Below are 118,066 nucleotides of genomic sequence, written 5' to 3'. Positions count from 1 at the left end.
TCTCTGTGGTGTTGGCTGTGGTTCCGCAGTCCTCCCAGAAACATGGCGGGGCAGGACTGCGCGTCCCAGCCAGCGTCTGTGAGGGCCGCACTGGAGGGTTATCTGATGTCCAGCCCCCATTTGGGGACCCTCCCATACATGTGTTCTGGGAAGTTCCAATGGCAGGCGTGGGGCGTGTGGCCCAGTGCTGGCCGATCAGGACATCCAATGCCCACAGCCACAGCAATGGCATCTGGGAGAGCTCAGGGCCCAAACTGGTCAAATCAGAGTGACCCCGAGGACTCAGGCTGAAGCGGCACCATTTCTCTGGACTCAGGCCTTGGTGAGCTGCAGCAGTCATCTCAGCACTGCAGGGGCGTGAGGACAAGGCCAGCATGGAGGAGAGGAGAGCTCCAGGATCCCACTTCAGGGGCCATCTCTGGGACCTGATTCCAGTCTCCTGAAGTCAGCCTGCGGGCCTCATTTCTGGATGCCTAAACTACCTTGTAGCAGCAGAACCTAATAGAAACTGGAGCTAGGAGCTTTGTTACGTATTTCCGGAAGCCCAGCAGAAACCCCACACTGACCTAAGTAAGGTGATTCACATGAACCAAGAGGACAGATCCTTCTGTTTGGTGTCAGGGTTTCAGCAGTCCAGTGTGGCAATACCAGTTGGGTGGCCCCTGCTGTGCAGCTTCGGTTTCTTCTTGCTTAATTGGAACTGTTTTCCTGATAGACCATAGTTTTGGAGATGCAGGGACAGATGGAAGGGCAGGAAGGGAAGAGTTGCACAAATCATAAAAGAAGCCGTGGTGAAGACAAGCTCAGGAGCTGCTGGCCTGAGTCCATCTTCTCCAGGGTCTCTTACAAGCTCTTTACAGACAGCCAGAGCCCGGGTGGGGTCAGCCAGCCGCCCCTCGCCACCCAGCTCCCAGCAGAAGGGGAGGGGATGCGGCTCCACCCATGCCCTCTGTTACCCCTATCTTCCCACTCACCTGTTGGGCTGAGGACCACGAAGGCGGAGACTCCCCACGTGTTCTGCTCATTTTCATGTTTCTGGCAATTTACACGCCGCCCTGCAGTGAGCGTGTGAGTGAATGAATGAGTGAATGGCAATAACGAAAGCAAGGCAAGAACTGTTAGCTGCAGCTGGGAGAGCTCTGGGATTGTCTCGGTGTGATCATCCACAGGTCGCCTGGACACTTGTAGGGTTTGATGCTCTGGACGCCAAAACCCTGTGACCTCTTCTTCTGAAGGAGGGCGGAGCGGGGCTGTTTCCTTGGTCACCAGGGGAAGCTGTGCCAGCAGCTGCTCAACCAGTGCTCACGACCTAGGGGTGAGTCACCAGGAAAGGTTCAGGCAGGGTCTGCGAGTGGGACCTGAGGCAGGTGGCACAGTGCCAGTCCCAGTGTCTGTGGATGAGGAGAAGAAAAGCTGGTGGGTCGGGCTCAGGGCTTCCATAAGAGAGTGGTCAGCAGGGCGGCTGGAGGGGTGGAGGCCTGAGCAGGTGTGGGGCCAGCGGTGAGCCTGGCATGTGTCATCCTCTCTAGGGGAGGGAGGTTCTGAGCACATGGGTCTCCTGTGCCCAGAGTGGGCGGGGGCCTAGGGATGCAATGGATGTGGTCCAGCCATGGCAGGCCACCACCCTTGTTGGCACTGTGGGATAGGAGGGCCACGCAGAAGCAGGGCAAGGTCTGACCCCCACTCCTGACAGCTCCCACTGGCTGCTGATGGAGAGCAAAGCCAGGGACAGCGCCCACTGCCGGACGCTGCAGCAGGGATGGCAGCCAGGGGGCCCCCCAACAGCTTAGGACCGCTCTGCCCCCCTGGAGAGGCCTCACTACAGCCCTTTCCTTTCCCCCGTCCCCACTCACTGGCTGCGGAAACCCAGCCTCATGAGTACTGTTTGTCTGAAGAAGCATCGTTGGGAGGAAAAATTATCAAACTAAGCTCATACTATCAGTCAGGCTCTCCTCCTACTCCGTATGTCTTTTTTTTTTTTACTGAAAAAAATAAAATACAGCAAGCACTCGGATGAGAATATTAATCCATGGAGATTGCCCCCTTCAGCATTCACTGTATGAGGTCGTTTTATATTTGCTTTTTTAAAAGAAAAAAACACATATATATTTTTTGACGGCAAAAACCTGGACACACATATTTTTGTAAAAATCACACATGCTTGTTACAAACACATTCAAACAGTGCAGAAAAGTACAGAAATGTGTGTAAAGAAAATTACTGTAGTCCAGCCCTCCAGAAACGAACAACAGTAACATCAGGTGTACATCCTTCAAGACACAGATGCAAATAGAAGATTCAAAATATTTCGTAAAAATGGGATCCTCCTCTTAATGCTAATTTTAATCTTAATACTTAATAAACAATGGTGCATTAATAATTTTACTAGAAACTGAAGGAATTGCTGGACTTCAGGAATATATTTTGTCACACAATCAATATCATTTCCCAAAAGGTCTCTTTAACATTAGAAGTGTATGAAAAGCCAGGTGTGGTGGCTCACGCCTGTAATCCCAGCACTTTGGGAGACCAAGGCGGGCAGATTATCGGAGGTCAGGAGTTCGAGACTAGCCTGACCAACATGGCGAAACCTCGTCTCTATTAAAAATACAAAAATTAGCTGGGCGTGGTGGCAGGCGCCTGTAATCCCAGCTACTGGGGAGGCTGAGGCAGGAGAATCGCTTGAACCCGGCAGGCGGGGGTTGCAATGAGCTGTAATCACGCCACTGCACTCCAGCCTGGGGGGACAGAGCAAGACTCTGTCTCAAAAAAAAAAAAAGTTTATGGAAAAACATTAAGTCTGAAGTCCTTAATGAGTTTTAATGTGATTTTTAACTCCCTGAATCAGTTTTGATTGTGGGTGTCTATTGACTTTGACAAATACAGACATTGATTCTCCATCACTTCGCATTTCCTGGCTTCCAACTCTGGATTTTTTTTTGAGATTACTCACTCTGTCACCTAGGCTGGAGAGCAGTGGCACAATCTCGGTTCACTGCAACCTCTGCCTTCTGGGTTCAAGTGATTCTCCTGCCTCAGCCTCCCAAGTAGCTGGGACTACAGATGTGCACCACCATACTTGGCTAAGTTTTGTTTTGTATTTTTAGTAGAGATGGGGTTTAGCCATACTGGCCAGGCTGGTCTCGCACTCCTGACCTCAAGTGATCCACCCGTCTTGGCCTCCCAAAGTGCTGGAATTACAGGCCCCGTACTGTAATTCCAGGAGCACCGGAATTACAGGAGCCACCGCGCCCGGCCCCAGCTCTGGATTTTTGCAAGCACATTATTTTTTCTCACTATTCTCCAGTGTCCTTCATTGTTCCTTCTTTGTTGGCTCTGCCTGATTTGCCTCCTGTGGGCTCCCACCTGGCTGTCCCCCACTTCTAATGCCCAAACTCCAGGCACTGTCTGCTGTCTGGGAGGATAGAGGTAGGACCACGTCTCATTTGTTTTCCTGCCTGTGGAGCACCCTTCTTCTCTGTGTCCTTCTCTTACTGGGGCCAGGGCTGCCCCATATTCGGGCTGTGTCCATCTGTCCGTCACGCATGTGGACAGGCAGGCTGATCACACAGCCCTGCACTGCCCAGCACGTGGGGCTCAGGTCCTAACAACTGCTGACTGCTGGCTCAGGGCTGGGCACTGTTCCAGGGGATACCAAGGAACCAAGACCCCGTCTTCCTGGGCCGTATGCTTTTTGTTCTCTTGAGTCTTGCATTACTCCCTTATTTGGGGTTCACCCATCCATCTTCAAAAGAGTCTTCCTTACCCTCTGCTGCCCCTGCCAGCTCTCACCATTTTAACCCAAAGACTTTAAAGACGATAAAGGCACTATCTGAAAGGCCACCACTGCCCTCCTGCAGGACAAATCCACAGCTCGGAGGTTGCCACCACAAGAGGGTAAGAGGCCACCACCCCCACAACAGCTGACTCACAGCTTGGGTAAGAGGCTCCCAGTTTGCAGATGCAAAACCAAGGCTTTAAGTCACCTATCTTGCCCGAGATGACAGCTGCCAAGTGGCAATGCTGCTAGAGTCTGCCCGACCCCTTAGTGCACTCCCGTAACCAGCAGGTCACGCTAGGAGCAGCTGCTCCAGGGAGAGGAAGAGCTGACACTGGGCAAACCCGCAGCTCCAGCCACCAGCAGCCAACCCATTGCCGGACGCTGTGTTACATCTCTAGTCTGTATCAGGCCCCCAGGGCCCCCAGGTCAGGACTCCAACCAAGATTGGGATCCAGTTTGCTCGGCTCTGGCTTCTACCCCAGGAAGCGTCTTCCTACTGAGCCACGGCAGAGAACATCATTCAGTTGGGGCAGGAGTTGTCACCAAGGCCTGCTGGCTGCCACCAAATCTAGGAGACTAGAACAATGTCTGCCAATCCTGAGAGCAAGTCCAGAGGGGTAACTTTTATTTTTATTGCCTGGGCTGCTCTATCGTCCTCTTCCTTTATTGTCTTTGTGAATTTAATTATGGGGGGCACATAGCCAAGGTTTGTCTGCCTTCTCACTTCTACCCCAAAGGGAAGGCAGTTTGTTAAGGGTGAGTTTTCTCCCCTTGGATTTCTATTTATGTATAAAAATTACCTTGGGCCGGGTGTGGTGGCTCACGCCTATAATCCCAGCACTTTGGGAGGCCAAGGCAAGAGGATCACTTGAGGTCAGGAGTTTGAGACCAACCTGACTAACATGGTGAAACCCCGTCTCTACTAAAAATACAAAAAATTAGCTGGGCGTGGTGGTGCACGCCTGTAATCCCAGCTACTTGGGAAGCTGAGGTGGGAGAATTGCTTGAATCCGGGAGGCGGAGGTTGCAGTGAGCCAAGATTGCGCCACTGCACTCCAACCTGGGTGACAGAGTGAGACTCTGTCTCAAACAAACAAACAAAAAAATTCATCATGTAACCAAAAGCCACTTGTTGGCTATTGAAATAAAATATACATGTATGTATAATATTCTAATAAAAAATAAAATAAAATGACCCAGTAAGTACAAATTTCTTTGTAATGGAAGACAAATGCTGATATAATTTAAATCACAATAACAGCCGATGGCCTAAGAAAGAAAGGAAGGGAGAGTTTAGAAGACTCTCGAGATAGCCCAGGCACAGGTGGAGGCCCAGAAAAGCTTTAGGTCAGGAGAAAGTCGTAAACCCCGGGTCACTTGTTATGCAGGCAGCTGCAGGGATGCAGGGCACCCACAGTGAGAGAGAGAGAAAAGGCTGCCCTGGGCTGGAGGCCACGACACCAGACCCCGAAATCCTCCTTTAAAGAGATCTTGAGCCCCTGTGTATTAGTCTGTTTTCACACTGCTGATAAAGACATACCTGAGATTGGGTATTTTATATTTTATTTTATTATTTTATTTTTATGTTATGTTATGTTATGTTATGTTATTTTATTGAGATGGAGTCTCGCTCTGTCGCCCAGGCTGGAGTGCAGCATACGATCTTGGCTCACTGCAACCCTGTGCCTCCAGGGTTCAAGCAATTCTCCTGTCTCAGCCTCCCCAGTAGAGCAGCTGGAACTACAGGTGCGCACCACCACACCCAGCTAATTTTTGTATTTTTAGTAAAGACAGGGTTTCACCATGTTGGTCAGGCTGGTCTCAAACTCCTGACCTCAAGTGATCCGCCCACCTTGGCCTCCCAAAGTGCTGGGATTACAGGTGTGAGCCACCCCACCCGGCCCAGACTGAGTAATTTATAAAGCAAAAAAGGTTTAATGAACTCACAGTTCTACGTGGCCGGGGAGGCCTCACAATCATGGCAGAAGGTGAGAGGCACATGTTATATGGTGGCAGGCAAGACAGAAGAATGAGAGCCAGATGAAAGGGGAAACCCCTTATAAAATCGTCAGATCTCGTGAGACTTATTCACTACCGTGAGAACAGTACCGGGGAAACCACGCCCATGATTCAATGACCTCCCACGGGTCTCTCCCACAGCACTTGGGAATTCTGGGAGCTACAATGCAAGATGAGATTTGGGTGGGGACACAGCCAAACCATGTCAGCCTGGTTCTAAACTCTCCCTCTCCAAGCCACTAGATTTCCACGCCACACCTCACTTTGATCCTGAATTTTGGCCATCACTTGCTATATTTCCCAGGACTCCTTTGGTTGCAAGGGACAGAAACCCAACTCGAACTAAATTTAAAAATGAAAAAATAAAAATAAAAAAGGGAAATGTCCTGGCCCTTCTCCTTGGAAGGCCCCAGGGGTGGAAACAGCTTCAGCAGAGCTGGGTCCAGGGACGTTAAGCAACGTCGCCAGGAAACTGTGAGTTCAGCTCCCTTTGCATTCGCGTTGCCAGATTGAGCAAGTCAATCTTCAAGATGCCTAGTTAAGTTTGAATTTCAGATAAAGAACAAATACGGTTTTAATATAAGTATGTCCCTTGCAACATTTGTGACATACTTATACTAAAAATTATCTGCTGTTTATTTGAAATCCAAATGTGCCTAGGTGTCCTCTGTTTTATCTGGCAACTCCATCGTATGTGTCGGCCATTTTCTTGCCTCCTGCATTTGGCTTTTCTTGTAAGGGAAAACGGCTCCAAGCAGCTCTCAGCATCCTGATGGCCCAAGATGCCAGAGGAAGAGAGGCTATCGAGCTGCATGGCTGCACCTTGTACATCCTAGGGAGGCCCTGGCTGGGTCTGTCGTGGATGCCGTGGCTGCAACATTGGGAAGCCCCTGGGGTGCCTTCTCACTTCCCCCAACCCCAGCAGCCTCCTCCCTCCCCCACCAATTCTTAGGTAGGACTGGTTGAGAGTTGCTCAGTCTTTGTCAAGGGCTGTGCCAACGCAGTTTCAAGCCTGGCTGTGCTCTCTCTCTTCCAATCGGATTCTGCCCAGAGCCCCTCTCCATGGGGATTCTGGTAGGGTTCATGTCTGAATCGATCACTTGCTGGATTGGGATGGGGGCCGGTTGTCCATCCCTGGGGTGTTTCACGGCCCTGGGTGGGATGCTCCCAGAAGGAAATGCCGAGCACAGAACCACACGAATCCGTGCAGGGGCTGGAGGTGAAAGTTCCGAGGCATCCCGGAACTTGTCACTAAGCGTCTACCAGGCCATAGAAATCAGGACGGCCTAGTGAACAGAAAAAAACAACTTTAGCAATTGTGATTCCGTGTTCCAGGGAAGGGAACATCCACTCAAAAGTTTTTCTAATCATAAAGTTATTTCAGAAGCAAGTCATGCCCCAAGAAAACCACGCCGAGGGGTGTGTTTATAACCAGAGCCTCGCAGGCAGTCGGCTCCAACGCCCACCTGCATTGGAGAGCAAAGTTCGCAGGAGACTGAGGTGGGAGGAGAAGAGGCCTCTTCCTGCTCTCGAGAATCAGCATGGGTCGCAGTGCTTCCCTTCCTCAGCTCCCCCCACCGCAGGCTGCTAAAATGACCCCAAGTGCCTCAGAAATCTCAGGGCCACCGCAGCCTCTCCCCTTTCAGCCATGGTTCGATTCCTTGTAAATATTAAGACTTCCTGTGCTCCTGCGTGGATTTTCATCAAGTCCTAAAATGCAGTGTAGACACTCCGGGGAAGAGGAAGCAAGTGACATTCCTGGTCTGCTCGGATGCCACAAGCTCTGCAGACACCGAAAGTTTGCTCACAGGAGGCGGGAAGTGCCAGGGGTTGGGCCTCAGGTCATGCAGAGGCCAACTGTGGGCCGAGGTCCCAGCGGCAGCCTCCCCCACACCCAGGGCTTTGCTGAACCCTGGAGAGAGAGGGCGAGAGAGAGAGAGAGAGAGAGAGACAGAGCGAGAGAGAGCTAGCAGGAAGGCTTGTCAGAGGCCTGACTCCCCAAGGCCAGACCCTAAGGCCTCGAAGGTCAGCCAAGAAGTTGACCAAGCCAAGAAGTCTTGAGACTTGGAACCACAGGGCCAGTGGGGCACCATCTCCCCAGAACAAAAACGGTACCCCAAGAATTGAAGGGAAATATTATTTTTACTCTGAAACGTTCTGGAGCAGAATGCAAAATTCCATCCCTTTCAAATAGAAAACACAAGCTATTCCCACTTGAGGTGGGTGAGGGTGCTTTTGGGGAAAAGTTTGAGAGTCACGTGCTGGGCACTGGGCAATCATCAGAGGGTGTCTCCCTCGGGAGGGGTCCAGTCAGGCCTGGCTTCACGGGGATGGTCAGTGAGGTAGGGCTGGGCGATGGGCGCCGGCTCCTCCTGGAGTCAACCTTTCATTCATTCATTAAGCAAATGGCAGCCGTGGGGTAGGCAGCTATGCCCATGGCAGTCAAGGCCCTCCCTTTCCATTCCAGACAGTGATTGATCCGTGCTCCCTGCCCCGCCCCCACTCCCCGCCCCGCCGCTGGCAGCGGGCAAGGACCCACGACTCATCCCCGTGGCCTCCCTCTGGGTAAGTGCTTGTCGACTGAGTCAACGACTGAATCAGCCGCGGTTGTCAGGGCTCAGCTGGACTGAGCACTGCTGCCTGTGGGCGTTTCCTCCTCATGTGTTTTTTATCAGCAGCAGCGGCTGCAGGGTCCCCATGCCCAGGGGTTGCCTCTGCGTGTTCACTCTGCCCCGCGCTCTGCCCACACCCCTGCTCCACCTAACTCGCAGACAGAGCGGTTTCCTTTGAGCCCCAGTCCTGTCCAAACACACACGGGTGCTGGGTTTTCCCTGTGGCACATTTTCTACCGTCTGTAGGCGGGAAAGAGCAAGCACATGGAGGGAGCCCTGTTGTCCTTGGCCTTTCCAGGACATCTGGGAGGAGACAGCACCCTGTGAGGCTAAGAGCTGGACTCTGGAGTCAGAAAGGTCTGAGTTCAAATCCCACCCCTGCTGCTGAGAGAGTGGCACAGGGCAGTTTCACCACTGTGAGCTTGTTCCTCCTCTGTGAACTGAATCATAAACCCTGCTTTCCAGAAAAGAGGCACACAGCGAGGACTTTATCGTAGGGCCCACGATGAGCTCCCGGGGTCTGAGCGAGAGACCCGCAGCACCACTTGGTGGGGGCAGGGCCATGTGTCTGCGTGTGCACCTGTTCATCTGCCCACCGCAGGCTCTCACACGCCAGGGCTTTGTCTTCTGCAACGATGACCAAGACATGGCCCTGCACTCAGGAAATGACAGGCAAGGAGCATTCTCGGGGTGGCAGATGTTGTGAGAGCACTTGGGTCGGAGCCACAGGGCTCTGGGCAGAGACTGCGGTTCTGTGTTGGGGGAAGGAGGTTAGGGAGTCAGGAAAGATCTCCATCATGTGGGGGCCTCGAATTAGAAGTTCAGCAAGTGCCACAGACTGATTTCACATCCCACCACAAGTATTTATTGAGCACCTATTGTGTGACAGGCACTGTGCCTGGTGCTGGGATACACGGGGTGGTAGCACAAAGGAAGACACTGCCCAGGGCTCCTGGCCTGGTGGGGACACAGACAAGGGCCCAAGGGATGGCAGCCCCAAGGGGCAGGGCCGAGCTCGGCCATGCGGAGGGTGCCGTGGGACTGTCTGGCAGGGGCATCTGCCCACCCTGGGGATCAGCGTAGAACGTGATTCTATCCTGATGGAAAAGACGTTTCGGCTGGGAGCAGAAAGATGAGGAAAACGCTGCTGTGTGGCATGGGGCCAGCTGCTTCCCCTCTCTGGGCCTCGGTCTCCTCACCCACAAGCAGAGGGACTTGGAGCTCTGCTCTCTCAGGTTCCGGTGGCTCTGATGGGATGTGACACCCATGACATTCCCAGGGGCCGAGAGGATCTCCTGCTACTTGATAACCTGGAAGGCCCGTGAAAGCTTAGGGCTCTGTCAATGTAGAAATCAAGGCTGTGGAGGCAGATTAGCAGCAGTCCAGCCCCGGGCTGGGGCCTGCTCAGCACGCCTCCTCTGCACTGGCATTGCCTGCATGCCCGGGTCCTGCCACAACTGCACACTCCACCTCCCAGCCCGAGCCCCAGGGCCCCAGGGCCCTCTGAGAGGAGGCAGAGCTTCTCTCTTGGCCTTTGCTGCAGCTCCGCGCCCTCCCCAGCTGGCCCAGGAGCCAGATGGGACCCGGCCGAGCTGCAGAACACCGTGCACCTTCCTGCAGTCCTCAGCCTGGGACCCAAGGAGCACAGGCTGATGGCCTGATGCGGCTTCCATACAGAGCTCAGCCCACTCTTGGGAGGTGCCAGCTGCCTGGGTGGTCTGGTATCGGAATGAAATCCAGAGGCCAGAAGGAGCCCGGGGTTCAAATTGCCACCAATTTCCTGAAAGTTCCTCTAGAGCTCCGGGCAAACCCACCAGTTGATTGCGGAAAATAACAGACCCCTCACTTAAAACCAGATGTCAGCATCTGTCTTGAACCAGCCCAGGGAGACAGAGGCCCCTGCTCCCTCCTTTTCCTTCTCCTCCCCCTTCCCCACCTTTTCCTCCCCTTCCTCCTCCTCCTCTTCCCCCTCCTCCTCCTCCCCTTCCCCCTCCTCCTCCTCCCCTTCCCCCTCCTCCTCCTCCCCCCCTTTTCTCCTCCTCCCCCTTCCCCCTCCTCCTTCACCCTCTTCTTTCACCCTCCTCCTTTCCCCTCCTCCTTCCCCCTCCTCCTTCCCCCTCCCCCTCCTTGTCCTCCTCCTCTCCCCCTTCCAACTCTGCAACCAGGTCAACCACGACCTCTGGCCACACAACAGACCCTCTGCAAAGGAAACAACTTAGCTGGCACCTAAAAATATTGACTTGTGTTTTTCTTTAAATAGAAAGGAAACTCAGCTCACTCCACCCCAGTGCTCCTCTTTCTGGATTCAAGTGGGCACCCTGGGACCTCACCCAGACTCAGCCACCCCCTCACTGAGCCACCTCAGTTCGGAGGGATGGAGCCATTCAGGATGGAGGAGGGAGTGAGGCTTGCCTGCTCCTGAGAAAGGTCTCCTGGGGCAGGATGGGAGTGGGGCTGACCAGATATCCCAAAGCCCCATTCATCCAGAGAGGGATGGCCTTTGATCAAGGAATGGGGTGTCTCTGTGGCACACATAAATCAGAGGATGAGGTGCTCACAGTTACCAGATGATCCATAAAACAAGAAGAGTGACAGGCGCCAGGAACAGTGGCTCATGCCTGGAATCCCAACACTTTGGTAGGCCAAGGCTGAAGGATCACTTGAGGTCAGGAGTTTGAGACCAGCCTGGGCAACACAGAAAGACCCTGTCTCTACAAAAAAAAAAAAAAAAAAAAAAAAAAAAAAAAAAAAGCTAGCTGGGCATTGTGGCATGTGCCTATAGTCTACAGGCACTAATTGGGAGGCTGATGTGGGAAGATCACTTGAGGCTGTAGTGAGCTAGGATCATGCCACTGCACTGCAGCCTGACTCTAAAAAAAGAAAGAAAAGAAAACGAAGGGGGTGACAGGGAGGCTCTGATGCCTCAAGCAGCCAGGCCTTGCCCAGATCTCCTGGGCTTACTGAGCTTGCCCCACCCCAGATCCCTACTTGGGCCTGTCTGAAAAGCAAGTTGGTGGACAGTGGCCAGGGCAGGAGCATCTCCTTCTGGGTTGGGTGCCAAGGCTGTGAGCTCTGCCTGAGAGGAGAGGCCCCTGGGCCCAGTGGCTCTACTCCCGCATCTGTGGCTGGCCTGATGAGGGCGCTTGAGCTCACACAGGCCGCTACAGCTGGGAGCCCCTGCCTGATAATGAGGCACAGCCATGCGATGGGAACTGGGGAGAGACCCTGACGCGCTGATGGAAGGCATCTCCAAGTAAGGCTGTTGGGGGAAAGAGGAAAGAGGGAGCCCTGTGTTGGTGTGTGGTACTCACCTTGGAGAGCACAGATGAGTCTGAAAGCTCTGGGCGACACCCAGGAAGCTGACCAGTGGGTGACCACTGGAGAGGGGAACGGGGATTCCTTTTACTGTCAGAATCCCTTTTTCTCGATTTGGTTTGCGTTTTCATCCAATAATGCATGCTGCTCAGTTCTGAATGTTTGTGTTCCCCCCCACCCCCAAATTCCTCTGCTGAAATCCTAACCCCCAAGGTGGTGGTATTAGGAGGTAGGAGCTTTGGGAGGTGATGAGGTCATGACAGTGGAGCCCTTAGGATGAGATTTAGTGCTCTTGCAAACATGGCCCCAGGGAGCTCCCTTACTCCTCCACCACGTGGGGTCACACAAAAAGAGCCAGCCCTCAAGGAACACCAAATCTGCCAGCACCTTCATCTTGGACTTCCCAGCCTCCAGAAATGTGAGAAATAAAATTTCTGTTGTATATTTCTCTTTTGCTTATAAGCTACCCAGTTTACAGTACTTTGTTACAGCAGCCTGGATGGACTAAGATACGTGCAAATAGTTTTTAAAATGTCAGAGTGCTACAAGTAAAACAAACAAACAAAAAAAACCCAACCACTTCTTACCCCACCCCTTCCCACGCCCAACTGCTACACCCAAGAGGTGACAACTTACTATTCTTTTTAGCTGTTCTGATATTTACTGCCGTATTTCTCAATAGCCTGCTTATGCTTCTGTTTTATAATCTTTTCATTTTTGGCATTACCTGGGTTCAATTCCAGGTGCTGCCACTTACTAGCTGTGCAACCCTGAACAAGTCACTAATCTGTGCCTCAGTTTCCTTATCTATGACATGGGATCATAGTACCTACACTATAGGGCTCATGTGAGGATTAAAGGAGTTTACACATGTAAGTATTTATTCTGTGCTTGGAACATAATAAGCTCTCAATTAAGTGTTGGCACTATTATTATTATTATTATTATTAACTTCCAGGTATGAGAGATGAGGAGTCACACTCTTCTTCCAACTTCATGGTATGGTTGTATTACAACTTTTGGTTAATCAATATTCATCATATTATTATCAGTATGTAAATATTGTTTACAGCTGAGCCATGTAGTATACTATGATTACATTTTCTTTATAGTTTATTTTTTGCTCTATTTTTCCTGTATGTAATTATTGCCTTGTCTTTTAGTTTCCTAATGTGAGATTTTCCCTCCAAATCACTGACAGAATTATGACTTTTCTGTTAATATAACCAGTATGTAAGGTAACCCATTGATTCCACTTCTGGAGCCTGTTGGCCTCCTCCTCCTCACTGCAACCTCCATCTTCAGGGTTCAAGCGATTCTCCTGCCTCAGCCTCCTGAGTAGCTGGGAATACAGGCATGTGCCACCACACCTGGCTAATGTTTGTATTTTTAGTAGAGACAGGGTTTCACCATGTTGGTCAGGCTGGTCTTGAACTCCTGACCTCATGATCTGCCTGCTTTGGCCTCCCAAAGTGCTGGGATTACAGGCGTGAGCCACCGTGCCCGGCCTAACATATTTTTATAAATGAGATAGACATTAAACAAATCAGTAAAAGAAATAAGTATTTAACAATTGTGGTAAGTGCAGTATAGGAAAAGCAAGAGTGTTTGACAGGGAACCTAATCTTACTACGGCAAAGGGCAGATCAGCAAAGGTTACTCGAAGAAGTGATATTTAAGCTGTGACCTCAGTAAGTAGAAATTATCCAGGTTAGAAGGTGGTACAGAGTCTAAATGCAGAGGAAAAAGAAAGCAATATATGAAAGCAGTATGGTATGAAGGATCAACCGGGGATCGGAGGGTACAAAGGTAGAAAGGTGTGTGACTCGGTGTGATCAGAGGGGGGCCCATGGGAGCCATGAGGTAAGTGAGCAGCACAGGGTCCTGTCCCAGAGTCCTCTTCTGTGGCCATGGCAGGGCCAGCGTGTGTCACCCCATGGTGAAGGTGGGCAGGTATGCGTATGTCCTTCCACAGGAACCTAATGCTAACCTTGGCAGGGTCCCCTGGAGAAGGTTTCCTGAAGACCACCTCAAGAGGCCGGGGCTGTAGCCCATTAGACCTACAGACTCCCAAGGTCCTCTTTCAGTTCTTCTCCTGCTGTCTCTTCGTTTCCACTTAACTCAGTTTTGTTCAAGCAAATGTCTCCATTTGTTCAACAAACATTGTTTGAGGACAGTAGAAGATTACATTAGTGTTCAAATGTTTACTGTCCCCCCACCCAGTGAAGCAGCGTCCTTTTCCACCCCATGGCCTGGGGCTCGACCATAGGACTTGTTTTGCAAAGCCACTGGAAGTGAGTGGATGGGACTGAAGCCGAATTGAAATGCACTCGTTCTGACGGGCTTTCCTTCTCCTCCTCTACCATCGCCGGGAGAACTTCCAGGCCGCCCAGCACCCTTCGGCCCAAACCCCAGGACTAACACATGCAGAGCTGCTCTGTGGGCCAAGCCCAGGCAGCCTACATGCCAAAGCAGTCACCCGGTCAAGCCCAGGGGGACCCGCTGAGCCCCGTCCAGCCACCCTGCAGAAATGAGAATGAGAACAAATAGTTTGAAGCCACTGAGTTTGGGGGTGGTTTGTTCCACAGCAATGGATGACTGATACAAGGGACTACCACGGGTCAAGGTCCCAACCACATAAGCCTTGGGAGTTCAGTGGGAAGCAAAGGCAGACCCTCATGAAATGAACAGTGGGGCAAGATGTAGATTAACGAAAGAATCAGACAAGCAAGTATGAAAATCGCCCCCGTGACAAGTGTAATGAGGGGGTCCATGGGAGCGTGTGCCATAGGAGCAGTGAGCAAGTCAGACCACAGAGAGTCTGTGGCCACGTAAGGTTTTTGGACTCTATTTTAAAAGCAGTGAGTGGGGGTCTGAAATGTGTATTTTGCAAAGATCATTTCTGCTGTTGAGTGGGAAACAGATTGGGAGGGGCTACGAATGCCAGGAGGTGGGTGAGGAGGCTCGGCAGTCAACCAGGTGAGAGGCAATGGTGGCACGTGGCTGTCAAGATCAAGATCAAGGTGTGGGCAGGGCTGTGGTCTCTCTGAAGGCTCTAGGGGAGGATCCTTCCTTGCCACTTTCAGCTTCTGATGGTTGTGGGCAATCGTTGGCACTCTTTGGCTTGTAACGCATCACTCCAATCTCTACTCCTCTTCTCTGTGTTTCTGTGTTCAAATCTCCCTCCTCTTATAAAAAGGACACCTGTCATTAGATTAAGGCCTGTCCTAATCCAGTATGGCCTCATCTTAACTTGGTTATGTCTGCAAATACCCTATTTCCAAATAAGGTTGTATTCACAGGTTCCAGATGGACATGAATTTTGGGGGCACACTCTTTAACCCAGTACAGAGTGGCATGGGGTGGGGGCAGAGGATGTGACAGGGTGGACAGTGTTGGGGGTTACTTGGGAGGGGGCCACCGGTGGGCCATCTGGTGCCCTATTCTTTTCTTGAGCACCTTCTGATCCTTCTGTCTGGCCATGGAGCCACTCCTTAGAGCCAACGTCTGCTCATTTCCTTGTCGTGTATTCAGCCTTGTCCCTTACTTGCACAGATTCTTTATGTGGCTATTGTTCTGCTTATGACCCTCACTGAGGCTGCAAAGGCAGCACCTACCCTTTTCTTTGCCAGTTGGTACTCCCAGTGCTCTGGGTTCAGAAGAATCACTCTCAATCTGACCTGGGCCAACGTGCAGCTTGGCTTTTGAGTTCGGGGGTTCAAGTCCTGGCCCTACCACTTACTGGCTTGGCGACTCTGGGAGATCTACGTAACCACTTTGTATCTCAGCTTCCCCACCATAGAGTAGAGATAATCATAGAACCCACCTCCTAGGAGGGTCACATGAGATGCTCCCTGTACCATAAAGAGCACGGTGCCTGGCACATAGCACTCAATAAATTTTAGCTTTGAAAACATCTATTGTCATTCTATGGGTTTGGGTCCCTTAATTATTTCTTCTTCCAACCTGATATCCCCTGAAGAGAAAGATCCAGGACATCCCCACTGAAACAGCCCTCCCAGAGCTGGCATCACTGAGTTTTCAGCTGGAATGTGCCAAGCTCTGTGCAGAAGGATGGCAGGACAGATTGGGTGCGGTGGCTCACACCTGTAATCCCAACACTTTGGGAGGCTGAGGCAGGCAGATCACTTGAGCTCAGGGGTTCGAGACCAGCCTGGCCAACATGGTGAAACCCCATCTCTACTAAAAAATACAAGAATTAGCCAGGCATGGTGGCAGGTGCCTGTAGCTCCAGCTACTAGGGAGGCTGAGGCAGGAGAATTGCTTGAACCTGGGAGGTGGAGGTTGCAGTGAGCCAAGATCATGCCACTACACTCTAGCCTGGGCGAGAGAGTGAGACTCCATCTAAGAAAAAAGAAGAGTGGCAGGACTGACGCTCCAAGCTCCTGGGGGTATTTTTCCAGGAATGACGCAGAATGGGAGCTGATTCACTCTCATTCTCCAATCTGGTCCCTCATGGGATCAACGCTAGCTTTAAAACCTCCAAGCACGGAGCAAGGCATACAACTTACATCCAATAAATTCTTGCTGAATGAATGAGGCAGTTGATCCTCTGGCTGGGGACAGGGGCATCCTGAGATGAGGATGGAGCAGAGAAGCTGGACCTGTCAGTTTGGACTCTTTGTCAAGGTGTTGACCAAACCCAGCCAGCCCTGTGGTGGGAAACAGGAGGGTGAGATGTGTCCCTGACTATTGGAAGTCTCTGATCTGTTATTTGAGACAGAAAGGTGACCTTTTCTAGAATGTTTATACCAAGTCTTAAAATTTGAACTGAAGCCACCGAATACAGGTCTTTCTCCCTCTCTCTCTAAGTTAAAAAAAAAGACCACAGAGCAAACTTATATAAAATGATTATTTGTTAACACTGTTACCATGTGGAATGATCTCATTTATTGTTTACTATTGGTCTCTCCCACTGAAATGGAAATTCTCTAAGGCCCAGAGCCTGGTCCATGTGGTTTATCATTCTCCAGTATGCAGAACAGCACTGTTCCATATTTATTCATAAGATTCCTAAATTTTTAATAAAAATAAATAGAGGGGCCAAATAATAAATACTTGGAGGGGGTTTCACTTTGATTGTTTAATGGAGTTTTACTACATTAATACTATTAAAATTAATTAATTATATTATAATGTATATTCAAGATGTCCCATGGATAAAAATAAACTGAAATACTGTTAAAAGCAACTGGTGAAGATTTAAGATAGGCACCAATATCACAGTCTGCTCACTGTTACTTCACTGTGTTTTTGAAGAACTTTGTGATAGTTATTGTCCCAAACCCAATATCATCTCTTTATTATTTTTTTCTCAAAGTCATAGGAACTCTTTCCAAGCCTGTTTATCATCTAATGTCTCATTTAAATCTCCCCAAAACTTTGCTATGAGTCTTTTCCTTTATTCATGATTAACAAAGTCTGATAGAGCTATAGTGCAATATCATGCTTTGCCAGCAGGCGTCGCTGTCTGACAATATGTGATCCAGTGTGAGCACTACAGTAGTACAATATGTGATCTGGTGTGAGCACTACAGTAGTTTATGACCAAATGATCTACAAAATGAATCAATGTACTAAATTAGGAAATATTATGAGATCAAAATTCTGTAAGAAGTCAGCTGTGATGGCTCATGCCTATAATCCCAGTACTTCAGGAAGCCAAGGCAGGAAGATCACTTGAGCCCAGAAGTTCAAGACCAGCCTGGGCAACATGGTAAGACCCTGCCTCTATTTTTTTTTAAATTAACATATAAAGCACTCTACTTCTGTTTTGCATCATGAGATAAGTACACGTCTTATGCTAAGGATGCATAATAGATGTAAATTTTATTAATATGCTTCAGTGTTCTTTATGTTCTGGTGGATCTTGCTACAATTATGTGTTGTGGATCCCAGGCTTTTGTTTAAAAAAAAAATCTATTATCTTGAAAATTCTCAAAATCCTTGATTTCATTCTAGCACAATTAATTGTGCTCAATTAATGTTTGTTGAATGATTGCACCACCTCCCCAATTTCTGGGGAAATATGTAGAGCAGTTCTACTGATGAGAACGGGAAATCTCAGAAAGGTTAAGTAACTTGCTCAAGGTCACACAGCTGATGAATGGCAGAGCTGGGGGTTGCATTGGGTTTGTCTATTACCAAATCCGTTGTCCATTCACTCTAATCAGCAAAAGGGACTCAGAGAAGATGGCAGCCCTTAACACTTGTGAGGGCAACAGGATTCTGCACTAAGAGCTCAAGGCTCAGAACCATCATCAGAAAAAGCAGCTGATGCTAATTCACCATCTAACAGTTTCTTTTCACCATTTCCCAGAGACAGATTAAAGACATGAGCAAATTGTGCTGATGCAAGTGATAAAATGTGTGTGGGGGTGGGGTGGAGTTGGGGAGGGGGTTGGGGGTGACACCACTGGGAGCCCAGAGCCACCTCCCTCCCGACTCACCCCCAGTACACAGATCCTTGTATAAGTCCTGAGTCACCCTTCAATTTTTTGGATAGTATCTATCGGCTTATGTCACAATGTTGCAAGATTATGTATCTTTTTTTAACAAACAATAGTATCAGCATGCTAGGGTGATTCTGGGCCCTTCTGACACATAAACTGGCCTCCAGGATTGCTCAACATTACCCCATGCTGCAGCAGTCACTGCCGGCTGACCAGCTTTCCATCATCCGGCCAACCTGCCCAGCATCCTGGAGGAGAGGAGGCCCACTCCCCAGGGGTTCTTCTGGGAAATTTAGGTCAGCAGGATCTAATTATTCAACTGGATCAAGAGCTGAGATTTCCAGATTAACGCCAAAGGGGGGTGGGGTGGGGGCGCTGAAGACTTTTCATCAGGAACTGTCTTTCAGGGCCTTAAACATCAAAGCTGGATCTCTAGCTCCAAAGTGCCCCAGTCTGCCCTGGAAGCTTCCCGGATGGTAAGAGGTGAGGCTTGGAGGAGCTCCTCTTAGGAAAGCTGACAACACCATGGCCCCAGGCCACATGGCCATAGCACCAGCCCCATGAGATGACAGTGTCTGGTAGGTGCCACACACACAGTGAATAACCCACCAAACAGGGCTACTCTCCCAAGGAGGAATGAACCCATCAGAGGCAGCTGTGATTTTCAGCAATGACTGACGTGGGTTGCACCCCATGGGCCTGTCCCAGAGGCTCTCACCAGTCTCCCAAGTAAACAACAGTTTTCAAACTGCAGAGTGGCTGGAGGGGGTCATATGCTCTTTTAAAATTATTATTACATTTTTTTTTTTTTTGAGATGGAGTCTGGCTCTGTCGCCCAGGCTGGAGTGCAGTGGTGCGATGTCGGCTCACTGCAACCTCCGCCTCCTGGGTTCAAGAGATTCTCCTGCCTCAGCCTCCCAAGTAGCTGGGATCATAGGCATGTACCACCACACTCAGCTAATTTTTGCATTTTCAGTAGAGATGGAGTGTTGCCATGTTGGCCAGGCTGGTCCTGAACTTTTTTTTTTTTTTTTTTTTTTTTTTTTTTTTTTTGGTGAACAGAGTCTCGCTCTGTGGCCCAGGCTGGAGTGCAGTGGCGCAATCTCGGCTCACTGCAATCTCCGCCTCCCGGGTTCACGCCATTCTCCTGCCTCAGCCTCCCAAGTAGCTGGGACTTACAGGCGCCCGCCACTACGCCTGGCTAAATTTTTATATTTGTAGTAGAGACGGGGTTTCATCGTGTTAGCCAGGATGGTCTCCATCTCTTGACCTCGTGATCCGCCCGCCTCGAACTCCCCAAGTGCTGGGATTACAGGCATGAGTCACCGTGCCCAGCCTGGTCCTGAACTTCTGACCTCAGGTGATCCACCTGCCTCGGCCTCCCAAAGCGCTGGGATTACAGGTGTGAGCCATCATGCCCGGCCAATTATTATTATTATTATTTAATTTTTTTGCAGAGTCTGTGTCTTGCTCTGTTGCCCGGACTGGTCTTGAACTCCTAGGCTTAAGTGATCTGCCTGCCTCAGCCACCCAAAGTGTGGGGATTAAGGGCGTGAGAGCCACCACCTCCAGCCTCAAGTGATCTTTTAAATGGGAAGCACCCCTAAGCTGCTGGCCATGGCTGTCCACCTGACTAGTCTGGGTTCAACATTCCTAAACCGCTGGCACCTGGAAAGTTAGAATGCCCACTCAGGCCCGCCCAGCCCAGGGCAGTTGGTTGAGTCTCTGAGTTCAAACAAAGCTAAACTAAACTGATTTTCAGCACCTAAGATGGGAGACATCAAACTTTGTAATCTCACAGTTTAGTTGGTTTCCAAGTTCTGGACAGCTGGCCTCGGGCCAGGCACTGTTTCCTCGCCTTTACAGCAGTGTGTCATTAGTCCCACCCTCACTGTACCGGGTTATGGTAAAGACACAGTAACTACGGAAGCCCAGCTATTTGTTTCGGCTCCCCACAGAAAGGTTAACTCCTCACCGTTTTCAATGGACACTACACAGCGAGGGGTGGGGAATGCCAGGAGATTTTGCTCTCAAAACAGCAATGTCTTTAAAATCTTCCCAGTCCCAAGTGACTGCTCTGTTCGGGGAAGGGGGAGGAAAATTCCTTGAACGAGCTAGAGCCACAGGACAAGTCCCCAGAGGCTGGGACCTGTTCAGGGAGCGGCCCTGCGGATGCCAGGTGCCCGCGCCCTCAAGGTCTCGAGGTCCGAGGCCCCCGTCCCGGTGGGCACCGAAACGTGAGCGGCCGAAACAGCGCTGCAGGAGGCTCCCTGGACCCCCGGCGGCCGCCCACTCGTCCCCGCTGGGCACTTCAGAGGAGGCCGGCGAGGCCTTGCTCGGGGTTCCTGGGACAACCCCACTCTCCGCGAAGATTTCTCCTTCTCGTAAGACCCCCGCCCCCACTCCAGCCTCCCACGGCTGCAACCCAGGCCCTGCGCCACGCGTTTCCCAAAGACGCCTCCGGAGGGACCGGAGCTTCGGGCCGGCAACACCAGGGCGGTGGCTCGGGAAAGGGCTGCGGACTAAAGGGGCGGAGGGGGCGGCCGAACCAGCGCCGGGCTGACGCGCCCAGCGCCCCGCGCCCTGCGCCCCCGGCCTTCCCTGTGCTGAGTGGTCCGTGCGCCCGAGGCCGGGGGCGGGGCGGGGCGGGGCGGGGCAGGGACGGCCCCGCCCACCGGCGCTTTTCTCTTTTTTTGACTTTAAAGCCGTCGGTTGCTTTTTCTCCTCCGCACAGAAGTCGCGCTCGGGCAGCCTGCGCGCACTCAGCAGGAACCAGGCTCCAGGCGCCGGCGCCGGGGCCGCGGGGAGGAGGCGACTTCGCTCCCTGCGGCGGGCGCGGCCCGGGCGCCCGAGCCTCCTCGGCCTTGGAGAGCAGGGGCGGCGGCGGCACCCCGGGCGCGGTAGGTGGCGCGGGGCACCTGGGACCCGAGGGGTGGGCGTCCGGCCCGGGAGGGGAAGGCGCGGGGGGCCGGGCGGGGGCGGACGCGGGGATCGCGCCGCTGGGGGACCGAGTGGGTGGCGCGGGGCCGGGCACGGGGGAGCGGGTGGAGTACGGGATGGGGACTCGGGGCGCGGCCCCTCCCGCGGTGGCTCCGGGGGCGCCTCCCTCGCCGCGGCTCCAGGGAGAGGGGCCCAGGCCCGCCCCGCGCTGCCGCCGCTGCAGGGCAGGGGGTCCCGGGGCGAGGCGCGGCGGGGGTCTCGGGGCGCGGGGACCGTCGCAACGAGTTGCTGTCCCGAGGAGGGGCTGGGGCGCTTCGGGGCCGCCGACCCGTCCCCCCGTTAGCCCGGGGAAAGCGGGACCCCGCTCGGCTGAGTTAGTTTCGCTTTTCCCGCCAGTCCGAGTCGGGATTGGCGGCGCGGCCCGGTCCCCCGTCGGGGCGCCCCCACCCTCCCGCAGCGCCTCCCCCAGGGAGCCTGCCGGGGACACCCGAGCGCCGCCCTCCCCGCCGCCCCGGAGCCGCCGCGGCTTCTCCCAGCAGCGGAGGGAGAGCCGGAGGGTTGTCAGGAAATCGATTAAATCAGAAAAACAAGGGCGCCCTGGGCCCGCGGGAGGAACCGCGGATGGGTCACCGTCCCCGGGCGTGTACTGGGCTCGGTGGCGTCCAGGTTCCGGTGAGGGCGGGACGGGACGGCCCCGAGGGGAGGGTGCGGGTCTGCAGGAAGAGCCGGTGTCTCTGAGAGTGCATCTGCGTGTGTGTTTGTGCGTGTCCTTGTGAATATGTACCTGCGTATGACTGTGTGTGTGTCTAAGTGCATCTGTGTATGTGTCTCTGAGTGTGTGTGTGAGTGAGTCTGTGTGTCTGTCAATGTGTGCCTGTCTGAGACTCTAAGTGACTGTGTGTGTATGTCTCTGAGTGAGTCTTTGTGTATTTGTGTGTGCCTCTCTGTGTATGTCTGTGTGTGTCTTTGTGAGTGTGTGTCTGTGTGTGAGTGTGTATATGTCTTTGGGTGTATGTCTGCACGTTTGTGTCTCTGAGTGTCTGTCTCTGCAAATGTGTGTCTCTGTGTCTTTGTGTGTGTGTCGCTGTGTCTTTGTGTCTTTGTGTGTCCACATGTGTGTCTGAGTGTCTCTGTGTCTGTGTCTCTGAGTGTGTCTGTGTATGTTTGAGTGTCTGAGTGTGTGTCTCCAAGTGTGTGTCTGTGTGTCTTTGTGTGTGTGTTTCTCTGTGAGTGTGTGTGGGGACCATCCAGGGGGCCCTCTGGTTCCTAGGTACTGCTCCTCATGGTGATTTCTTTGCTTGGTCTGGATAGCCAGGCGTGCTGGGCCGCAGACACCCCACTAGGCAAGCCCTGCTGGTGCCCCCGAGGAGAGCGCAGGCTCTTCCTCTCTCCATTTCTCTGAAAATGAACTACACGGTTTGGGGGTGAGTTGGCAGGGGCTGCTTCCTGAGTGAGTAATATTTAATTAAACACTCCAGTCTGTAGCATCAGAAACTGGTCATGAGTTGAGTTTTAACAGGTGTTCATGGTAAAAGCGCCATCCCTGGTGACTAAGGTTTGGTGTCCTTGGAAGAATTTTCTCGTTGGGGGGGCTGGGCCCACAACTTCATTTCTCACTGTGGGGTGTGAGGAGAACAGCAAGCAAGGAAGGGGATGGGGGCCTCTCCCTTCTGCCCTGTCCCCCTCCTCAGACCCCCTCCCAGTGGTGGAAAGCCCTGGGCTGAGCATGAGCGGCACAGGTGGTCTCTCCCCAGTGAGGAATTTTGGAGTCAGGGAAGCCCTGTCTTACTGTCTAGGCCAGCCTGTCCTAGAGAGGCCCAGAGAGGGTGGTTCACTTACCCAGACTGCACAGCCAGGGCTGTGGACCAAGACTCCCCAGTCCTGAAACTGTTGCTGTTGGTTACTGTCCCCAGCACTGAGGTCATGGGCCAGGCACTTCATGTCTCCCCAGCTGTGAAGTGATGGGCGGGATTAGATCATTTAAAGCACTCCTGCTCTCTTACAGCTGCTTTTCTTCTGCAGGGAGCACTTTACCCAGTAGATGGAGTGTGTGTGTGTGAGTGTGTGTGTGTGTGTGTGTGTGTGTGTGTGTTTGCGGTTGGGGAGGTGTGGAGTGGACTAAGGCAATCACTTTACAAGTCTTCCTTTTCCAGTCTGGCTACCACCCTAGCAGCAGAGAAAACAAAAGCAGTAGCACATTGGCCCCGGTGGCTCAGACAGCCCCGAGCACAGAGCAGGGCCGGTGCCATGCCGGCTTCAGAGAGGCCAGGCCCTGGGAAGAATCAGTGGGTTTCAGGGCTCTTAGGAAGGAGTGGTCCTGCTTGGGGCCCTGGTGATGTCACTTTGGAGCTGGGTGAGGCCGTTTCTTGGGCTGCTCTAGTAAGGCTGGATCCGCCCTTCAGTGGGTTCCTCTGGGCTGCTGCAAAAAACTCACCCCCTTGGAATCATCACAGATGTTTGATTTCTTCACCAGAGCTGGGGAATGGGGTGGGGGCCGAGCTCGTGGAAGCCAGCGCTGCCCTCCAACCCCCATGGTATGTGCCATGCTCCCTTCCTGCACCCGCCCCTCCTCCTGGGTGGATGGAAACTTGCCTGCAGACGCATTGTCAAATTTAGCGAAACCTCTGATTCTTATGGTATTCATGAGTTCGTCTGGGCATTTTGTATCAATTCTTCTCAAGAAATAGGTTGTGGCTGGTGTGCATGCTTCAGTGTATCTTTTTGTTCTGAAAAATTTTATCGCAGGAAAGCACAAGGTCAGGTACAGGTGTGCCTCAGTCTGCCCAGGGGTGTGTTATCCTCTCCCCAACCCTCAACACTAGATCAATGAAATCCAGACTCTAAGGGACTTTGATTTTGGACTTTGAGTGCTCTCCCCTCCCCCAGTTATCTGATAACATCTCCCCCCAGTCTAAAGTTCCACTGGCAGCCAGGTGCCAGGCTCTGTGCTACAGAGTGCTTAATGGGCGTGACTTTGTTTGAATCCTAAGCATAATAATAGCGGGTTTCATGGTTTCACGGTGCATGCGCATACCGGCTCTGATCTGAGTCCTTGACGCATTGACTCATGGGCTTCCTGAGGACCCTGGGAAGTGGGTTTTGCCTCCATGTCCCTTCTCCTGAGGATTGCAGGTAACTTGGCTAAGGTCTCACGGCAAGGGAATGGTGGAGCCAAAACTCGAATCCAGATTTGGCACCCAAGCCCTTCACCAGTAAGTTTGTCACCTCCACCACCCTAGCCTTTTCTTCAAGAAGCATGGGCTCATTTTTTTAATGAAATTTTTTGTTATTATGGAAAACGTCAAACATACCAAAGTTAGAAGCAGAGTATAATGAGCCGTCAGCTTTCCTCACCTCGCACGCGCACACATACAGATACTCACATATGCACATACATACTTATGCTCACAGAAGACGTGTACACACATATACAAACGTATGCATGCACACATACATATGCACACACATATCTGCACACATACACACACATGTTGGATTATTTTGAAGCAAATACAAGATGTCAGGTCATCTGTAGCTTCTTCCTAAGAAGCATTTAAAGGAAGCATCACGTCTCAAAGAGGTTGACTGTTACTCTATGCGGGGCAAGAGTCGGGAGATGTACATCCTTTCTGACTTGGGCTTGAGGCTCCTTCCTTGCTTGGACAAAGGGAGGATGGCAAAATCCAACAGCACATTGGGGGATCTGTCCTGCTGCCAACCCCCTGAAACCTTTGGGAAGCTGCCTGTTTGCTTTGTGTTTTAAAAGTTCTGTTCATTGCCCAACATTAAAAATAAATGAGTCCAGTGGTCATGAGACAGACCACATCAACAACAGGCTTAGGCTTTTGGGGCCTTTCTTGGAGATGGGGAAGAGAATCCGCCAAGGCACAGCCCAGCCTTGCCTGCCATTGAGGTCCAGACCTTGTGCAATGCAGGCATGGGATTTGTGGCAGGGCTGGGTGTCAGGAGATGTGACCATGAGAATGGCTTGTCAACAAGCTCTGGATCTGACCTGAAGCTTGGCCTGACCCTCTTGAATTTACTGCGTAGGCGATGGGTGGAGGAATCCAAGAGCCTCTGCCACCCTTGGGCGTCTCTTGGAAAACTAGGGAGGCATTGGGTGATTTGAGCACAAGATGAAGAAAGTATTAGGATGCAAACTCCACACTTGAGAAATGACTGCTGAGTAGGAATATAGGATTCCAGGGTTGGAAAAACCTACCCGTGACAAGGGCTTGACAGGTGCCCCAGTTGTGAACACACCTTGCCAGACAGTCTGAGTGTGGCCGATCTGGTCACACCCTTTCCAAGGTCAGAGTGAGGAGCTGCACTCCACGCCAAGAGAACCACTTGAGTTTTCTAATTTATACAAGCAGACACCAAGGGAGCATGTGTGGGAGTGGATATTAGGATGTGGAACGAACATGAAGTTAGATCCGGCCAAATTTATGGATATGGACCCACTAAGCAGAGATTCTGCACTTAATGTTGTAGTTCACGGGGTTAAGAAGAGATCTCTTTGGTTGGTTGACTGGAACATGGATCAAAGGATGACCCACTGTGAGTGAGTTGTAGTTTCTGGGTCTCCTTTGGTTTAATATAGAGTTAGGGATTCATAGGCTTAGGTTTCATGTAGAGTTAGGGATTCAAAGGCTTAGGGACATTGGAATGCTGGAGTGGATTTGTCTCTTAAAAGCTACTCACCCACACTGGGAAGATTCAGAAGAAAGGTCTTTCACCAGTACGTTGAGAAATAGATTTGTGAGGGGGCCCCAGCATCCCTGAAGAGCTCCGTGATCCAGCCCTTACAGTGGGAGCCGCAGTCACTCAGATGGAAAACTTAAATGCAATGGGAGTAATTGCATTTGGAGTGCAGGGGCCAAGTGGCAGTACTCAGCCATCCAAGGCAAGGTGAGTGTGGTTACCTAATGGACAGCAGAGGCAAAGCTGCCGTCAGAATAGTCTGACTTGTGTGGATCTATGGCATTGGATAGTTAGTCGTGGTGTTCCTAGAAGTGAAATAGACAGGAAACCTGTGAAATTCTTACTTGATCTTATAAGTTACTTGATTCTTTTAAGTTTTCTGTATAAGCAGAAACTTACAGGTCAAATGAAAAAAAGTCTAACTTGAATAATTAAAACAGAAAAATAATTAAAACAGAAAATCACAGCCCTCAATCAACTTCCCAGACTTAAGCCAGTTTATACAACTAAGCCCCCATGAATGAATGAATGAATGAGTGAATGAATAAATGAATGAATGAATGAGTGAATGAATGAATGAATGAATTGGAGGCTGGGTCCCTTTGAAGAAGGACCTCGGTACACTAGAGAAAGTTTATGCTATTAATTTTTCTCCTAGCCTTCCCCAAAGGGACCTATGGCCTTTTTCCAGGGTGAATATGCATTGAGGAAGGGGAAACAGTTAGACTGTTCAGGGATAACTGGATACTGAACTGATACTGATTCCAGGAAACCAAAAATATCACTCACTGTGGCCCACTAGTCAGAGAAGGGGCTCATGGAGGTCAGGTGATCAACGGAGTTTTAGCTTAGGTTTGACTCCTGGTGGCTCCCGTGGATCCCTGAACCCATCCTGGGGTTATTTCCTGGTTCCAGGTTCGAAATTGACATACTTAGCACCTAGCAGAATCCCCACACTGGTTCCCTACCTTGTTCGGTGAGGGCTGTTATGGTGGGAAAGGCCAAGTGGAAACTATTAGCATTGCCTCTGCCTAGGAAAATAGTACATCAAAAGCAACATTGCATCCCTGGGGTGGGGCTGCAGAGATTAGCACCACCATCAGGGACTTGGAGGAGGCAGGGGTGGTCACCCCCACCACATCCCCATTCAACTCTCCGATTTGGCCTGTGCAGAAGACAGATGGACTTTGGAAACTGATAGTGGATTATTGTAAACTTAACCAAGTGGTGACTCCAAAATTCACACATCTCTGGTCCCTGCTACTGCATGCAGCTGTTGATCTGACGAATGCCTTTCTCTTTATGCCTGTCCATAAGGCCCAGCAGAAGCAGTTTGCTTCTAGCTGGTAAGGCCAGCAATGCCCCTTGGCGGTCTTGGCTGATGGGTATATCAGCTCTCCAGCCCTATGTCACGGTTTAGTTCACAGTCATCTTGATCACCTTTCCCTTCCACAGATATCATGCTGGGGCTGGGCACAGTGGCTCACTCCTGTCATCCTAGCACTTCAGGAGGCCGAGGCAGGAGGATCGCTTGAGCTCAGGAGTTTGAGACCAGCCTGGGCAACATAGTGAGACATCATCTCTACAATTTTTTAATTTTTTTAATTTTTTTTTTAAGGCAGAGTCTCACTGATCTTGGTTCACTGCATCCTCTGCCTCCTGAACTTAAGTGATTCTCGTGCTTCAGCCTCCTGAGTAGCTGGGCTACAAGTGCGCACCACCACGCCCAGCCAATATATTTTTTTTTTTTTGGTAGAGATGGGGTTTCACTATCATCATCTCTACGAAAACCTTTTTAAAAAATTAACCAGACATGGTGGTGCATGCCTGTGGTCCCAGCTGCTTGGGTGGCTGAGATGGGAGGATCGCTTGAGCCTAGGAGGTCAAGACTTGCAGTGAGCAGTGATTGTGCTACTTTACTCCAACCTGGGCAACAGAGCGAGACCCTGTCTCAAAAAAAAAAAGATATCATGCTGGTCCATTACATTGATGTCGTTATGCATGATTGAACCTAGTGAGCAAGAAGTCACAACCACTCTGGCCTTATTGGTAGGACATTTACATGTCAAGCGATGGGAAATAAATTCTACTGAAATTCTCCCTTAGTGAAATTTCTCGGGGTCCAGTAGTGTCAGGCCTGCGAAGGTATCCCCCTCTAAGGTGAAGAATAAGTTGTTACAGCTTTCCTCCTGCAACCAAGAAAGAGGCACGATGCCTAGATGTGGATTTTGGAGGCAACACATTCCTCATTTGGGTGTGTTACTCCAGCCCATTTGCTAAGTCACCCTAACGCTTCTAGTTTTGAGTGGGGCCCGTAACAGAAGACTGCAACAGGTCCAGGCTGCTGTGCAACCTGCTTTGCCACTTGGGCCACTAGCAGATCCAGTGGTGGTTGAGGTCAGCGGCAGACAGGGAGGCTGCTCAAAGCCTTTGGCAGGCCCCTGTAGATGAATCGCAGTACAGGCCTTGGGATTTTGGAGCAAGGCCCTGCCATCATCCACAAATAACTTCATTCCTTTTGAGAGACAGCTCTTGGCCTAATACTGGGCCCTAGTAGAAACCTAACGTTTGACCATCAGCCACGAAGTTGCCATGTGACCTGAGCTGCCCGTCATGAAATGGGTGTTATCTATGATCTGACCCACCAAACCATACATTGGGCATGTATGGCAGAACGCTCCCATTGAGAGGAGGTGGTATATATGGGATCAGGCCTGAGCAGGTCCTGAAGGCACAAGTAAGTGACATGAGGAAGTGGTCCAAAGGCCCATGGTTCTTACTTTGCCCACTGCCTTCTCTCTCCAGCCTGTACCTATGGTCTCCTGGGGAGTTCCCTATGATCGGTTGACAGTGGAAGAGAAGACTCAGCCTGGTTTGCAGATGGCTACAGATGGCTCTGCACTATATGCAGGCACAACCCGAAAGTGGACAGCTGCAGCACTATAGCCCCTTGCTGGGACATCTCTGAAGGACAGGGGTGAAGGGAAATCCTCCCGGGCAGAGCTTCGGGCAGTGCACCTGGTTGTGCACTTGCTTCGAAGGAGAGATGGCCAGATGAGTGATTATACACTGATTCATGGGCCTGATGATTTGGCTGGATGGTCAGGGACTTGGGGACTCAGAAAGAATATGATCGGAAGATTGGTGACAAAGAAATCTGGGGGCCTGGCATGGTGGCTCACACCTGTAATCCCAGCACTTTGGGAGGCCAAGGTGGGAGGATTGCTTGAGCCCAAGGAGTTCGAGACCAGCCTGGGCAACATAGTGAGACTCCCTGCCCCCGCCATCTCTACAAAAATAAAAAATTAGCTGGGCGTGGTAGCTCATGCCTGCAGTCCCAGCTGCTTGGGAGGCTGAGGTGGGAGGATCACTTGAGCCTAGGAGGTTGAGGCTGCAGTGAGCTGTGATTGCTCCAGCCTGGGCAACAGAATGAGACCCTGTATCAAAAAACCCAACCAAACAAAAAAGAAATTGGGGGAAGATGTATGTGGCTAGACCTCCTGAGTGCGCACAAGACATGAGGTATGTGGGTAGGATGACCTAGGTGGATTCTAGTCAGCCTCTTTCCCTGGCCACCCCTGTCATCACCTGATGGGCTCAGGAACAAAGTGGTCATGGTGGCAGAGATGGAGGTGATGCGTGGGCTCAGCAACATGGACTGCCACTCACCAAAGCCGACCTGGCTATGGCTACCACTGGGTGTTAGTCTGCCAGAAGCGGAGACTAACACTGAGCTCCAATATGGCCCCATTCCCCAGGATGATCACTGCACCTGCTGGAAGGCACATTGGACCACTTCTGTTTTGGAAGGGGCAGCATTTTGTCCTTACTGGAACAGGCACTTATTCTGGATACAGATTCGTCTTCCCTGCACGCAGTGCTTCTGCCAAAGTCACCATCCGTTGATTCACAGAACACCTTACCCACTGTCATGCTGTCCATGTAGCACTGCTTCCAAGGAACTCACTTCACAACCAAAGAAGTGTGGCAGTGGGCTCCTGTGCACAGAATTGGCTGGTGAGCACGAGCCCACTGGTTTCACCTATCATGCTAAGTGGAACCACGGTCTTGTTATTGCCTTTATTTGGAAATTAAGTATGGTTTAAGAAGATGCCAGTGGGTGTCTATGGGTGCCAGTTGATAAGGGGTGGACTTGTGATGATTGATTTTGGATGTCAACTTGACTAGATTAAGGAATACCCAGATAGATGGTAAAGCATTGATTATTCTCTATGCTTCAGTACACACTGAGCCTGTCCCTTTTCTGCTGACAGGGAAGCCCAGTGGTTTGACATTGTGTAGAATGATCGGGCTGCCCCAGATGTGTCTGTGAGGGTGTTTTTGGAGGACACTGGCAATTGAGTCACTCAACTGGGTGGGGAGGATCTGCCCTCCATGTGGGCAGGCACCATCCAGTCAGCCGGGGGCTTGGATGAAACAAAAAGCTGGACGAAGGGCGAATCCTGGCTCTCTGTCCCGGAGCTGGGACGCTCTTCTCCTGCGCTTGGATGTCAGAACTCCAGGTTCTCTGGCCTTTAGACTCTGGGACTCGTACGAGTGGTCCCCAGGGTCTTTGACCTGGGACTGGGAATGACCACGTTCCTCACCATCCTGAAGCAGCTGACTTGAAAGAAGGGCAGTAGAGTCTTTTGAAGTTGCAATTACAACGCCAGCTAGGTGACAATACTTTGTAGGGCTGGGGCAGGGGTCTTCAAAAGGCTCTATGTACTCTGTATCAGCATCCAATATATGGTTCTGGTTTCTCCTGTAGCCAGGATTCACGGGTCCAGGAATCAAGGGGAGGAAATGGGAGTGGCACCGCACATCATATCCCCTAGGGACCCACTAGCAAAATTGTTGCTTCCTGTTCCTGTGACTTTATGCTCTGCTGGCCCGGAGGTCTTGGTTCCAGAGGGAGGAATGCTCCTACCAGGAGACACAACAGTGATTCCACTGAACGGGGGGTAAGGCTGCCACCTGGCCACTTTGGGCTCCCTGTGCCTCTGGGTCAGCAGGCTGAGAAGGGAGTGATGGTGTTGGCTGTGGAGACTGATCTGGACTACCAAGGGGAAATTGATCTGGACTGCTCCACAATGAGGCAAGGAAGAGTGTGTCTGGAGTACAGGATACTCCTTAGGGCATCTCTTAGTATTACCATGCCCTGTGATTAAGTCAATGGGAAATTACAAGGATACAATCCAGGCAGGACTGTGAATGACTCAGACCCTTCAGGAATGAATGTTTGGGTCACTCTGCCACTTAAAGAACCACAGCCAACTGAGGTGCTTGTTGCAGACGAAAGGAACACAGAACAGGACAGAGGGAGGTAGTTATAATAAATACCAGCTCCAACCACGTGACCAGTTACAGAAACAAGGGCCAGAATTGCTGGGAGTATTTCCTCCCTATTTTGTTCAGAATACAGTTGTATGCATTTACATGTATATTAGGCAAATATCTGTTTTCTTTCCTCTCTTACTCCTTATTCTTAGAACATGCGTTGAGTCTATAGCAGTATTTAAGTATTAATTTTACATCATAGTATTTAAGTTATTGAGTATCAGAGGAGAGAGGAGTGAATAGCACTCAAGGACTGTACCTCCTCTCTGGAGAAGGGATTAACGTGTCTTTGATATGCAGTATGGTAGTGTCATGATAGGTGGAACTATGACCTTGATACTGTCCTTGGAGATTAAGTACGGTTTAAGGAGATGCCAGTGGGTGCCTGTGGGTGCCAGGTGATAAGGGGCGAACCTGTGATGATTGATTTCAGATGTCAACTTGACTAGATTAAGGAATACCCGGATAGATGGTAAAGCGTTGATTATTCGCAATGCTTCAGTACACACTGAGCCCATCCCTTTTCTGCTGACAGGGAAACCCAGTGGTTTGGCATTTGCGTAGAATGATCGGGCTGCCCCAGGTGTGTCTGTGAGGGTGTTTTTGGCATTGGAGTCACTCGACCGGGCGGGGAGGATCTGCCCTCCATGGGGGCAGCCACCATCCAATCAGCTGGTGGCCTGGATGGAAGGAAAAGCTGGAAGAAGGGCAAATCCTGGCTCTCTTTCCCGGAGCTGGGACATCCTTCTTCTCCTGCGCTCGGATGTCACAACTCCAGGTTCTCTGGCCTTTAGACTCTGGGACTCATACCAGTGTTCCCCGGGGTCTTTGGCCTGGGGCTGAGAATGACCCCATTGGCTTCCCTGGTTCTGAGGTCTTCAGACTTGGCTGAGCCACACTCCTGGCTCCCCTGGGTCTCCAGCTTGCAGATGGCCTGTAGTGGGACTCAGCCTCCATAACCGAGTGAGCCAGTTCCCCTAACCCATCCTTTCTCATCTGTCTCTCCCTCTCGATCCTATGGGTTTTGCATCTCTGGAGAATCCTGGCTAATGCAGTTATGGTCACCTTAAGAATCTAGTGGAGAGGAGGCTGGAGCTGGAAGGCCAGGGAGATGGCGGTTCATATCCCTGACCTGCCAGATGGGATGGAAGCTGGTGGCATCTCCAAGGTGGCATGGGTAGGCTTCGGTAACTAGTTGAATGTGGGGTGTAGAGAAGGGTGAAGAATTGCGGGTGCCTCAGGTTCCCAGCTAGTTTGGGGGTCATCATGAATGATGACCTACGGGCTGGTGGACTAGGTCCACGGAGGTGCTTTGAACCTGTCCCAAGTGGAAGTGGTCCAAGTTGACGTGTCCAGATGGCAACTGGGCTCAACACTCAAGCAATCCTCCCACCTCAGCCCCCCTAGTAGCTGGGACTATCGGTGCACCCCGCCACCCCCAGCTAATTTTTAAATTTCTCACAAAGACGGGGTCTCCCTATGTTGCCCAGGCTGGTCTCGAACTCCTGGGCTCAAGCAGTCCTCCCAAAGTGCTAGGATTATGGGCATGAGCCACAGCGCTCACCCTCTGCCGCTTGGGTGCCGTTGCCCCATCCTGGCTTAGAAAGCTCTGGCCATTCCCTGGGCTGCACCTGCCTCCTGCGCCCAGACCCATCTGGCGTTGCCTTCCCTACAGGGGCCTCTCCCACCTCTCCCTCTCGCCCTTGTGGCCCATCTGCCCCCTCAGGAGAGTCCCTCTCCTCCCTTATAGCCTCAGCCACTGTCACCTATATTCTGCTGACCCCGTTTCACACTATTCATGCTGCCTGGTCCCGCCTTGGCTGGCCCGTTCCCACTGGCTGGCCCGTACCCCTCTCGCTTCACTTTCCAAAACTGGATCCCCTCACTCCTCCGCTCTTCCCAGGGATGTCCCCTTCAGCAGGTAGCCCTGCCATCCACGGTCCACCCTGTCACCCAGACACATGCACTCTCAGCCGTGCCAGGGACAGCTGCTGTTGTGGGCAGCCCAGTGACCTGTGGGCTCCAGGAGGGCAGGACCCGGCCACATGGCTGTTGTTCGCTGCTGAGTCCCCAGTAGTTAGGTCCACAGTAGCTTCTTGGACACCTGTTGGATAAAGGAGTAACGGCAAGACCGGTGGCGTAGTGGATCCTAGCAGGGTCTGGGAGAGCTCGATATGGGCCCAGGGTGTGAGTGCTGGGGGTGGGGACTCCCCGTCACGGAACTAAACTGCCAGGTGTTCCGTTCTCAGACCAGACTTCCTTCCATGCCCCGTGGGAGGTCAGGAACTCCGAACAAGCCTCTGTTCTCAGGAGCTGTTAGTGAACCACTTGTCATTCATGCTTTCATTCAAACATTTGCTGAGCACCTACTATATGCAGCCAGTCTGCTGGGGCTGAGGATACAAAGAATGAGGAAGCTTTCTCTGTCTGGTGGGTGAGACAGGCCCGTCTCTGCTGATGATAGCGCTCAGGGCATCAGAGGACACTGGTGGCAGGGGTGGCCACGTTGGAAAGGTGGGAAGGGTGCCCGTATGTGGCCGAAATGAGCGCAGAGAGGCAGGAGGGCCCACATACCTGGGGACATTTGTGCAACTGCGAGTAACGTGGGAGAGAGGTTCGTGCTTTAGGGAACAAAGGCGTGTTGGGGACAGGGCAGTGGTTTTTGAGAATCAGCCGGCAGGCTGGGTCCCAGCCGTGCCCCTGCAGCGGGAGGGACCGAGACATGGGGGCTCCTAGAGGGCGAGTCTTGCCGTTGACCCTGCAGGGCAGGGACTGAGGGCACCTCAGGCGATTGCCTGTTGCCATCAACCGCTTTCATCCTTTCGGGTGTGCCAAGGGATGGCCGAGCTCTGGGCCTTCATCCTTTCAGGTGTGCCAAGGGATGGCCGAGCTCTGGGCCTTTCTAGTCGCGTCCTGCAGCAGTCGGCTTTTCTGCTCTGTGGTTTCCGCCACGGAGAGCATGTGGAGCACAGCAGAGCTGGGGTGGGAGGGATAACCAGTTTTCCTTTGTGATGCCCAGTCTGGAGGAGGTGGAAGATGGATGGAGTGGAGGGGGCTGTGGGAGGTACATGGACTGGGGTCTGTCTATAGTGGGGTCAGTGACACCAGCCATCAACGATGTGGCATATCTGAGCACACTTCCAGGTGCCGTGCATGCATGAAGTCATTCAGTCGTTACAATGTCAGTGATACCTGTAGGGTAGGTACTACCCATTTTACAGATGAGAAAAACTAGGACGACTCTGGGCCTCCCAGCCACCCAGGGGAAGAGCTGGGAGCTGAGCCCCAGCAGCCAGGCTCTCAGTCTTACTCTTCAGCACCATTTGCCACAAAGGAGGAGCGAGGAAGAAATGAGCGATCTGAGAGATAGGTCAGCAGAGTGAATGTCACTGTGGCTGGGTAAATAGGCTGCAGGGGGCTGATGAGAGTCAGAAGTGGTCCCAGGTACATGGGGATTGGTGTCTGAGCTAAGGAGAGAAAGTAGAGTCAGCTCCAAGATGTCCTGGATATGCAGATGTGCTCTGTGACATTGGCTAATTAGGCTGTCTTTTTTCTTTTACTTTTCTTCTTCTTCTTTTTTTTTTTTTTTTTTTTTTGAGGTGGAATCTCGCTCTGTCATTCAGGCTAGGGTGCAGCGGCACAGTCTCAGCTCACTGCGGCCTCCGCCTCCCAGGTTCCAGTGATTCTCCCACCCTAGCCTCCTGGGTAGCTGGGATTACAGGCACGTGCCACCACGCCTGGCTAATTTTTGTATTTTTAGTAGAGACAGGATTTCACCATGTTGGCCAGGCCGGTCTCAAACTCCTGACCTCAGGTGATCTGCCCACTTTGGCCTCCCAAAGTGCTGGGATTACAGGCATGAGCCACTGCGCCCGGCTGTCTTTTTTCAGTTGAGGTGAAATTCACATAATGTAAAATGAGCCATTTTAAAGTGAACAGTTCAGTGGCATTTAGTACATTCACAGTGTTGTGCAACTATCCCCTCTGTCTAGTTCCAAAACATCTTCATTCCCCCGGAAGGAAACCCCATCCACATTAGGCGTTACCTCCCATCCTCCCTCCCCAGCCCCTGGGAACCAATCTGTATTCTGATTTGACGGGTTTGCCTGTGCTGGACAGTTCATATAAATGGAACCATACGTTGCAGGCCTTCTGTGTCTGACTTCTGGCTAATTAAATTTTGCATGGAAGATTGAAGCATTTCCTAAGTGGAAGCTGGATTTCCCGTCCTGGCTCAGTTGTGGAGGCCACGTGAAGGTGGGATGGAAGAGTCCGATCCAAACAGCTTGTCTAAGAAGTTGGCTGGGAAATACGAACACCTGTCTTTCTTTCCATATCCCTCATCACCAGAGACTCAGCCACCATCATCTTGCAGCCAGCGATCTTGTTACTTATTTATATCTTTTCCCATTGATCTATTAAAAATGACACCTGTTGTCAGCTCCCTTCTGGAGCCCATCAACAGTTCCCATTGCTCTTACGGTGAATTTGCAAATCTGTGATATGGTCTTCGGGGTGCGCGTGGCCCCTCCCAGGCTTACCCTGCGCCACTCCCTCCTCGCCATGGTCCCCCTCAACTGTTGATGCCAGAGGTGTCCCCATGGGGACCGACCCTGAGGCTGGGGGTCTGTAACTCATGGTGCTCCTCCTCCTGGGGGGCAGGAGCTGTTTCCAGGATTGGTTGCTGACAGTATTGCAATTCGGTGCCCCTTCCAAATCCTGTTAACCTGTCTGGGACCAGAACTTCAGCTTTAGCAAGTTGCTTTCTTAATTCCGTTTCTTCCAGTGTTTTCCAAGACATGGCAGGCCCGAAGGGGGTGGACTGCCTGTCATTTGACAGAGAGTGACAGAAGTGTGCTTAGGAGCTTCTTGCTGGTGGCCTTGGGGCAGCGATGCAGTTGCCCTGACTGGTGGCACCTAGCAAGGGGGCCGTTTGCCCTGGGCCCACCCTTGGCAGAGTCATGGGCACTCCAGCAGTAGGTCCTGCATACCCAGGGCCCCCGGAGCCGCGGTGCCCTGACTGTGGATCGGGGGACAGTTTGTAGAAAGGAGACGGGTGGGGTTGCCTCAGGCACGAGAGAAAACCTAAGCTGTCATCAACTGAGGGACCGCTGGTCCCTTCCTTGTTGGAGCTCCCGACAACTTGTTCCTGCCTTTTCTCTCCCATGCTGGGGCCAGCATTTAGTTTAGGGTGTCTCAGATCCCATCTGCTGTGAGTGTGATTCTGCCTGAAATAGTCTTCACATGTATTGATTGAATGTGTGCCGTGAGCCAGGCGCTATGCTTGCCACTGTAGATGGGTTTTTAACCCCTTAAACAATCCTGTGAGTTAGATGTTACCTCCCAGTTTACAGATGAGAAAGAAGGACTTTTTTTTAGAGAGGTTTTCTGCGTTGCAGGAAGTGGCATGACTCCCTGGATGCTGGAAGGTGGACCTGACCCCACAGCCTGTGTTTTTTTCTACTGTGACAGTGGAACGTGCCAGTCCTGTTGATTGGGCACCTGCTATTGCCAAGCACAGCTTGGGAGGCGTGTGATGCACCTCCAGGCCCCTGAGAGCCTGTGGCCCAGCAGGTGTATGCAGGAAACATGAGCTCCCTGCCAGAGGCTGGGCGGGCACCAGGCCTGCATGGGTACAGAGGGCCTCCTGAGACTGTCAGGAGGGTTTGTTCTAGGCTGGGGGGTTTCACGGTAGGGGGCCAGGAGATTGGCTGCCATGAGGAGGACCGGGAGAAGGCCGCAGAGCTGTGTAGCAGGGAGGGCATCAAATGCCAGGCCCAGGGGTCGTCGGTGGGCATGGGGTGTCCCTGCACTTCCACGCCATTCACCTCCAAAGTTGTTCCTGAGATGTGCAGATAAGCTAGACTCCCCCCCTCAATTCCTGTGTGCTCCCCTGCAGAGAGAGAGAGAGAGAGAGAGAGAGAGTGTGTGTGTGTGTGTGTGTGTGTGTCAGATTCTCTCTCTGTCACCCAGGCTGGAGTGCAGTGGTGCAGTCACAGCTCACTGCAGCCTCAAACTCCTGGGCTCAAGCAATCTTCCCACCTCAGCATCCTGAGTAGCGGAGATTATAGGTACATGTCACCATACCTGGCTAATTTTTTAAAGTTTTTGTAGAGATGGGGTCTTGCCATGTTGCCCAGGCTCTCCCTTGCATTTAAAACGTGGTAATCAGGCCAGGCACAGTGGCTCACGCCTGTAATCCCAGCACTTTGGGAGGCCGAGACAGGTGGATCACCCGAGGTCAGGAGTTCGAGACCAGCCTGACCAACATGGTGAAACCCCGTCTCTACTAAAAATACAAAAATTAGCCAGGGATGGTGGTGCATGCCCATAATCCCACTACTTGGGAGGCTGAGGCAGAAGAATCGCTTGAACCCAGGAGGCAGAGGTTGCAATGAGCCAAGACTGCACCATTGCACTCCAGCCTGGGCAATAGTGTGTGACTCTGTCTCAAATATAGAATAGAATGGAATAGAATGGAAATAGAATGGAAATAGAAATAGAATGGAAATAGAAATAGAATGGAAACAGAAATAGAATAGAATAGAATAGACTGGGGGCCCTGACCAGTCTCCCTTGGGAGACCCAATTCAACTTCCTGGTCCTTTTGTTTGGCTATGCCTGGGGCTCTTATCTGTCTTCTTGGGGGTTTGGCTGTGAGTCTGCCCGAGGTCCTGGGCTTCTGGCTGGGGTAGTGTTGCCTGTTGCCCTGAAGCTCTCCTCAGGTGGGGGATGGTGAGGGGCCTGTGATGATGCTCCTGCACCTGCCTTGGGAAGGCCGCAGAGTCTAGGGGCCATCTGTGATGATGCTCCTGCACCTGCCGTGGGAAGGCCACAGAGTCTAGGGGCCATCTGCGATGATGCCTCTGCACCTGCCGTGGGAAGGCCGCAGAGTCTAGGGGCCATCTGTGATGATGCTCCTGCACCTGCCGTGAGAAGGCCACAGAGTCTAGGGCCCATGCTAGTGGGACTTGCCTCTTGGGTTGATCCCAGGAAGCTTCAAGCAAACTCAAGATTCACAGGATTCAGACAACGGCAATTTCTGTGAGGGGCAAGCCGTCTGATATGAGGTTCTTGGGGCGCCTTCCTGGATTTCTAAGGGATGAGCTCCTGAATAGATCAAGAAGACCTGAGGGGCTGGGCATAGCAGCTCATGCCTGTAATCCCAGCACTTTGGGAGGCCGAGGCAGGCAGATCGCTTGAGGCCTGGAGTTCATGACCAGCCTGGGCAACATGGTGAAACCCCGTCTCTACTAAAAATACAGAAAAATCAGCTGGATGTGATGGTGCACGCATGTGATCCCAGCTACTCTGGAGGCTGAGGCAGGAGGATCACTTGAGTTTGGGAGGTCGAGGCTGCAGTGAGTTGTGATTGCACCACTGCACTACAGCCTGGGCAATGGGAGTCAGACCTTGTCTTAAAAAAAAAAAAAAAAAAAGAGACCTGGGCAGCAGGACCTTGTCACCTCATTCCTCCGCAGATGGGGGTTGGGGGAGATTCTCGAGTGTTTCTCCTGTCCGAGGGTCTTCTCATTTGGAGATTTGAAGAAAGCGCTAATGAGAAAGGTTGCCCTGGCATTTGTGAAGCTTGGGGAAGTCATCCTAAGGGGGCCACAGCATGCTTAATTTATTCTAATTCCGTAATATATAAATTATATGTACATGTCAGGGTTCTTCTAAAAACACTTCGCCATCTTTGGAAAAATGGAATGTTCAAAAAGATAAATATTTTCCCCCCTTCTTCTAGTTGCATCCTATCGGGCCAATTTTGAGCTGTTCAGTGTGAACAGATCCTTTCTTCTCCCACCTCTAGCCTCCCAGGCTCCCTGAAAGCCAAGTCCTCACCCCCACGCCACTCTCAGGGGTGTCTAGACAGCGCAGGATAAAGGGTTTTTTTTTTTTTAATGCCTTCATCATTCAGCCAGTATTCCCTGAATGCCTGCTCTGTCCTGGCTGTCACAGTGCCTACGCTGAGAGAGCCATGCCCAGACAGGGCCGACCCAGGAGGCCGCGTCTGAGCCGAGTCCTGACCCATGACTGGGGTTTCTTTCTTCCCCCTGATGGGTCTCGGCGTGGCTGAGGTTTTGCTTTGCTGTCTGCATTTATGGAGATTTTTATAATGGAAAATTTCAAACACTGGGCGGAGTAGAGAGACTGGTATCCTGAACCCCATACCCACACCACCCAGCACCAACAAATATTCACTGGTCTCTTCACCACGCACGGGACATCTTCTTTTCTGGAAAGACCAATCGGGCTTAGAAATAGCATCAGAGTCCTGGAAAAGGATCAGACTTGAACCAATCCTTGAGCCAGAGCAGTCTCACTCTTATCTCTAGGCTTTTTTTTGCGGGACAGGGGAGCATTCTGTAGAAGAGTTAACTCCGCTGCTTCTGGGAAACAGCAGGAATAGATAAGGGTCAGCACCCAGGATGTTTCTGCTGGGGTTGCCGAGTGGTAGACTTGAAACGTGGCTTTATCCACCACGTTTTGTGTGTTTGGGATGGGACCTCTATTTTCTCCCTGAAAAGGTGGGTTTGACGCATCCCTGGGGGGTATGAATTTTCTTGGTGGCACTGAGCCCTGTTTCATCCTCTGCCAGATGAAATAGCTATGCTCAGACAAAGCAGGAAAATGGGACTGGTTTTCTCTCCTTAAGCCAGTGGCCAAGTATTGAGATACAGGAGACCTCATGCAGATGACGTTTTTGTATTGGTGTAACCGTTGGCCCTGCCTGTCTCTGTTGCCCAGGCTGGAGTGCAGTGGCGTGATCATAGCTCACTGCACCTCGAACTCCTCAAGTGATCCTCCCTCCTCAGCCTCCTGAGTAGCTGGGACCACAGACACATGCCACCACGCTTGGCTAATTTTTATTTTATTTTAATATTTAATTTTTTAATTTTTTTCAAGGCACAATCTCGCTCTGTCACCCGGGCTGTGGTGCTGTGTTGCTCAGGTTGGTCTCGAACCCGTCCTGGGCTCAAGCAGTCTTCCCAACTTGGCCTCCCAAAGCTCTGGGATTACAGGCACGAGCCACTGTGCCCGGTCTGTCTGGTTTTTTATGAGACAAAGCAGGGAGTCCCTGACCTTCCTGAATATTGTAGGCAGTGAGCGCTAACACAGGGTTCTTTCGTAACAGCCCTGTGGAGGTATTATGCACACGCCACGCAGTCCACCTATTGTAAATGTACACATTGATGATTATTAGTGCACACATGTGGTCAGGCAGCCATGGACACCGTCCTAGAATTCATTTCTTCTCCCTACCTCAGCATGCTGTGCGGTGGGGACTGGGGGAGGGCCGCATTCTCCCAAGTTTCCTGAGTGCTGATGGTAACACAGTCAGGTGCCAGCACGGAGTTTTGTTGGACGAGCATCCATGCAATGATTGGATGATCGTGCATGGACTCATCTCATTAAATTGGCGTGGTTTTGGTTTTCTTTGGGTTTTATTATTATTATTATTATTTGAGTTTTTCAACCTGGTCAGTCTTATTGCAAGTGGCGCAGTTTTGGAAGGCGCCTAGGGAAGGCTACTTGGTTGACATTTGGAACTGTGTGGAAGGAGTGGAGGTGAGGTGACCAGAGGCAGTGCATGCCAATTGTCCAAAGCCAGGCCCAAGAACATGTGTCCCCTGTAGACACACCTTTTCCTGCGGGCTTTAGAACGAGACCAGTTTGCTTGATGTTTACTGAGTGCTTGCTCTGTGCCTGGCAATGTTCTGGGCACTTTCCACACATTAACTATTGACTGCTGCACAGAACCCTGTGGAATGGGGATTACCCATTTCACAGATAGGAAAACCAAAGTTTATAAAAAGTCAAGGCCAGGTGCGTTGGCTTACGCCTGTAATCCCAGCACTTTGGGAGGCTGAGGCGGGTGGATCACCCAAGGTCGGGAGTTCGAGACCAGCCTGACCAACATGATGAAACCCTGTCTCTACTAAAAAAAATAAAAAAAATTAGCCAGACTTGGTGGCGGGCACCTATAATCCCAGCTACTTGGGAGGCTGAGGCACGAGAATCGCTTGGACCCGGGAGGCAGAGGCTGCAGTGAGCCAAGATTGCACCACTGCGCTCCAGCCTGGGCAACAAGAGCAAAACGCTGTCTCTAAAATAAAATAAAATAAAATAAAATAACTTGCCCAGGGCTGCACAGCCAAGAACTCAAGCTGGACACAGACCCAGGCAGTCTGCTCCGAACTGCTGTCCACATGGTCTCTGAGTGGGAACAGGCTCCTGCTCTGGGGTGGGGGGGATTCTGGGATGTGAGTTCTGGGAGGGGTGGGCCCGGGCTGCTGGGGGAGAAATTTCTGGTGGAGAGAAGCCTTAGCCAGGCAAAGGAGCCAGGCAAAGGAGCCAGGCATGGGAGGGTGCTCCTGGGGAGGGGTCGAGTGAGCACAGGCAGGGAGATAAGATTGAACATTCCCAGGAAGCTGCAGCAGGGGCCAAGGCCTGGCCAGTCCAGCCTGCCCGCTGTGCTTCAGTGGCTGGCCCTTAGCAGGTGCTCAGTGAAGGCTGAGTGAATGGAGGAGTGTTATTGGAGAGGCAAGATGGCTGGGGATCTCGAATCTCCTGCTTTTCCCTATAGGCGTGAACAAGACAACTGGCCAGGCGCTGTGGCTCACGCCTGTAATCCCAACATTTTGGGAGGCCTAGGCGGGCGGATCACTTGAGGTCAGGAGCTTAAGACCAGCCTGGCCAACATGGTGAAATCCCTTTTCCACTAAAAATACAAAAATTAGCTGGGTGTGGTGGCGGGCACTTGTTATCCCAGCTACCTGGGAAGCTGAGGCAGGAGAATTGCTTGAACCCAGGAGGCAGAGGTTGCAGTGAGCTGAGATCACACCACTGCACTCCAGCCTGGGCAACAGATTGAGACTCCATCTCAAAAAAAAAAAAAAAAAAAAGTGAACAAGACAACTGGAAAATACCCCCAAATGCCCACCTGACATTTTCAGCATCTCTGCTGGGCCGGGAGTAGATCTAGCCATGCCCCACTGAATCCTTCCTCCCTCCCACCCCAAAATATACAAGGCAGCTGTCTGGCTTGGAAAGCTGGAGGGCTGCCTGTTCTGTGAGCAGCTATCCTGGTACCTTCCTGATGGGAAGACGGGCACCGGGCTGCCCGCTTGTGAGCATCTAGACCTCGACTGCCCACCCACCTTCTGCGGACCCAGAGGGCTGAGATCTACACAACGAGGCTGTTCATCAGCAAATGGAGAGAGAGGCAGGTTAGCGAAAGGGAGAGCAAGACCCCAGATATTTGCCTCTGCCCTTTATCTAGTAAATCACACAAAGAATTGCAGAAAGTGGCAGCCTCATCCCTGAGTTTCCCTCGGCCAGACTGGGGCATAGGTCTTCTTACATCGTCTTGTTTTTCTCCGGGAAGAATCAGCATTGAGTGTCAGACTTGAATTACCTTATTCCCAGGGGACACTTCCTGTGGCCATTTCTAGTGGCAAGTGGCTGAGGTTGTGCCCCTAAATAAAAGTAGGGTTTTAAACTGGGTCACAAACTCACATGCCCCCAGGCGTCAGGAAGGAGGCACAAATGAGGGAGGCAGCCAGTGGGAGGCTCCAGGGCAGGGAGACGACTGCGGCAAAGGAGAACGGCATGTCCTGCACACGGGAGTGGCCTCTCTTACCTGGGGGAGTGGAGTCCTTGGCACTGTAGTATCCCTTTTGAAGTCAAGAATCCAGACTTTTAAAAATGTTGGCAAATAATTCAGTGGGATTTTTGTTTGTTTTTAAAGACACAGCATTGCACTGGTTTAAAATACAACATCTTGTGGGATGAATCTCCCCTTTCTGTAGAGGTGAGGAGGGCGAGGCTGAGAAGCTCAGTGGGGCTGGGACAAGAGCTGTACCTGCTGGCACCCGGCCTGGCCCTCTGCCTGCCTCCCCATGCCGCATCACGGACAAAGCAGTAGGGCTGAGAACCAACTCAGCAGATTCCACTGCGACAAAAGACCCCGTACTGGCTCCAAGGGACACAGCCCCATGCCAGTCTTGCCCACCCACCTTAGCTCTCCCGCAGGAAGGCATCGCAGCAGCAGCCAGGACTTTGTGGCTGCCTTTTGGGTACCAGGCACAAAGCATCTTGTGTCGTTGTCTCTTGCAAGTCTTTACAATACAACACACACACCTTGTGGTTTCTGCTCTCCCCGTTTTGCAGATGAGGAAACCGAGAACTGGAGAGGCTCGAGTCACGTGACGGGGTGGGAGTTGAATGTGAATGTGCCTCCTGAGCTGCAGCTTCTAACCATCGAGTGATGCCCACTCTGAGGCCCACAGTGAGATGTGCATGGCACCCTTGGCCTGATGCCAGTGACCTTGCCCTCCACCTGTGGGATGCAGCCTTGTTTCGACCCTCTACCAGGGCATCACATGCAGCAAAGAACACTGAGTGGGGAGTTGGTGGGGGGCCTCAGGAGCACAGGCAGCCCCACCTACGGAGGGACCGCACTGCTCACAAGGTTGCTGACTAATTCTCTTTGCAAACGGTTCAGTTTCACATGCTTGAGTTTCCAGTAACTATGTGGGTGGATTTGTTTCATTTAAGGGGAAAACAAAACAAAACAAAACATGGAGTTTTCTTTCCCGAGAAGAGGGCTCGCCAGTTACGGGTTTCACGCGTGCGGCTCCGGGCATCCTGGTGCAGTTCTGCAGCCAGCGGGGCCTCTTGGCAGACGGGTTCAGAGGTGGAAATTGCTTAGTCATTTGCAAGCCGGGACCAGGTGCCCAAGGTCAGGGAGGTGGTGGGGCCGTAGCGGCACAAATGGTCTCCGGGTCCTGCTGAGGGAACCACGGTGGTCCTGTGTTCTTCTTGACTCAGCCTTGCCCTGGGCTGGCAGGGGGCGGGGACCTGGGTGAAGAGGAAGGTGCCAGGTCAGACAGCTGGCCTCCCTGACCCTGGGGCTCCGGCACCCCCAGGAGACCTGGCCTGGGAAGGAGACCCTTCCTGTGGGTGAGTCGCCTGCTTTGGGTGAGTTGGAGATGGGGGTGTCCCTTGGCATGCTAGACCGTGCTAGGGCAGAGGTGAGAGACAGCCCCTGGGGGACAAGGGAGGGGCATGTGTGCACATGTATTTATGTGTGTGCATGTGTGCTTGTGTGTGTGTCTGTGTGTGTGTCCCCGCACAGGCTCAACCAGATGATACTGGTACTCAGCAAGCAGAGCAGACTTTGATGGGTACATAGGGCAGGATCCCAGGGGGCTGCTGCTGGGCCAGGCATCACGCCTTGAGGTGCTGGATGGTGAGGAGGTGGGGGCTGATTGAAGCAGGTTCAGGGGCTGCCATTTACGAAAGGCTGGGAGCGTTTTGCTACCTTAGAGCCCATCTGTTACCGCCACCTCGGGGCACAGGCTCAGGTGGTCAGCCGAGACTCCCGGATTCCTGTGGAGCGGCACCGGCCTTTGTCAGGACCATGGCTTCTTCTCCAGAGGAGACCGCTCCGGAAGCGGCATTGGGTCTGGGTCTGGGGGCCGAAGCAGCTTCGAGCCCAGCTTGGGAGGTGGCTGGCTTTCCTCCTCGGTTCTCCCTGCTCCTATTACCTGGCCGGGCCGTGTGACCTCTCTGAGCTTCAGTTTCCATCTGTGAAATGCGGGTATAAGAGTGCCCCAGGTGGAGGGAGCTGCCTCGTGCTCTCCTTCTGATCGCAGAGATCCCAGGCCTGTAGCAGGGCCAGGCCTCACCTCGGATGCACCTTCCTGCTTCCAAGTGGAAACACACTGTGGAATTTAGAATCCTTAACCTGGCCTGTGAGGGTTTGCTTCCGGTGCTCTCGCGAAGGAAAGAGAGAACTCACAAATAATATATTATACTAGGCAGAGGGTGATAAAGGTGATAGAGGCCAGCAAGGTTCTGGCCTTGGGGATCAGGGTTTACTCTCAGCAGGTGAATCTGGGAAGGCTTCCTGGAGGAGGTGATGCTGAAACTGGGCCTTGGGATGTGTAAGCACTGGAGAGGGAGGAGGAAGGGAAGAAGGGAATAAATGTCACTGGTGGAAGGTGGCATGTGTGTGCAAAACCACTGGGAGCTTTGATGATACCCAGTATATAGTAAGTGCTTGATAAAAGTCATCACCAAAATCAATCTGACCCCAGGATTTGGTTTAGGTATCTGGGAGAAGGGGTGTGGGGGCGTGTGGTAGAGATTTTCAGACCACCAGGTGAGAACAGACAGGTTTTTTGTTGTTTGTTTTTGAGACAGGGTCTTGCTTTGTCACCCAGGCTGGGGACAAAGCTCACTGCATCTTCTGCCTCCCAGGCTTGGGGATCCTCACACCTCAGCCTCTTGAGTAGCTGGGACCACAGGTATGCACTACCATGCCCAGATATATATATATATTTTTGTATTTTGTATTTTTTGTAGAGTTGGGGTTTCACCATATTGCCAGGCTGGTCTCAAACTCCTGAGCTGAAGCAGTCCACTCTCCTTGGCCTCCCAGAGTATTGGGATTACAGGCGTGAGTCACCGTGCCTGGCCAGAAAAGACAGTTTCAGAGCCTTATGTAGGTGATTTCCGGTGGCGAGGGAACCGATTTTTTTTTTTTTTTGAGCCCCTGCAGATTGGCTGGTCGCTTTGGTGGGAGTTTCTTGCTTCCTTGGCCCACCATTCGCTCCGCAAGTTTGTTAAGGGCCCCTGTGTGCCAGGCTCGGCCCGAGCATCTGTGGAGCCAGAGGAAGCTGGGTGGACAGTCGCAGGTTTGGTGACGTACCAGGTGGGGAGAGGAAGCAGCTGTGCTCATTCCCCTTTCCGGGCAGGTTGGGGAAACGCAGCAATTGTTCTGGGAAGCTGCAGCTTGGGGAGAGATGACATTTCCTGTGGCCCAGTGAGGGTGGGGCCCTGGGGTCTGGGCTGACAGCGGGCAGTGGGGGAAGGTGGGTGTGGGCACCCGGAGGCCCATGATGCCCCCAGATCCTCCACCACGAACGCAGCCGGCAGCAGAACAGTGACGGGTCCTCTGCCCGCTTGGGTCTCTGGCCACCCACACCTCCCTTGCTGGTTGTTCTCTCCGGCCTCTGCCTCCTTGCTTTCTTGGCTGACGGTGTAGGACCCTGCCTGAAGCACAGCATTTCCAGGCTGCCTTGGGGACAGACAGGGAATGGGGACAGCGTCTTGTCCTATCACCCATGAAGCCCCCCTGCCATATTCCTCTTTGTCCTCAAGACCACCCTCCTTCCTCCACTCCCAGGTTTCCAACATCCAAGGAAGACCCTGAGTTTGGAATCTGGCTTCCAACCTGGATCCTGGACAAGTTACTCAGCCTCTTTGAGCCTTGGTTTCCACATCTGTAAGAATGGGTGTGAGACTTACCTTGCGGAATCGTGCAGGATTGACCAAACCCCAGACCGTGTGGCCGGTGCCTCGGTGGCAGCTGTTTCCACCATTCAGAGGATTATTGTTCTGTCCATTCAGCAATTCAGGCAGCTCACTCAGATCAGGGCATCTGTCAGGCTCTGGATGTACAGCAGGACAGGGTCCCTGTCTCCAAGGACTCACTGCATATAGTGGGGGACAGTCACATGAGCTGGTGATTGTAACACAGGGTGACAAAAGAGGAGTCCAGCCTGGGGTGTCCTGCAGTGAGTCCTAAAGACATGGTAGGGCCGGGTGCAGTGGCTCACACCTGTAATCCTAGTACTTTGGGAGGCTGAGGTGGGCACATCACCTGAGGTCAGGAGTTCAAGACCAGCCTGGGCAACATGGCAAAACCTGTCTCTACTAAAAATAAAAAAAATTTAGCCGGGCATGGTGGCGGGCACCTGTACTCCCAGCTACTCCAGAGGCTGAGGTGGGAGAATTGCTTGAACCTGGGAGGAGGGAGAGGTTGCAGTGAGCTGAGATCACACCACTGCACTCTAGCCTGGGCAACAGAGTGAGACTCCATCTCAAAAAAAACAAAACAACAGTAACAACAACAAAAGAGGAGGTAGGACCTGGGAAGTGGGGGGACCAGGGGGGTGGCACAGGGAGGGCACCAAGGCAGGCAGCACTGTGGGCTGCGGGTCAGCGTGTGGACATGTGTGCGCTGCCCTGGCCGTAGCATGTTGCTCACCAAGGCGGGGAACACACCCAGCCCCCACAGGTCAGGTGCTTTGCTTCTCCTCCCTCCTCCTTCCTCCCTCCTCTTCCTCCTCCTCCTCCCTCTAGGATCTCAAAGTACAGGGGTGGGAGGAGAGGCCCCAAGGCCCTGCTGTCCCTGTGCCTTCCTTGTGGGACTCCTGGGCCACTGTGCTCCCCGCTGAGGTCGAGTGGAGGAGGTGGGGAGCGCTTGGGTCAGGCCCTCTGGCCTGTGTGTGCCGTGTCTCACGGTGGCCGATGTTCCTTACCGGGCTGGTATTCCGTTCCGGCTGATGCAGAGGATGCTGCGGGAGGCCAAGCCTGCTCATCTGGCGCAGCCAGATCTGCAACGCAGAACACCCCCAAAGGTCTGCTCTAGTGAAGGGAGGGGACTACGGGGAAGTTGGCCTGGGGTGGCGGGGTGACTGGTTCCATGAGCCTTTGAATGAGCCCTCACATCCACACCCGCTGTTTCTGTGGCCACTGGAGCTGCTGGCCCAGCCACTCTCCACCTGGCTTCAGGTGGGAAGCAGCCTCCCCACCTATCTAGCCCCAGACCTCCTGGGAGGACCATAGCTGGCCCCTGAGCTGGCCACCTGCAGGCCTGGTCCCTGGGGTCAGAGGCAGGACCCTCGACTTCTCAGAGGGGTGGAGGGGAGTCTGTGCTTCGAACCCACTGGGCCAGGTGACTCTTGCTGTGTGTGCAGCTAGACTGACCTGCTCAGGGCAGGCCGCCAGGGACCCCAGGTGTCCAGGCGTCTGCTTCTTACCGGCCCCACCCCCCACTATAGTTTCTCTTTGCCTTCTTCCTAAATTTGCATGGCAGAAACTTCCTTCTACAAATATTTGCGGAGCACCCACTGTGTGCCAAGCATTGTTCTAGGCAGGGGGTTGCAGCTCGACCAAGACAGACTGCAGGGTAGTCATCAGCCGTTATTGCTTCTTGGGCCAGGACTGTCCTCTGTGTCTGTGTTGCCTCCTCCACCCCAGCCAGATGGCTGAAAGCTCCTGGGAACTTTGCCTCCTTTCACCTTTCCTCCCTCTGCCCTGCCCCAGGTGTGTACAGATATGGGGTGGCCCCATCTCCCCCATTTGATTGGGAGGCCTCTCGAGGGCTGGGAGAAGCCGTTTCCCTTGGCGTTCCATAGCACGCTGCTACTGGGATGTTTTGTATATAGTGGCCTCGCTCCGTGCGTCTAAGTTATTCCTTGATACACAGAGGAAGCACGCAGCCCTCTCTTCCGTTTTGCAAGTATTTGGAGCAATGGAGCAGGAGAAACTGACTTGCCCCAAATCTCTGATCATTTTCTAGACATTGCCCCACCCTGGTGACTTAGGGTCGTGACTGCACCCCGGGCTCGCCTCTGTCGGCTCTGGCTGGCCACGACCTTCCTTTTGAAGGTGCCTGGAGGGTGGCTCCGTGTTTCTTGTTTCCTCGTGGGGGATTTTAAATTTATGTCCCTGGTGGTTTGGAAGCCACAGCATCCTGCGCCGGGTTTAGCAGGATGGAGTTAGAGTGAGCTCTGGCCACGAAAGGCTGGCCTGATGGGAAGGGGCCAAACCCCCCCAGGCTCCAGTGGAAGGCCCCCCTCCCCTGCTTAAAATGCTCCTGAGTCCCTGGCTGCCACTCTCCAGGCCAAGGCAGTGGGAGTTGCTCTGCGGGGGATTCTGGCTGGAAAAGGCCAGCTGTGTAATTACAGGTACTGGAAATAGTCCTGTTTCCCTTTCAGCCTTTTCCTTCTACCCCTCCCCCAAGAAGAAAACAACAACCAAAAAATCCCCCAAAAACACAAAGCTGGAAAAAGCTCTTAAACCTTCTTAGTTTAGTCTGCAGAGGCGTCTCAGGCGGTGGGCCTTAAACATTTACATTCTTGGGGGTTAGCTGACTCTTTCGAGCGTCGAGTTTCTGGGTTGATGGCACATCCAGGGTGAAGCAAGAACTCCTTACAGAGAAAGCCCGTGTGTATGGTGGAGCTCTAGATAGCCCGATGGCAGGGGGTGGGCTCCGAGCTCCAGGGCCCATTCTTGGGAGAGAGCGGATCCTGTGTGATTTTACGAAACTTGTCCTGACCTGTTATTCATCACCTTGGTGCCCGATAGAGAAGTGTCTCAGCAGTTCTGTTCTCCAGACCTTTACTGAACACTTACTGTGTGCCAAGGATTCAGCTCAGAACGAGGAAGAGGGTGTTTGAGAGACTGATGAGTCAGTGAGGGAGACGGATGCATAGGTAGCTTGCTAATGCTGTATTTCATCACATCTGAGACCTGTCGACCGTGAGCTTCACCTTTAAAAAAAAAAAATGCTGCTGATTGTCACTGTAATGTGCCCTTGACTCCAGTACCAGCCTGATGGCAGAGATCTTAAGATGTGAATCACGTGACTCTGAGTCGGTGGGGGAGGAGGACTCTGAGAGGCTGGGAGACTGGCCAGGGGCACCGCAGACACCACGGGAGAGACTCTTCAGTGGCAGGAGTACCTTGGGTGGCATTTTATGGGCAGAGTGGGATGGGGAATATGACAGCAGCAAGATTAATACCCGTAGGTGCCATTGACGAGTGATCCTGCTCTGGGCTCTCCAGTCACCTCTAACCCTGTGGGGGACAACCACAATGTCTGTTTTACAGGTGGGCCACAACCATCCCCAGATGATGTGTACCTGGGAATCACACTGGGCAGGTGATGTAAATATGTGCACTCCCCAAGCAGCCATCCCGCAAGGGGCTTGAATGGCTCTTTATTAACGACCACATTCCCGGGACTTAGCTCCTGGTGGTCGAGGCTGGCTCCCTCTTTGTCTTGGACTCATCTCTGTGGCTTCTCTTTAATCAGCACTTAAAAATGCACCAGGCTGAGTAGGGTACCAGCATCGTCTCGTCTAATCCCCACATCATCCCAGTGAGACAGGGCTATTAGCCTCGGTTTGCAGGTGGGGAAACTGAGGTTCGGAAAGTCTCTCAGGTTATATCTGGGTAAGGGCAGAGCTGGGATTAGAACCCAGGGTTGTCAGCTCCAAAGTCCGTGCCTAGCTCTCATTTTTGCACGTTTTCAGCAGATTCTCTTTTGTTATTCCTGTCCCGAAAGGCGCCTGCTCACCTGCACGATCTGTCACCTACTGGGCTCTTGGCCAGAGGCATTTAAAGCCCTAATCTGATGGTTAATTGAAGAGGGATGGCAATCATGATGAGGGCTCAGGGTTCATAGCTGATGAGTTTTCTTTCAAGCCCCTGAGAAGTGGCATCGTTGCGGACAGAGGTGGGAGGTGGGCTGAAGAGAATCTTGGGCCAGATTCTGGGGAGGCCAGGACCACCTGCAGGTTCCACTGTGGCTGGAATATTCTGGAGGCTGAGGAGAGCCAGCACACAAGGTGGCAGGTGTCGGAGAGGGATGGTGACTTGGAGCTTGGGTCTTGCTCTGGCTGGTCTGATGGTCAGCTGGGGCAGGCAGCCCTGACGTAGAGGGAAGCACTGCGTTAGGTCACCAGACACCTCCAGCCCGCACCCACCCCACCCGCCCGGACGCTCTTCTCAGCCCCTTTTTTTGTTGTCTGGCTGTGTCAGACGTCTGGGCTCGCAAGGAGGTTCCTGAATGGGCCTTGGAAATAGGTCACTCCCTTCCCGTGCCGCCAGCACTGACCCAGATGTGACCTTCCCCACGGTGACAGTGTCTGGCTGTCACTCTTTGATGCTGGTGGTGGACGGGCCAGGCGGCCGCCTCTCCCCAGCTCTGGCCTTCGAGGACTTTGCCGCCTCTGCAGCCACCTGCCGGACATTCCTTCCCGCTGCCATGTTGGAGGGGGGTATCCACGGGGCCTCTGTCCCAGCACTCAGCCTTTTCACTCTCATGAAGTGTCCTGGCTGGGCTGGTGGCTTTGAGCATCTGGATGAAACATTCTAGTTCCCACTGAGCCGAGGGGGGCTGTGGCTCCACTGGGCCCCTCTCTGGCCCCAGCCTCTTGGCGGGGCGCTCAGCAGTGGATGTGCCCTCCGTGGAGTCGCTGGGGACTTTCCACGTCTCCCCCTGGCTGGCTGTGGAGCCTCCCTCGGGGCCTGTTGGCAGAGATCTCAGGGGATGTCAGAGGGTTCTCAGCCTGGCACTGGGTACCAAGGCTGACCTTGAAGGTCAGAAGTCAGTGGTGGACTGTGCTGCCCTCATGGGGGTCTGGAGCCCTGTCCACAAGCAGGGGCTTCATTGGAGCTCAATGTTTAGTCTTGGTGGAATCCAGATGTAAACAAAGTGGAGAAGGGAGAATGGCAGACGTGCCTCCCTGCATGGAGATGGTCTCGCACACATGGCTGCCCGCGCATCTCCAGGCACCGAGAGCCCATGTTGGGAAGATTCTGGGGACTCAGCCTTTGGAGGTCCTCAAGGTGGCTGGTCCTCCAGGCCTCAGTGAGACAGTGCCACATCATTTTGCTGCTAGTTTCCAGGGTTATGAGGAATACATTTCTTCTGCTGTTGCCCACGGACGGCAGGGGCTGCACCACGTGGGACCTTGGAACCAGAACCTTCTCCCATCCCTTCCTCTTGGATCTGCCCTCTCTGTGGCCCATGGGAAATTCAGGGGGTCTTTTCCTGCAGGAAGGAGAGCCAGGGTGCAGACCCGGAGGGCCACTTGCAGGTGACGACCCACAGCTCTCCTTGATGGCCCAGACTCGGGCTGCAGAACCCCTCCTCAGGCCAGCCTGGTTGCTCTGAGCCTGGTTGCTCCGTCATGGCCCCACCTTTATTCCTAGGTTTTTCAGTCCGTATCTTTTTTTGTTTGCCAAAGTGGGGAACCATATTTCTGGTAGATAATCACTGGTTTTTCTCATCCGGCAAGTGGGCACCTCTGATGCAGCTGGAATGGGCCTAGGTGGGAGGGACTTTGTCTTTACTACCACGTGGAGCCGGCACATAGTGGGACTCACAGCTCTTCATGGCATCGATGAATTGTGTCCCGATTAGCTGTTGGTGGTGTGCCATCTGCAGCTCTGCTCTGGTGAGTTCTGCTGCGATCCTGTGGCTCAGCACGTGGTAGGTCCTCAGTGAGGCTGTGGTGAGCGTGGGGGCGTCTGGTGCCTGGGTGCATGTCCCTGGCTGTCCTCCATGGTGTCTCTCTGTGCCCAGCCTCTGGAGGGTCAGCTCGGAGGGCTGTGGGCCTGGGACTCGGTGTGTCCGATGAGGAAACCAGCTTGGGTGGGGAGGGGGAGTCAAGACAAAAGCCTGGTTGTGCCCTGGGAGAAAACCCAAACCTGGGTTTCCCTGAGGCTGAAACTGCCAGTGGCCGGCCTGTCTTGTTCCTATAAAGGGCACTTTGTGTGTGGCTCCTGGCAGGAGGCAGCGGCCAGCCAGCATCTCCCAGAGCCCAGACTCTCTCTGGGAATAAGCGCAGCCACCTCTGAGCCACAGCTCACTCTGACAAAAACGCTTGTGGCCCTGGACTTCTTAGAGCCGACACTGGGCCAGACAGTCGTGTTTGGGACAAGTCTGTTCTCCTGGCCGTGGAGCCAGCATGATCTTGTCGGATCCAGACCAGACAAATGCTTTCTTGGAAAACTGAGTTGGGTGGGGGAGCAGGGACACCCGGCCTGGCGGGCTGGTGGATCGGAGGCGCCTGTGAACGGGTCTGTACTGGGTAGGCAGCCCCATTGGGAGGCACAGCCACTCGCTGGCCGCTGCCTCCTGAATGGACAGCCGGTGTGGATGCAGTGGCTGCACTCGCTGGTAGCTGGGACTCCAGAGCTCAGCACGTGGAGTTGGATGAAGCTTCCTGTGCTCTCACTGCAGACTGGGCTTCCCCCAGCCAGGGCGCTGGGCATCCAAGAAGACCTGTACTCCACCATCTGGCCTGAGCCAGTGCTTCCCACCACCCCCCGCCTCCACCAGTGCAGATGGAGAGCTGTCCCCACTCCCTGGGTCCTCACCAGCCCTGCACGCTAGGGACAGTCTGGGCTGTGTAGGATTCAGCTCTTGCCACCTTTGGGGAGTGAGTTCTCAATGAATGAGGGGCCTGGAGGGCAGACCTGGGGAAGGAGAGCTTTGGATCCAGTGGGGAAGGTTCCATAGCAGGTCAGGGACAGAGAGATGGATGCCTGCCTACCTCTTCAGGAAGGTGGTGTGGGAGACCCTAGGCCCTGCTTTTGTGGGAGCGGCATTTCTGCGGAGCATGGTGGTGTGGGCAGGTGGCACCGTGGAACAGACGGTCACTCAGCAGGCACGTATTGAGCACTTACTCTGTGCCAGGCACTGTGCCAGCCCCTGAGGCACAGTGTGAACAAGACTGAGTTCCAGCCCCTGTGTTCTCATGGGGGACAGGTCTTAAGCAGATAACCAAGTGAACGTCATTGTGAAGTTCCATGGGGAAGCTCAGAGCGTGGCACGGGGGTAAAGGACGTTTGCCATTTGGGCAGGATGGCTGAGAAAGGCCGCGGTGACGTGGTGACCTCAGAGCAGAGCACTGAGGGAAGTAGGGGAACAGCCACCTGGGGCCTCAGGCCCGGTGTGCCCAGAGCCAGGCAGAGGACTTGGGAAGTACAGAGATCCTGAGGCAGGAGCTTGGCAGGTACCAGGAACAGCCAGAAGACCAGTGGGGCAGGCAGAAGAGGATGGGGGAAGGAGGTGACAGAGTGTCCTGGGTCCTGGCCAGGAGGAGTGTGGGCTCCATGAGGTCAGAGTGACCTGTCCCACTCCACCCCTGCATGTCCCTTAGTTCATCTGTCCCCAGGAGGGTGGCTGGGCTGCCGACACATGGGGAGGTCAGGTGGAATGCTCTTGGTGGGGCTGAATTTAGTCTTCCCTGCCTTTCATTGGGTGAGGTTTTGGTGCTCATGAGAAGACTTCTTCAATAACAAAGAACCATCCCCTGGGACCCTTTCCGATCTGCGTTTATTCCCAGCACCACCCCAAGGGCTGGGCAGGTTGCTTTTCTGATCCTCAGTCTCCCTGTGCACTGGAGGTAGAGACACCCAGGGGCCACTGAGACTGGGCCCCGTGGAAGCTCTTGGAGTCTCTGAAGGGGCCACAGAAAAGTCAGTGGGTGGTGTCGGAGGAGTCACCTCACACTGCCTGGGCACAGTGGCCAAAGGCATGACCAGAGGGAACAGGGAGGCAGGAGGTTCACCTCGAGACCACCAGAGTCACTGTCTGCAGTGGCCGAATGTTCTCCCTGGTGGACTGGTGGGGGAGGGCTGGGTGGGCTCTGAGTGGGACGTGGGGTGTGAGTCTGAGAGCCCCAAGACACTGGGGGACCAGAGGCCTTGCTGTGGCTCCTGTGCCATCTCCCAGAAGGAAGCCACTGAGGCTAAGCCACCCTTGGTCAGCTGCTTCCAGAGAAAAACAGCAGCCTGATCATCAGCCGTCTTCCCTCCCACTGGCGGAGCAGAAATGGTAAGCCCGCTGCTTCTGAGGGGCCGTCCTCATTCCTGCAGTTTAGTCTGTGTTGGTTTAATCGGAAAGGCTTATTGCCTCTGAGTCAAAACACAAAAATCCCCGTGGATGCAGCAGGGTGTTTGCTGCCAAGGGAGCAGCTGGCGCCTCTTTTAGGTGGAGGGGGGGGACCCTAACCCCTTCTTTCCTGCTTGCTGCCCTTTTCCAGACTTCCAGATTGGAGAGGCACCTGGATCCCGAGAACCCCAGCCTCCTTGCACCTGGGGGTCTTGGCTTAGGGGCAGGTGCCCAGGGCAGGGCACTGGGATGGTTCCTCATTCTTGGATGCATCTGCCGTCATTTCCTGGGGAAGAGACTAGCACAACCCCCAGTGCCCGCGTGCAGCGCTTCCGGGGGTCCCAGGATGGTCCTGTAAGCCCACGGCCTCCAGAGTGGCCACTCACACGATGATCCACCCGAGTGTGGGCAGAAATTGGTAGCTATTTTTATCTCATCCAGTTTCATTTCTATTTTTGGGATGTGTGTTTCATAATGTATATAATCTATTGATACAGAAGCATGTGAGTATCACGTATGCATGGATATGTATGTCTTTGGCAGGTACATGCTTAAAAGTCGATCGCCAGGCAAGTGCATAACTAAAACAGGATAGTAGCTGCTGGAAGTGAAGTTCTGGGGTGTAAAGGGAAGGGGGTGTCATCGGGGGTCCGGGAAAGGCTGTGCCATGGGGAATGCACCTTACGAGGCAGAGCAGGCAGACTGGGAGTGTAGGGTTGAGCACGAGCTGGGCAGACAGCAGGATCTGAGCGCTTGTCTGTGCTTGGGGAGCAGCTGGCCACCCCAGTGCACCAGGATGCAAGCACCTGAGCCAGTAGGACAGAGTCTTGGGGGAGTTTGGGGGAGAGATTTGACCCCTGTTTCTTCACCATTTCCTAAGGTCTCAACCAAGGGTCAGCAAACTTTAAGGGCCAGATGGTAATGATTTAGGCTTTGTAGACCATATGGTGTCTGCTGCAACTACTCAACTCTGTTTGTAGCGTGAAAGCAGCCACAGACAACATGTAAACTGGTGAGCCTGGCTGTGTGCCAGTCAAGCTTCACTTCCAGAAGTAGACAGTGGGCCACATTTGGCCCCTGGGCATAATTTGCCCAACTCTGGTCTAGATTTAAGAGGACGGGCCCTAATGGGGCTCAGGACCAGCCTCAGTTTCTCACCAAAGTGCAGGGCCCTGACCTTGGATTGGTGAATGGAGTGCTCCAGTCACACTTACGCTTTGGGAGGATTTCGAGGGCCATGGCGTGGACTTTTCAGAGAGTTCGCTTAGCTGGAGCAGGTGATGAACAGCCCCTTACCTCACACGATAAACATCTCAGTTCTGCCACACACCTTTACACCCCCTCCTTTAGAGCCAGATGAACATGGCTGTGTGGAGGATTCAGTACAGGGGCTGAGGGAGGAGGCAGGGCCTGGCCCATCAATGGAATCTTGAAACAGCTGAGCCCAAAGACATTCGGAGGTCCTCCAAACTGTCATCCCTCATGATGTTGTGCAAAGATGCACTCCAGGAAGAGTGTCCCTTTTCTTCAAGTTTGGGAACTGCTAGAGTTCAACAGAACCTTGTGTTTCTGTCCTGCGGGACTTCTCAGAGCCTTTAAGATGCTGATGCGTTTGTGACTCTCTAGGAGGGGATATGATGTTTCCTAACCCAACTCAGACATGATTTCAAATGCCTTAAGAATCCATCAAGGCCACTTCGGGGGAAGGGCTGATTTCTTTCAATGCTTCGTTTTATAAACAGGGACTCTAAGGCCCAGAGAGGTAAACATCTCATTCGGGGTAACCCAGAGGCTGATGAGTATGTTGGGGTGAGCACCAAGCCCCTACTCACTACCTCCCTCTGGCCTGGGAGAGCCAGGGAGTTGACACAGGGTCACAGGTGTTGGGTCCTAGGTGGTGCTTCTGGGCACGTGAAGATGGTTTTGTTCCAGGAGTACCCTGCATCTTTTCACCCGAAGCTCACTCTGCGCTGGGGCTTCCCAACATGGCACTACTGACATAGGGCAGGGGAATTGTCGATGTGAGGCTTGTGTCGGGCATGGCTGGGCGTTTAGCAACATCCCTGGCCCCCACCCACCAGACGCCACCCCAACTTGTGAGCCCCACATGTGTCTCCAGACATTGCCAAATCTCCCGGGGTACACTGGGGTGAAGGAGGGAGGGTAGTAAAATCACCCGGGTTGAAAACCACTGCTCTGTCCTACTAGGGGCAGGCCCTGCATTTGCTGGAATTTGCCAGTAAAGGGCAGAAAGACTTGCTGGAGCTCTGGCAGGTATGTAGGAGTTCACTTGGAGGACAGGGTGGCGGGGACGGCCTCCCAAGGGGGAGAATTGAAGACACCTAAGGGCAATTGTATAAAGCAGTGTGAGGGGCATTGCAGGCGGTTCAGTCTGCGTGGGGCCCGAGCACAGCCAGTTGAGGGTTTGTGGGTGGGGGGGAAATGCAGCTGGAGAGGGAAGAAAGGTGAGATCCCGGATGGGTGGATGGGTGGACAGGTGGATGGATGGATGGGTGGATGGATGTGAGTGTCTCAGTCCAGGAACTTCATGCCAAGGGCTGGAGGGCAGTGATGGAGAGGTCGGAGGAGGTGACACCTGGTGGTGGGTAGGTCAGGTGAGAGGATCTGAGGAAGGGAGTAGGGAAGAGAGCCTTTGGGATGATGAGCATGGCCACCCATCAGAAGTTAGTGCTGGACAGCCTGGCCAACACAGTGAAACCCCGTCTCTACAAAAAAATGCAAAAATTAGGCACAGTGGCATGCGCCTGTAGTCCCAGCTACTCAGGAGGCTGAGGCAGGAGAATCCCTTGAACCAGGATGGGGAGGTTGCAGTGAGCCGAGATTGCACCACTGCACTCCAGCCTGGGTGACAGAGTGAGACGTCGTTTCAAAAACAACAACAATAACAACAAAAAAAAAAAAAAAAAAAAGGGAAAAAAGAAAGAAAGAAGTTAGTGCTGGAGTCCAGGAGACTTCCCAGATCTCGGCATCAGACAAATGGTGGTGGGGCTGTGGGGATAGTAGGCTTGGGTGTGGAGGTAGAAGAGAACGTTCTGTGGGTAACGTGACTCTGCAGACATTTCTTCTCAAAACTTGGATACTATGAGGCCTTTGGAATCTTTTCTGGGAATGATTCCTAGAGTCCAGGGAGAAAATTGCTGTGGATGACAGGACAGCGGGTTCAGAGTGGCCCAGGAGCTGGTGACTGCACATTTTTGCAAAGAGGAAAAGGGAAACCTGACCATCTGCATGGGTCTCTTACCTCCATTCTGAGGACACAAGGCGTCTCTTCTCACTGTAGTTTGTCAGAGATCAGTGGCGTAAATAATTGCTAGGTGCTTGCTCATCGAGAAGAATCTGAATGACACCTGATATGTACACATAAAGATGTACCAGACTGGGCACAGTGGCTCACGCCTGTAATCCCAGCACTTTGGGAGACTGAGGCGGGCGGATCACCTGAGGTCAGGAGTTTGAGACCAGCCTGGGCAACACGGTGAAACCCCGTCTTCACTAAAAATACAAAATTAGTCGGACGTGGTGGTGCATCTCTACTACTCAGGAGGCTGAGGCAGGAGAATCGCTTGAACCCGGGAGGCGGAGGTTTCAGTGAGCCAATATTGTGTCCCTGCGCTCCAGCCTGGGCAACAAGAGCTAAATTCCGTCTCAAAATAATAATAATAATAATAATAATAATAATAAAGATTTGCCAGTCTCCTCACTCCTACCACCCCAAGGTAACATCCTGCCAGCTGACCTTGTGATGCAGACACACATATCCCTAACTTCACCCGACGCATTTCGGGGAGTATTTTGGGTTTGCCTGTCCTCTTCCTTTCCTCCCCTCCTTTTTCTCTCCCCTCCCAAACTGATGTTAGACTGGAGCATGTCCTTCTGAACTTTTTTTTTAAATCATAGTAAAACATACAAAAACCTAAAATTTACCATCTTAACCATTTAAGACGTGCAGTTCAGTAGTGTTGAGTACATCGCTGGATCGTATGATCATCATTTTGAGTTTGGGGAACCACCCTACTGTGTCCAGTGGCTGCGCCATTTTGCATTTCCATCAGTGATACACAAGGGTTCCAGTTTCTCCACATCCTTGCCAACACTTGTAATTTTCTGCGTCTTTTTTTTACATACTTAAAAAAAAAATCATAAATCTTTTATTGAAGGATGATATACCCAGAGTAGTTCCATACCTCCGTGCCTGCACTGACCTGTATGTCTGCATCTTTGGGGATGCCATTATTTTATTAGAATGGGCTCTCCTTTCATATTCTGTCGTGCTCTCCCTGCTGAATGCTTGTGGAAGTGTCTCCAGGCTCACTGATGTGGTTCTACCTCGTCTTTTTAATTGCTGTGTAACAACGGTTCATGGTGCAAACATATCAGAGTGGTCTGCCTGTGACCTTTGTCAATGACTGTGCACTCAATTTGGAGTGGCAGGAAGTGGCCGCACCTCTGTCATAAATACCCATTTATGGATCTCCTTCTGCTACTGGCGCTCTTTTTTTTTTTTTTTTTTTTTTTTTTTTTTTTTTTTTTTTTTTTTTTTTTTTGAGATGGAGTTTCACTCTTGTTGCCCAGGCTGGAGTACAGTGGTGCGATCTTGGCTCACTGTAACCTCTGCCTCCCGGGTTCAAGCGATTCTCCTGCCTCTGCCTCCCGAGTAGCTGGGATTACAGGCATGTGCCACCATGCCCGACTAATTTTTTGTATTTGTAGTAGAAACGGGGTTTCATCATGTTGGCCAGACTGGTCTTGAACTCTTGACCTCAGTTGGTCCACTGCCTTAGCCTCCCAAACTGCTGGGATTACAGGCGTGAGTCACCGTGCCCAGCCGGTACTCATTCTTATGGGCTCATGCACCAGGGGTGGAATTGTTGGATCAATTGCCCATTCATTTCCCCGAAGCTGCCGGATTCAGATCCCACCAACCACGTTGGTACTTGCTCTCCACTTCCTGTATGTAGACAGGAGGCACCATCTCTGTATTGACTCTGTAGCAATCTGGAGGGTGCAACGTGCGATCTCATTACTGCTTTTCTTTTATGTCCCTTTGTCTCCTTGGGAGGTTGAGCTTCTTTTCCTACAAGTTTACTTATTGTTTGCATTTACTTTTTCTTTGCATTGTCTGTTCCAATCCTCTGGCTATTTGACTATTGTGTAATAAAAGGACCAAAAACAAATGTGCCAAACTGTTGACAGTTTGAGTGTTGAAAATATGTGACTCTTTTGTACATGTTTGAATTACAGATTTTCAAAATTTGAAAAAGCCTTGGCCAGACAAGGTGGCTGATGCCCATAAATCTCAGCACTTTGGGAGGCCAAGGGGGGAGGATTGCCTGAGGCCAGAAGTTTGAGAATAGTCTGGGCAACATAGTGAGACCCCATCTCTACCAAAAAAAAAAAAAAAATCTCAATGAGAGCGTTTTAGGAAGATTTGTTTGAGTGGGCTGAGATCTAAGGGACTTGGAGACTCTTGCGGTGGCCTTGCAAGTGATGACTTAAACAGTGAGAGTGAAGGTGGGATTCAGCAATCATGGGGGCAGCAATTTACAGTGTTTGGCGCTAATGTGGGAAGTCAAGAAGAAGAGGAATTGAGGGAGATAAGGGGTTTGAATCTGGGTGAACTGGAGGTTGATGATAGAAATTGGCAGCATTGTAGAGGCCGGGAGGGGGCCATTTGAGTCTACGAGGGATGTATGAGTGAGGGCAGGGTCACCGCTGGGGAGGTGCTATTTGGTGGACACGTCAGGTTCACAGGCAGACACTCCCTGGCGCCATGAGAGCAAAGGTCCTGTGGAGGGAGAGACCCTCAAAAACATCTTTGTGTAAGGAGCAGGAAGAACAGGCGGAGGAGCTGGGACAGAACCTTAGAGAGTGAGTCACCGTCACAAAACTAGGAGCGTTTCAGGTCAAGGGTATGGTGGTATTTTCAGATACAGTTGAGAGGTAGAGAGAGGATGCTTGTTTTTTGGGCCCGTTCAATGTATCGATTAGGTCACGATCTTGGAAGAGCATTTTCCCTGCAGGGTCTAGGCCTGAGGTCAGCTTGCTGCTTCTGCAGCCTGAGTGCGTGGACGGTGACGGAGACCACAGGAAGTGTGGTGGCAGCAGGAGAGGGCATCAGCCGCGGGGGGTTCTGGCCTGGGCCCCATCCTGGGCTCCGTGGCTGAGACTTGGTTTCAGTGCTCTCCACCAGCAAGTGCTGACTGAGCCTCTGCCCTCGTGGGCTGCGTCAGGCACCCAGCAAACCCCCAGGGTCCAAGAATCAGCCTCCCAGGTGCACACTCCACGGGAAAACGGCCAGAAACATGGAACCCACCTTCTTCGGTGAGAACCTTGGTCTGCCCTGTTCAGTGTCTGCTCCCGGAGGGACCAGCACAGCTATATGTCACTTCCTGGACAGCAGCCTGTCCCCAGGTCTTAGCCATTTAGGGCCTGGTCTTATATGCATTTACCTCCTTTTTCAAGTCCACTTCTACCTCCTGCCAGTTCTGTCTTCTTGTCAGCTTCTTTTTTTTTTTAAGGCAGAGTCTCACTCTGTTGCCTAGGCTAGAGTGCAATGGTGTGATCTCGGCTCACTGCAACCTCCGCCTCCCAGGTTCAGGCGATTCTTCTGCCTCAGCTTCCCGAGTAGGTGGGACTACAGGCGCGTGCCAGTATGCCCGGCTAATTTTTGTATTTTTAGTAGAGACGGGGTTTCGCCATGTTGGGCAGGCTGGTCTCAAACTCTTGACCTCAGGTGATCGGCCCACCTCGGCCTCCCAAAGTGCTGGGATTACAAGCGTGAGCCACCATGCCCAGCCCTCCTTGTCAGCTTCCTGAAGCGCCTGCAGTGTGAGCCTGCTGTGAACAGCCTCATCCAGTGTAGGCTGACCCCCAGAGCGGCCTGGGGAAGAGCACAGTCCTTTTTTTATTCCAACGGAAAGGAAAGGAGGTTGCCAAAGAGGCCCAAGGAGCCCACGGGCCAAATAAATAGCAACCTTCTCCCTCTGCCCAGCTGGCTTTCCTCTCTAGCGCGGCTCTGGGGAAAACAGCTCAAGGTAGAGAGGACCTGGCTGTTGGCTGGCTTAGAGGCAGGTGGGGCCTAGCCAGGGATGCTTTGCCACATTCCTTCTCATTTTTTCGCTTTTGTCCCAGTAGCATCAGGACAGGGAGACTCCCTTCATCACCTAATCTCCATGCCTCAGGTTTCTGTTTATTTTTATATAAACCAAAGCATTTTTCAATTGTAGCAAATACATATAACATAAAATTAAGATTTTATTTTATTTATTCTTTGAGGCAGAGTCTTGCTCTGCACTCCAGCCTGGGCGAAAGTGGTGTGATCTCGGCTCGTTGCAACTTCCGCCTCCTAGGCTCAAGCAATTCTCCTGCCTCAGCCTCCCGAGTAGCTGGGATTATAGGTGCCCACCACCAGGCCCAGCTAATTTTTGTATTTTTAGTAGAGACGGGGTTTCACCATGTTGGCCAGGCTGGTCTCGAACTCTTGACCTCAGGTGATCCGCCCACCTCAGCCTGTCAAAGTTCTGGGCATGAGCTACCGTGCCTGGCCAATTTTTGTATTTTTAGTAGAGACAGGGTTTCGTCACGTTGACCAGGCTGGTCTTGAACTTCTGGCCTCAAGTGATCTGCCTGCCTTGGCCTCCCAAAGTGCTGGATTACAGGCGTGAGCCACCGTGCCTGGCCAAATTTACCATTTTAAAACCATTTTTAAGAGTTCAGTGGCATTAAGTACCTTCATATTGTTGTACAACCATCACCATTGTCCATCTCCAGAACTTTCTTATCTTCCCCAACGGAAACTATGTGCCCATTAGTTACTGACCCCCCATTCCTGCTCCCCGGAGCTCCTGGCACTGACCCCCCATTCCTGCTCCCCGGAGCTCCTGGCACTGACCCCCCATTCCTGCTCCCTGGAGCTCCTGGCACTGACCCCCCATTCCTGCTCCCCAGAGCTCCGGGCACTGACCCCCCATTCCTGCTCCCCGGAGCTCCTGGCACTGACCCCCCATTCCTGCTCCCCGGAGCTCCTGGCACTGACCCCCCATTCCTGCTCCCCGGAGCTCCTGGCACTGACCCCCCATTCCTGCTCCCCGGAGCTCCTGGCAACCACCATTCAACTTTTGTCTTTATGGATCCGACTGTCTTAGGTACCTCATGTAAGTGCAATCATATAGTATTTGTCTTTTTGTTACTGGCTTATTTTACTTCATATAACGTGTTCAAGATTCACTCATATAGCATGTATCAAAATGTCCTTCCATGTTAAGGCTGAGTAATATTTCATCGTGGGGATGGGCCCCATTTTGCTTCTTTGTTCATCTGTCCGTGGACACGGGTTGCTTGCACCTTTTGGCCGTTGTGAACAATGCTGCTATGAACATGGGTGTACAAATATCTGTTCAAGGCCCTGCTTTGCATTTATTTGAGTGAACACCCAGAAGTGGATTTTCTAGGTCATATGGTAATTCTATTTTGAGTTTTTTGAGGAATTGCCATATTGTTTTCTACAGGACCCGTAACATGCACCGTTTTGTAAAATGGTGCATTTTCATTGGGTGATCTTTAAGGTATGTTTGTGCTTTAAAAGAATGTTGTGGGGTCAGGCACGGTGGCTCACGCCTGTAATTCTTGCACTTTGGGAGGCTGAGGTGGGCAGATCACCTGAGGTCAGGAGTTCAAGACCAGCCTGGCCAACATGGCAAAACCCCGTCTCTACTAAAAATACAAAAATTAACCAGGTGTGGTGGTGAGCACCTGTAATCCCAGTTACTCAGGAGGCTTAGACAGGACAATCACTTGAACCCAGGAGGTGAAGGTTGCAGTGAGCTGAGATCACACCACCGCACTCCAGCCTGGGTGACAGAGCGAGTCTCTGTCTCAAAAAAAAAAAAAAAAAAAAGATCGTTGTGGGGTTGGGTGCAGTGGCTCACGCCTGTAATCCCAACACTTCGGGATTCCGAGGTGGGAGGGTTACTTTAGCCCAGGAGTTCAAGACCAGCCTGGGTGAGATCCCATCTCTACAAAAACTAAAAAACTAGCTGAGCATGGTGGTGCATGCCTGTAGTCCCAGGTACTTGGGAGGCTGAGGCAAGAAGATCACTTGAGCACTTGAGCCCAGAAGGTTGAGGCTGCAGTGAGCCGTGATTGTGCCACTGCACTCCAGCCTGGGCGACAGGGCAGGACCCTGTCTGTGAGAAAAAGAAAGAAAGAATGTTGCAGTTCTCTGGTCCCTTGGTCAGTGGCTGGAAGATGATCTTTGGAGTTTTTCTCTCCGAATCTCATGTGTACAGTAATTATAATAGCTACCACCTAATGCCTTAATACATATCAAGTACAAGGTACTCAGAGATGCCCCATGCAAAGCCGTGTAAGCATCCAGCACTGTTTGAGGACCTAGTGTGTGCTGGGAACCGTAAGACTCTTCGTGTCTGTCCATTTTCTTCTCTGAGGCTCTCTGCAGGCTTCCAGGGTAGGCATTTATTGTTCTCGTCTCTGTAGGTGGAAAGTGAGCAGTGCTCTCTCTTGTTGGTTTGGAATGTTATTTCTTGGGTTGTTAACTCACTTTGAATTTTCTGTTTACTTAAAACAAATTTTCTAATTTTTCCTCCTGGTTCTTTTTTTCTTTGAGATGGAGTTTTGCTCTTGTTGCCCAGGCTGGAGTGCAATCGTGTGATCTCGGCTCACTGCAACCTCCGCCTCCCGAGTTCAAGTGATTCTCCTCCCTCAGCCTCCTGAGTAGCTGGGATTACAGGCATGCACCACCATGCCCGGCTAATTTTGTATTTTTAGTAGAGATGGGGTTTCTCCACGTTGGTCAGGCTGGTCTCGAACTCCTGACCTCAGGTGATCCGCCTGCCACAGCCTCCCAAAGTGCTGGGATTACAGGCGTGAGCCACCATGTCCGGCTCCTCCTCCTGGTTCTTTATTACTTCCCCCAAAGCAAAAGGAAGAAAGAGGAGTGGGGAATCCTCTGCCCGTATGCATTCGAGGAAGAGTCTGGGGCAGAGGCAGGGGCAGGAGGCCACTGCCTGGGTTCACTCGTGGTGCTGGGCTAGTGAGGACGCAACTCCTGGCCGGCTCAGGCAGGTCCCTCACTCTGAGACAATAAATGGGCATCAGTTGCTGTGTTCAGGGAACCACTGCCCTTTGCTGCCTTTTCATTTGGTGGTGAAACTGCACTGCTCCCTGGAAAGAGGGGGATACTAGCCCTCCATCTCCATTTATAGTTCTTTCTATAGTCCCTGTCCAGAGACCCAGGCGGGTACGGGTGAGTTTGGGGAAGGAGCCTTCTGACCTGCCACCTCCCCTTCTATTGCCTGCTGGTCCCCACTAAGGGGCCGCTTCACAGCACTGGGGCCTGCTCCCTGTTGTGGCATTCAAGGCCCTTGGCATCTGGCTGCAGACCATGTTTCTAGCTCTCTCTGGCATCATTGCCCCAAATGCTCCTGGCATTCTAAGAAACTCCTCCATCAGTTCTGCTTGTCCCTATGGGAAGAGATGACGAGGGGCCTATATGAGAGGGGAAGGGGTGCTTTCTGGTCGTTTCCATATGGTTGTCCTAGAAACTTTCCCATTTATGTTACCAGCACACAAGGTCAGGATCTGAGCCTCTAACCCCCGGGATTGGCTCCAGCTCAATGGCCTTCCCCCTCTGAGGCAGAGTGGAGGACAAGAGTTGGCCCTGAAGTCCCTCTAAGAGGCCAAGGATGGGGGCTCAGCAGGGGGAAGAGGAGAGGGCTCCTGACACTCGGGAGGAGTGTAGCCAGGGCAGGCACCTCACACCTGGCCAGCTACCTGCCCACCTAGCCAGTGAGATTGTTCACTCGTTTTAACTTTAAGGCCTCCATGGTTTGGGGACAGGAAGCCCTCTTTGGGGGGGTGGGAGAACAGGGCGAGGCTGGGGGTAGGGGAGGGGTGCACCCTAACCTCATACCCCAGCCCTCTGCGGGCTTTTCTCCCCTTCAGCTGTGAGTGCTGCGCCTCCAACCTTGCTGAGGTGGGGTCCCCACTTAGGTGCCTCTCTGGGGGTGGCACCCACTCAGAGCCTCAGGCCACCCTCCTGATGGGGACTCCCTGGCCACCAGGGCCCTGAGCCAATATCTGTGGAAGCTGCAGAGCCGCTGGTAAAGATGAACCTCCCTGCTCCCTACCTCTGTTCATTCTCCTCTTGCTCCCTCACTCTGCTGTGTCTCTCTCCTGGGGCCCCATGAAGTCAGGGCAGCTGCTCTAGACCAAGACCAGCATGGGGAAAAACAGACCCAAGAGTGCCTTTAGGGGCGGGAGGGGTAACTTACGAGAGTGACCTGGTGGCTCTTCCTGTGAGGAAGTGATGTGGATCTGCTGCCAGCACTCTGGCCAAGGTCAGCAACCTGTCTCTGAAAAAAGGCAGGGATGGAGATGTCCCCATCTCCATCCCTGCAGGGAAGAGGGAAGAGAGAGCACGGCTTGAATTGGTTCGTGGAAGACATTGAGTGCTTAGATGGGGGAGGGGCCAACATCTCTCCTTGCAGGTCCCCTGTCCCCTCCCTTCTCCCCACAGACCTGGAGACATGGAGGTTGGTGGGGGGAGGGGGTGGGTGCCACCCAGCTCTCCCCTACCCCATTTCTTCAGGCTTCTGCTCATGGAGACCTGGGACACAGCCAAGGCCCTGGCTGTGGGCTCCCCAGGACCCCTTTGTGGGGTGCCCCTGCCCAGGGGAGACCCTGTCCCCAGGGAGGAGGTTCGTGACTCTCTGGGGGCTCTGGGTGTGCTGTGACAGGAGGCAGTTGGGGATCCATGCCTAGGCTATCCTGGCTGCGCCTAAGGCCCCTCCAGGACAGCACTTGCTGGGGAGGGCAGGGGGCACAGCCAGATGCTGCCCTGGCCACTCTCCTGCCAGCTCCGGCCTCGCCCAGGAGGAAGTATACTTTCTCCTTTGCTGGTGAGTTTCTGTTCATTTCAGGACAAGTTGCCTGGGAACCAGAGAGTTGGTCACGGCTGGAAGAGGGTCTGGGAAGGGAATCGTGCTGGCTTCACCTTTGAGTCAGGGCCAGGGTCTTCAATGCCGCCTTTTGAGGTCTGAGGGGGCGTCACCTCCCCCATGTGACTTCGTGGCTGTGAAACGTGGGTGGCGTGGGCCACGATTCTGCCTTCGCCCCAGCTTCCTGGGGGGGCTCCCGCCTTGCTCTGCTGTGCTTTCCTGAATGGGATGAGGGGGTCTCTGGGTCTTGGGGAGGGTGCAGCAGCCACAGGACAGGAGTGTGGACACCCTGGCCCCATTCTGGAGGACTCTGGAAAACCCGGCTGATTACCTTGTAATTGTTCCCAGCAGTGAGGAGTGAGTCTGGGCCCGGGAGCGGCCTCCAGTGTTTGTTTTGCCTTCTGGTTCTCCAGGCCAGTGGTAACCAAGGGCCGCTTCCCCTTGGAGACGGTGGAGCTTGCTCCGGCCAGGGCTGACCCAGCCCAGGGAAGGCAGGCCTAGGGACCCGGCAGGGAGGCCCCCCTACTGTGGGAGCTCCGGAGGTGCTGCCCTCACCCCTCTTCTGTCATTCTCCCCCCAGCAGTGAGAATCTGTGGGGCTTTTCTCCTGGGTCTTTTCCCAGGCACTTGCCTGGAACATTCGAGAACTCCAGATCCCCCGGTTAGTATCTGGGACACCCTGAGAATGCTCACTGGCCAGCCACATGTGGGTGGTCTCGGGTGGGGCGTGGACTTCAGCTAGGACTCAGGGCTGTGACTCACCACCAGGCCAGGTTCTGGCAGGACCCAGGGTCCTAAGGTAATTCCGGGGCGAGTTTGGAGGCGAAGGAGAGGTGCTCGGAGACAGCTGCAGTGGAGGCCAACCAGGGAAGTCTCTGTGGAGGAGGGGCCCCTGGAAGATCTCACACAGATGGGATTCCTGTGAGATGGGGTTGTTTGAAGTGAAAAGAACATCATTATAACTCATGTGGTTCTTAAGGACTAGCAGGGCTGATGTGGCCACTGGTGTCTAAGGGACCTTTGGAGAAGCTGAGAGGGCCTGTCAGGGGCTTGGAGGGTGGAGAGCAGGGACCCTGTGAGGAGGGGAGGGGCCTCCAGCAGGGTCGCCCTGACCTCTGTCTTCCCAGACCCCGAGTGACTGACGGCTTCTACAGGGTCTGGGCAAGGGGATCGGCAGCCTGTTTATGTGCCCTGCCCCCCATTCTTGTGGACCTGGTGGCAGGACAGGGGATGCTGCCTGCTCCTTGCGTGGCACAGGTCGGCCTCTAGATGTGGCTGGTTCAGGTCAGTTGTATTTTAGGATTGGCTTGGAGAGGGATGGAAGCCCCTCCACCTTTTCCTTCTGATGTGTGTTTCCTCCAGCCCCCCCACCTCAGGAGGACCCCCACCGACAGCCCTGAACCACCTGGGCACGCAGGTCACCCGGAGGTCTGGGGCTAGTGCCATTCAGGGGCAGTAGCCCGAAACTCTGCATTTCCAGCAAGCTCCTGGGTGATGGTCTGTGGGCCGCCCTAGGGTTACCGGGTGCAGGGCACGCAGGGTGACCGGTTCTCTCACCCCTATGGGAACTGTTCTCAAGAAGGGAGACAGACTCTCCTTGGGCAGGCTCTCACTCCTGTCTGGTTTTCCATTTGGGGGCCTAGAGAAGGGGTGCTGTCAATCAGCAGAGGAGGGGCCTGGGGGGGAAGGCAGGGACACTGGTGTTTGGGGACTGGCCCGAGCCCCGCGGTCTGACTTTCACACGGATTCCTGCCACCAGCCCAGCTGCCGATACAATTACACCTCAGTGATTCACTGTAGTGCATTTCAAGGCAAGGCGTTGTGTTGTGAAAACGTGGGTCCCAGAGGTTTGTTTTGTTGGCAGGTCTTGCTGCCTCAGCAGAAAAGAGGCACTTTTGATATGGGAACGGAAACTTGGGACCATGTTAGAAATAGTGTGTTCGGCAGAGAGGACCTTGGTCCTCCTCCAGCTGTGGAAACTCCACGCCTGGCAGGAAGACGGCAGCCTGTGGGGCTGGGGAGGGTCCCCGCAGCACCTGGGTCTGTGGTCTGAGCCGCCTGTGCTGTGATGTGGCTGGCCTTCCCTGCCACCGAGGGGCGTGGGACGCACTCGTCCCCTGCTCGCCCCTCTGCCTGCAAAGGTAACATGCTACTGTTTTTTATTTTATGGAAAGTTCAGCTCGCAGAGGAAATACCTTTCTCAACGCAGCCTGTCTGATGTCGCAGAGCAGCTCTGCCCAGCAAGGCGAGCACATGAAATGCACATTTGTAGTCCTCATGTGTACCTGGCCGCGGTGCGGGGAGGCAGAGTGGGAAGGGGAGAAGACTGGTCTAGCTCAAAAGGCCAGTCCTGGGCTTCAATTTCCAACACTGGGCTGACTCTGCTGGGATAAGCAAGTGCCTCTGTTCTTGTCTCTTCCTCCTCGGGCCCTGATTGCTGTCCTAGACTAGCCCATTCAATGGATATTGGGCCAATTTCCCTTTTTTCCACTTCCCCTTTTTTCCCCTTGTGTTCTCAAAATGTGATAAATGGAATAGGCACACCCCAGATCCAAGTTGCTTTTCTGAGAAACTTCCCGCAGTGCTTAGGTCCTGGCCCCCCGGCCTCAGAACAGAGAAGCAGGGTGCACACACCTCTCCCCACCAGGACACTGCAGACCTACATCCAAGCTGCCACCCCTTCCCAAGGGCATGGAGGAGGCACTGGGGGAGAGTTCGGAGATGCAGGCAGAACCACCGCCAGCAGCCCTTTCCCCTGAAGCTTGCACTCATTGTTCAAATGATTGGGTGGTGCCTGCCTCCCCCCACTAGACTGTGAGCTCCCTGAGGGCAGCAAGTTCTGCTTGTTCTGTGTATCCAGTAGGTGCTTAATACTTTTGGAATGAATTCCAGCCCTGAGGCACATTATTTGGACTTGGGTGTTTTCCCACTGTTCACCAGCTGAACATTGCCAGACCATCTCTTCAGTTGGGTCACTTCTGCCGGTGACATCTTATCCATGTTGTTTGTTCTTTCCAGTTTCCTCTTGGGGAAGATGTTTTCTAGCAGTTCAGGGGAAGGCCTGTTCTCCCTTCCTGAACAGTGACCACGCTGGCCTGTGTTTTTGTTTTTGTTTGTTTTTTTGAGACAGAGTTTTGCTCTTGTTGCCCAGGCTGGAGTGCAATAGCACGATCTCGGCTCACCGCAACCTCCACCTCCCGGGTTCAAGCGATTCTCCTGCCTCAGCCTCCCGAGTAGCTGGAATTACAGGCATGCGCCACCACGCCCAGCTAATTTTGTATTTTTAGTAGAGATGGGGTTTCTCCATGTTGGTCAGACTGGTCTCGAACTCCCGACCTCAGGTGATCCGCCTGCCTCAGCGTCCCAAAGTGCTGGGATTACAGGCGTGAGCCACCACGCCCACCCTAGTTGGCCTGTGTTTTTGAATTGGCCACCTTGTTGAGGCACTCAGGGACTGAAAAACAAAGCAAGGTCTTGAGAAGCTCATTCTAACCTGTCTTAGGGGCTTAGCAGGTACTTGTGGGGTGGGTGAGCAAGCGACTCAGAGCACAGGCCTCAGATGGTCGAGTTCTCAGCCGACTTCCCATGTTCCATGTGAGTGAGCCTGGCCAGGAGAGGATCTGTGGGCAGTAGCAGCACCCGGCATGAGACACCTGGGCTGTGCCAGGCCTGTGAGTGACGATCCCTCCACGGGAATGAAGAAATGCAACCCATGAGAAGAGGTTTGCATAGTGACAAGTCCAGAAACCATGTGCATCAGCCTGGGGCACCCCTAGCTGTGGGCAGAAGCTCCATGGTGCAGCTCATAGTGGCAGTCACGCCCCAGCATCCACCGTGGGAGAGCACGGAGGATCCCAGTGGCTGGGCAATTCCCTGATAGCAGAAAGTAGGGCCTTTGCCAGTTTGGAGCTGCCTCAGCGTGTTGACCTGCTCAGTGAGAAAGTAGGCGCCTAGGAATCCAAACGTCCCTCTACCGCCTCATCCTGCCTCGTTCCCGGTGTAGGGATCGCCCTGACATCGGTTCTCCCATGTCCTCATCCCCCGCCAGCCCGCAGGGTCATCCCCTCCCCAGACCACAGTTTAGGCCCACGGGTGGAGATGTAGGCACACATCCCAGACTCCTCTGGAGAAACTCCATCTACAGGTGCTGTCTCGGGGCAGCAAGGGCCACCAAACCACAGCCCTGCACTTTTTCCTTTGGAGAACAGACAGAGGAGAGGGCAGAGGCCTGGACTGCAGCAATTCTGCTCTCGAAGGCTCTTCACTCCCCACATCTGAGCGTCAACGGTGTCCTTTTATGTAACCCTTGCTAACAAGCCCAGTTGAAACCGCCAGGTCTCTGTAAGCTCTGTGCCTCTCTCTGCCCTGCACCCCCATCCACACCCACCCCCTGTCCGTGTGGATCTTGGAGAGGTAGACATTTGTCATCGAGGTAGACATTTTTCATCCGTTCATGTTTTTTTTTTTTAATTGAGGTGAAATTCACATAACATTCACCTTTTTAAGAGTACAATTTGATGGCATTCAGTACATTCACAATATGGTATACCACCACCTCTGTCTTGTTCCAAAACAGTTTCATCACCCCTAAAAGAGACCTCTGTCACTTCCCATCCCCCTGCTTCCTAGCCCCAGGCAAGCGCCAGTCTGCTTTCTGTTTCTATGGATTTGCCTATCCTGGTCATTTCATCGAAAGGGAATCGTACAATGTGTGACCTTTTATATCTGGCTTCCTTCACGTTAATATAAAGTTTTGGGGGTTCATTCACATTGTATCATGCACTAGTACTTTATGCCTTTTTATGGCTGAATAATATTCCACTGAATGTGTATACCACAATTTGTTTATCCATGCATCCATCGATGGACATTTGGTCTCATCCATTTATGTTTTTGCAACAATAACAAAACAACAGTAAAGAAGTTTAAAAGGGAGGGAATTCATAAGCTCATCACTCTAAACATAGCGACATTTTCATTTCTCCGGGCTCCTTTCTACCTCTTTCCTGAGTATGCCGATACAGTTTTTTCGAGGTTTTAGTCTCAGGGCAGATGCAGTTGTGACCTTTTTTTTCACTTGACGTAGGAAAGCTTTTCCCTTGTGCTCTTGTACGGAGATCCTTCCCATTAGCAGGTTTTTTGTTTTTTACTTTTTTGAGACAGAGTCTCGCTCTGTTGCCTAGGCTGGAGTGCACTGGCGCCATCTTGGCTTGCTGCAGCCTCAACCTTCTGGACTCAAGCAATCCTCCCACCTCAGCCTCCCAAGTAGCTGAGACTATAGGCATGTACCACTACACCCAGCTAATTTTTGTATTTTTTGTAGAGACGAGGTTTCCCTATGTTATCCAGGCTGGTCTTGAACTCCTGGGCTCAAGAGATCTGCCCACCCCAGCCTCCCAAAGTGCCCAGCGCCCAGCCCCCATTAGCATTTTTGGCGGGTAATACTCCACTGATATGCTAGCTTGGGAGTCACTTCCACACTCTGCCTGATCCTATATGTGACGAGCTGGTGCCGTGCCATTCTGGCCCCCAGGCCCTTCTGCTTGCCTGGGAAGTTTAGGATGAATTTATTCACTGCCTTTGAACTTGCTGGGACCCTCCCCTCTTGAGCGTCGACCCGTGTGTTCCAGGTTGATAGAATTGGAGGAAGGAGGCCGCTGGCGCATAAGAGGAAGTGCCCGAAGGTTACTGTGGCCTGAAAAGTATGTTGAAGTCCTTTTTTATTCACCACCTGCCTGGGAGGCCCCGGGATTTACCCCTGCCTTGGCATCCTGCTCAGTTCCATGAAATCTCACACGGGGAATGGCGATTGGGTTGCACAAGGAGGTACACAGCCTAATTCCTTTTAGAATCCTCTCAGGTTCATTGGCCGAGATCCAGTCGAGGTCCAGTTGAGAAACGTCCAGTCCGGCTATCTCCACAGACACTCCCCACCACCCTGGGCTTGCCTCAGTCAGTTGCAAAGATCAGGAACCTGGAGGTGGGTGACTTGGACACTTGATTTTCTTCTACCAAAAGTGGATGGTGGGGCGGATGGTCCTGAGGTCCAAGATTTTGAGAGTGGTAAGAAGAGAGGTGGCCGTGAACTGAATTAAAAGAAGCTGCTCTAAGGCCATCCTGTTATGAAGAAATAATTAACTCCCCACACATGACTGTGATTACAGCAAACAGCCTAGATGTCCATCTAGGAGTGAATGTCACCAAAATTATGATAATAGCACACAGTGGGATATTATGCAGCCACTAACATAAAATTGATGGAGGAGCTAAGATATTGTGATGGAAAAAGCAAGCTGTGGATTCGTATCTGCGGTGTTATCTTTTGATGTAAATAGACTATTCTCATATGCACCAGAATGTTCTAGAAGGACACAACTCTGTGCTTCCCTGGGCAGTGGGTGAGAGGCAACACTTTATACTTTTTACATTTCTGTATTGAGATTTCTTATGAGAATGCCTAACATTTGAAATATCTCATATCAAGATAAGTTTTTTTTTTTTTTTTTTGAGATGGAGTCTTGCTCTGTCGCTCAGGCTGGAGTGCAGTGGCGCAATCTTGGCTCACTGCAAGCTCTGCCTCCCGAGTTCACACCATTCTCCTCCCTCAGCCTCCTGAGTAGCTGGGACTACAGGCGCCCGCCACCACACCTGGCTAATTTTTTGTATTTTAGTAGAGACGGGGTTTCACCGTGTTAGCCGGGATGGTCTCGATCTCCTGACCTCGTGATCCGCCCACCTCGGCCTCCCAAAGTGCTGGGATTACAGGCATGAGCCACCATGCCTGACCAAGATAAGTTTTTTAAAATTATGGTACAAGTGTAATCCTGATGGTTTTCATTTAATAGGGATCTGAGATTCTAAACTGTTGAGCTGTAATTCCTTGAAACCAGTGGTTCTCAATCTCTGGCCTCATCCTAGTTCCCTGGAGGGCTTGTTAGAATGCAGGATGCCCCACAGAGTTTCTGATTCAGAAAGTCTAACGGGGTCAGGAATTTGCATCTCTGAATTCCCAGGTGATGCTGACTGATGTTGCTGGTTGAGAACCAGTGGTTTGAGAACCACTCCTATAAAACAGGGCCTTTCCATCTGCCTTTCCTCACTGCCAGATAGAGAGAGGCCTGTGGGTCTCGTGACGGGACCGAGCAACTTGGGTCACCCCTGTGAGCTGTAGGGCCAGCACCTGCCGTGGCATTCCCTGCCTGCCGCTCTCCTGCACTTGGCATTCACGATTCCAAGCTATCAGGTGTCCCCTGATAGCCTCAGGTGTTGAGAGGCGGCAGGAGGAGGGCAGGGAGCAGCATGTATGAAGCTCCTACTTTGTGCCTGGAGCTTTAGTTAGGCGATTCTACAGTGAAATCATGAACGCTGCCCTTCTTATTCCCCCAAGTGGTTTGAGGGCAGCCACCTGGGCCTCAGGGGGCAGATGAGTGGGTGCCCGGCCCCCTGACTGTCACATAGGCTGGGTGATGGTCCCTGAAATCTCTCTGGGTTGATGCTTCCTGAGTCCTCAGATCCTTTCCCCAGCCCTTTCCTGGTCAGCCTGCTGCTCATTATCCCTGGAGGGACATGAGGGTGACCCAAGGACCACTCCCAGAGGTGACCTTTGCCAACTGGCACATCCCATGGAGAGAGGTCAGAGTGTCACTAGCTCCCATTCAGGCCTTGGAAACCCTGAAAGCCTGGGTTTGGTCGGATCCCCTGTGTCCAGGAGACTGCCTTGTTGGGGGAAGGTGGCAGACTTTGGATGCACTCCAGCCTCTTCCTCTCAGACTCCCCTGAGCTCTGGAGTCCCACGGGAGGCTAGGCTGGAGCGAGGCCCTTCCAGAGAACCAGCTTCTCTGCAGAGCCTCCTCCTGGGAGTTGCTGGGCCCACCTGATCCACCCTGCCTCAAGCCCCCGTCTCCTGCCTTCTGGGGAGCTGCTGGGAGTTGGAGGGCGAGGAGCACCAGCGTCTCTGAGCCTGTCCCTATGGGTACCCTGTTGGTGGCTCTTTTCTTGGAGATGGCCGTGGGGCTGCTTTTGGGCCTGCCTTTCTGCTTCCACTCTTTGGGGGCGCCCCACCTCATGTGTGAACCAGATGGGCCCAGTGTGTTACCCCCCAAGGCTAGGCAGTGTCGGTGGTCCATAGTCTACGTTTTATTCCTGTTGCTGTGGGAGGGCATGTCTGCTGCTGTCTGGGTCACCTTTTGGGAAGGTTGCTCTGTATCCCTGGGGTCCCTCCAGGAACTGGCTTCTCGTCTGCATCAGGCACAGTCCGTTGTCCTCGCCACGCTGACTAAGCTACAGCTGCGATTTATTGTAATTTTCAGTCTGTTTGAATATCATGCTGGTTTCCCAGGCCATGGCTCCACTGATTCGAGCCCCCTGAAAGTGCTGTGAGTCATTTGGGCCCTTCCATAGGTGTTTACAGCAGGTGCATTTTGGGTCTTTTGAGGTCAGGGACTAGAGCTCTGGACCGTGTGGGATTTTCTCTCCAAAATCACTTGTCAGAACTTTCCAGAAGGATCCTGTTCTTTTTGTTGATTCTAGGGGCACAGACTTATTTTTATATCCCTGCTTGAGGGGTCCCTCCTCAAGTTGGCAGTTGGCAGGGTGAGGAGTGGAGGGTGGTAACCACGTGTCACAAGCCCTGCTGGTGGTGGCCCCTTTGCCAGGGGCTCCATGGCCCAGCCAGCACGGAGCATGTCCTGAGCCCTTCCACCACCAAGAGTGTCCCTGCCACTCATGTTCAGGATGCTGGAGGGAGCACAGAACCCCAGTGAGTGGGCAGAGCCCAGGCAGCGGCTGAGCCAAGCTGCAGAGGTTGATTCTGATAAAATAGCAGATCGCTTGGGGCATGTTCCTCTTGCAAAATCCTGGGCTGCCACCACTGATGTGTGAGACGGGGTGGCAGAGGGAGGGAACTTACGTGATCTTCAGGTGAAAGGAGGCTTTATAAATAGGTCACCTTGTTCCACATCCTGAATCTCATTCTTTCCCCATCTTGGGGCAAAACAATGGTTTTACTGTTCTGGGGTCAGTCGGACACACTGTGGGGGAACTGGGCGTAAGGAGGTGGGTGAGTGTCTGCCACTTCCTGGTGACAGACCCACCTCTATGCATCCCTTACCTACCCTTTCTGTCTGTTTGTCCCCAGTCGCCTTGGCTACATCCCCAAAAGAGGGTGTAGCCTCCCTTTCAACAGACCCCTTCCCAAACACCACCACAAACAGGTAATTTTTAGTGGAAGCAAGGCTCGGGGACAATTGATCTGAAAGCATTTTGGGGGAAGGTGGGGTCTGCAGGGTTGTGGCTTTAATTGAAACACCACCGGGGGGTTGCAGGCAGGTGCTGTGCAGTCTGGCCTGTCTCAGCCTCCCCCAGGGTCTGCTCTCAGCACCTCATTTCCTCCTCACCTCCTCCACTTCCCTGGAGTTGGTCTGTCAGGGGTGGAACAGCTACCGGTGTTTCTGATGGGGCCACCTCACCTGGCCTTTGCCACATGCAGAGCTGCTATGCAGCTGCCACCTGGCTGGGTATGGGGACGGACCAGCTGTTCTCTTCTTGTGTTCTGGGTCACTAGAGAGAGACAGCTGCCCCATTTTTACTGGGCTAATTAAAATCTGTAATTTTGAAACAGTATAATCGGAAGTCTTGATATAGATCACTGTAGAAATAATGTCCCTCTTTGGGATGGCCCCAAAGCTTCCCCAGGATTCTCATCCTTTATTTAAATACCCTTCTGCCAGGCTGGGCATGGTGGCTCACACCTGTTATCTGAGCACTTTGGGTGACCAAGACAGGAGAATTGCTTGAGCCTCGTAGTTAGAGAGCAGCCGGGGAAACATAGTGAAACCCTGTCTCTTTAAAAGAAAAAAAAAGCGTTTTAAATGCTCTTCTGCCAGTTATGGATCCTGATCTAACACGTACCTTCATGGATAAAGCATTCAGGACAACAGTGATTACACATTACCCTGTGCTTGCTTTATAAAAGCAACACAGGTGCAGAACCTGTAGGAATTGCTTTGGGGATAACTTGTTCTTGCAAACATAGTGTGTGAAATCATTGTTTCTCAGCCTTTGATTCTCTTTTGTGTGCTTAAAAATCATTTTAGTTTGAAAAGGAATACATGCGTTTTAAAAAATTCAATTCAAAAAGCGTTTTTTCCCTCCCACCCACAAGCATTAACCATTGTGAAAGGTTTGATGTTTATCCTTCTAGACCTTTCTCTGTACCTACAAACAGATAGGCACAGAGAGAATCTTTTTAAATTCTGTTCTTTCAGAAATGGCATCATGATCTGCATATTGTTCTGTGATTTGCTTTTAAAAATGCAACAGCATCGTGTTACATTTTCTGTTGCGTCACCACTTTGGAGGGGCTGCATGGAGCTCCGTGGTGTAGACGAGGTAGGACTCATGCTGTCCCCAGCATCTTCATCCTCATGTCCCTGTGCAGGTCTATAGGGTTTGGTAGACAAGAGCCCTGGAAGGGCTGTTGCTGGGTGATTGTTGGGCGTTTTGCACATGGACAGGGACTGCCTCGTTGCACCTGCACACCTAGAAGGCTGTCCCAGTTCAGGGTCTGTCCCCCTTCAACACACACCCACAGTGTGTAGGAGTGTCCTTTCCCCACATTCTTTGCAGTTTCCCTGCAACTTTTTTTTTTTTTTTTTAAACAGAATCTCGCTGTGTCACCCAGGTTCGAGTACAGTGGTACGATCTCGGCTCACTGCAACCTCCGCCTCCTGGGTTCAAGCGATTCTCCTGCCTCAGCCTCCCAAGTAGCTGGGATGACAGGTGCTCACCACCACGCCCAGCTAATTTTTATATTTTTAGTAGACATGGGATTTCACCATATTGGCCAGACTGGTCTCAAACTCCTGACCTCAGGTGATCTGCCCACCTCGGCCTCTTGAAGTGCTGGGATTACAGGCGTGAGCCACCGTGGCAACTTTTTTAACCCTGGGCATCCCACAGCACTGTCTCGCTCCTGTCTCGGCGGTAGTGCTGTGTCTAGCATCACATTCCTCTGTGCCTTGCATAATGAAAGCAAACCATGGCTGTATCCAGAAGGCGCTCTCCGACCACAGGGGCCCGCCTTGCCTCTCCTGCCCCTCCAGGCTCCCTCGGCCTTCAGAGAGAATGGCTGCCCTAGATCATTAAAGGCTGAAGACAGGTGCTTTTCACCTGTCCCGGGTCTAGGACTCCCAAACAGTGCACTTCAGGGATGCTTTTGACTCCTCCCTACCCCCTGGGAACAGCATTCATTTCCAAGCTTCCTTCCCTCTGTATCTGCAGACCTGGCTGCCCCTGCCTGGAGGAGCCCACAAAACTGGAAGATTTGCGAGGTTCTTTTCTTCCTTCCTACTAAGATCTGGGACCCCCAGCAAATCCAAAGATGGCCTCTTCCCTGGACCCAGACAACCTTAAATGGCTGTTCGAAGCTGGCCGAGGGAGTACGGGGCTTTTAGAAGCTCATCTGCTTAGAGCCCAGGCTGCCACCGGGAAATCCAGTAGGGACACGTGACTCTGATGGGTGTTTGGAACCCCAACCCACCCCTGTCCCATGGCTGCTCTGGGGACACTGGGTTGAGGGCTTTTGCCCTCAAAGGATGTAAGGGACATCCCCTTTCACTCATGCAAGAGTGTGTGTGTGTGTGTGTGTGTGTGTGTGTGTGTGTGTGTGTGCGCGCGCTCTGGAGACACTGGGTTGAGGGCTTTTGCCCTCAAAGGATGTAAGGGACATCCCCTTTCACTCATGCAAGAATTTGTGTGTGTGTGTGTGTGTGTGTGTGTGTGTGTGTGTGTGTGTAGTGGTGGGATATTCCTCCCGCTGGGGGAAGAAGTTCACTGAAGCCAAACCCCAGGGTTTCGTGTCATCTGGTGTCCCCGCAGGTAGCCCCTCCCCCTCCTCCAGAGCTTTTAATGGCCTTCACTGTGTTGCAGGAAAGGCAGAATCTCCTCCACGGTGTGTATCCCTCTGCAGGGGAAGCCAAGGTGACTCCAGGGCCCGTGGCTGCTCTCTGGCTCTGAGGGTCCGGGCGGTGGTTCCTGCCTCTATCCCGTTTTGCGCTCCTCTCTGCTTCCCCGAGCCCAGCCCTCCCGTGCATGAGACAGACGCTCCTGCCGTGTGCTTGACTTTGATATTGGTGACGTGTCCTCTCCCTTTATCCCCCACCTGCTTGTGGCACGACGGGGCCAGAGCTGTGCCGGGCCAGGACTGGGGGTGGGTGAGTGTGGGGTCAGGGGGCTGTCCCAGCTGAGCTCAACCAGAGAGGACGAGGGACGTGGAGTGTGAGAGGCTGAGGCCTTGGCGCCAGCGCTGTAGATGCGCGTCCGATTTGACAGCTGATCTCCGACACAAGGCGTGCAGGAGCGTGGGTGGGTGGACGGCTTGCCTGCCTTCCTCAGGAGGACGCTTTCCACGGGACATGTCCTGAGCGAGTGTCAGGGAACTCGTGCCACACACAAGCCGCCACCAGCATCGACTCTTCGACCCAGATAAGATGCAGCTGCCTTCAGTGACTCACGGCCTCTGGGCTAGTTGTGTGAGGAAGGTCCTTTCGGGAGCTCCCAACCCACCGTTTTATGGCTGGTTTTGTCTCTTGACCCTTCTTGATCTTTACTTGAATCTGATCTTACTTGTGGGAAAATGGTGCTAGGAGTTCCCAACCCAGAGTGACTGGTGAGCTCCCTGCCACCCATGAGGAGGAGGATCCTGCAGTTAGAGCTCCTGTACATACATATGCGTACACACACACAGACACACGCCACACAGACACATGCAGACACATGACACATGTACATACATGCACGCACATATACATATGTGCATGCACACAGCACATATATACACACATGAAGACACACCACACACATACATCCAGACACACCACACACACAGATGCATACATGCCTCACATATCTACACACACACACACATACCTACCACCCGCACATGCACACACTTACACACATTCTTTCTCCTGGTTGAAATACCCTCACGGCATTCGCGCCTGTGATGAGGTAACAACCTGGTCTTCAGGAAGCACTAGACACTGGACCCCTGCATGTGACAGCTGATCCTTGCAGCCTGAGGGCTGTGGACAGTGAGAACTGCCATTGTTTAGAGTGAGTAGAGTTTGGTGGGGCAGGAGGGGTACAGGCCAGGAATTGGTTTGTTGTGGGGCTTGGCTGAGACAGCTGTGCAGAGGACGAGGCAGGTGCGGTCCTGGGGACATGGTGACTAATGCAAGAGTGTGCTTTTGGGGATGAAAACTTTCACTAAGGGAATGGAGAGCAGGCGCCGCCATCCAGGGCACTGCCTGGACTATGACGCCTCTGTCCTGCTCGTTAGTCTCAGCTGCTGCCCTTGCTCTCAGCGTGCAGGCACACAGTGTACACGTGTGTGTATGGGTGTGTGCATGTAGGCATGCGTGCACGCATGTGTGTGGTGGGTGGCGGTGGTGGCAGCAGGGCCACATCTGTCCTCTGCTCTCCCGTTCCAGCCCTGCAGGGCAGTATGAGCCATGCCCTTTGTGTCTTTGCTCCTCCTGGGTGGGGATGAAGGCTGAGTCCTCCTACCTCCTGGGAACTCACCAACTGCTCAGCAGTCCCAGGCACTGTTGGGCCCCACAAGGCCTAGGCATCTGCATTTGCTTCTCAGAGCAGCAGTAAGTGGGGGTGGACCCAGAGTAGGGGCCTGTACTGTTCTCCCAGCTCCTGCCTGAAGTGTAGTGCCCAGTGCTGGATGCCCTCCTGGCCCAGGGATGTCTGTCTTGGTCCAGTTTTAACAGGCGCCATCGAGGCACCTGTGAATGTTACTCGGTACCTGTGGATGGTACCCCTGATCCTGAGTGCCATGTCCAGGAATTATGGTGATGGTATTAGCAGTTTTGCATGGGGTCGGCAAACTACAGCTCTAGGGCCAAATCTGCACCACTGTCTATTTTTGTAAGTAAAGTTTTATTGAAACACATCCATGCCCATTGATTTAATATTGTCTGGAGAGCCTTAAATAGTTACTATGTGGCCCCTTATGGAAGAAGTTTGCTGACCCCTGGTTTAGAAGGGGCCTTAAACTTGATCTGCCCTAGCCCAGACTTCCAAGTCCTTGGGTCTTGGCCCAAAGGCAGCGTCCCTCTGTAGGGCCAGATGTGGTGACCAGGAAGACGGGAGAACAGTGATCTTTGTTCAGTGGATGGAGCACAGGCTAGGAAATAAATGAAAGTGGAAATGTAGTAGCGCCAGCCCCCTCCGGAACACTGTCTCCACTGAGTTTTAGGTAAGTGTGTGACAGATGAACGAGCAGAAGCTTGGAGAAGCTCAGGGTGGATCTTGGTGGCCGGAGCTACTGTCTCAGCGCATGAGCTTGGAAGCTTCAGGAAGCAGGGCTGGGGAAGCACCCTCCAGGCTGCAGTTCCAGGGGAGGTGGCGAGTCCAGCTCCTGGGGACCCACAGAAAGGGTGGATCTGTGCGGCCACATTTTAAAATAGAAGGAGGAGGACAGATGGATGGCTTCAGTGTTCCTGCACAGCAGGGAGGTGGCTAGGTGTGAACAACAGGAAGTTGGGAAGGCACTGTCATCTTTAACCATAGCCTGGACACAGGGTGGGTGACAGATGAGTCAAGAGTAGCCCTAGGGCCACCACAGTGATTGACTACCTGGGAGGTGACTCAGATAGCAGAAGTGGCTGGGTGTGTGGGCCACGTTCCCTGGCTAGGCCCTGGGGTGCCCTTGTGAGGGAATCACCCCACAGTGCTGCAGGCCCCTTTACCTGCCTGCCCTGCCCGGGGAAAACGCCCCACCCTCTTTCCCCAGCCTCCCTCCTCCCAGGCCGTCCCTCCCACAGACTCCCACCCCTCACAGCCATGTGGTCCAAGGCCTGGGCCGGGGTGAGGGGGTGGGGGGAAGGTGGGTGGAGGTGGAGGGATGGTGGTTCGGGTTAGGTTTAGGGAGCTCAGCCCAGCATTGGTGTTGAGGACTTGCTGGGCCACCTGAGGTGCTGGCATCTCAGAACTAGGAGAGCTTGTGGAGCCGACCTGGACAGACAGACAGTGGATGTCCCACATCAGGGTGAAGCCGTCCTTTCTGATGGCTCTTTCTGGGACGGGGCTGGCCCAGCCTCTGGGGATCCCCCCCCTCCCCACCATCCGGCTAATGCCTGCTGCAGCCCCACAAGGCTGTGTCTTAAGTGGAGACGACGCAGGGCCCTGTCTAAGCTCTGGCTGGCGGACCCCAGGCCGGCCTGTCCTTATAAATAAAGTTTTCTGGAACTCAGCCACGCGCGTTTATTTATGTCCCGTCTGTGGCTGCTTTTGTGCGACAACAGCAGAGACTGTCTGGCCCTCAAAGCCAGGCATTTACTATCTCGCCCATTTCAGAAAAAGCTGATCTCCGGTCTCGCTGAGACAGGCGTTCTGTGTGTTCAGGCCTGGGTTTATTAGCCTCCTCCCTCCTCTCCCTCCCCCTCCTTCCCCGTCCCTCCCTGTCTCACCCCACTTCACCCTTTCTCCCCCTCTGAGGTGTTGGTCTCCTCGCCTCTTCCCCACTCAACCTCTCTGTTATGGTCCCTCCTAGCATTTTCAATTACCTGCTAGAAGTCCCCTCCCTGCCACCTTTCTCTCCCACCCTCCCCTCCCTCCCCCAGCCTCCTCCTCACTCTTCCCACCTGCTCCCACATGTGGAGAGACAGTGGATCTTCCATGACAGATGAGATCCCGGGAGAAAGGTCCTCCCTGCTGCGACAGTTGAGCGGCAGGGGGGCTGTGGAGGGGCTACGCTGCAGGAAGCATGACATGAACTAACTCTCTTAGAAAGTAATTCCCGCCCCGTCCTCCCAGGGAGCTGACCTCTCTGCCCACAGGACCCTGCAAAATTGAGAATATGGAGAGGTTCCTGGGCACCAAGCTGGAGGGGGTGTCCAGACAGATGGGAGGGGGGTTACTCTGCACCCCTGCTCCATGCGGCTCTGACCTCGAGAGCCGCCTCTGCCCACCCGCCTGGCCCCTCGAGAGCCGCCTCGGCCCACCCAGCCTTCCTACAGCTCAGAAAATGCGCCAGTGGAGGTTGGGGAAGAGGGGAATTCAGGGAAGGCCACACCCGCACCACACCAGACCCAGCTCTCTCCCCCTCCCGCAGCTTGAGGTGCAGGCCCCAAAGCCACGGGGTGCCCCTCTGCAGCGGCATAGAGGGAGTCCTAGAGGTTTCAGTGGCTCCCAGGAGAGGAGATGGAACTAAAAGCTTGAAAATGGGATTTTCCTGGGAGATCATGGATGTGAAGTCACAGTATTCACAGAACTTTCTGGAACCAGGGCGGCCCTCCAGGCTGCAGAGGGGACACCTCAGCTCTGTAACGGCTTTGCAGACACTGGACACAAGGAGTCCTGCCCTGTCTCTGAAGAAATGACCGTGCCCCTGAGATCAGAACCCTCTGTCTATGGCTGGGCGCAGTGGCTCACACCTGTAATCCCAGCACTTTGGCACGAGGTGGGTGAATCACCTGAGGTCAGGAGTTCAAGACCAGCCTGGACAACATGGTGAAACCCGGCCTCTACTAAATAGAAAAAATCAGCTGGGCGTGGCGGTGGGCGCCTGTAATCCCAGCTACTTGGGAGGCATAGGCAGGAGAATCGCTTGAACCCAGGAAGCAGAGGTTGCAGTGAGACGAGATGGCACCATTGCACTCCAGCCTGAGCAACAAGAGCAAAACTTAATCTCAAAAAAAAAAAAAAAGAACCCTCTGTCTCACATCAGAAAGGGGAGGGCGAGAAGCATGACCTGGCCCCTGAGATAAGGGGGTCAGGGCACCAAGTGTTCCCATGTGGGAAGGTTCTGCCAGGACCAAACTTCCTGGAGGCCTGGCCGCCCCGGGGACGGGGTCTCGTGGGGCCTCTTCCCAGCTGAGAGGGAGCTCTAGGCCAGCCCCACTGCAGAGCCTGGCCCTGGCTGGCCCTATACTGAAGGAGGAGGCCAGCCCTCTGAGGTCCCTGAGGTCCCTGGATTTCCCTGTGTCTGGGAGCCTGCAGCCTCCCCCACCCCGGGTTCCTTTGGGTTCTCTTTGTCTGCTTTACTCGGGCACCCTAGTAACAAGCGACCCAGCGTGACTCTCTCCCGGCAGCCAAGGCTCCGATGGCCTCCCGCCTAGGCGCCCCCACAGGCTCCTTTAGTTCCGTTTCTTCAACAGGAGCCTGCCTTGCCCCTGGCCTGGTTGATCCTAGGAGCCTGACCCCAAACCAGGCCGCTCTCCTTGGCCTCTCTGGTCCCTTCCAGAGGCCAAGGAGGTTCTTGATGGCAGAAAGAAACTTCTCTCTTGAACGAGGCTCAAATCTTCTGCTGCCTTATCTTTCTCCTTAGATAGAACTCTTCCTGGCCAGCACTTTGGGAGGCCAAGCCGGGTGGGTCACCTGAGGTCAGGAGTTCAAGACCAGCCTGGCCAACATGGTGAAACTATGTTTAGTAGAAATCTCTACTAAAAATACAAAAATTAGCCAGGCATGGTGGTGGGTGCCTGTAATCATAGCTACTCAGGAGGCTGAGGCAGGAGAATCACTTGAACCCAGGAGGTGGAGGTTGCAGTGAGCCGAGATTACACCACTGCACTCCAGCCTGGGCGACAGAGCAAGACTGTCTCAAAAAAAAAGAATTCTTCCTGGGCTACCAGTGGAGAGGATGGGGTAGATGATGCAGTGAGATCTCTCCCCCAGAGTCCCTGTTCTCCCTCCTGAAGGACCCAGGGGATGGTGAGGCCAGAGAGGGAATGAGGCATCCTAGCGTCAGACTTTCCTCCCCAGACGTGCTGTTGAGACCCAGAGGGCGAAACCCTGGCTTCTAGTTGAAGGGCGTGGGCAGGAAAAAGAGGTGGTCGGTCATCTAAGAACTCCCGGGGGTCGGGGGATGAGCCCCCCATGCTGTCTGAATCGAGGCCTTCCCTTGAGAAGAATGTTGCTGGCAGAGGAGGCTCCTGGTGCCTTTCCTGCCAAGCGCACACAGACCCCTGAGTTGAGCTGTTCAACTGCACCAGAAGGCCCTTTTCTGCAGTGAATTGGTGGTGCGTCTGCTGGAGGTAGCTGTGCCAGAGACACGGAAGAGGAGCTGGGATTGGCATCCTCAGCAGCCTCTGCTGCTACCTGGGGCTCCACTTCCCCTCTGAACCGCAAGGCAAGGGCCATGCACCTCCCTCTGTTTTGACCAAGCAAATGCCCACTGTCGTGGCTGAGTCCTGGTTCTGTGGCACCATGGCCTTCCGCCCTGTGGAACCCTGATGAGGTTTTTGGTGGGCATCAGCCGTGTGTCTGTACCCAACACAGATGAGGGTGACGCCCGGCCCCCAAGCCCACCTCTCCACACAGTCAGCCGCGTGGACAGACAGACCCTTTCCTTTGTGACAGCCTAGCCAGGGAACGGGGGATTTCATTCTGCACCAAGGCTCCAGCCTGGCCGTGTCAGGCATGACGGAGCCCAGGCGCAGGCTGTCGGGATATGCTGATGTGGTCGCCTTGCCCTCCGGGTTAACTTTCCCCTTCATCCCACAGCCCTGCTCACCGGTTGTTTGTCTTTCCGTCCATTAGGCAATACGGAACACTGCGCAGCTTGCAGAGGTCTCCTGGCCGCCCTCCTTAGGAACCCTGTCTGGCCCCGATCAGAATACTGGAGACGAGACCACAAGATTGATGAGTTTGCCTTGGGAGTCGGTGAGAAGGTGAAACCAGGGGCGAACATGGGTCAGAAGGTCACTGGAGGGATCAAGACTGTGGACATGAGGGACCCCACGTACCGGCCCCTGAAGCAGGAGCTCCAGGGTCTGGATTACTGCAAGCCCACCCGGCTGGATCTGCTACTGGACATGCCCCCCGTGTCCTACGATGTCCAGCTGCTGCATTCGTGGAACAACAACGACCGGTCGCTCAACGTCTTCGTGAAGGAGGATGACAAGCTCATCTTCCACCGGCATCCGGTGGCCCAGAGCACGGACGCTATCAGGGGCAAAGTCGGGTACACCCGTGGGCTACATGTGTGGCAGATCACGTGGGCCATGAGACAGCGGGGCACACACGCCGTGGTGGGGGTGGCGACGGCAGACGCCCCCCTGCACTCTGTCGGGTACACAACCCTCGTGGGGAATAACCACGAGTCCTGGGGCTGGGACTTGGGGCGCAACCGGCTCTACCACGATGGCAAGAACCAGCCGAGCAAAACGTACCCAGCCTTTCTGGAACCAGATGAGACATTCATTGTCCCTGACTCCTTCCTGGTAGCCCTGGACATGGATGACGGGACGCTGAGCTTCATTGTGGATGGACAGTACATGGGAGTGGCTTTTCGGGGACTCAAGGGCAAAAAACTGTATCCTGTAGTGAGTGCCGTCTGGGGCCACTGTGAGATCCGAATGCGCTACTTGAACGGACTCGATCGTAAGTGTCTCCTCTGCTGTCAGAGGCAATGCCCTCCCTCAGTCCCCATGGTCCTGGTGGGGCTCAGGCCAAAAGTTGATACAGTCGTTGGAACTAGAGTGTTTTGAAGACGATATTCCAGTGTATTCAGACCCTCAGAGGCAACTTTTGCATCTGGTTAAGTGAAGAATTCTACCCAGAGTCTGCTAGACTACCTAGCGGCACCTCATGAACGAGTGGACAGATGGATGGATGATGAATGAATAGATGGATGAATGATTGGTTGGATGGATGGATGATGAATAGATGGATAGATGAGTGAATAATGGATGGATGAGTGTATAATGAATTGATGGATGAATGTTTGGATCGATAGATAAGTGGTTGAACAAACAGATGGATGTGGGTGGATGGGTGGGTAGGTGGGTGGATGAGTGTTTAGATTGATGGATGGATGAGTGGATGAACAAGTGGATGGATGAATGAGTGGATGGATAAATGAACGGATAGATGGATGGGTGGGTGGGTGGGTGGATGTATGGATGGATGAGTGAATGGATGGATGGATGGATGGGTGGATGGATGGATGGGTGGATGGATGAGTGGATGGATGGATAAATGAACAGGTGGATGAGTGGGTAGATGGATGGATGGATGAGTGGGTGGATGGATGAGTGAATGGATGGATGAGTGGATGGATAAGCAGATAGACTAATGAATTGATGGATAAATGGATAGATGGATGAATTAATGAGTAGGTGGTCTTTGTTTCTTTGGGTGACCTGCCTCCAGGTTTGATCCTCAGCTGACCAAATTCTAGCCCAGTTGCCAACATATCGAGCTGGGGTTTGTAACCTTGGGGATACTAGGGCGTCTCCGGTAAATGAATGCTAGTGACCTCTGTCACTCATTAGACAGGCTTAGAGTCTTTCTCTTCGGCTGGAGGCTTCTGAGTGGGCTCCTTTGAGATACAGTCCCGAGGGACTTGTTCAGTCATGAAGTTGGGGAGGAACATGCGGATCAGAAACAGGCTGAGTCAACAGCGAACTCCACCTGTCCCTTTGGGAAGGGGAGTGGCCTTTCTCAGACTGTGAATGCAGCCCATGTGTAGGGGCACCGTGCTGGTGTGGGAGGTGAAGGCTCCATGGCTGCCCGCATGGTAGCAGGAGGGTCTGGCATTGCCGAACGGCTCACCCCGTGTACGGCCCTCTCTCAGAGTTCCTTGCCTGCATGAGTCCCTTCTACCGCCTGCAAGTCCCACGTTGGGAAGTAAGTGGGCTGGAAAGCTCCATCCACCCATGGGCTGACTGTCCTTAAAGGGCAGGTTCAGCTCAGCACCCTCAGTTCTAACCCCACCCTGCAGGCCAGGCAAGAGGCAGAGCGGGGTGAGGCCCCCCCACCAGAGGTCAGGAATACAGACACTGACTCTGTCTTGAAGTCTCCAAGCCTGCAGCTTCTCCTCCTGGGGAAGGAGGTCCTCCTCCTGCTCCTCCTTCCCCACGTCAGCCTTTGAAAGATACTGGGGAAAGTGTCGGGGTGGTTAGGCATGCGCAAACGCTTACACATTTCTCTTTGGAAGCCTCCCCGCCCCTCTTTCTCTTGGTCCTCTGCTGTGACTTTGACCGTGATGGCAGCGAGTTGACAGCCACACACGATGTCTGTGGTGCAGGCTCCCAGGGCTGCTTGGTCCTCGTCTGTGCAGCCTGGCGCCCCTAGGTCACAGGACTCCTGGAAGAGGTGGCTGGCCAGGTCTGCAGCCAGCAGGTAACCTCCCCGGGGAAGTCACCTTGGAACTGGATGAGGGAACCAGCAGAGTGAGTTCTGTGTCTGTCTCCCCAGGTGTCAGAAATGAGTGGCACCACGTCCACAGCCAAATTTGCCTCAAACTGGGATGGGTGCCGATTCGGAGCCCTGGGCACATCCTGCCCAGGACCTAGAATCTTGAGGAGCCCTGGCCCTCAGCCCTGCCTCCCTCCTCCCAGCCAAGGGGTGGTCACGGAGCCAGGGAGGTTAATGTCCATTCTTTGCAGACAGACAGATGAGGGGACTGCCAGGCCTGCTCTTGTTGCCTGGCCACTGAGACTGTGGGGCTCCATGAAGATTTGCAGCCCTGTGCCCTCCAGGAACATGCCCCCTGATGCTGTCATGAGCTCTGGGTTTGCACAGCTTCACGGTTATGTATCACAGCTCCAATACAGTACACAGACCCCTGGAGTGGCTGGGAGGGGACTGGAGCCTATTTGAACAGAGGGTTCCACCCACCCAGTTCTGGAGGTGCAGACACATGTCCTGTGAATAGGCAGTTTCCTGCTTAGTTAGCTCTGTATGAGATGGGAGGCTGGATGCTTTCATAATTTTCCTTGTTTGGAAAATCCTAAAGGTGTTGGGTGAGTGGGGGATATGAGAATGGGAATCAGTATTCGGGAACCGCATCTGTGAGCTGGAATCTAGATGGCCACTCAGAGCATCACAGCCGGGCACTATTAGTCAGTGACGAGGATGCTTTTTCCTCTCCACCAGCATCAGATGCCCGGCAAGTTCTGGTCAGACAGGAATGGGCCCTGGGCCATGTGGTCAGTTGACTTTAGAGGCTCCAGATTGGAAAATAGATGTGGTCGTTCTTGGGACACTGAGCAAAACCTTGGAGGGTGGGGCACTGTCACAGCTCCGCTGCAGTGTGGTGATAGGGTGAGGCGCGGGTGTTAGTGCCGCCAGCCTCAACCCGCTTAACCCGACACCTCCGGACGCTTATTGAGGCAGCATCTTGTGTCTTAGAAGTGTCGTTCTGTGGCTGGGCGCGGTGGCTCACACCTGTAGTCCCAGCACTTTGGGAGGCTGAGGCAGGTGGATCATGAGGTCAGTAGTTGGAGACCAGCCTGGCCAACATGGTGAAATCCCATTTCTATTAAAAATGCAAAAATTAGCCGGGTGTGGTGGCATGCACCTGTAATCCCAGCTACTCGGGAGGATGAGGCAGGAGAATTGCTTGAACCCAGGAGGTGGAGGTTGCAGTGAGCCGAGATTGCACCACTGTACTCTAGCCTGGGCAACAGAGCAAGACTCCGTCTCTGGGAAAAAAAAAAAAAAAAAGTATCATTCTGGCTGCTCTATAGAAACGGATGGCAGGGGCAAGAGTGGCCTCTGAGAGTCCAGGCCAGGGACGAGCCAGGCTTGTCCTGGTGAGAGGTGATGGGCGCTTGGGCCAGGATGGAAGCCGGGGAGGTTGGGGGGGGGCGGCCCGGTTCCAGGACTCTTTGGAATGGGCTCATCCATGGACTGGATGTGACGAGAAAGGGAAGCACCAAGGTGACTCGAGGTGTTTGGGTTGAGCAGGTGAAGGCGGGGGCTGCTGACCCGAGATGGGAAAGCCCGAAGGAGGAGCAGGTATTAAATTTGAGACGCTTCTTCGACACATCCAGGGGGCCCTGCAAGCCTAGTCTCGGAGAGCGGTCAGTGGGGGAGTTGTCTGCACGTAGGCGGCTTCAGAGCTGCCATCCTGGGCGAGGTCACCGGAAGCGGGGGCTCGAGAGCGAGGAGAAGAGGGCTGAGGCTGAGCCCTGCTTAGAGGCCAGGAGGGTGGGGGCTGAAGGGACCCAGTAGATTTTGGTGTCCTGGATGCCAAGTGAGGAAGGGGCTTTCAGAAGGGCAAAGTAGCAGCAGGTCAAGTACATGGACGGCTGAGAACTGTCCATCAGTTTTGGCAACAAGGAATTGACAGTTGACCTTGAGGAGAGTCATTTGGGTCAGGGGACATGGGAGGAGCCTGATGGAGTGGCTGGAGGAAGACGGACGTGTCCTGGGGCTGCTGAACACATTACCACAAGCAGGACAGCTGAAAACAGCAGAAGCGCTCAGGAGGCCAGGTGTCTGCCATCAGGATGGTAGCGGGCTCGACTGCCTCCGAGCTCTGAGGGGGAGCCCGCCCCAGGCCTCCCCTCGCCCCTGGGGGCTGCCGGGAATCCTTGGCATCCCTTGGTCTGTAGATGCCTCCCTGAGTCCCTACCTCTGTTTCCCCAGGGTGCTCCACCTGTGTATGTGTCTCTCTGTGCCTCTCCTCTTTTTAGAAGGACACCAGCCATTGGATTCAGGGCCCACCCCGATTCACTGTGCCCTCATCATAATGAAGTACATCTACAAGGCCCTGTTTCCAGATAAGCCTCCACTCTGAAGTTCTGGGCAAACATGAATTGGAGGACACTGGTCAACCCGCTCCAGATGTGGAGGCAGCCAGTATAGACTATCTCCACGAGGCCTTCCTCTCCCTGTGCTGCCACCTGTGGGGGGTGAAAGATGAGCCTGGAGCTCCCTCCCCTCGGGTCACCCCCACCAATGCTGGGGTGCCCATAGTGAGGTCAGAGGCCACCCAAGTCCCCCGTCCCAGGAGAGTTGGCTTTGCCTTCCATTACAGCTAAAGAAGGGGGGTGTCCTGGTGAGATCGAATCCCAGGGGCTGCCTGGGAGCAGAGCATGACAGGGGGAGGCTCTGGCCAGGCCTGGCTGGATCTGTCATCTTTTTTATTTATTTATTATTTTTTTTTTTTTAGAGATGGGGTCTCACTTTGTTGCCTAGGCTGGTCTCAAACTTCTGGGCTCCTAAGTGGTCCTCTGCCTCAGTCTTCAAAGTGCTAGGATTACAGGCGTGAGCCACCATGCCCAGCCGGATCTGTTTTCTTGGTGGCAGACCTGATCTGGGACTTGCTGTCTCTGTCTTGGAGGTGGAGGTAGTTCCACTCCCTGGGATATCTGGAGGGTCGTCAGTGTCCCCGCCACACCTGGGTTCGACTTCCGCAAGGGGCAGCTCTTTGTAGGGCAGCTCAAGCAGTTTCCCTGCATGTGTGCCTTCCCGGGGATCTCCCAGCCCACTGTGCCCTGTGGCCTCTTTCCTGCATGCCAGGCAGAACGCCCCCAGCAGAGTCCCGGCTTCTACACTGGGGCCGTGGCCGGGCAGAAGCAGGGGTACTTAGTTCTCGACGTTTCCCTTTGCAGCCTCCCCACTGTCCAGCCAGCTGGGGCCACAGGCCCCGTGCTCTGATTCCTCCTCAGGGCTTGAGGCACAAGGCCTTGTGCTGAGGATGCAGCCAGAGAGGCTGCTGTGTCACTCTCCCTCTTTCCTGGGGGGCAGAAGTGGAGATGGCCATTGCTGAGTGCGGAGACACAGGGCCTGGCCTGACCCCGGGCCTGCCCGCCACCCTCCCTGGAGATGTGGAAAGGCCTGTTTGCAAGCAGCAGGCTGACAGGCAGTCCAGGGAGAGCCCCTGACCTTGTGGGTCCTCTGGCTCTACCCGCACTGCTTTAAAGACATCTTCCACTGAGGAGGCGTCTTCCACGCAGCTCAGCATTTTTGAATTTTCTTTAATGGCCCCCAGATGGGTTTGGTGTGGTTTGTCGTGGTTGAAGGTTCAGGGAAAGTCAGCTCGTCTCTTCAAGATCAGCGCCTCCTCCCAGGGGCCTCCTTCCTGCACTCCACTCCAGCCGGTCTCTGCCGGGAGCTACTCATCAGGAGACTGGTACCCCCGCCACCAGGGCCACCCACCCTCCCTCCCTCCCTCCCTTCCTCCCTTCCTTCCTTCCTTCCTTCCATGTCGGGGAGGGGTTGTTCCAGACCCTATTCCCCACCCCCTCCAGAAGGTCTGGTCATATGAGGACTGCAGGCTCTCAGAGTTCGGGGGGATAGGGGACCAAGGGTGTCTGATCACCTAGGTGGATCTCAGGTGTCCTTTCCCAGTTGACAAGGACAGAGGCTCCACATTGTGTTTGGCTGTGATCTTTCATAAGAACTGCTTAGTGTAGAGGAAAACACATACACATCCTATGATGGCCACCCGACCTGTGACATTCTAGAATCCATGTCCTGGAGCATGGTCCCCACAAGCTGCTTGCAGGGCCAGCCACAGGAGTCATGACAGCTATCGGTGAGGACATGGCGGAAGCCGGGGCATTCTCTGATGTGGAACGTTTTTCCTTGACCTCACCGTTCTGCAGCTCATTCATTCAGCCTGTGAACTGGGCACAGCACCACACTCTTGAGGCTTGAGTTGGGTTGAAATCTCTCAGGGAACGGCGAGACAGTCGTGGGTTGGGGCTCTGGGGCTGTGCATGTTCACGTGGGTCACCAGGTAGCCGTTTCTCACAGAAATGTGGAAGCTGGTGCACTGTCTCTTCCAGTTCCTCAGCCTTCTGCTCCCAGAAATAGCGCCTGATTGACTTCCTGATTTCTTTGCTGCTCATTCAGCATTGCACTCTCATTCACAGAAATTATTTAAATGAATGAGCACCTAAGCTTCCCGGGGATGGGCATAGCAGCCAGAGGCCCCAGGCCACAGGGCAGGTGCCCACCCCCTCGGTGGATTTCAGCAGGCACCTGGGTTTGTGGCTGGAGCTGGGTGCAAAGCTGGCAGCCTCCAGTCAAGAGTGTGGAGGTTGGGGAGAACTCCCTGGTCCTGGTAGTGACCAGCTGAAATGGGGGCTGGGCATTTTTTCACGGCATGAAGCCCATGTCTGTTTCTGTGGCCATGCATTCTTGGTCTCTGCCCAGCCTTTGGAAAGCAGTTAGACCGGGCCCTATGCGCCATCAGTTTCCTCTGCAAGATCAAGGAGGCGTGACCTGTTTATGTACTTGAGGCCCCAGAGAATAGACCCATTCACAGGATGCCTGGGTGACTCTGGTCCTATTTTCAGCTCATAACACATCACTGCAGCCATTCACTGCCACTTTCGTAGCCCATCTTGGTGGATCCCATGACCGGTCCCTAACTGGTTTATTCAGTGAGATCCAGAGATGGTCAGGCTGTGGCAAGTCCTCTACCCCACACAGCTGCGTTCACAGGGGATGGACTGTGGCAGCTGGAGGGCCTCAACCCTTTGGAGTCCATGGCTCTCAGAGCTTGGACCTGTAACTCTCACCTCCCCAAGCCCATTTCCCCATCTGTAGGTTAGGGTCACAGTCCCCATCAGGCACACGACTGGTGCCCCACAGGCCATGGCTAGGGCTGGGGCTGTGGTGTCAGCCACTCAAAATAAGGCGCTGGAGGGAGCTGGCGGCTCATGTGGGCCTCTGCAGTTTAGAAACTTTTTTTTTTTTTTTTTTTTTGGAGATGGAGTCTCATTCTGTCACCCAGGCTGTAGTGCAATGGCGCGATCTCAGCTCACTGCAACCTCTGCCTCCCAGGTTCAAGCAATCCTCCTGCCTCAAACTCCCAAGTAGCTGGGACTACAGGCATGCATGACCACACCCAGCTAATTTTTGTATTTTTAATAGAGATGAGGTTTTGCCACGTTGGCCAGGCTGGTCTCAAACTCCTGACCTCAGGTGATCGCCCACCTCGGCCTCCCAAAGTGCTGGGATTACAGGCATAAGCCACCGCTTCCAGCCTTAGAAACATTTCTTCATGGGTTGATTTGAAACCCATTACACCAAGAGGGTAGTGACGGAACTCCCTCTCAGCCCTCACTGCTGCAGCCTGGCAGGGCTCTTGGGCCACATTCAGTGGCTCTTGGAGCTTTCTCAGGTGCTTTTCAGCCACCAGGGAGAGCCCCTCCACCTTCTGGCGGGGGCTGAGCCACATCCTCCCGGGAGGGAGCTCAGGGCAGCCCAGGCCCCTTGGCCCTGATGAAGGCCAGATGCCGGTGCGCTCCCAAGCAGAGAAGAGAACACACCTCCAAATTCCCCACTCCTCTGAGCAGAAGACCCACTCCCGACGGCCAGGCCAGGCCGCGGGCTGCGATAAGCACTTTGGCCTTCAGGATCTGGGCTGCGTGGGGCTTTGAGGAGAATCTGGTCTGGATTCCATGTCTTACAGATGGGGAAACAAGTCCAGGCAGACGGAGGGATCTGCTCCAGGTCAGGCTGCGGGGCAGGGTCTGGAGTCACCAGGCTGGGTGTTTTACCCGAGGGAAACCCAACCCTGTGAGCAGCCGGGTGGGTGGAACCCAGTCCCACCCCATCACGAGGGGTCTGTGGGATCCTTGACCTTAAAGAACCCGAGGTTATTTCATTCCTCCTTTCGTCTCCAAGCAGAGCTCCTCTTAATCATCCTAAGCTGGCCACGAAAGGCCCCCTTTCAAAATTCTCCATTAAAAATACTGAACATTTCAGTTCCTTGTCAGGAGCTGTGGCTGTGACTGTCCATGGGGGATGAAGAGCAGTGGCCCCTCTTCTTTTGTTTATTTATTTATTTTTTCAGTTTTGGGGTTTTTTTTGTTTTGTTTTGTTTTTTTGTCATTGTTGTTGTTGGTTTTTCTGAGACAGAGTCTTGCTCCGTCACCCCAGGCTGGAGTGCGGTGGTGCGATCTCAGGTCACTGCAACCTCTACCTCCCAGGTTCAAGCGATTCTCCTGCCTTACCCTCCCGAGTAGCCGGGACTACAGGCCCATGCCACCATGCCTGGCTCATTTTTGTATACTAATTTTAGTAGAGACGAGGTTTCACCATGTTGGCCAGGCTGGTCTCGAACTCCTGCCCTCAGGTAATCCGCCCGCCTCGGCCTCCTGAAGTGCTGGGATTACAGGCGTGAGCCACCACACCTGGCCTTTTTTCATTTTTGAGACAAGGTCTCTGTTGCCCAGGCTGGAATACAGTGGCGCGATCACAGCTCACTGCAGCCTTGACCTCCTGGGCTCAACCGATCCCCTCCCCTCAGTCTCCCAAGTCCTGACTGATTTTTATTTTTTGTAGCGATGAGGTCTCCCTATGTTGCTCAGGCTGGTCTCAAACTCCTGGGCTCAAGCAGTCTTCTGTCCTTGGCCTCCCAAAGTGCTGGGATTACAGGTATGAGCCACTGTGCCTGACCTGGTCCCTCTTCTTTTAAAGCTTGGGGTTTAGTAAATGCATTATCAAGCCTAAGGTTCATTCTTTTATTTTGTAACAGCTTTACTGAGCTATAATTCACATACCTGACAATTCACCCATTAAAGTATCCAATTCAGCGGCCTCTCCTGTGGTGAGATCTCGGAAACAATTTTAGAACATTTTCATCACCCCAAAAAGAAACCCTGTACCCATAAGCAGCCTCTCTCCGTTCTGCCATGCCTCACCCGTAGTGTCTGGTCTTCAGTAATTGATTTTCATATATTTGAGACACACTGGTGAATATTAAAGAACTTTAATCCACTTTTTACTGGTAGGATGGAGTTTTGCGGGTTCCTTTCGTTTTGGGGGCTGACTTTATTTTGCTCACAAAGGAGTCTCAAAGTCAAGGGGAGACCGTGGATGAAGCCTCAGATCCATTGATTTCAGGACTTTCTATCTGCAGAACAGCGTGGGTGGCCCCACGAAGGTCCAGGTGTGCTCACTCATACCTGGTTTCAGGAAAGAGAGCAGAGAGGGGTCTGCTCTGGCGAAGCGGGTGAGCAGGGCCGCGCAGCCTTCCAACGCTCAGAAGCCTTGGAAGGCATGAGTTTCAGACTCCTGAGATCTGAAGCTGGCGGCTCATCTGAGATGCAGCTGAATGAACACAGCCTCCTTTGTAGGAAGGCAAGGCTGGGCACTCTGGGAACACAGGACGGAGGTGCCCGGGAGGCTGCAGCTGGAAGCGCTCTGTAACCCGGGGGCCTGAGGCAGCTCTGCCCAAGTTCCCCTGGCTGTGAAAGAGCCTCATGTGCCTGGGGCAATTGCGGGGAGAAGGATCAGGCAGCTCTGGGGGATCAGCTGAAGCTGGGCTGGCATTTCCAGTTTCCCAAGGCCTGAGCTTGGCCTGGGCCCTCAGCCTTACTGTCAGACAGAAGCACAGACACCTGGGGTTTCTCTGGCTCCATGTGGCACAGAAATGACACCTTCAAGCCATGGGGCCAGCCAGGCCTGTCACGTATGTTTCAGGACAGGGTTTGCCATGTCTTCCTTTTGCAGCATGGTTAGTGGCTAAGGGCATGGACACTGGGCACTGGGCCCAGGCTGCCTGGATTCAGATCCCATCCCTGAACCTTGGCACACTTGGTGTCCCCTCTGTGCCTGTGTGCCTGTGTGTCCTCGGTTCTTTTTTTTTTTTTTGGACAGAGTCTTGCTGTATCGCCCAGGCTAGAGTGCAGTGGTGTGATCTCAGCCCACTGCAACCTCCATCTCCCAGGTTCAAGCGATTATCCTGCCTCAGACCCCTGAGTAGCTGGGATTACAGGCACATGCCACCACGCCTAACTAATTTTTGTATTTTTAGTAGAGACGGGGCTTCACCATGTTGGCCAGGCTGGTCTTGAACTCCTGGCCTCAAGTGATCCACTCACCTCAGCCTCCCAAAGTGCTGGGATTACCGGTGTGAGCCACCATGCCCAGCTAGTCTTCAGCTTTAAAACAGAGGTGAGAACGGTATCTGAGAGCAGCTGGTAACAGAAAATGATTCCCTTCCTGAAGCCAGTGCTGGGGGTGCGTGCCGGGAAGAGCTGGCTCCCATGTGCTCCGACGAACAGGCCCCAATGGCAGCTGCTTGCCTGGACAGGCAGAGTCACCAGTGGGGAAGAGCAGGGATGGCCTGGGTTGGAATCCTGGCTCCATCTCCTGCCAGCAGGGCGACCCCTGGCAAGTCATTTAGACTCTGTCCCTCAGTTTCCTCCTCTGTAAAATGGGGATGAAGGTAATGGTGTCTCTGTGACTAGTAAGTCATTCATAAGAAACCACTGTGAGGATTAAATGAGTGTTAGCAGAGGGCTCGCCCAGGTGCCCAGCCCAGGGTGGGCTCCTGGTGGTAGCTATTCACATGCTAAATTTAAAATGAAAAAGCATTGCATTTTTAATTGTTTCTTTACTGATTTGAATGAGTACTAATCAGTGATAATATTGCTGCCGTGGTTAGCACTGTTTGCTGAACACCCACCCAAGCTGCGCTGACCTGCAGTTTCTCTGTCTCCCCAGCCGAGCCGCTGCCGCTCATGGATTTGTGCCGTCGCTCGGTGCGCCTGGCCCTGGGGAAGGAGCGCCTGGGGGAGATCCACACGCTGCCGCTGCCGGCTTCCCTCAAGGCCTACCTCCTCTACCAGTGATGTTCGCCATCGGACCGCTAGCGCGACAGCCACCTGGTGCCAACTCACTGAGCCGCCCGCCGCTGGGGCCGCCGCACCCTGCGCCTTGGACCGGCATCCATAGCCATGGACAGAGGTCCCTGGTATTCCCTCATCCTCCGTGGCTGCCTCCATGGGACAAGGACCAATTCCAACACAGGCTCCTCTTTCCCACTTCCCGACATCAGCAGAAGGCAGCATCCCTGCATGCCATCCATATACAACCCCTCTTTGAAAAAAGACACAGAGAATAAACTCCTACGAAAGCCCTACGTTGAGCTCCAATCTGCTCTCGGGGTGGGGCGGGTACTCCCCACATCTCCGGGAGAAGGCTGCAGCCACCTGGGGGTCCCAGGGTGGTGGGGTGGCAGGTGGTACCACAGCTCTGAGAGCAGATACCAGGGGTACTAAGAGGTGCTTAGACAAGGGCTGGTGCCCGGCCAAGGGTGCCCAGCCCAGTGGGGCCATGCCACGGCAGATAAAGCTCAGGACGTCAAAAACTCACCATGGACACCAAGGCAGAAACCAAGAACTGTCCGCAGGCAAATAAGCACCCAGCATCCATCCCGGCTGCCGGTGCCCCGTACCCTGTATTTATTCTTTTAACAATAACGAAAGCCATTTATTTATTCCATCTAGAAAGGAAACCTTGTTTCAGTCCCCTCTCTGGCTGTTCTGTTACTTTCCTCCCACCTGTGCCCTCCCTGGGATGCGTATGCCTCGCCCGCCCTCCCTGGGCACATGTGCACACGTGCCCAGGCACAAGTATGTCTTTGGGTCCCTTGCCCTGCAGTTTCCAGGGGGCTCTGCTCCAAGTTCCCTAGCTGGCCCCTCAGGGAGAAATAGCCTCACGTGCAATCTGGGTGTCTTCGGGGGCCCGTCTGGAAGGGCTGCGGCAATTCCCCTGTGTCTCCAGGTAGCCGGTTAACTCTTGGGCTCAGGCGTCCTTACACATGGTTGCATTTCTTTAGTCTTCTGTGGGTCTTTTGGTGTGGGTTTGATTTTGCTTTTGCTTTTCTACCTGAGATTTCCCAAGTGCATCCTCAGAAGCTCTGGGTGTGCCAGAGGACCCCCAGAACTAAGAAGGGAGGGCGAGTGGGTCTCCATTCCCTGAGAAGCCAGGGGCAGGGCGGGATGGGGAAGAACAGGAGCAGAGTCGAGCCTCACAGAAGCCAGCGCGGGTCTCTGCTCAGCACCCCAGCCGGGGCTCCGGACCCAGGGTAAGAGCCCCGGTTCATCCCAACCCCTCAGAGCCTCAAGAGGGATAGCTCGGCTGCCGGAAGAGAGGGGTGCCCTATCCCTGGCAACCCCTCCGCGTAGCATACCCCAGCACCTGCCATCGCCTTTGCCATTTCTTTGAGCTTGAAGTTAACTCTCTTAGAGTCTAACTTTGGTTCATTTCTGCACAGGTACAATAGATGACTTTATTTGTTTAAAATGTTTAATATATATACATACATATATATATTTGTAAGAATTATGTTTTAAACAGCTGCTGTAGAGTACCTTTTTTTAAGTAAATCTTCCAGTGGAGTATATTTTTTAAAGCACAAAATTGGTGCCAAGACTGGGTGAGAAATCTACATTACCCCCTTATTATTTTGAGGGTTTTTTTTTTTTTTTTCGGGGCAGGGGACCTTACCTGTAAGACTTTTAAAGATTTTCCTCCCTCCTGTTTCAGGTGGGTCGCATTCTGATGAATGTTTCCCTTGTACAGATCCCAGCTTATGGCCTTGACCCAGCCGTCCTCACGGATGCCGGGTGACCCTCTAGCTCTCTCTGCATCTCCCACCCCCCGACGCCCTGGGACCCTCAACCCCACCCTTCTTTCCTACCAGCCCAGAGCCTTGTGGCTTGTACAGTTTTGAAACTCCCGTTCTATTTTATGATGGTTGATAATAGTCAGTAACCTAATAAAGGAACGTTTGTTAAAATATCAAACCATTTTTGAGTTCCTCGTTTGTGCCTCAGGGGAGGGGAAAGAGACATAGCTGACCCCTCCTGGGTCCAGCCAGCTCCACGGCCCACAGTTTTCAGCAGATGATGGGCTGACTCCCTACCACCCCTTGGCAGAGGGTGGGATGCCAGGCGAAGCCCCAGACAGAGAAGGAGAAGGAGAGTCCTGGAGGGAGGACCCCAGAACAGCCTCATCCCCATTTCAGAAGTTCCTCAGCCTGGCAGCCCAAGCTGCGGAAACTTGCCGAGTCTAATAGACATTGATTCTACGCTTTCATGAGTGCATCAGGTTGGTTTGTGGGGTTGTAGAACTTGAGTTGACCGTGGGCTTTTTAGGAGCAGAGTGTGAGCCATTGTGGGCATCCTCAGAGTCCAGGCTCTAGGGGAAGGAGCAGGTCCTTCATTCGTCTTTGTGTCCCTTGGGGCTGAGTGCACAGTGATGTTTGCTGAACTATTGCAGAGTGAACTTGTTCTGCTAGCCACGTGGGCAGAGCCCCCGACAGAAAGGACAGGAAACTCTGGCTTATTTAGGGGATCAATGGGTGATAAAATGACAGTCAAGAAATTTACTAAGATGTGATCACATGTCACGGCTAGTTTCCAAAGAATTAGCAAGAGCACATTCAGCTTGCGGTGGGGACGCTTCATTCTGAAGGCGTGTTGGGACCTGATAGTGCCGTGAAAAGTGCCTGGCCTGAGGGCCCAAGATCCCTGGGCCCAAAGACCCATGTTCCTTTCTCTAAGAGCCTCCTGACCAGCTGTCCTCAGACCACACACAGCAGCAGCATCTGGGAGGGGGTTGTGAAAATGCAGATTCCAGGGTCCCACCTGAGATGTACCAAGTCAACACTTCTAGGGCCAGGCCCAGGAACATGCATTCCCTCAACTCCCTAGGTGACCTTGCCTAAGAGAGTTTGGACACCACTATTTGTGACAGTGTCAGCTGTTTTGCAAAGTTGCTGGATAGAGGGAAATTATTCCATGGTGTCGGTGGATTGGCCCGATGAGGAGCGCATGCGCTCCTGAGTCAGACCTGGATTCAAATACTGGCTTTGTGGCCTTGGACGAGCCTCCGGAAAACAGCAGTCACTGTAGTGTAGTACCTGTCTCACAGGAGGATAGCAAGGGTAAGATGAGGCTTTCCGAACAGGACCTGGAGTCTTAGCGAGTGTGCAAACAAATGCTTTAAAAGCTCCTGCATTTCTGGAAAATGGCCGTTTCTGGGTTGCAACTTTGTCTTTTAAGAATGGACCAGATACCCGGGCTTGGTGGCTCACGCCTGTAATCCCAGCACTTTGGGAGGCCAAGGCGGGCGGATCACAAGGTCAAGAGATCGAGACCATCCTGGCCAACATGGTGAAACCCCGTCTCTACTAAAAATACAAAAATTAGCTGGGCGTGGTGGCGCGTGCCTGTAGTCCCAGCTACTCAGGAGGCTAAGGCCGGAGAATGGCATGAACCCGAGAGGCAGAGGCTGCAGTGAGCCAAGATCGCACCACTACACTCCAGCCTGGGCTACAGAGCAAGACTCTGTCCCCTCCAAAAAAAAAGAATGGACCAGACATTCCTAAACCAACTTCCTGATAATGATCTTCCTTCCCAGGTAAAGTCTCCAAAGGTCAAGGTGGGTATTGGGAAGAGGGTCCCCTAGATGCCTTTCCCAGATGCGGCTGGATGAAAGGGGTGGTCTAAAATGATTTTCAGGTTGGAGTTCATGTCTGGGTTGCAGTTGGAACTCTGCTTCCTTTGAAGGGGGCAGCAGGGGAGGAGTGGGGTTGGGGTCAGGCGCTGGGGGTGGGGGGAGGCACAGGGAAAAATCAGGGCCCTTGTGCTGCCAGGAGACTTCTTGGGGAGCAGGGTTTTGTGCCGAAGGGAGTGGGATTAATAAAACCATCTGTGCAGACTTGGCCCGTGTGGTTGTAATTAATCCCCTGCCTTCAAGCAGGTAGCAGACTCTCAGGGCTTGGCCATAGATGGGAAGAGTCCTCCCGTCCCCACCCTTCAGCACGCAGCTTCCCTCCCGCCTTCTCCGCTCCTCGACTAGATGAGGAATGTGGAATTTACTGAACCATAAACTATGCCGGGGGAGCTGGGGAGGGGGCCGAAGACAGAGCAATTAGTTCATGCTCCAGTCCAGACACCCAAACATGGTTGGATTCCAGCTGCAAGGAATATTTGAAATAAATGAGCTGCCCAGGGCCAGGAGTTTGCTGTGTTTTCTGTACGGGGCCATGGCAACCAGGGAGGAAATCGTGAGCTAGGGACTGGGCTCTAGAGTCAACAAATGATGTCCTGGCCCAGCAAATGCAGAGGAAGCCGCTCATGGCTCTCGTCGGGTTTCTCAAGACTCAGCTGCTGGCAGGCAGGACTCAGGCCGAGCATCTCCCTGGTGCACTCAGACCGTGGTGGTCTCTCCTGGGTTCTGATTTTTTTTTTTTTTTTTTTTTTTTTTTTTTTTTTTTTTTGGTAAGAAAAGAGAAAACTAACTCTTCTCTGGAACCTTTCTTCCTGGGCCAGAGAACAGCTGCTGCTGTTGCTGCCGGGCTGATAATGATTTTCCTGGGTAGAGGAATATTCTCTGTGGAAAAGCTCAGGCTGAGGGCAGCTAGCTAGAGAGAGGTGGCACTGACCTTGTGCAGGGTTTGTCTTCCCGCCCCACCCCAATTGCAGCCTCTACTGGGTCTGCTTTATAGGCAGGAAAGGCAAAGGTCTCCTCCAGCTCCCTTCCTTGGTGGCATTTGGGGGTGAACCTTACAGCTGTCCCCAAAGATGTGTCTTACAAATGCATGTGAGTACCAGGACCTAATTGGGGATTTCACCTTGAAGTTCACAGATGCTCCCTGCATCTGAATCACCCGGAGGAACCTAGCGGGGGAAAGCAAAATCCTGGTAAGCTTGACATGCAATAGGATAGGCCTGAGAAGAGGCATCTTTGAACACCCATAGATGACTCAGATAACATTGTCCTGAAGGTTGCTGGGGTCCCAGCGTTACATGCAGAGTTGCATCCATGCAGAGTTGCATGCAGTTACATGCAGAGCTGCACCTATGCAGACCTCTCTGCTGTATTCCCATGGTCCTTCAGAGTCCTGCCAGGGGCTGAGACCCACAAAAGCTTGGAGACCACGGGTATAGAAGATTCTGTTCGTATGGTCCTCCCAGCTCTCTCTGCTCTGTGTCTCAGAGCACAGGCACTCCCAGAGCTGCCGATCAATGCATCAATGCCAGGCACAGAAACTTCTCACCCAGGCACAAAAGTGCTCGTCTTAGGAATGAACAAAGTCGGTCCAAGGGAGAAATACTGGAGTCCAGGCAGGGAAACCTTGAGCGCTATCCTTTAGCCTCAGTTTCCCCAGGAAATTAGACCCTGGAAAGCTGAACCAGGAGCTTGGAGACAACATTCAGGTCTACAAGCCATGGCCCACGCAAGACCCTTCCAGCAGGGCTATCCCCACGGGAGCTGCTCATGGGTATTTCCCACAACCTCAGCATAACATGTATGGACAAGGGCCTCACCAACCCAGGACTGTGCCTCTCAGAGCATGTCTTCCTCTCTCTTTACAGCCTAAGAAGCAAACATTTTAATCCCCCTCCCACCTACATCCCTGGGCCCTACCTTTCGAAACATGTTCAGCTTTGCCAGTGATTTCTGTTAAGCAAAGTGGGGCCGCCAGGGTTTCTGATGTCCACAGGTGGAATCAACTCCAGTGGAAAAGGAACCTCAGCTTCCAGGCTGGCCATGTGTGGAGGCTGAGTGACCGGGGAGAAGGGGCCTGGCTTCAGGACTGACGCCCGGCTTCCCACTTCCTGTCCAGGATGGTAGCTTTAAAGCCTGGAGCCTTGGCGTCTCCATCTGTGAAATGGGAACAGCACTTGCCTCCCAGCGGGGCCACTGAGACCCACATGCTTAGGGCTGGGCACATCAGGGCCTGAGCCCATGGTATTCCTATCTCACCCTTTTATTTGTAATTAAGGTGAAATTCACATAACATCAAATTCACTGTTCTAAAGTATGCACATCAATGTGGCGTGTAGTACATTCGCAATGTTGTACAACTGTCACCTCTGTCTAGTTCAAAACATTATCATCACCCCCAATGGGGACCTCACACCCCTTAAGCAGCCACTCCCCATTCCCCTCCCCCTGGCAACCACTAATCTACTTTCTGTCTCAATTTGCCTATTCTGGACATTTCTTATCAATGGTATCAAACAACAGGTGACCCTCTGTGTCTGGCGTCTTTCATTTCCAATTGGCTTTTTAAGGAGCTGCTCCCTGGCCCCTCCCCCATGACTTCCCTGTGTCTTCGTTTCCTTATTTCGTCAAATGGGAGAACATTTCCTCTTCTTAGTGTTGTTGTGAGAATTAAGTGAGCCATGTATGTAAAGTGCTTAGAAGCTGGTCGCTGGTCATAGGAAGCAATCAATAAAAATAGCTAGTATAATTACTCCTCCACCCCCCAGGGCACCCAGAGACCCTTGTTTATGCTTCTAAATTCACTGAAGTCACCTAGTCCATGAATGACCCTTTCCTAGAGGGCACCTTGCAGGGAAATTGCCTGAGCCCAGGGGCCTCAGTTTATCAGACCCGGTTTTCTAAAAATCAGTGTGGTCACCAGGGCTAACAGAGAGTTGGGTGGTTAAGAGCTGTGTGGCCTCGTGCAGCTCCTCTGATCCCTAGTTTCAAAATTATATTTGTTTCGTGGGGCTGCTATAACCAAGTACCACACACTGGGTGACTTAAAACAATGCACGTTTATTCTGTCCCAGCTGTGGAGGCTGGAAGTCCAAAATCAAGGCGTTGGCAGGGCTGCACTCCCTCCAGAAGTTCTAGAAAAAGATCCGGCCTATGGCTGGGATTACAGGTGGCTCACACCTGTAATCCCAGCACTTTGGGAGGCCGAGTTGGGTGGATCACTTGAGGCCGGGAGCTCGAGACCAACCTGGCCAACATGGTGAAACTTCGTCTCTATTAAAAATACAAAAACTTAGCTAAAAATACAAAAAATTAGCCAGGTGTGGTGGTGGCGTGCGCCTGTAATCCCAGCCATTCGGGAAGCTGAGGCACAAGAATCACTTGAACCTGGGAGGCAGAGGTCTCAGTGAACCGAGACTGCACCACTGCACTCCAGCCCGGGCAACAGAGTGAGACTCTGTCTCAAAATAATCATAATAATAACAATAAATGTGATTTAAAAAGAAAAAAGAAGATCCATCCTGGCCTCTTCCAGCTTCCGGCAGCTTCAGACTGCGTGGCTTGTGGCTTGTGGCTGCATGGCTCCAATCTCTGCCTCTATCTTCTCATGGGCTCCTCCCCTCTGTGCCTCTGTCTGTCTGGTAAGAACACGTGTCACTGGATTTTGGGCCCACCCAGATAATCCGGGATGATCTCATCTCAAGATTCTTAAATCAGTGACATCTGCTAAAACCCTTTCCCCAAATAAGGTCACATTGACAGTTTTCAGGATTAGGACAAGACATACCTGTGGAGTCCTAATTAGGGAAAAGGAGTCAGGCTGGCGGGACCAAGGGGAAGCAAGATGAGAAAGCAGATAAGCTGTAAATCTGCCTTTCTTCGTGGTCTGGGACACAGCGCCCTCCTGCACAAGTATCTCTCCATCTTCCCGTGCCCAACTATCACCAGACCCTCAGCTGATAGGAAAATACAGGTTAGCTCACTGCAACCTTGGCATTTAAGTACTTCACAAAGCCCTCTTCAGCACATGGCATAAGCACCATCCTGTAAAATCCCAGCAAGCCTTTGTCTCATTGCAATCAGCTCCTCTTTTGCTGATCTGCACCCTTGCAACGTATTTCCATATTTTCTCTAATAAATTTGCCTTTCTTTACCTACAATTGCCTTGGTAAATTCGTCTTACCCCCACGCCACTGACTTGGGGAGTCACCATGCAACCCTCCACACACACCTTCAGGGCAGAGTGCGTAATAGTACCCACTCCTGGAGGCGCCGTGAAGACCGATGAAACCAAGCAGGTAGAAAAGAGCTCAGCACCAGGCCGATGGTGGGTGCTGCCCGACAGGCAATGATTCCCATCCTTATTTGCGACATGCCATCTGCCTCCTGTCCTGGCCTCTTGCAGCCAGTCTCCTGAGACCAGATTTGCTCTAGAATTAATTGGTCGATGTTCTAAGAGATGAGTACCGAGGGCTTGCTTAGAAGCCACAGGACCAGGCTCAGACCAGAAACTTGTTGGATAGAGGACTTGGACTGTCTCTTGATCCCTCCTCTGACAGGCTACAGTGAGTGGGTCCTGGGCCCTGCGAAGGATGGGCATTGCCCAGGAGTCATTGGAAATAGGGGCTGAGCTCAAGACATCATGTCCCAAGTGCCAAGCATCGCCTCCCCGCATCTTTCACTGAGACAGACGGATGAAGCTTGCATCCCTGCAGCTTCTGCGGCCAGGCCTGCTCTGAATTCATCGTACAAGGAAATGGAATGTGAACCCCAGGCTATTTAAAGAGCCAGGGAGACTGGGGGCTCGGCGGGGGCCCAGCCAAGCCAGGGTGCCTCGGATCGGCACAGGGCTCCTCTGTGCACATGGTTTGATTTACAGGAGGGCTGCGAGCGACTCCAACTTCAGACAGAGAACTATTTGAAGCAGCTGCCAGATGTTGTGTCTGAATTGGGTTTTTACAACTTGCTTACTGGTTAGCAGCCTGCCTGCCGCCAGAGTTCAGCTCGCCCCGGCGGGTTCAGGGTCCTGGCACTGGCCCACAGGCCTTTGCTCGGCAGCCTGATCCCTCCTGCTCAGCCCGAGCCTATTCTGCCTCGAGTGCAGCGGGGGTGGGTGCCTGGTTTCCGAAGCATCCCACCTTCCTGGGGTGGTGTTGTGGCCCGATTTCAGTACATCCTTCAGGCACCCTAAGAATGCTCTGGAATATTCTGTCTGAGCTCCCTGCAGGACCCTCTGGGAGAGGCAGAAATTTCACAAACAGCTTTGCAATGAGGCACCCCTTGGAGCAGATCCTCCATAGCAGGACCGTCCCCAACCCCTTGAGCGTGGCCTGGGAGGTGTGGCACAGACTGGCAGGTCCTGTTCTTCCATCCCAGTCCCTCCCACTCATTTCACTTTGGTTGATGCCAGCCTCTTTAATTGGACCGTGGAAGGTCACAGGGGACCAGGGCTGAGAATCCAGTTCAGCTAGGGACTTCTGGAAGGATCCCAATCCTCTGGAAATCCCGGTGAACCAGGGAAGCTCCAGGCAGGCATCAGTGGAACCAATCTGTGGATGGAGGCCACCGTGTCCAGGCCAGACCCACCCTGTCAGGGTCGGTGGGATTTCTACGAGCGAGACTACGGGGGTTCACTTGGAGTTGGAAGGTGTTTCTCAGCCCCTCCTCACTCTGGGGAGGCCTGTGGCGAGAGGCACATGACTCAGTGTTCACTTCCTGAGGCCACTTGGAATGGACGTCCCAGAAGGTTTGCTCGGGAGCAAAGCGGGTAACCAGGGAAGGGGGTGGGGCAGGAGGTGGGGCGGGCAAGGCCCGGGAGGGAGGAGGTTGTGTCATTAATCTTGTTGCATGTGAAAGCACACTTGTGTCCGTCCAGGAATCCCGAACTCGCCAAAGTGGACAGAGTGTTCAGTCCCCTCCCGAAAGCACCAGAAATGTTTTGTCCACTGGGAAGGAAAACATCCTCTGCTTATGTGTTCGAATTTGGCTCTCCCTCGCAGGAGACACCTCGGAGGGCCCCGATCCGAGCAGCGGGCTGGTGGCTGCAGGGCGGGGTGTAGGGGGCGTGCAGCCAGCCTCGAGCACCCTGCCTCCCTTTGGGGTGAAAGAAGACCCTTCCAGCCTGTGTTTTTGGCAGCCCTAAGGAACTCTTTCTGCACCACCCAGCCCCAGCCCCTGCTCCCTTTTTTTGCTTCTGAATCCTTCTGAGAATCAGAAAGAGAGGAGATCATGAGCAGGACACCCTCTCCGAAGAGCCCAGAAATAGTGGTGGAACTTAGCAAGCTCCCAGGCTGGCCTGCTGCAGGGGTGAAGGCTGCAGGAGTGCACAGAAATGCAGGCCAGGGCCCAGATGGTCTGGGGTTTGGACTCAGAACACCAGCCGCTGCCGGTCCCGGGACCCTGGACTAGTCGCCCCCTTAGGGAGCCTCAATTTCCTCTGCCTTCAAGTGGGAATAATGACACCTTCCAGCCAAGCTTGTGGCATTGTAAAGATCAAATGAGGTCTGTGTATGGGGCAATGCCTTGGGAGGCTTCAAAGCCCACACTGCCCAAGGGTTTTTTGGTTTTTTTTTGGGGGGGGAACAAAATTTCACTCTGTCGCCCAGGCTGGAGTGCAGTGGCGCAATCTCAGCTCACTGCAAACTGCCTCCCGGGTTCAAGTGATTCTCGTGCCACATCCTCCTGAGTAGCTGGAATTACAGGTGCCCGCCACAACGCCCAGCTAGTATTTGTACTATTAGTAGAGATGGGGTTTTGCCCTGTTGGCTAGGCTGGTCTCGAACTCCTGACCTCAAGCAATCCGCCTGCCTTGGCCTCCCAAAGTGCTGGGATTACAAGTGTGAGCCACTGCACCCGGCCCCAAGGTCTTAATCTAATAAAATTTGTTTATGGGAAAGAGGGAAAGATAAGCATCCCTAGGAATGTCTGTGCCTTCTGGAGAGACCCCTCCTTCTGGCCCAGCAGCTTCTCCTCCTGGGTCTCCTGCAGCTGTCCCTGGACGCTGGGGGCCCTTCTGAGCAACCCCATCCCCCGCTTGCTGGAAGGATGAGCTGGGGATGCTGTTTCCCCCGAGGGAAGCCCCCAGGCTGCGGCAAAAGCCCAGCCCAGACACCACTTTGGAGGACGGCCCTTGAGGACGTCCTGGCCACTTACGAGCCAGCAAGTGCCTTTCTCTTTCGGGGCCTAGCCCCCAAGTCCGAGAGGTCCTGTCAGGGTGGGGTGTACAGGTGCTGCTGCAGACCCACAGTCTCCATCGTCCCATTTGGCAAACATATTATGACCGTTTTGTCTGTGCCAGATACACGTGGACATCAAGATTCAGACTCAGGGCCGGGCGCGGTGGCTCATGCCTATAATCCCAGCATTTTGGGAGGCCGAGGTGGGCGGATCACCTGAGGCTAGGAGTTCAAGACCAGCCTGACCAACATAGCAAAACCCCGTCTATCCTAAAAATAGAAAAATTAGCCGGACCTGGTGGTGTGTGCCTGTGATCCCAGCTACTTGGGAGGCTGAGGCCGGAGAATCGCTTGAACCCAGGAGGCGGAGGTTGCAGTGAGCTGAGATAGCGCCACTGCACTCCAGCCTAGGCCACAGAGCGAGACTCTGTCTCAAAAAATATCTATATAACATAAATAAGTAAAAAATAAAAGATTCAGACTCAGAAAACCAGGCTTCTGAGCAAGGAGTCCAGTGCGGGACACAGACCAGGAAACATGGGAGAAGGGGTCTCAAGTGATGCAGAGGAGGGAGCAATAAACTTTGCCAGGCAATCAGGACAGGGATGTGCTAGCAAGGTTTTGAAGGATGAGTAGGAGTTTGCCAGGGGAGGAAAGTGAGCTCATTTGTTTATGTTCCTCTATAAAGTGGGGACCTTGCTGAGTGGCTTTTTGTAAGGTACTGAGAACAGGGCCTGGCACATGGTGCCATTTAAGTGTTGGGTGGATACAGTGAGGATGACGGCAGTAATAATACGCTATCCAAGCCCACAGCCTCTCTGCCTCCTACGGGCAGCACCTTGAAGGTGCCTGAAACCCAGAACTTCAGATCTCCAGGGTCATTTATTCTGTTTAAGTTCAGAGGTTCTGCCTCCAGATAGCTCCTGATCTGGGCCCTGACTCTGAATTCCCACTGGGTGGTCCAGTTGTGAAACCCACTAGCAGTCTATATCCCAAGTGTTTTCCCTGGAGAGGCCGGCCCCAGCCTCTCATAGGAAGAACCTGGGCTGGGCGTGGTGGCTCACGCCTGTAATCCCAGCACTTTGGGAGGCCGAGGCATGCGAATCGCTTGAGCTCAGGAGTTGGAGGCCAGCCTGAGCACCATGGTGAAACCCTGTCTCTACCAAAAAACAAAAACTTTTCCGGGTGTGGTGGTGCATGCCTGTGGTCCCAGCTACTCAGGAGGCTGAGGCAGGAGAATCGCTTGGGTCTGGGAGGCGGAGGTTGCAGTGAACCAAGATTGTGCCATTGCACTCCAGCCTGGGCAACACAGTGAGACCCTGTCTCAAAAAAAAAAAAAAGAAAGAAAGAAGTTGTTCTTAGAGGCATGCTGACCAAGACAGATTAAAACCTTTTTCTTTTTAAAATAAACAAATAAATAAAATGTAAAAAAAAAAAAAAAAAAAAAAAGAAGCCAGGCATGTTGGCTCACACCTGTAATCCCAACATTTTGGGAGACCAAGGCAAGTCGAGTCCAGCCTGGCCAACAACATGGTGAAACCCCGTCTCTACTAAAATACAAAAATTAGCTGGGCGTAGTGGCAGGCGCCTATAATCCCAGCTACTCGGAAGGCTGAGGCAGAAGAATCACTTGAACCCGGGAGGCAGAGGTTGCAGTGAGCGGAGATTGCGCTACTGCACTCCAGCCTGGGTGACAGGGCAAGACTATGTCTCAAAAAAAAAAAAAAGAAAGAAAGAAAGAAAGAAGAAGAAGGAGAAGGAGAAAGTGGGCCTCTCTGAGTGGCTCCCTGAGCCCTGCCCTTTGGTTTTTCATTTTTCTGGCAGTAGCCACAGTGGCTGCTTGGAGCCCACTCAATGCTATGTGGAGCAGCTAGCCCCAGAGTGTCCTGGATCCCAGACCTCGTGTGTGCCTGGAGATCAGCCCCTCAGGCACTCTGAGTGTGCGGCGGGCCAGCCCGGAGATGCTGTACAATGGAGCATTGCAGTGGATGGGAGCAGGACTCAGCACCTCCCAGGATCCCGAACGGCCAAGAGCAAACCCAGACTGCCATCCTCCTAAATTCATTTCCTGGGAAGGATCCCAGGAGGAGCTGGAGTTTGCTCCTCCCAAGGGTAGTAAGTTCAGAAAAAGAGATCCAGGTAGAAGACCTGGGACACGGGTGGAAGACAGGGAGACAGGGCTATAGTTCTGCTACTCATTTGTGGGCCTAGGAAAATGACCTCACCTCTCTGAGCCTCTGAACCCACCCTCCCAAACAGGCATGATTATAATATTCACATCTTGCCAATGACATAATTCTGAGAACTCGCCCTGTCTAGCAAAAGCACTTTGCATGCATTAATGCATGTAATCCCTTACCAGCTCTCCGTGGCAGGTGCTGCTGTGACCCCACAGGCTCAGAAAGGTTCATTCGCTTGCTCAAGGTCACACAGACGGAACTGAAAACCAGGCTTCACCGGCATCAGACCCTGAGGTCTTGACCCTATGCTACGCCACCTTCCTCAACGGATCCCAGGCAGCTTGCAGGCAGTCAAGAGCTTCCTGAGACCCAGAAGTCTTGCTCTTATTCCTTCAGCACTCACTCACCCTTGCTCTGTGCAGGACAGTGTATTGGGTTCTGAATGTGGTCCCTAGAGACCGAGTGAACTCTGCCCTGGGGCTTTCCTGCCACAGGATTGGGAGGAGTGGTGCTGTGTCCTCTGGTCCCTTGCTTGATCCCGGCACATAGTAGGCATTCAATAAATGCACATGGGCTGGGCTCCGTGGCTCACGCCTATAATCCCAGCAGTTTGGGAGGCCAAGGCAGGCAGATCACTTGAGGTCAAGAGTTTGAGACCAGCCTGGCCAACATAGCAAAACCCTATCTCTGCTGAAAATACAAAAAATTTAGCTGGCCCTGGTGGCAAACACCTGTAGTCCCAGCTACTCAGGAGGCTGAGGTGGGAGAATCGCTTGAACCTGGGAGGCAGAGGTTGCAGTGAGCTGAGATCACACCACTGCACTCCAGCCTGGGTGACAGAGCAAGACTCCATCTCAAAAAAAAAAAAAAAAAAAAAGCATGTTGGATAAATAAGAAAAGAGGATGGGACAGGAGCAGCTCAGCTGAATGGAGGAAGGCAGGGCTGCAAACTCGCTCTAGAGGACCTCAGAAAAGAACCTTGGGCTTTGGGCCGGGAGCAGTGGCTCATGCCTGTAATCCCAGTACTTTGGGAGGCTGAGGTGGGTGGATCACCTGAGCTCAGGAGTTCAAGACCAGCCTGGCCAACATGGTGAAACACCATCTCTACTAAAATTACAAAAAATTAGCCAGGCGTGGTGGCAGGCGCCTGTAATCCCAGCTACTCGGGAGGCTGAAGCAGGAGAATCACTTGAACTGGGAAGATGGAGGTTGCAGTGAGCCGACATCGCGCTATTGCACTCTAGCCTGGGCAACAAGAGCAAAATTCAATCTCAAAAAACCCTGCGCTTTGCCAAAGATGAAGACTGAGGAGGCCCAGGCCGAGGGATGAGGCCAGGGGGCAGGTTAGGATGGAGGACTCCACACTGAAAGCCAGGGCGACCTTCAGGGTGATGCAGAATGAACTGGCACCTCCAGCCAGGGCCAGGGTGAGGATGGGGATGGGACATGCACCAGGTACCAGGAAGGACCACATTCCTCTCTCCCCTGGCACAAAGGAGAGGCTGTCTTTGAGCGCTGGGCTCGCCATGCCTGCAGAGTTCACCCAGCATGGGCTCTGCTGCTGGCCTGTCTTCTTGTTCTCAGGAGAAGCCAGGACTCAGGCATTCAGACTGCAGCCGGCGCTCCCTGGACACTAGGCACACTCCACCCCAGGCAAGCCTCGGGACCTTGCAGGGGAGCTGCTGCCGTACCTGTTTCTCAGAAGCAGAAACTGAGGCTCAGAGGGGCGCCGTGACTATCTGCTGAAGGGCAGAGCTTCAGCCTAGTGCTCCCCTTCTGCTGTGCTGGTTCCTGGGGGGACCACTGTCTCCCCACCAGATCTGGGTCCCTCTTCGTGCTGCCCAGGCAGTGTCCACACAGAAGCCTTCACTGCAGCTGCTTGGCCCCTTGGGAAGGGCTGGGTCAAGGCCACCCTTGCTGCCTTCTCTTCCTTTTCTTTCCCAGGAATTGACTTTTCTGTTTGGAGCTGAGAAACGGGTCCCCTGAGGATGTCAGAAGCGAGGGGATCTTCCCAGCCAACCTCCTCCTCTCACGTTGCTCATGCAGGCAGCGAACAGTTTTGCTCATTCCCTGTGGGTCACCCTCGGAGCCAGGCTCTGAAGGTAGGAGGCAGCGCGATGGAGAGAAAGGCAGGGTCACACTGGCTGGCATCAGTGACGCCCTTGTGTGTGCTGGCACTGCCTAACCTCCTTAGCCCGTCATCCCTGCAGTCCTCTCCCTGAGACGGAGGGTCTGTGCTCATCTCCACTTTACAGATGAAGACACCGGGGCTTAGGGCAGCTAAATGCACATTGAGGCCACAGGTCAAGCGCAAGTCCACTGGGCTCCCACACATGCTGTGCTCAGCCCCACAGCCCCTGCCTCCTGGGAATTCCAAGAAAGGGAGGGAGACATAGAGTGGCCACAGCCCATGTGCTTCCAGGACCCCGGCCTGGGGTGCCAGCTGCCAGGGCTTCCCCGAGGGGGGACTCTGGGATGGATTTCCCAGGGGGGACCTGCCGGTACCTTGTGCAGAGCAGATGGAGCGGGGGCTCCAAGGAGGGGAAGATGGGCCCTGGTGAGGGAGGAAGGCCATCTCCAGGCTCGGGGCTGCAGACCAGAGGGGCGGGAACTGGCAAGGGGAAGGCTGATAGCAAGGAAGCCTGGGTCCAGGGGTCCCCCCTTCTCTCACAGGCATCGGGCGGCTCTTTCACTAGGACAGTGTAGCCTAGGCAACATAGGGAGACCCTGTCTCTACAAAAAAACGAAAAATCAGGCTGGGCGCAGTGGCTCACACCTGTAATCCCAGCACTTTGGGAGGCTGAGGCAGGAGGATCGCTTGAGCTGAGGGGTTCAAGACCAGCCTGAGCAACATGGTGAAACCCCATCTGTACTAAAAATACAAGAATTAGCCAGGCATGGTGGTGCATGCCTGTAGTCCCAGCTACTTGAGAAGCTGAGGCTCACTTGAGCCTGGGAGGCAGAGGTTGCAGTGAGCCAAGATCGTGCCACTCCACTCCAGCCTGGGCGACAGAGTGAGGCTTTGTCTCCAAAACAATAAAGCTAAAAGAAAAAAAAAGAACTAAGAGAGTGACGCCCAGATTTGGGCATCTCCAGTATTTCTCACTGGGACTCCCCCGCCCTTTTTTTTTTTTTTGAGACAGGGTCTCACTCGGTTCCCAGGCTGGAGTGCAGTGGTACAATTGTGGCTCACTGCAGCCTTTCAGCCTCTGCCTCCCAGGCTCAAGCAATCCTCCTGCTCAGCCTCCCAAAAGGGCTGGGGTTACAGGTGTGAGCCACCACACCAGGCCAGTCTGTGTTTTCATGTCCCTCTTCCCCATGTCTGTCTGGAAGCCTCTGCCTGGCACCTTGTAAGTGAGCACTCAGTACACATTTGTAGATTGATTGGGCCAAAAAATGAGCAAGTGGATGGATAAGTGAACAAAGCGGTAAGTTGACTAGGACACGGGACTCCTTGATCAATCCCCAGGGTCCAGCTCCCCCATGGAACCCAGATAACTGGGGTAGCCAGCAACGCCCCCTGTGCCAAGGGCAGGAGGCCAGGGAGAGGGTGGCAGCTGTTCATCCTGGTTTCCAGGCCAGGGGAGATGGAGCTTCCCATCGAGTCTAAGCTGTTCTGGATGGCCTGTCCCAGGCAAGGTGGCCCCTCCATCCCACCCTCCTCCTCCTTTGCCATGCCAAGCAGATCTGCGATAGGGAGGGGCCATCCCGCTAGTCCCCGGCTCAGGACAGGGCTCTTCAGATGGAGGGGTGCCTGCAGGCCTTCACGAAAGGGGCTATACACACTGGAGGCTTCTCTCCTTCCCCTCGCTCTCTCCCTTTACACCAACAATGTCTCAGCGGAGGGAGCACCAGCAGGACTGTGACCAGCAGGACCGTGATGGCTTTCCCAGGGCCACATCTCTCCTTGTTTTCTCTGAAAACATTCCCGTGTCCAAAACGAATGAGGACAATTGACCTAGCCAAGGTTACCTTGGTCTTCCTGGCCCAGTGTCGGTTCCCAGCTTATTTTTACGAGCTGTTTAATCTGCACACTGTCCTCTGTTCTCAATAAATGGGGCTGCGCATTCCAGGATGGCCTCGAATGATAACACCAGCTGTCTAGACGGAGGCCAGCCCACTGACACTATCATAAATAAAGATAGCTTTGTATTCCAGTCTCTTGCCAGAGCCTGAGAGGGGCCGGCACATTCCCTGCAGGCTGGCTGTGCCACAGCTCACCCAGTCTCCCTGCCTGGCTCTGCCCCGCACCCCATGCCCGGGGGAGCCTGGCAGAGCCCGCACCGCCTGTGGGCAGGAGGGAGGAGTGCGGGGTTCCTGGAATGGCCCACCGGGGCCGCGTTGGTGAAGCATCCGTGGGATCTCTCCTTGACGCTCCCCACTTCACGTGGCCTGAGGAAGCCACTTGGGCAATGGATACCCAGGCAGTCTTCTGGGGCTTTACTTTGTTTTTGTTTCTTTAAGGCAGAGTCTCACTCTGTTGCCCAGGCTAGAGTGCTGAGGCGTGCTCTCAGCTCACTGCAGACTCTGCCTCCCAGGTGCAAGCAATTCTCGTGCCTCAGTCTCCCACGTAGCTGGGACTACAGGCGCGCACAACCATGCCCAGCTAATTTTTTATATTTTTAGTAGAGACGGGGTTTTGCCATGTTGCCCAGGCTGGTCTCGAACCCCTGGCCTCAAGTGATCCACCTGCTTCAGCCTCCCAAAGTGCTGGGATTACAGGCGTGAGCCACCGCGCCCGGCCTTGGGGCTTTAACTTTGAATTCCAAAGTCAGGGCTCTACCCACTGTTCCCTGGGCCCCGCCTGCCCTGGGATAGGCTGCAGGACCCAGACCCGGGACTGCCTGGGATTACACCCAAGACAAAAGGTGCGCAGCCCAAGAAATGAAGGCTCACGGTGGGGATTTTCAGTTGCTTGCCTCTCTTCTCATGGTCCTCACTCCCTCCGTTGCTCATTCACTGACTGCTCCTTTATTTGCTCCTTGAACGCTGAATGCCTGCCCTTGAGGAGCCGGATAGGGTGGGCTCAGATCTCAGGGCAGCAGACGGGCGGAGGGAGTGGGGTGTCCCCTGAGCTCAGTGGCCACAGTGCTGCTACACACGTTATGTGGGTGTGTCAGGATGTGTAGGGTGTGCTGGCATCTCCCTGTGTGTCCAGGCCAGTGTGGAGCTTCCTGCTCCAGGCCCCAGGCACAGGCCCAAGTCTCCACACTCACCCACATGCTCTCAATCGATTAGTTTACATCTACACTGAGAATGGCGCCCTGGTGGGTGAGATACCCTTGTGCAGTACACAACCTGAATACCTGTTCAAGGCAGCCCTGCACCACCTTCCCTCCCTTCCCCATTCGGATGGAGTCTCGCGAACGAAAGTCCTGGCTGCTCTTTGGGTCAGTAGAGCCTTCATTTCGGCCTCTCATATGGGTGCGGGGAGCCACGGGGGACAGTGGGTGAGCAGAAGAAGGAGAGTTACACAGAACGAAGAGGATTCTGTAAGATGGAAGTGGCTGAAGGTGGGGAATAGGGGCCGTGGGGTGGATATGACTCAGCACACCGTATGTGCCCTATAGATGGGGTGGAGCTTCTGTTTTCATTACGACTGACCAGGGGACCGGGTCCCTGACGTGCAGGCCTCTAATCCAGTGCTCCAGCCCATCCTGGAAGGGAGGCTTCCCGAGTGGGACCTGGTAATACCACGCTGACTCCCTGATCCACAGCCCTGAGGCTCTCCAAACCCTGCCCCCCATCACAGAGAGCAGGGCCCTCAAGAGCTGAGCCAGAGGAAAACAGGGGTCACGGGCTGACCCTTGGAGGGTCAACGCCAGCACAGCACATCCCAAGAAGCACCTGAGCCCTTCCCCTGCTCAACAACAGCCAGGAAGACGCAGGGGTCCTTCTGTCAGGATCTCTGCTGATCTTCTTTATCTAAACGGCTTATTTATTATTTATTTTGAGACAGAGTCTCACTCTGTTGCCCCGACTATAGTGGTGCAATCTCGGCTCACTGCAACCTCTACCTCCTGGGTTCAAGCGATTGTCCCATCTCAGCCTCCCGAGTAGCTGGGACTACAGGGGTGTGCCACCACACCTAGCTAATTTTTGTATTTTTAGTAGAGTCAAGGTTTCGCCATGTTGGCCAGGCTTGTCTTGAACTCCTAACCTCAGGTGATCCACCCACCTCAGCCTCCCAAAGCGCTGGGATTACAGGTATGAGCCTCTGCACCCGGCCTAAATGGAATCTTTAGATCCGAATATTCGGTAAGGAATTCCCAAAATCACGCCAAGCAGATCTGCAATGGGGAGGGGCCATCCCGCCAGTCCCTGGCTCAGGACAGGGCTCTTCAGATGGAGGGGTGCCTGCAGGCCTTCACGAAAGGGGCTATACACACTGGAGGCTTTTCTCCTTCCCTTCACTCTCTCCCCTTACACCAACAGTGCACAAAGCAAGAAGAAAATGCCTCTCTGCCCGAGTATTCAATAGTAATGATGTTAGAAGAGGAGCGCGTGAAAGCCTTCTGTGGCCCCAGCTTCTATCCGCATCGTGAGACAGAGACTGATCACCAGGCCAGGTGTCCCCTCACCTGTGGGGGCCGTGGAACCAGCTTTGCTGCGCCCCCAACTTCCTGCCCCACCAGATGTCTCCCCGTCCCAGCTGCAAGGAGGGGAGTCGGAGAAAATACTGGGAGACGCAAGTGGGTTACGGAACAAGGAAGGGCGAAGAAAAGAAGGGAAGACCAGCCGTTCATCCCTCCTCCCCAGGGACAGGAATGGAGGGAAGAATGGGGGTGAAGATGGCCCCTCTAGAAAGGACCAGGACCAGGGCAGGACTAAACCGGCAGGTCTCTTGACTTGTCACCAACCCTCCCTTCCCCAGCACACAGGAAGAGCTAAAACAGAAGCAGAAGGGAAGAATGAAGAAGAGACCAGAGCATTTCAATACACAGCCCTGAGCATTTTACATTTGAAAATGATGGGGGCCCGGCGCAGTGGCTCACACCTGTAATCCCAGAACTTTGGGAGGCCGAGGCGAGTGGATCACTTAAGGTCAAGAGTTCGAGACCAGCCTGGCCAACATGGGGAAATCCCGTCTCTACTAAAAATACAAAAAAAATTAGCCAGGCGTGGTGGCACACACCTGTAATCCCAGCTACTTGGGAGGCTGAGGCATAAGAATCGCTTGAACCCAAGAGACAGAGGTTACAGTGAGCCAAGATTGCACCACTGCACTCCAGCCTGGGTGACAAAGTGAGACTCTGTCTCAAAAAAAAAAAAGAAAATGAAAATGATAGGAAAATCTGTGAGTCAAAGAACAGGGAAGAGTAGTTTGACCTTGCACAGCTGGCAGGCAGGGACTGGAGGAAAAATCAAAAGACTCCAGGCTATTCCATAAACCAGCTCCGAAAGCCCCATGCAAAGCCCGCCAGAACATTCCACCTCATTTAATGCTGACAGCACTCCTACGAGGTTGCAGTTCTGTCCTCTTTTTTATAGAGGGGGAAACTGAGGCACAAAAGGGTAAAGGCTTGACCAAAGCGTGACTCACAGCTGGCAGGAGGCAGGGCCAGGGTTCAGACAGAGACTGTTCTGACTCCAAGCCGTGCCTTGTCCCCGTCGGCCTCTCTGTGCCCCGCACTGCCTGGCACTGTGTTAGCTCAAGACGTGTTTATTCAATGCACGATCTGGAATAAACAAAGCCCTCCCAGCTCGCACATCAGCCACTCAAACAAGCATTTGTTGAGGATGTTGAGGGTGACAAAGGCAGCATTCGGCCAGCCGCCCTGACTTCCTGGGCCTCCAGGCTGGCCAGGCACAAGCTGATCCGAGAGGAGACAAAAGGGAGACGTCCACAGACAGGATAATTGTCGAGTGCCCCACTCCGCTGCACCCCTGGGGAGGAAGCTCAGAGGCTGGGGTTTTAGATTTGGGCGTGGCACTTGCTGAATATCTCCTAAGGCCTGGGTAATCTGCTCACATCCCAAGTCGCACTAGAGCCTCTCAAAAAAGGGGAGCAGGTCCCCTTTTTACAGCAGGAGAAGTTGACGCCCAGA

The 118,066-nt window shown here is 53.3% G+C and overlaps 1 protein-coding gene across 2 annotated transcripts; it reads left to right on the top strand.

The window, feature by feature from the left end:
- The first annotated feature begins 20,884 nt into the window (after positions 1–20,884).
- On the top strand, positions 20,885–98,952 carry SPSB1 (splA/ryanodine receptor domain and SOCS box containing 1). 2 transcript variants are annotated; one of them, XM_054440550.2, is made up of 3 exons: positions 20,885–21,100; positions 85,205–86,047; positions 96,866–98,952. In XM_054440550.2, the coding sequence occupies exons 2-3, from the start codon at positions 85,354–85,356 to the stop codon at positions 96,991–96,993; spliced, it is 822 nt and encodes a 273-aa protein (XP_054296525.1). In that variant the 5' UTR covers positions 20,885–21,100; positions 85,205–85,353; the 3' UTR covers positions 96,994–98,952. The 2 variants fall into 2 exon arrangements, with proteins under 2 accessions (XP_054296525.1, XP_054296516.1); XM_054440541.2 differs by lacking the exon at positions 20,885–21,100 and adding an exon at positions 72,505–72,632.
- Positions 98,953–118,066: the final 19,114 nt, after the last annotated feature.

Source organism: Pongo pygmaeus, chromosome 1, assembly GCF_028885625.2.
Source record: "Pongo pygmaeus isolate AG05252 chromosome 1, NHGRI_mPonPyg2-v2.0_pri, whole genome shotgun sequence".
Lineage (NCBI taxonomy): Eukaryota > Metazoa > Chordata > Mammalia > Primates > Hominidae > Pongo > Pongo pygmaeus.
This window is presented reverse-complemented; position numbering and strand designations above follow the sequence as displayed.

Excerpts from the sequence above, each read along its gene's own strand:
- SPSB1 (XM_054440550.2), top strand. The coding sequence starts at position 85,354 with ATGGGTCAGAAGGTCACTGGAGGGATCAAGACTGTGGACATGAGGGAC. Across the intron at positions 86,048-96,865 it reads CTACTTGAACGGACTCGATC|CCGAGCCGCTGCCGCTCATG; the intron begins GTAAGTGTCTCC and ends CTGTCTCCCCAG.